At 49.3% G+C, this 139,089-nt stretch overlaps 7 protein-coding genes and 1 long non-coding RNA gene across 17 annotated transcripts; 1 reads left to right on the top strand and 7 right to left on the bottom strand.

Annotated features, from left to right (window-relative positions):
- Positions 1-17,747: 17,747 nt before the first annotated feature.
- LOC101438346 (free fatty acid receptor 3) lies at positions 17,748-25,985 on the bottom strand. 2 transcript variants are annotated; one of them, XM_071208978.1, is made up of 3 exons: positions 25,903-25,985; positions 23,254-25,667; positions 17,748-22,126 (listed from the first exon to the last, which is right to left on the bottom strand). In XM_071208978.1, the coding sequence occupies exon 2, from the start codon at positions 25,654-25,656 to the stop codon at positions 24,679-24,681; it is 978 nt and encodes a 325-aa protein (XP_071065079.1). In that variant the 5' UTR covers positions 25,657-25,667; positions 25,903-25,985; the 3' UTR covers positions 17,748-22,126; positions 23,254-24,678. The 2 variants fall into 2 exon arrangements, with proteins under 2 accessions (XP_071065079.1, XP_058135226.1); XM_058279243.1 differs by having other exon boundaries at positions 24,677-25,667; positions 25,903-25,960.
- A 5,915-nt stretch (positions 25,986-31,900) lies between these two features.
- Positions 31,901-32,803, bottom strand: FFAR1 (free fatty acid receptor 1). The gene has a single exon (XM_004483306.3). It carries the CDS (start codon positions 32,801-32,803, stop codon positions 31,901-31,903), a length of 903 nt encoding a protein of 300 aa, XP_004483363.3.
- Positions 32,804-36,217: 3,414 nt separating this feature from the next.
- CD22 (CD22 molecule) lies at positions 36,218-48,114 on the bottom strand. 5 transcript variants are annotated; one of them, XM_058279238.1, is made up of 15 exons: positions 48,070-48,112; positions 47,648-47,707; positions 46,008-46,063; positions 45,403-45,783; positions 44,238-44,531; positions 42,969-43,232; positions 42,611-42,874; positions 41,430-41,687; positions 40,965-41,228; positions 40,622-40,885; positions 39,289-39,412; positions 39,085-39,160; positions 38,790-38,914; positions 38,308-38,383; positions 36,218-38,024 (listed from the first exon to the last, which is right to left on the bottom strand). In XM_058279238.1, the coding sequence occupies exons 3-15, from the start codon at positions 46,039-46,041 to the stop codon at positions 37,893-37,895; spliced, it is 2,556 nt and encodes an 851-aa protein (XP_058135221.1). In that variant the 5' UTR covers positions 46,042-46,063; positions 47,648-47,707; positions 48,070-48,112; the 3' UTR covers positions 36,218-37,892. The 5 variants fall into 5 exon arrangements, with proteins under 5 accessions (XP_058135221.1, XP_058135220.1, XP_058135222.1 ...); XM_058279237.1 differs by lacking the exon at positions 47,648-47,707 and having other exon boundaries at positions 48,070-48,114; XM_058279239.1 differs by lacking the exon at positions 47,648-47,707 and having other exon boundaries at positions 39,289-39,385; positions 48,070-48,114.
- A 16,915-nt stretch (positions 48,115-65,029) lies between these two features.
- MAG (myelin associated glycoprotein) lies at positions 65,030-76,536 on the bottom strand. 3 transcript variants are annotated; one of them, XM_004483286.5, is made up of 12 exons: positions 76,452-76,536; positions 74,787-74,846; positions 74,250-74,318; positions 73,766-74,134; positions 72,296-72,592; positions 71,943-72,200; positions 71,065-71,325; positions 67,192-67,479; positions 66,735-66,831; positions 66,323-66,422; positions 66,100-66,144; positions 65,030-65,538 (listed from the first exon to the last, which is right to left on the bottom strand). In XM_004483286.5, exons 3-11 carry the CDS (start codon positions 74,293-74,295, stop codon positions 66,112-66,114), a joined length of 1,749 nt encoding a protein of 582 aa, XP_004483343.2. In that variant the 5' UTR covers positions 74,296-74,318; positions 74,787-74,846; positions 76,452-76,536; the 3' UTR covers positions 65,030-65,538; positions 66,100-66,111. The 3 variants fall into 3 exon arrangements, with proteins under 3 accessions (XP_004483343.2, XP_004483340.2, XP_004483341.2); XM_004483283.3 differs by lacking the exon at positions 66,100-66,144; XM_004483284.3 differs by lacking the exons at positions 66,100-66,144; positions 74,787-74,846 and having other exon boundaries at positions 76,452-76,528.
- A 3,786-nt stretch (positions 76,537-80,322) lies between these two features.
- On the bottom strand, positions 80,323-81,900 carry HAMP (hepcidin antimicrobial peptide). Its single transcript, XM_004483282.3, has 3 exons — positions 81,740-81,900; positions 80,658-80,717; positions 80,323-80,544 (listed from the first exon to the last, which is right to left on the bottom strand). Exons 1-3 carry the CDS (start codon positions 81,824-81,826, stop codon positions 80,440-80,442), a joined length of 252 nt encoding a protein of 83 aa, XP_004483339.1. The 5' UTR covers positions 81,827-81,900; the 3' UTR covers positions 80,323-80,439.
- A 2,099-nt stretch (positions 81,901-83,999) lies between these two features.
- On the bottom strand, positions 84,000-93,676 carry USF2 (upstream transcription factor 2, c-fos interacting). Of its 2 annotated transcripts, XM_058279235.1 has the most exons (11): positions 93,081-93,676; positions 92,779-92,825; positions 92,550-92,668; positions 92,220-92,420; positions 91,698-91,848; positions 91,517-91,604; positions 91,223-91,281; positions 89,645-89,703; positions 85,030-85,124; positions 84,739-84,867; positions 84,000-84,646 (listed from the first exon to the last, which is right to left on the bottom strand). In XM_058279235.1, the coding sequence occupies exons 1-10, from the start codon at positions 93,140-93,142 to the stop codon at positions 84,747-84,749; spliced, it is 1,002 nt and encodes a 333-aa protein (XP_058135218.1). In that variant the 5' UTR covers positions 93,143-93,676; the 3' UTR covers positions 84,000-84,646; positions 84,739-84,746. The 2 variants fall into 2 exon arrangements, with proteins under 2 accessions (XP_058135218.1, XP_058135217.1); XM_058279234.2 differs by lacking the exon at positions 89,645-89,703 and having other exon boundaries at positions 93,081-93,666.
- LOC131274192 (uncharacterized) lies at positions 89,143-91,224 on the top strand. Its single transcript, XR_009181386.2, has 3 exons — positions 89,143-89,428; positions 90,751-90,899; positions 90,991-91,224. It is a non-coding gene; the product is annotated as an uncharacterized lncRNA (long non-coding RNA).
- A 666-nt stretch (positions 93,677-94,342) lies between the features above and the next one.
- On the bottom strand, positions 94,343-107,648 carry LSR (lipolysis stimulated lipoprotein receptor). Of its 2 annotated transcripts, XM_058279231.2 has the most exons (10): positions 107,220-107,639; positions 105,849-106,193; positions 100,938-101,057; positions 99,053-99,109; positions 98,325-98,471; positions 95,927-96,088; positions 95,723-95,782; positions 95,489-95,620; positions 94,576-95,204; positions 94,343-94,484 (listed from the first exon to the last, which is right to left on the bottom strand). In XM_058279231.2, exons 1-10 carry the CDS (start codon positions 107,326-107,328, stop codon positions 94,449-94,451), a joined length of 1,797 nt encoding a protein of 598 aa, XP_058135214.1. In that variant the 5' UTR covers positions 107,329-107,639; the 3' UTR covers positions 94,343-94,448. The 2 variants fall into 2 exon arrangements, with proteins under 2 accessions (XP_058135214.1, XP_058135215.1); XM_058279232.1 differs by lacking the exon at positions 99,053-99,109 and having other exon boundaries at positions 107,220-107,648.
- Between the last annotated feature and the right edge of the window lie 31,441 nt (positions 107,649-139,089).

Below are 139,089 nucleotides of genomic sequence, written 5' to 3'. Positions count from 1 at the left end.
AGGCAAAACCATGGAAGCTGAGGTCTGGAATGAAGACATCTTCTTGGACCAAGAGAGCAGACCCACCTCTGTGTGTGGAAACCATGAGTATGTCCCGGAGGTAGGAGAAGGCAGGCCTTCTTTCCCATTGTTCAGGAAAAGTGTTAGAACCCCAGGTTTCTCAAATGCCTGAGGAATTTTAGAGGCTGGATGCCACCCCAATGTTTGAGGAGAGTGGAGCCTAGAGTCCAGCTGCCACCCCAGTGCTCGACGAGGCTGAGTTGAGAAGTTGGCCATCATCCCAAAGCTTAGAGATGTCAGAGCCTTCATCCCAGTGTTGGAGAGGGCCAAGCCACTGCACAAGCACTTGGAAAGGGTGGGCCTGCTGCTCCATCAGGCCCTGAGGACCAAGCATCATTCTATAGATGGCTCCCAGACTTGAAAATTTAATGGATTATGCCCTGCAGGGATTCAGAACTGTTTGGGACACATAACCCATTTTCCTTTTAATTTCTCCGTATGAAATTGGAATATTTATTCTATGACTGTTCCTCTATTGGATATTGGAAGCAGATAACTTATATAAAATGCACAGGTCCACAGCCAGAGGGGAACAGACCACAACCTGTAAGTGCTTTTGATGAGCCTTTGTACTTAATATTGTTACTGAAATGATTTAAGGCTTTTGAGATATTGTGATGGAATGAAGGTATTTGCATATGGAAAGAGTATCTCTTTTGGTGGCTCAGGAGGTGGAGTGTGATGGTTTGAAACTGTATGGATCCCAGAAAAAATATGTTCTTAAAGCAAATTCATTCCTTTGGGTGTAAACCTATTATAAGTAGGGCCTTTTGATTAGGTTACTTCAGTTAAGGAGTATCCCAACATGGGTCTTAATCCTCTTATTAGAGTCCTTTATAAAACAGGATGAATACAGAGAGGTTACAGAGAGAAAGCCATGGAAGCAAGCTAGCTGAAAGCAACGAAACCGAGAAGAGAAGGGAAAGACCAGTGAAGTTGGCTTGTGCCTTGCCTTGTGACAGAGGAGTTCTGAATTACCAGCAGCCAGTCTTCAGGGAGAAAGTATTGCCTCATGATGCCTTGACTTGGACATTTTTCTCGGCCTCAAAATTGTAAGCTTGTAAACCAGTAAATCCCCATTGTAAAAACCATCCCATTTCAGGTATATTGCTTTTGGTAGCCTAGCAGACTAAAATACTTACGATATGTAAAATTCATCAACAAAAACTAGCAATCTGAATCCAACAGCACATTAAAAGAATTGTATACCATGATGAAGTGGGATTTTTCCCACATATGCAAGAGTGATTCAACATAAGAAAATCAGTTAATGTAATACTAACAGAATGAAGGAAAAAACATGTGATCATTTCAATTGACACATAAAAGGCATTTGACAAAATCTAGAACCACTTTTGATAAAAACACTTAGAAAACAAGCTATAGAAGTTAAGTTTCTAAACATGATAAAGGGCATATATATAAAGCTCACCACTAACATCAACCTCAATGGTGAGATCAGTAACAAGACAAGATGGCCACTTTCACCACTGTTATTCAACATTGTACTGGAAGTTTTTGTCATAGCAATTAGCAAGTGAAAGAAGCTAAAGCCATACAAATTGGAAAGGAAGAAGTAAAATGTTCCCTATTTGCAGATGACATGATCCTATATAATACAGATAATCCTGAAAAGCTGCAACCAAGCTATTAATACTAGAACTAATTAATGAAGTCAACAAAGTGGTAGGGTACAAGATCAACATTCAAAAACCACCAGTGTTCTATATGCTTGAAATTAATGCTCTGAAGAAGTCATCAAGAAAAAAAATGCCATTTATAATGGAAAGCAAAAGAATCAAATATCTAGGAATAAATCTAGCAAAGAATTTGTATATGGAAAACTACAAAACAGTGCTAAAAGAAATCAAAGGAGACCTAAATAAAGAGAATGACATTCCATGCTCATGGATTGGAAAACTAAATATTGTTAAGATGTCAATTCTCCCAAAAACTATTTACAGATTTAATGCAATCCCAATCAAAATTCCAGTCTCCTTCTTTGCAGAAATGTAAAAGCTAATCAAATGTATATGGAAGGAGATCAGAGGGGCAATATGGCAGCTGAGTAAGGAGCTCCAAGAGTCAGCTTTTCCTACAGGGTAGTTAGTAATCATTCAGAGCTATCTAAAGCACCTATTGGGGAGGCAGGTCCAGAAGATCAGAAGAGCATCTTGCAATATCCTTGAAAGAATGGAAAAAGGACACTGCCCATCTGGAGTGAAGTTGTTTGAGAGAGCATTCCATGTTGTGGAGGTCAGTGCCCATCCTCCACTAGTGGTACAAGCCACTTTGGGAGCTATTCTGTGGCTAGAGTTGAAAGCTCCAATTCCCAAAGATGGGAGAGGAAAAGATGGTTGACCACGAATTTCAGCTACTGACTAGTAAATTTGGCTGGCTAAAGTATAATCCTAAGAACAGCTAAAGTTTGAAACTGTCCATGTAGGGAAGAGGGTGGTAGCCACTATTTTAACTCTGCCCACAGCATGAGGAGAAGCAGGGCTGATTGCAAATCACAGTTATGGTAGGGTCTGGCTTCTTCCCACCCAGATTGGATTGCAGCCCTAGCCTAGGCTCCAGCCCTACCTCTGGCAGGGAGGAAGCTGGCAGGACCTGCACTAGCCTCTCTGGGTAACTGAAGGCACTTTCAGCTAGGACAGACTGAATAGTTGAACACCTGGGGCTCAATCCCTGCTCCCCAATAGGATAGGAGAGGCGCCTTGTTCCTTGGCCTCTCAGGTGCTTTTGGTCCACACAAACTGGTTTGTTGAGCACCTTTGATTCCATCTCCACCCCTTTACCCCCATAGGATAGGAGGGGGCTGGAGTTTCTTCAGCCTCTCTGGCCAACTGCAGGTGCTATGAGCATGCGCACAGACTGGATATTCAGACACCTGTAGCTCCATCCTCACGCCCCAATAGGATAGGAGGGGAGATATGTTTCCTCAGCCTCTTTGGGCAACTGCAGGCACTTTCAGCTCACTTGAACTGGTTTGTTGAGTGCCTTCAATTTCATCTCCACCCCCGCCCTCTTCCCCCTACCAGGATAGGGGGGAGTTGTGTTTCCTTAGCCTTTCTGGGCAATAGCAGGCATTTTGGCCTGCACAGACTGTACTTTTGGGTGTCTGTGGATGCACCCCTAATAGGATAGGAGGATCTGGTGTTTCCTCAGCCTCTCCGGGCAATGCCAGGCAATTTTGGCTCACATAGATTGAACAGTTGGGTGCCTGTGGTTCCATCCCCACCCCCTAAATGTCAGAAGGGACAGTACACAGCCTCTCAGAGCAACTGCAGGCACATTTGGCCACACAGGTTAGATTGTTGGCCACTCCAGATGGTCCATCCCCTCCCCTGGCAGGGAAGGATGAGGGACCAGTGCTCTGTCAGTCTACCTGGGCAACTGCAGTGATTTTGGACCTACATGGCATAGATTGTTGTCCACACCTGCAGCTCCATCCCCACCTCCAGCAGAGGCAGAAGGGGTATGAAACTTCATCAGTCTCTCAGGGCAACTACACACAGTCTTGGCCTGCATGACTTGTATTTTTACACATAGCTGCAGCTCTGTCCCTATCCCTAGCAAAGAAGAAAAGTGGGAGAAGCTTCATCAGTCCTGGGGCAATGCAGGCAGCTTTAGCCTCCACAGCTATAGTACCAACTTCATCCTTGGGTCCTACTACACAACCAGCAAGGGAGAAAGGGCAAGAAACCCCTAAACTAAAGAGAGAGACTGCACTCTGAATAAATATATCTAGTAAGCCAGATGCCAAGACACAACAAAAAATTACAATCCATACCAGGAAACAGGAAGATATGGCCCAGTTAAAGGAACAAGATAAGCCTCTAGATGACATGAAGGAGTTGAGACAACTAATCATAGATGTTTAAACAAATATCCTTAATAAATTCAATGAGGTGGCTAAAGAGATTAAGGATATTTAGAAGATACTGGGTGTGCACAAAGAAGAATCTGAAAGTATATATAGAAAAATAGCAGATCTTATGGGAATGAAAAGACAATAAATGAAATAAAAAATTCATTCTTGGTGGGAATATACAGTGGCACAGCCACTGTGGAGGACTGTTTGGCAGTTCCTCAGGAAGTTGAATATAGACTTGCCATAAGACCTGGCAATAACATTGCTAGGTATATACCCAAAAGAACCAAGAGCAGTGACACAAATAGACATCTGCACACTGATGTTCATAGCAGCATTATTCACTTATAGCCAAAAGCTGGAAACTACCCAGGTGTCCATCAACTGATGAATGGCTAAACAAAATTGTGGAGTATACACATGATGGAATATTATGCAGCAATAAGAAGAAATGAAGTCATGAAACATATGACAACATGGATGAAACTGAAGGACATTATGTTGAGTGAAGCAAGCCAGACACAAAAGGACAAATACTGTATGATTGCACTACTATGAACTAAATATACTATATGAAATATAAGTATATTAAGTGAAATATGAATATAGGTAAAGTTGCATATATATGACCATTTTTCCTTGAAGCTGGACAAATGTAGGTTAATACTACAAAATGGCAATATCAGACAAAAAAAAAAAAAAAAACCAAAACAACCACATTATACTAAGCAAAGGAGACCAGACACAGAGTACTATGTATTGTATGACTCCATTTATATAAAAAGTAAATATAAATCAATTAATAAATATGAAATTCGATTAGTGGTTATGTAGGGCTGAGGAAGGAGTGCTAAGGGGTGTGGAATCATTCCTTTTGGTGTAATGAATATGTTCAAAATTTTTTGAGATGATGAATGTACAATACTGTGATTATACTAAAAGCCATCAATTATATGCTTTGGATAGATCATATGGTATGTGAATATATCTCAATAAAACTGCTTAATAAACAAATAAATAATTGTGCAAGAATAGCCAGAAATAGCAATTATGTACAGCAGGGGAACATAGATTGAGAGGTGAGGAATTTACTCATTTTATGTTTTTTTATTATTATTATTGAAATAATGAAAATGCTTTAGTTAAAATGCTCTAATAATGATCACACACAACTATGAGATTATACCAAATACCATTGATTGTACACTTCAGATGAATTATATGCTTTATTAACATGTATCAATAAAATTGATTTACTTTAAAAATACACTGTAGGCATATAACAGCAGATTTGAGGAGGCAGAAGAAAGGATCACTGAGCTCAAAGATATGGCCTCCAAAAGTGAGCATGCAAAAGAATGAATGAAGGAAAGAATAGAAAATTTGATCAGCATCTCAGGAAATTAAACGACAGCAAGAGACTTGCAAACATATGTGTCATGATGTTCCAGAAGGAGAAGAGAAGGGGAAAAGGGCAGAAGGCATATTTGAAGAAATAATGGTAGAAAATTTCCCAACCCTATTGAAGGACATAGTTATATAAGTCCGAGAAGTAAATGGACTCCTGTCCTAATAAATTGAAATAGACCAACTCCAAGACACATACTAATTAGAATGTCAAATGCCAAAGACAAAGAATCCTGAGAGCAGCAAGAGGAAAGTGATACATAACATATAAGGGATAGCCAATAATATTAAGTGCCGATTTCTCATTAGAAATCCAGGAGACAAGAAGGCAGTGGTATGATACTACTAGTGGTAAGATACTACAAGAGAAAACTTTCCAGCCAAGAATCTTATATCTAGCAAGATTGACTTGTAAAAATGAGGGTGAGTTTAGAATATTCACAGATAAACAGAAACAGAGAGAGTTTGTAACCAAGAGCTGGCTTTGCAAGAAATACTAAAGGGAGTGCTACAGCCCAAAAAGAAAAGACAGGCGAGAGAGAGGCTTGGAAAAGAGTCTAGAAATGAAGATTATATCTGTAAAAGCAACTGAAAGTGAAAGGAGTGGTGAAAATAAAATATGACAGATAAAGCACAAAGATCAAAATGGGTGAAATAAGAACTGATTTTACAGTAATAATATTGAATGTTAATGGATTAAACTCCCCAATCAAAAGACAAAGACTGTCAGAATGGATAAGAAAATATGAGCCATCTATATGCTGTCTATAAGAGACTCACATTAGACCCAAGAATACCAATAGATTGAAAGTGAAAGGCTGGAAAAAGATATTCCACTCATGCAGTAGCAACAACAAAAAAGTTGGAGTAGCTATACTAATATCAAGTGAAATAGACTTTAAAAGCAAACTGTTACAAGGAATGAATAAAAGGGGCAATTCACCAGAAAGAAATAACAATCATAAATGCATACGCATCTACCAGGGCATCCCAATATATGACGCAAACACTGGAAAAACTGAAGGGAGAAATAGATATTTTTGCAATAATAGTTGAGGACTTCAATACACCACTCTCAGCATTGGACAGAACATCTGGGCAGAAGATCAATAAGGAAACAGAGAGCTTGAATAATATGATAAATGGACTAAACCTAATAGACATATACAGAACATTGTACCCCAGAACAGCAGGATATACTTCTCTTTTTTTTAATTAATTAATTATTTTAATTCATTTTTTAAAATATTACATTCAAAAAATATGAGGTTCCCATGTATCCCCCAACCCCTCACCCCACTACTCCCCCCATAGCAACATTCTCCTCCATCATCATGACACATTCATTGCATTTGGTGAATACATCTCTAAGCATCGCTGCACCTCATGGTCAATGGTCCACATCATAGCCCACACTCTCCCACAAGGATATACATTCTCAAGTGCTCACAGATCTTTCTCCAGGCTAGACTATATTTTGGGTCACAAACAGATGTCAACAAATTCAACAAGATTGAAGTTATACAAAGCACTTTCTCTGGTCATAATGGAATAAAGTTGGAAATCAACAAGAGGCAGAAAAGGAAAATTCACAAACATATGGAGATTAAAAAACACACTCTTAAATAATCAGTGTGTCAAATTATGAGAGAAATCAATATCTTGAGATGAATGAAAATGAAAACACAACATATCAGAACCTATGGGATGCAGGGAGGCAGTGCTGAGAGGGAAATGTTGACATTAAAAAAGAAGAAAGAGCCAAAATCAATGACCTAACTACACAGCTGGAAGAACTAGAGAAAGAACAGCAAACAGTTCCCAAAGCAAGTAGAAGGAATGAAATAACAAAGATCAGAGAAGAAATAAACACAAGTGAGAACCAAAAAAATAGAATTAACAAAACCAAAAGTTGGTTCTTCAAGAAGAATAACAAAATTAACCAACTCTTACCTAGACTGATAAAGAAGAAAAGAGAGAAAATGCAAATAAATAAAATTTAAAAATGAAAATGGGGATATTACTATTGACCCCATAGAAATAAAAGAGATCATAAGAGGATACTATGAACAACTGTATGCTAACAAACTAGACAATGTAGATGAAATGGAAAAATTTCTAGGAATGTATGAACAATCTACACTGACCCTAGAAGAAACAGAAGACCTTAGCAGACCAATCACAAATAAAGATATTGAAGCAGTCATCAAATAGCTCCCCAAAACAAAAAGCCCAGGATGAGATGGTTTTACAGGTGAGTTCTACCAAGCATTCAAAAAGATTTAATACAAATCTTACTCAAGCTCTTACAAAAAATTGAACAAGAAGTATCACTACAAAACTCATTCTGTGAAACCAAATCACCCTAATACCAATGCCAGGTAAAGATATTATGAAAAAAAGAAAATAACAGACCACATTTCTAATAAATATGGATGCAAAAATCCTCAGCAAAATATTTGCTAATCAAATCCAACAATAGTAAAAGAATTACTCATCGTGATCAAGTGGGTTTTATACCAGGCATGCAAGGTGGTTCAACACAAGAAAATCAATCAGCATAATACACCACATTAATAAATCAAAGAAGAAAAACCACATGACCCTATCAATTGATACAGAAAAGGCTTTTTGACAAAATACAGCATCCTTTCTTGATAAAAATACTACAAAAAATAGGAATTGAAGAAAGCTTTCTCAACATGTTAAAGGCCATATATGAAAAACCCACAGCTATCATTGTACTCAATGGTGAAAGACTAAAACCTTTCTCTTTGAGATCAGAGATAAGACAAGGATGCCCACTGTCACTATTGTTGTTCAATATAGTGCTAGATGTTTTAGCTAGAGCAATCAGGCAAGAAAAAGAAATAAAAAGCATCCACATCAGAAAGGAGGAAGTAAAACTTTGACCATTTGCAGATGATATGATTCTATACCTTGAAAGTCCTGAAAAATCTACAACAAAGCTGCTAGAACTAATAAATAACTACAATCGAGTGGCAGGATACAAGATTAATACCCAAAAATCAGTGGTGTTTCTATATACGAGTAATGCACAATCTGAGGAGGAAGTCAGGAAAAAATTCTATTTTCAATAGTGATTAAAAGAAATATTTAGGAATAAACTTAAAGCAGTTGTATTCAGAAAACTACAATGCATTGCTAAAAGAAATTTTTTTTAAGATTTATTTTTTATTTCTTTCTTTCCCGTCCCCCCCCCAGTTGTCTGCTCTCTGTGTCCATTCACTGTGTGCTCTTCTGTGACCACTTCTATCCTTATTGGTGGCACCAGGAATCTGTGTTTCTTTTTGTTACATCATCTTGTTGTGTCAACTCTCCATGTGTGCAGCACCATTCTTGGGCAGACTGCACTTTCTTTCGCACTGGGCGGCTCTCCTTATGGGGTGCACTCCTTGTGCGTGGGGCTCCCCTATGCAGGGACACCCCTGCGTGGCCTGGCACTCCTTGCATACATCAGCACTGCACATGGGCCAGCTCCACACAGGTCAAGGAGGCCCGGGGTTTGAACCATGGATCTCCCATGTGGTAGGCGGATGCCCTATCCATTGGGCCAAGTCTGCTTCCCACTAAAAGAAACTTTAAAAGACCTAAATAATTGGAAGACCATTCCATGCTCATGGATTGGAAGACTAAATATCATTAAGATGTCAATTCTACCCAAATTGATATACAGATTTAATGCAATCCCAATAAAAATTCTACCAGCATCTTTTTAAACAAATGGAAAACACAATTATCACATTTATTTGGAAGGGTAAGGGGCCCCAAATAGCCAGAAATATCTTAAAAAGGAAAAGCAAAGTTGGAGGACTCTCACTTCCAGACTTTAAATCATATTACCTAGGTACAGTGGTAATAACAGCATAGTACTGGCATAAAGACAAACACATAGATCAATGGAACTGAACTGATGGTTCAGAAACTGGCTCTCAGATCTGTGGTCAAGTGATTTTTGACAAGACTGTCAAACCCACCCAGCTGGGTAAGAACAGTCTGTTCAACAAATTGTGCTGGGATAACTGGATATCCATAGCCAAAAGAAAGAAAGAGGACCTCTTTCTCACACCTTAGACAAAAATGAACTCAAAATGGATCAGAGACCTAAATATAAAAGCTAGAACCAGGAAGCTCCTAGAAGAAAATGTAGGAAATCATCTTCAAGACCTGGATAAATGGGACCTTCTCAAACTTAAATACTTTTGTAATTCAAAGGACATCTTCAAGAAAGTGAAAAGACAGCCCACTCAATGGGGGAAAATATTTGGAAACCACATATCCAATAAGAATTTCATTTCCATTCTATATAAAGAGAACATACAACTCAACAATAGAAGAACAAGCAATCCAATTTAAAAATGGGCAAAAGACTTAAATAGCCATTTCTCCAAAGAGAAAATACAAATGACCAAAAATCACATGAAAAAATGTCCAATAGTTTTTAGGGAAATGCAAAACAAAATGACAATGAGAGATCATCTCCCACCTCACAGAATGGCCATTATTAAAAAAAAAAAAGAACAATAAGAGCTGGAGAGGATGTGGAGAAATAGGAACACTCCTTCACTGTTGGTGGAATTATAAAATAGTGCAGCCTCTGTGGAAGACAGTTTGGCGGCTCCTCAGGAAGCTAAATATAGAACTGCCATATGATCCAGCAATTCCTCTACTGGGAATATATCCAGAAGAATGGAAAACAGTGACACGAACCAACATTTGCACACCAGTGTTCCTAGCGGCGTCATTCATGATTGCCGAAAGATGGGAACAACAGAGGTGGCCATCAGCCAATGAATGGATAAACAAATGGTGGTGTATACACACGATGGAATATTATGCAGCTGTACGAAGAAATGAAGTCATGAAGCATATGAGGACATGGATGAAACTGGAGGACATTATGTTGAGTGAAGCAAGACAGACACAAAAGGACAAATGGTGTATAAATGTGCTGTTATGAATGAAATATATTGCACAAACTCATGGAGTTAATAATTAGAATATAGGTCATTAGAACATAGAATGATGTTAGATGATGGAAAGCTGAGGGTTAGTCTGTGCAGAATTGATAAAAAGTTGTAAATGGAAATGAACAGAAAAGGTGAGAGCATATCATAATCTTTGTAACTAGCAGTGCTATTATATGGGAATGACTGGTTGAAAGGGAAAGTCTAATATAATGTATATTACTAGAAGGAAAGCTAAAAAATTAACATGGGACCATATAGCATAGTGAAACCTCATGTGAAGTATGAATATGGGTATTATTGCATATAAAAGACTCTTTTTCTTTGAAACTGAAGAAATGTATGTTAATGTTACAAGTTGTTAATATCAGGCAAAAAAACCCAAAACAACAAACACATTATGCTAAATGAAAGAAATTAGACATGATTCCATTTATATAAAATGTAAATATGTTAAAAATTTTTTTTTAATTTACATGGAAGGATAAGAGACCATGAATAGTCAAAACCATCTTGAAAAAGAACAAAGTTGAAGACTCATAATGTCCAATTGTAAGACTTATTACAAAATCACAGTAATCAAAACAGCATGGTACTGACAATATAACAGATATATAGACAAATGAAATTGAATTGAGAGTTCAGAAATCAATCCTCACATCTATGGCCAACTGATTTTTGACAAGGGTTCCAAGTCCACTCATTTGGGAAAGAAGAATCTCTTTAAGAAATGGTGCTTGGGAAACTGGACGTCCACATGTAAAAAAAAAAAAGAACAAAGGTGGACCCCTATCTTGCATCATATACAAAAATATACCCCAAATGGACCTAAATATAAGAACCAGAACTATAAAACTCCTAGGAGAAAATATTGGGGAACATCTTTAGGACATTGTGCTAAGTATTGGTTTCCTAGACTTTACACCCAAGGCACAAACAACAAAAGAAAAATAAATAGATAAATGGAACCTCATCAAAATTTAAAACTTTTGTGCATTGAAGGATTTTATTGTGAAAGTAAAAGACATCCCACAGAATGGGAGAAAATATTTGGAAACCGCATATCCAATAAAGGCTTAATACCCAGAATATATAAAGAAATCTTACAACTCAACAACAAAAAGACAAACAACCCAATAAAAAAGGTAAAAAACAAAACAAAACAAAAACTTGAATAGATATTTCTTCAAAGAAGATACACAAATGGCCAAAAATCACATGAAAAGATATTCAGCATCATTAGCCGTTAGGGAAATGCAAACCAAAACCACAATGAGATAACATTTTGGATCCAGTAGAATGATTACTTTAAAAAAACAACAGTAACAGAAAATTACAAGTAATAAAGAGGATGTGGAGAAATTGGAACATTCATTAATTGTTAGTGGAAATGTAAAATGGTGCAGCCAGTGTGGAAAATAGTTTGCTGGTTCCCCAGAAAGTTAAGTATAAAATTGCTATATGGTCCAGAAATCTCACTTTTGGGTATATATCCCAAAGAAGTGAAAGCAGGGACTCATAAAGATAATTGCACAATGATATTCATAGCGGTATTATTTACAGTTGCCGAAAGATGGAAGCAACCCAAGTGCCCATCAACCAATGAATGGATAAAAATATCTACATACAGTGGAAGATTATTCAGCTACAAAAAGGAATGATGATCTGATCCATGCAACAACATGGATAACCCATGAAGACATCATGTTGGTGAGATAAGCCAGACACAAAAGAACAAATATTGCATGACTTCACTGATAGAAAATAATAAAATAAGCAAATTCATAGAATAACAAACCAGGTAACTAGGTTACCAGAGCCTGGGATTGGAGTAGGGAATGGGGAATTAATACTAATATTTCTATTTGAGATGATGGAAAAATTTGGTAATGGATGGTGGTGATGGTAGCACAATATTGTAAACATAATTAACAGAACTGCATTATATATTTGAATGTGGCTTTACAAGGCTAGATAAAATTTTTTAAAAACCCATAGGACAGGGAAGTGGACGTGGCTCAACTGATAGAGCATCTGCCTACCATATGAGAGGGTCCAAGATTCGATATCGAGGGCTTCCTGACCATGTGGTAAACTGACCCACACACAGAGCTGCTGCGTGCAAGGAGTGCCATGCCACGCAGGGACGCCCCCTCACATGCAAGTAGTGCTCCCGTCAAGGAGAGCTGCCCTACGTGAAAAAGCGCAGCCCACCTAGGAGTGGCGCTGCATACATGGAGAGCTGACGCAAGATGACGCAACAACAACAAAAAAAGAGATGCAGTTTCCCAGTGCCACAGAGGGTGCAAACGGACACAGAAGAACACTGCAAGTGTTCACAGAGAGCAGACAACAGGAGTGGGAGGGATGGGAGAGAAATAAATAAAATAAATCTTTAAAAAAAAATCCATAGGACAATACAACACAAAAAGGGAACCCTAAAGTAAACCATGGACTATAGTTAATAGTACAATTATAATAATATTCTGGGAAGCAGACTTGGCCCAGTGGTTAGGGCGTCCGTCTACCACATGGGAGGCCCGCAGTTCAAACCCCGGGCTTCCTTGACCGGTGTGGAGCTGGCCCATGCGCAGTGCTGATGCGCGCAAGGAGTGCCCTGCCACGCAGGGGTGTCCCCGCATAGGGGATCCCCACACACAAGGAGTGCGCCCCATAAGGAGAGCCGCCCAGCGTGAAAGAAAGTGCACCTGCCCAAGAATGGCACCGCACACACTGAGAGCTGACACACAAGATGACACAACAAAAAGGAACACAGATTCCCATGCCGTTGAAAACAACAGAAGCGGACAAAGAAGAAGACACAGCAAATAGACACAGAGAACAGACAACCAGGGGGGTGGGGGAGGAGGGGAGAGAAATAAATAAATAAATAAATCTTTAAAAATAATAATGATAATAATATTCTTCCATCTGTTGTAATAAAGGTACCACACTAATGCAAGCTATTAATAATTGGGGGTATGGAAACTATTTTCTGCATGATTTTTCTATAAACCTACAAATTCTCTAACTAAAAAAATGTCTTTGAAAGAATATGAGAGGGAGTGAACACTTCCTAATTCATTCCATAGAATCAGCATTATTCTGATACCAAAGCCTCATAAAGACATCACAAGAAAATAAAATTACAGTCTAATTTCTGTCATGACACTAGATGCAAAAATCCTGAACAAAATACTAGCAAACAGCATACTTAAAATGACCAAGTAGGATTTATCCCAGGAAGTCAAGGGTGATTCAACATAAGTAAATCAATTAATGGAATACATAAATAAAATGAAGGAAAAAACACCTTGATTATCTCATTTGATACAGAAAAGGTATTTTACAAATCCAACACCCTTTATTGATTAAAAAAAAAAGATTAGGATAGCAGGAATAGGAAGGAACTTTTTCAACATGTAAAAAGCATAAATTAAAAACCCATAGCTAACATCATACTCAAAGGGTAAATACTAAAAGTTTTTCCCCTGAGATCAGGAATGAGACAAGGATATCTTCTTTCACCACTACTATTCAATATTTTACTAAAAGTTCTTACCAGAGCAATTAGTCAAGGCAAAAATATAAAACACATCCAATTGTAAAGGAAGAATTAAAACTATATTTGTAAACAACATGATCTTATATATAAAAAATTCAGAGGAGTCCGCAAGAAAACTATTCCAGCTAATAAATGAGTTCAGCAAAGTGGCAGGGTATGAGACCAACATACTAAAATCAATGGTATTATATTGTGACTATAACTAATTCCACTGATTTGCACACTTGAATGTGGTTAAAAAGGAAATGTTATGCTATCTATCAGTTACTACAATAAAAAGTTTTTTTAAAAAATTAGACGAGTTCCTATACACTAGTCATGAATAATCCAAAGAGGAAACTGAAAATATTGAAAAAAAAATTAGGAATAAATTTAACCAAAGATACAAAAGACTTGTCTACTACAAACTACAAAACCCTGCTGAGAGAAATTAAAGAAGGCCTAAAAATAGCAAGACATCGTGTGGTAATGGATTGGAAGAGTTAATATTGTTTTGCATTAAATTCATTCAGCAAATATTTAATGAGCACCTACTGTGTGTCACGCTCTGTTAGGCACCAGTGACGTATCAGTGAATAAGACAGAAATCCTTGCCCTTGTAGACATTTACACATAAAGAGAGATCTTTTGTGTAAACCACTTAGTGCATACCTGGCATGTAGCTCCCACTTCTTGTACTCCTATATGCTTATGGCTTTATCAGCATCAGAGGAACAAGTACAGTTCCTCCTCCTTGTTTTGTCAGAGCAGATGCCCAGGTATTCAAGTCCACTCTCCCTCTGCCAACACTCTCATGGATCAGGGTGCCATCCTTCACCTTTGCAAAATGGGCCACAAGTACAGGTATTAACTCCAAAACTCCAAGTTTGTCCAATGTCCCCTGACCTTTTAGGGTTCTGCCTTGCAGGATTACATTACACCTCTTCCCAGGCAAGTTTTTTTCTTTTCTTTTCTTTTCTAATTTTTTCTTTTCTTTCCTCTCTCCCTCCCTCTCTCCCTCCTTCCTCCTTCCTTCTCCCTTTTTCCTTTTCTCTTTTAATCTTGCTGTCCCTTTCTTTTCTTTATTTTTTTGAGTCATAACAGGTTTACAGAAAAGCCATGTAGAAAGTACATAGTTCTCATACCCCTCACATGCAGTTTTCCCTATTATTAACATTTTGCATTAGTATGTTACATTTGTTACAATTGATGAACAAATATTATTATAATTATATGATTAACTAAAATCTATATTTTACATTAGGGCACACTTTTTGTGTAGTACAGTTCTATGGGTTTCTTTAAAAGTTTTATTGTGCTTGTGCTTTTGGTGTAAAGTCTAAGAATCCATTGAAGATATTCCCCATTTTCTTCCAGGACTTTATAGTATTAGTTCTTATGTTTAGGTCTTTGATCTGTTTTGAGTTGATTTTTGTATATGGTGTGAAGTAGGGGTCCACTTTCATTCTTTTGCAAGTGGATATCCAATTTTCCCAGCACCATTTGTTGAACAGACTATTCTTTTCCCATTGAGTGGACTTGGCATTACTTTCATAAATCAATTGACCATAAATATGAGATTTTATTTCTGAACTCTCCTTCTATTCCATTGGTCTTCTGTCTTTGTGCCAGTCCTACACTGTTTTGATTACTTTAGCTTTGTAATAAGTTGTAAAATCAGGAAATGTGAATTCTCCAACTTTGTTCTTATTTAAGTTGTTTTGACTCTTTGGGGTCCCTTCTCCTTCCATGTGGGTTTGAAGATGGGCTTTTCCATTTCTGCAAGGAAGGCTGTTGGGATTTTTATTGGAATTGTGTTAATCTATAAAACACTTTGGGTAGTACTGATGACTTGACAATGTTTAGTCTTCCAATCCATGAACAACGGTGGATGTCTTATCTATTTAGGTCTTCTCTTATTTCTTTTAGCAATGTTTTGTGGTTTTCCATGAATTCATTTATTAGGGCTGGTAGCTTTCTTTTTTTTTTTTTAAGATTTATTTTTATTTATTTCTCTCCCCTCTCCGCCCCATGTCTGCTCTATGCATCCACTCACTGTGTGTTCTTCTGTGTTCGCTTGCACCCTTGGTGGTACCTGGAAACTGCGTCTCTTTTTTGTTACATCATCTTGCTGCGTCAGCTCTCCGTGTATGCAGCACCACTCCTGGGTGGGCTGAGCTTTTCTCATGCAAGGCTGTTCTCCTTGCAGGGCGCACTCCTTGCGCGTGGGACATCCCCATGCTGGGGCGCCCCTGTGTAGCATGGCACTCCTTATGTGCAACAGCTCTGCACATGGGCCAGCTCACCACACGAGTCAGGAGGCCCTGGGTATTGAACCCTGGACCCTCCCATATGGTAGGCAGATGTTCTATCAGTTGAGCCACGTCTGCTTCCCTCTAGTAGCTTTCTTATAGGTTTTCTGGAATTTTCTATGTATAGCATGATGCTTACTGCAAATAGGAAAAGGTTTACTTCCTTCCAATTTGGATGCTCTTTATTTCTTTTTCTTACCTAATGGCCTTGGATAGTGCTTCTAGTACAATGTTGAATAGCAGTGGTGAAAACTAATTACCATGTGTGTGTCCTGTACACAGTTAGATACAAGAGTCTAGGCCTGGAGATAGAAATTTGGGAGGCATCGGCATTTAAAGCCAGGGTAGTGGCTCCAGGGAAGAGGGTGTAGAGCAGAGGAAAAGAGGGGCCCAGGGGTGAGGCTGGAAACAGCCGCCTTCCAGAACACAGGTGCAGGAGGAGCCACCAGGATGGAGATAGATGGCTCAGGAGAATGTGGGGGCCTAGGAACTGCCCTCCCCTCCCTGCCTGGTACCTCCAGGGATCACCCTTGTGAGTGGGGGACACGGCTCTCAGAGAAGGGCTGCTGTGACGGACAGGCAGGAAAATGAGAACAAGAGGCTGCTAAGGATGTTCTTAGAAAGTCAGCAGGTCTTTGCGGCTGTTTGTTGCCAGATCTGGACAATGGTATTTCTGAGCTGTGCTTATGGCACAGTCCCACTTCCTCATACTTCCTGCCCACCCATCCCTGGCATCTGCACCCTCTTCAGCCTCCCTCCTGTAGACCAACTAGATGCCTGGAAGCTGGACTGACAGCACGCAGGCCATTTTGATTCCACACACACATGATTGTAAAAGTTTGAATTGACCAATGGCTTGAAAAGTATAAGATTTCAAAAACAACAATAACAACTAGATTTGGGGGTTGAAAAATTGGAAAGTACTGTGGCACTGAGCCCAACATTCAGCTTGGGAACAAGGCAGGAGTTAAGTTCGGATGGTCTGTGTGCGCTCTAGTTTGCCCTTGTTCCCACCTCTCCCTGTGGTCTCCTGCACTGAGACTAAGTGCTGTTCGTCACCTGTGTGCACCGTCAAGTCTGTCCCTGTATGTAACGTGGGATATCTCACAGCAGTCATGACCACTGTTGAGTGGCATGGCAGAGGCAGAGACCTCTGGTTTTAGGAAATTTTATTGATGATGTTGAGTACTAACAATGGGCATGGAGGGAGGTGGCACCTTTTATTTTTTAATTAGCCTTATTGTAGTTTAATTGATATACTATAAAATTGCACCCGTTTTATGTGATGAGTTTTGGCAAATATACACACCTGTGCAGCCCTCATCACAGTCAAGATACAGAATATTCCATCTGGTGTCTTCCCAGTCAATCCCCACCTCTTCTCCTATGCAGACCCTCGGCAACCTGCTTTCTCTAAGAAGCTGTATTGTTGTATATATAAGTAGTTTTTTCTTTTTGTTACTGAGTAGTATTACATCGTATGGTTATAGCACACACAATTATTTTGAAATAATTTCAAAGTTACAGGACAGTTGCAAAAATAATACAAAACCCATATAGAGGACTTCAAAATGCCCACCAATTTTAATGTTTTGACACATTTAACATGTCATTCTATCCACCTATCCATCATCTTTCTTACTCCCTCTCTTCCTTTTTTTTTCATATCTATCATCCATCTGTATATCTCTCTATTTATGAACATTTGAGAGTACATTGCTCCTTGAACAGATAATACTTGGATGTACATGTCCTAAGAACAAGGATATTCACTAGTGTAACCACTTAAATACAGTCAAATTCAAGAAATACAGCATTGATAAAAAGCTTACATTCTATATTCCATTTGTTTCATGTGTCCCAGTAATGTTCTTTTGAACATTTTCTCCATATTAGACCCCGTCCAAGATCATGTATTGCATTTAATTGTCATTGTCTCTTTAGTTGTCCTTTTTTATTTAATTGCAGAAATATATATATATATATACAAAACATACTTTACCATTCAGTGGGAACAATTACTTTCACAGCGTTACACTACTCTGACCACCATCTGTTACCAGAACTTTCCCATTACCCCAAACAGAAAACCTACACCTATTCTACATTAACTCCCCTGCCCTCTGCCTCTCTAGCCTTTGCTCTGCATTCTGTCTCTATGAGTTTGCATATTCTAGGTATTTCATATAGTGAAATCATATAATATCTGTCCATTTATATCTAACTTATTTCACTCCATATGTGTCTTCAAGGTTCATTCATATAGTAGCAGGTATCAGAACTTCATCCCTATTTAAAGCAACTATTCCATTTTATGTATATACAGCTTTGTGTTTATCCATTAATCTACAGATGGACATTTGGGTTGTTTCCACCTTTTGGCTATTGTGAATAATGGTCCGAAACATATTGGTGTACAAGTATCTGTCAATGTCCCTCTTTTTAGTTCTAGAATTCCTAGAAGTGGGATTGGTGGGTCATATGATATTCTATATTTATTTTTTTGAGGAACTGACAAGCTGTTTTCCACAGAAGTTGTACCATTTTAAGTTCCTACCAACAATGTAGGAGGGTTCCTATTTCTCTACATCCTCGCTGACACTTATTTTCCATTTTTTAATATAGGTGCAATTACAGTAGATGTGAAACTGCTCTCATAGGCTCCTTCTGAATGAGGGGAATCCTGACAAGTTGGTGCCAGAGATCTGGCCAGAACCATAAGAAATCTCCTGAGTATAACCATAATAGAGGCAAGTGAAAGATTAATGCAAGAAAATACATAGCTCTTAAAAGCACATGTAGCAGAGGCTGGAGATGCCAGGATCATGAACTCTTTTAAAGTAGTAGAGGATGTCATTGGGTGGCCTCAGAGGGGTTAGTGGGCTATAGGAGATGTCAGTATAGGCTAATCCATTCTAGAGACCATGGAATTGGCTGCAAATTAGAAACTATCTGGCCAACAGTGACTCAACCTCGGCCCCAAAATGACTGCTGTGGTTCCTAGCATCACTTCCTCATAACATAAAGAATAGTTCCTCACACATCTATCTCTTTTATCATGGAGGAAAATATTTCTAACAGACCCCCAGATCTTCTTATCTCAGCTTGGCCAGATCGGGTGATGTGTCCATCCTGAGACCAGTAACCAGAAAAGGGGTTCAAAATTGTCACGATTAGTGCCAGTCATGATTCAGCTCCCAGGGCTGGGGGGCTGCCGCAGGGAACGAGAATCACTTGTTAGGACTGCGCTCATTGGTCATCATTGTAACCTTCTAGTCTAGAGCCAATAAATTACACCCCCACACGCACTTCAAAAATATTTCTGCAACATTTATTCCTATTCTGCAACATTTTCTGTCCCCTGCCTGCACACCTGCGTGAGGGGTGAACTCTGCCCAGACTGCACTTCCTCTGGTGTTTCTCAGCATTTATCCCTCCACCCCATCCTTTCCCTGGAATGTGATCCTGCATCCTTGTCCCAAACTCGGGCTGCCACCTCGATATCTTGAGCTGCCTGCACATGGATGGCTTTTCAGAACTGGCCGCTAGAAGGGAAGTCAGCAGGTTTCCACATACCATATGAATTTTAGGGACCTTAACGCCCTGTATCTCTTGTGGCTTTTGTAATCATAATAATTACTCCTGTCAGGAGGGGAAGGTTAAAAGTCAAGCACTTTCTCACACCATTTCATTCTCTCTGTTTCCTCCGTGCAGGCCCAGGCCTCACCTCCAGTTGCCCTCTTCCAGGACTAAGCCCTGACTTGTCTTCAAGTGTGTCCTCCTGCTGTGGTCACTGCTCTGCTTCCTCCTTCAGGATGATTCTAGGAACTGTTCTGCAGACTCCTAGCTTTTGTCTCATTTCCTTGTCCTTCACCCCCCTTCCATCCTCCCCTGGCCCTTGACTCGCCTAGGTTTTGCTTCCTTGCCAGGCTCCCGTTGAAGCATTTCAACCTCTCCTGTTTTGCATCACAGCTTCCTTGGGTCCCCCAGGAAGGTGCACTGCCTGAGTGCTGCTTCCCAAGCTGTCCAGTCTCCAGTTGAAGACGTGTTAAACTCATGAAACGCCTCCAGGCAGCCTCTCTTCCCCAGTGGATGCGTTCCTGCTCCCCCTCCTACGTTACACTCCCGATTCCCTCTGGTTTTCTGGACAGCATGATCTTTTGGGGGCACCAGCATGCAGGGCTTTTATGACTCACTGCCTTCAATCTTGTCATATTCCTTGACTAATTCATTAATGACTTCTTTGGTAGTGTCCTTTGGTTTTTGGTCACACTGGTCATTTAAAACTCCCAGGCTCCTTCTCATGATCCTCTAACCTTAAACTTGACCTGTGTCCCAGGTAATTTGTGGCAGGGATGGGCCAGGTCCACTTTTTGTCCTGTCCCATCCGTCTGAATTATACTGCCCTGGGTTTTGGTGAAGGAAGACTCTTCCTTCTAGGAGGGAAATGTTCCTTCTACTTCATGGCCATCAGTTAGTTCCTCTTGCGAATCCTTAGAAGCTGTTTTAGTTAATTTAGCAAAATTACCTTCTCTGAGAAACCCAGTTCTCTAATATCATAGTCTGTCAGAAACTTTGCTGTTTGAAATCAGTAAGAATGGAACATCCCACTCCTGCTTGAAGATCTTAGTCCATTGACACAGAGCAGCAGCCTTGATTTCCAACCCACCAGGACTTTATTTAAGGAGTATTCAGATACAGCATCCTTCTTTTATCTCTACTTTGTAGTCCCCAAAGGTTTAGGAGCCTAAGTCCACTTCTTAGCCTGCCCTGATAGTCATCTTTTACACACAGCCCTGGTTTGGTAGAGCCTCTGCTTCACTGAAATTCCCCTTAGACTCCACCCTTACCACAAAGCCCTTACATACCCCATCCCTTCCTTTGTGGGATGGCCCAGAGGGGAAGCTCCCTTCCTGCAGCAAGAAAATAAACCCAAGCCTGCTGGAGTACAGTGTGTGAGGCAGGCTGGATCGCTCCTTTCCCTCAGCCTGCTTGTCTAGCTTGTGCATGCTCAGCAGGAGCAATATTCCACCTGCAGGGGTGAAAAGTAATTCTTGGGGGTTAAAAAAATCATAGATATTACAGAACGTTTGGCCCTCCAAAGGCCACAACACATGAACAGATATGCAGTATTATTATGTATATGTGGTTTTAAAAGTTCCTGGGAGGGTTGTTGAGTAGGAAAAAATATATATTCAGAAGCTACTTATGGCAGCAATCATGCAGAAAAGGTAGAGAAACAAGGTTTAGCTAATACTGAGTGCCTTTGGGGTCCTCTGTGGGTCAGGTGCCCAAACCCTGGCTCTCTTCTAAAGCTACAAGCTCAGGCCTTTGGTCACGTCATTGGGAGATCCAACCCTGGAAAGAAGCCCTCCGGCACCCCAGCATTCCCAGCTTTACCGGAAGTCCCCTCACCCATGGGAGACTCACACTGGCATGTGCTCCATGACTCACACGTACACTTACACCCTCACCTCCCCTGCTCGGATAAAATATACCCTCCTTCCTCCTAAAGTCTGCCTCTCTGAGAGTGCCTTGGCCTTGGCCTTGGCCTCAGGGTGACAACAAAGAGCCTTGTCACTCCCCTCGTCATCACCAGACCTTTGTCCCAGCTTCTGGTGGCTTTTCATCCTCCTACCTGCCTCTTCTTTTGCTCCTACAGACTGGGATGGGAGTCGTGCTGGGTGGGGTGGTGCTGCAAAGCCAGTTAAGCTGCCTCCAATTCCTCTTATTAAACCTGGGGTGGGACTCCAAACAGCGAGCCTTGAGCTGGGGAACAGTGTTTCCGCAGGGCAGCAGGTTTTGTGAAGGAAGCTATGGCTACAGATTTCCCTGGAAGACTCAGTCGTTGTCTGGGGGAGTTGTGGTTCACCCTCAGGCTGTCACAGAGCAGTCCTACGTGGGAAGTGTTGTGCCCCAGGCTTTCAGTGGGACAACTCTAACAAAAGAAAGGGAGGAAACAGTCTGGTCAGAGTTGAAAATGCTGATTCAAACCATACATCAAGAAAGCTGGAATTTCATGAAATACTTAGCACTGGGAATGAGTCGCCTCATGGCTCAGGTGGGGGGGGGGGTTGCTGCAGGTCGGAAGCGTCCCTGTCTGGGGAAGCCCAGAAGTTCTTCTCTGTTTTGCGTGGCCTAGTTAGAGCTGCTGGACTCTTGCCTGCTCCTCAGTTTGGTGCCCAAGAAGTGTGACAACTTTGCTGAAAAAGGCCCCTCCTTGGTGTTGCTAAGAGCATTGGATCTTCTAGAAATGGTGAAGGCTTTTAAAAACAGAAAACAGAAAAAAAAAGGATAGGTTCTAAAATTGACTGAGGTGATGAAGAAAACGAGAGCCACTGAGTGTCCGCTTTGAACGGATTGTTCAGAACATGGGGATGGCTAACACAGGAATTAGTGGTGCAGGATGGACTGTGTTAACAGGACAAATATGAGAACATTCTGTCATGAACAATAAAAAAATGTATAATACTAATACAAAGTTAATAATCAGGTGGGTTGGGGGCAAATACACCAAATGTAAGTTACGGGCTATAGTTGGTAGTAATATTTTGACGATGCTTTTTCATAGTTTGTGACAAACGTTTCACAACAATGCAAGGTATTGGTGGTGGGGAGATGTATGGGAGCCATGTGTGAGGATATGCATGTTTGTTTTGTAAGTTCATAACCATTACTATGCACTTGTTTATGAATGTTCATGTATGAGTGATATACTTCAATAGAATTTTATTAACAAAAACAAAGGGGAAAAAAAAAAGCCTGGGGTGGGGATAAGACTCCTGATCTTACTGTTTTCAGTTCCTCTTTGTCCTCTGATCTGGGTCCTTGTTACCAATTTTGGGATCACAGGAAACGTTCCTGTGACAGCCCATTATGTCACCCTTCTTCCCTCTCTGACTCTGAAGGCCCATGTTCCATCAACTTCTTCACAACCACCAGGAATCAGGGCCTTGGGACACACATGAGCCATCGGCACCTCAGGCCTCATCCCTCCACAGAGACAGGGTCTCTGTCTTCCCACCCAAGTTGTCTCCCACCCACAGCCCTCATTCTCCCAGTCACCTGAGCCTCAGGAAGAAAGCAGACGCTAAAGACATCAGGAGACTTTTGAACAGGCTGAACTTCTCAGCTCAGCCAGCTGCCCAGAGCAGGTGCTCAATAACTGCTCATGAAGAATGCTGATGGAGTGCCAATAGGTGCCAGCATTTCTCTCATTTCCTTGTCGGGCACGGCAGGTCCTCACCCAGCTGGTTCGCTTGCACCAGTGGAAAATGAAAACTTCCTAAATGATGAAGTTCGGGATGAAAATAGCTCTAGGAAAACACATCTATGTTTGTAGAACCCTAAAGTCACCATGCTGACTGATGATCTGAATTTATTTTTTCACAAGGGTATTTTTACTGGGAAGAGAACCCAACAACACAGGTAGTCGATCTCCTAGTTCTCTGCCTCATCCTGAACTGCTGACATTTGACTGCTGGCCAGATGGCCTCCTTGGCTTTGGGCGTGTGGTGGGGCCGGGTCACAGCGGTTGATATGCAGCTGAAGGCTGGGAGCACGGGCTCCAGAGCCAAATACCAGCTTCAGTCCTGCTTCAATCACTTACCAGCCCTAGGCCCCAGGTAAGAGACTTCCCTTCTGTGCTTATGTCCTGGCTTGTAAAAGAGGATAATTGTACCTACCACAGGGCCATGAGAGGATGGAGGAAGGTCATGCCCTTTAAGATGGGTTGGCTGTTATTTTTATCGATCCCATCCAGATCCTCTCTCAGGGTGTTGGCATCTTGTCATTTAGCACTTTTCTGCAACTTATGGCTCTTTTATCCTTCCACACACCAATTCCACTGACCCAAGTTCACCATAAGGAAAAGCAGGAAAATAAAGAAAGACTGTTCCCTTTTGCTTGCTACCAAATTTATTTGGGTAACTTTCTTCTGCCATTTGTCATAAATGTCCCTGAAGATCTGAATAGATGGAGCAACAGAAGCTTCCTGGAAGCACTCCAATGAGAGCAGGATGCCCCTCATCCCGGGATCCCCAGCACCCACTCCTGCAGGTAGAGCTGCTCTGAGTTGTGGATCTTCCCGTCCACTGTCTAAGCCTCTGGGCAGCTCCCTCAGATCCTGGCCACAGCTCTAATTCCTCCCTTACCAGCAGAGGTCCATGGAAGGCGGCCCACAGCCAAAGGGGGCTCATTTTTCTCTAGAGGTCTCTCACCCTGACTCTCCCAGGGTCAGTCACATCCATGTTACATGGGAGGATGTGGAGGGAGGCCATTAAGGTGCAAGCAGGAGTCAGGCTTTGCGGCGCACCCTTAGAAAGGCGGAAGGATGCTTTGCCCTCAGCCACTGCAGACCCCAGTCTGCCATGCCAAGGTCCTGCTTGACTTGAGATTAAGCAGCACCCTGGGATGATGAGCCAGAAGACCCAGCTTTCAGCCCAAACCACCTGGCCACCCTGTTCCACAGTCCCCTAGAATCTACTACCTTTACTCCACATTGGACAGCTCGGTCAGCTGTCGCTCTCCTTCATTCGCCTTCAGTTCCACGCTGCCTTCCAGCCTCCAAGGCCCACAGGCCACAGTCACCCTCCTCAGCAGCCTGTGAAAGTCTGCTTGGAACTCAGACGATGAAAAGTAGTAGACAAGGGGGTCAACACAGGAATTCAGGGTGCTGAGGAGCAGCACGTAGCTTCTCCAGGATGGGCTTTTGTCCTGGATGTAGCCCACGACATGGGATGCATTGTAGGGCCCAAAGCAGACGAGGAAGTTGAGCAGCGTGGCTGCTACAAGCCCTGCCACCCTCTTCCGCCGGCGATGGCTGGCTCCCCTGCCGAGGATCCACACCAGGCGGCTGTAGCAGTAGCAGGTGATGAGCAGGGGCACCCCAAAAAGGACCACTGCCATCTCTAGCCGGACAGGCAGGAGAATGGCCAGCTGGTCCTTCCGGAACTCCAGGTAACAGGTTCCATTGACACTCTGACTTTGGGAGGAGTCCCCTAATAATTCGACAATATAGACCAAGCTGCAGTGGGCGGTGGCAATGAGCCAGCAGGCCCCACTGACCAGACCAGCCTGTCTTGGTCTTGGCCGGGCCTTGTACCACACGGGGTACGCCACGCTCAGGAAGCGCTCGATGCTCACGGCTGCCAGGAATAGGGAGGTGAGATAGATGGTGGTGAAGAAGAGGGATCCGGAGAAGGGGCAGAGGAAGAAGGGCATGGTCCAGCGCATGCCACTGGCCGCCTCCACCATGCGGACTGGCAGGAAGATCAGCAGGAGCAGGTCCGAGAGGGTCAGATTGAGCAGGAGCACGTCCACAGCCACTGGGCGGCGACGCAGCTTGCCCACGAAGATCACCAGGGCCACCAGGTTGAGGGGCAGCCCCATGAGGAAGGTGAAGAGGTACACGGAGAAGTAGAGCCAGTGATTTCCAGGAGAGAAGGATTGTTCCGGGCCTGTGCCCATGGTGATGGCCACTTGGGGAAGAGAGGGACAGAGTTGGTGTGTGTGAGGGGGACCTTCTGGCCCTTTCCCAGCAGCATCTCAACTCTTAGCATGAAACATTGCCTCAAGCCCCAGCTTCCCCTGGTGCTTTCCCCGACAGCCTGCCCATCTTCTGAACCATTCTATTTCCTCAGCAAAGAATGCAGCAAAATGCCAGTTCTACCTACTTGCCCATCCTCTACACCTTCCTGTAGGCCCCATGCTCACCTGCTTATTCGAGAGCCCAGGTCCTCTGGTGCCTTGCCGTCTCCTCCAAAGCATGTATGGTTTGCTCTTTATCTGGCAGATCTGATAAAGGCCTAGCAGTGCCGGTGATGTCACTCACTGTTTTCACAAGACAAAAGGTGCCTTTATCTCTGTTGCCAGAGCTGGGTCATCTGCAAAAAGAGGAACAAATTCTACAACTGTGTCCTTTTCCTAGAGCAGCCCAGATGGGATTTACCCTGGATGTAGCCTGAGCAGACTTCATCTTCCCCTCCCCAATCCTGCGCTTGAATTGTATCTGCTCCTCTCCAATGGCCCTCATCCAGATGGCCTTGTAAGGGCAGGGAGTGCAGAGCGGCAATGGAGAGTGTGGGCCCTGGAGCCAGAAGGCCTGGGCTCAATCCCGGCTCAGTCACACAGGGTGTGCTCTGGACTAGTGACTTACACTGGCTGCATCTCAGTTTTCTGACAGGATAAGCATAGTAGTAATCTCAAAGGATTGTGGTGTACATGAAAGCATTCTTACATGTTTAGTGGTTAGAAGGAGCTTGGCATGTGGTGAGCACTCAGCTGATGTTAGCTGCCATTGTCCCAGACACTGGTGTGGGCTTATCTCTAGAATGATCATATTACTACTACTGCTACTGCTGCTAATTTACTACTATAACATCTACTACTAATGCAACTACTATGGTGACTGTTGTAACTACCACTGCTGCTACAATTGTTAATACAACTGCTATTACTAGTATTACAACTGCTGTTTCTATTATGATGCTACTATTCCTGCTACTACAACTACTACTACTGTCACAACCACTTCTACTATACCTACTCCTACTCCTTTGACAGCCACAAGTACTATTACTAGGACTACTACTACCACAACTACTACTACAGTTACTGGTACACTACACCAACAATTACTACTGCTGCTGCTACTAGTAATAATGGAAGCAGTGATGCCAGCAGCTGTCTTTTTCTGTGCACATTGTCCATACCACTCTGCTGGACATGGTATCTCCACTATGCCATGTTCTTCTTGAGCCTCTCAGTAGGGAAGCGACTTGTTCCAGGCAGTACTGTTGTTGAGCATCACCACCAGGATTCAAACGCAAGTTCTATCCAGCTTCATTCATATACTTATGCAACACAATGATACATCATTTCACACCCATTAGAATGGCCATAAGCAAAAGGTCAGAGTATAACAATGTTGGAAAGGATCATGAAGTGCTGATGGGGATGTAAAATGGTGCAGTCACTTTGCAAAACAGTTTTGCAGTTTCTTAAATAGTTAAACGTAAATTTATCATGGGATCTAACAGTTCCACTCTGAGGATCTGTCTGCCTGGAGAAATGAAAACCTAAGTCCCCACAATGCTTATATTCATAGCAGCATTATTTAGAGTAGTCAAAAGGTGGAAAAACCAACTGGTGGTTCATCACCCAGAGAACAGATGAACAAAACATGGTGTATCTACACAATGAAAATCTCTTCAGCAGTAGAAAGGAATGAAACACCGATAAATGCTACAACAAGGAAGAACCTGGAAAACATTAAGCTAAGTGAATGCAGCCAGAAGTAACAGACTAGATATCTCATGATTACATTTACACTATACTTTGTCTTATTGTGCTTTACTTCATTGCACTTCACAGACATTGCATTTTCTACAAATTGAGTGTTTGTGGCAACCCTGCATCAAGCGAGTCTATTGGCATCCTTTTCCACAGCTGTGCTCACTTCATGTTTGTGAGTCATATTTTGGTAATTCTCACAGTATTTCTACCTTTTCATTATTATTACTTCTAGTGTAGTGATCTGTGATCTTTCATGTTACTATTGTAATTGTTTTCAGGTGGTACAACCCGCGTCCATATAAGATGGCAAATGTAACTGATAAATGTTGTGTGTGTTCTGACTGTTCCACTGACTGGCCGTTCCCTGTCTCCCTCTCCTTGGGCCTCCCTATTCCCTGAGACACAAGAATATTGAAATTAGGCCAATGAATAACCCTACAATGGCCTATAAGTGTTCAAGTGAAAGGAAAAATCAATACACCTCTCACTTTAAATCAAAAGCTAGAAATGATGAAGCTTACTGAGGAAAGCATGTTGAAAGCCAAGTTAGGCCAAAATTTGGGCCTCTTGCACCAAACAGTTAGCCAAGTTGTGAAAGGAAAGGAAAAATTCTTGAAGGAAATTAAAAGTGCTACTCCAGTGACCACATGAATAATAAGAAAGTGAAATAGCCTTATTGCTCTTATGGAGAAAGCTTGAATGGTCTGGAGAGATCAAATCAGCCATAACATTCCCTTAAGCCAAAGCCTAATCCAGAGCACGACCCTAACTCTCTTCAATTCTTTGAAGGCTGAGAGAGGTGAGGATGATGCAGAAGAAAAGTTTGAAGCCAACAGGGATTGATTCATGAGGTGTAAGGAAAGAAGCCAGCTCCCTAACATAAAAGTACAAGGTGAAGCAGCAAGTGCTGATGTAGAAGCTGCAGCAAGTTATCCAGGAGATGTAGCTAAGTTAACTGATGAAGGTGGCTACACTAAACAACAGATTTTCAGTGTAGACAAAACAGCCTTCTACTGGAAGAGGATGTCATCTAGGACTTTCATAGCTAGAGAGAAGAAGTCAGTGCCTGGCTTCAGAGCGTCAAAGGGCAGGCTGACTCACTTGTTAGGGACTAATGCAACTGATGACTTAAAGATGAAGCCAATGCTCATTTACCGTTCTGAAAACCCTAGGGCCCTTAAGAATTATGCTACATCTACTCTGCCTGTGCTTTGTAAATGGAACAACAAAGCCTGGATGAAGCACATCTGTCATGGTTTACTGAATATAGTAGCCCACTTTTTTTTTTTTAAGGAGGTACTGGGGATTGAAACTGGGACCTCGTACATGGGAAGCAGGTGCTTAACCACTGAGCTACACCCACTCCCCTAGTAGCATACTTTTGAAACCTGCTTACTGCCTGCTTTTGAGACCTACTGTTCAGAAAAAAAGATTCCTTTGAAAATACTACTGCTTATTGACAGTGGACCACATCACCCAAGAGCCCTGATGGAAATGGACAACAAGATGAATGTTGTTTTCATGACTGCTAATGTAACATCCATTTTGCAGCCCATGGATCAAGGAGTAATTTTGACTTTCAAGTCTTATTTAAGAAATACATTTTGTAAGGTTACAGCTGCCATAGACAGGGATTCTTCTAAAAGATCTGGGCAATGTCAATTGAAAACCTTCTGGGAAGGATTCACCATTCTAGATGTCATTAAGAACCTTCATGATACATGGGAGGTGGTCAAAATATCAACAGTCACAGGAGTTTGGAAGAAGTTGATTCCAACCCTTGTGGATGGCTTTGAGGTGTTCCAGACTTGACTGGAGAAAGTAACCAACTATAAATGTGGTGGGAATAGCAAGAGAAGTAGGATTAGAAGTAGAGCCTGAAGATGTGACTGAATTCCTGCAATTTCATGATAAAAACTATAATGGGTGAGGAGTTGCTTTTTATGGATGAACAAAGAAAGAAGTTTCTTAAGATGGAATCTACTCCTGATGAAGATGCTATGAACATTGTTGAAATGACAACAAAGGATTTTAGAATATTACATAAACTTAGTTGATAAAGCAGCAGCAGGATTTGAGAGGACTGACTCCAATTTTGGAAGAAGTTCTACTGTGGGGAAAATGCTATCAAACAGCATTGCATGCTACAGAGAACTCTTCCCCGAAAGGAAGTCAACTGATGCGGCAAACTTCATTGTTGTCTCATTTTAAGAAATTGCCACAGCCACTCCAACTTTCAGCAATCACTGCCATGATCATTCAGCAGCCATCAACCTCAAGGCAAGACCTCCACCAGCAAAATGATTATAGCTTGCTGAAGACTCAGAGGATGGTTAGCATTTTTTAGCAAGAAAGTTTTTAAATTAAGGTATATACATTGTTGTTTTAGACATAAATGCTAAAATGCTGTCACACACTTAATAGACTACAGTACAGTATAAACATAACTTTTATATATGTGTGAAACCAAAAAATTCATGTGACTCACTTATTATGATTTTTGCTTTATTTTGGTGGTCTGAAACTGAACTCGCAATAATCTCCAAGGTATGCCTGCATAATAAAATGTTCAGAAAAGGTGAATCTGTGGATTTGTGTAGATTAGTAGTTGCCTGGGGCTGGGGATTAGCTGTAAATGAGCAATGAAGGATCTTATTGGGGGTGATGAAAATGACTTCAAACTGAATCATTGCGGTGGTTGCACAACTCAGTAAATTTTAGTAAAAATCATTAATCTGTACCCTTAACACAGATGAATTTTATGGTACATAAATTATACCTCAGTTAGGTTGTTAAACATATAACAGTGAACCTAAGTTTCTGTCCCTTGGTGCTTACCTTTGGGGTGCTGAGGGTCGGGAGATTGCGTGCCGGGAGGGCAACAAAGGCACCGGCAACTAGAGGCAAAGAGCCACTGGAGAACGACATTGAAGGCAGAGGAATGCCAAGTGCCAGGTCCCACAGTGGGGACCTGGTGGGAGGTGCAGTGCTCAAAGGGTCATGAGGGGAGGCTGGGGGCCGGGGCGACCTGCAGGGCCTCATGGGCCCCAGGGAGGCTTGTCTGTTTCCATATTTGTAAAGCAGGGCGAGTAAAACTTCCTTTGGAGGGCGATTAGGAGCATTCATTCACTCAGTAAATATTTAATCTATGCATCAGGCTCCATTGAGGCACGGGGGATTTGTGAGTAAATAAAACAAAAATCCCTGCCCTTGTGCACATTTCAGCGTTGGAAGAGATCACTCATGCAAACGAGGTAGCGCCTGGCAGGCATGTGGCGCCCACTTCTTGCGCTCCTGTGTGCCCCTGGCCTAGTCGTCATTAGAGGAGCAAGTCCGGTTCCTCCTCCTCGCCTTGTCAGAGGAGACGCCCGAGTGTTCATCTCCTTCACAGCCACGCTCCTCGCCAACTCTCTCGCAGGTTCAGGGTGCCATCTTTCACCTTTACAAAATGGACCACAAGTGCAGGCGTTATCCTCAAGTCTTCCCAGGTCCCCTGGCCCGTGGGGGTCCTGCCTTGTGGGATCACCCTGGGCTTCCACCCCTTTCTTGCCGTGGGGCCTCAGGTAAGTTTCCTAACCCGTAAAATGAAGATGGTGACACACCTGCCTCCAGGACCCTAGCTAGCTCATGCAATGCCTTTATGCACATTAGGAAAGCACCACCTTGCACCCTCTCCTGAATCAAGATGCACTGCTTGAGGAGTGGGTGGAGTTTTGTTCAAATTAGAATAAGATGCATCTTCTGCTGGGTGGGAAGCAGCTCGGGCCAGGCACAAGGCTGGGCTGGAATTTAGTCAGTGCTTGGCCCCTCTGCCTGGTGCCCTTGTAGAGTAAACAGTATGCCCAACCATACAGCAACCACGTGGCGTAAGTCAAAGGACTGCGTGAGGATGAAACGCAACAACACTCATAAAGCACTCAGCATGGTGTGGGGCACATAGTAAGGACTCCCTATTCCGTGGCACCCATTAATATCGTTGTTTGCATTTTCCCTGCCTGAGCTGACTGTAGCTTTTCCTACCACCTTCCTCTTCCCAGCTCTAATGCTGCCCCCTTGTGAGTCTGAAGTGGCACAACAGTGTTGCCCTCTTGCCTCTTGCCTCCTCCCTCATTCAGAAATTCAAATGTTCTTTCCTTGGAAATCGCTTTGGAGTAACACCTTCCAAAGTGTATCATCAGAGTGGCCGTTCCTCTAGATCAGAATCAAGCTCTCCCTCCTCCCTCTCCACTAAAGAGAGCTTCTGCCCCTGGCACCCTGGCAGACAGCACGCTTACCTACCTCCTGCCACCCAGCAGCTGGCCTCGGTGCTTCTCTCCTGCCTGGAATGCTGGCCTCGGGGGCGGCTCCTGGAGGCCTCCAAGCAGGGCTGCCCTGCAGCTCCTCCTCCACTCCAGGCCCCTTCCCCCAGCAGCGGCTCCTACTTCTGGGTTGTCCCCCCGGGGGTCCGGTCCGCACCTGCTCTCCCCCGGCCGGCCCCCTCTCCCAAGTAGCCGGTCACCAGGGGGTTGAGGACCACGCTCCAGGCGCCTGTGATGAGCCCCAGCTTCCGCCAGCGGCCTCCCGTGGCGGGGTGCAGGAAGCCGGCCACGTTGGAGGCGTTGTAGGGCCCTAAGCAGAGCAGCAGCGTGAGCAGGGCCCCGCCGGCCACCCAGGCGGCCCTCAGCTTCCGTCTGTGGCTCAGACCTGAGTGGGCCAGCGCCCGGAGGCAGCCCACGTAGCAGAAGGCGGTGATGGCCAAGGGCAGAAAGAAGAACAGGAGGGAGAGGCTGAGGCGAGCGGGGCCGGCCGCCGCGGGGTCCCAGGCCTCCAGGCAGACCCGAGAGCCGTTGAGCACGGTGTGGATGCCCAGGGCGCTGGTGGAGTTGTCTGTCCAGCCTCCCGGAGCCTCCAACCCGAACACCAGCCCCAGGTGGCAGAGGACCAGGGCCCATATGGCCACGCACACGCCCCAGGAGTAGCGCGGCCTCCGGAGGGCCTGGTAGCCCAAGGGGAAGGCGGCGCCCAGGTAGCGGCCGACGCTCAGGGCCGCCAGGAGGCCGCCGCCCGCGTAGAGCGGCCCGAAGTGGGCCACGGCGAAGGCAGGGCAGAGGGCGGCGGGCAGCGGCCAGGCCCCCGCGGCCAGGGCCTCCACGGCCTTCAGGGGCAGGGACACGGCCAGCAGCAGGTCGGAGCAGCCCAGGTGCAGGGCGTAGACCAGGCTGGGGGTGAGGCGGCGCCGGGCGTGCCCCGCGGCGGCGCGGATGGCCAGCGCGTTGAGCGGGAAGCCCAGCGCGAAGGCGGCCACGTAGAGGGCGAAGGAGAGCTGCGGGGGCAGGACCATGGGGCCGGGCCGCGGCCCCCAGCGCGCGGGGCGCGGGGCGCGGGGCGCGGGGCTCGCCGCCGCGGGGAGGGGGCTCCCGGGGCGGGGAGGGGGCTCGCCGCCGCGGGGAGGGGGCTCCCGGGGCGGGGGCCGGTGTGAGAGCTGCTTGGAGGAGGAGAAGCCGCGGCGGGAGACAGCGAAGGAAACGGAGGCCTGCGTTAGAGGCGCCGTCTTCCAGCCTCCCGGCCTTGGCTCTCTTTCCGCCACATCACCTCCTAAAAGGAGGAGAGCAGCCACCCGGCAACAACACAAGGAGACAGGACAGAGGCCGGCAGGACCCCGGGAGGATGGCGTCTTGATTTCTGAGGCTCTGGGGAGAGAAGGGGCAGAGAGGATTTGGACCTGGGTCAGCCTTGGAGAGTGTGTTTTTCTTTGTCTTAGAAGTGAGACTCCCCTCCCCCCAATTCCCTGGAAAGAGAGTGAGCCCCCCGCCCCAGTGGAGAGCTTGCACAGCAGATGGAGGCAGCTCCCAGCCCAGGGGAAGGGAAGCCGGGGCTCTGGATATGATGGAGGATGTGGTGAGGGGCAGGCAGGGGCGTCCCCAGGGGAGAGTCCAAGGGGAGGCCAGGTCCCAGTGACACAGCCTTAGCAGACTTTGGGGGCCCCCTGGGCTAGGAGAATTGGGGGGTTGGGGAATAATCATTGGGGGAGAGAGGAGCCACAGAAAGAGGGACTCACCTCTTTGATGCTGCCAGATGGCTCTGAGGCGCAGGAGTCCCCCTTGCTGGGCTGGGGAGGACGCCCCGGCTGGGCAGTGAGCCGGAAGGGAGAGGGAAGGGTGGGGTGGCAGTGCCATTAGCCTGAGCCTCTAGCAGCCTGGGTGAGCAGCTAATGGGGCATCTCAGGCAGCAGCCGGGGCCAGGCCGAAGGAGGTGAGGGGCCCAGCAGATCCGAGCACCAAAGCGGGGTGGGGTAGGAATCTGGCTTTCCTCGGGTAGCCTGGGCGGTGTGCAGCCAGTATTTAGAAGGAGCAGGATCCGTGGAGGACGACCAGAACACAGCTCCCTGGCCCGCCCAGCCACCCAGGGGGCCCCTTCACACCTACGCCTGGACGGCAGGCCCCATGCCTTGTGGGCTCGCGCCCAGATACCAAGAAGACTCCAGTCACTAAGTCACCTAAGCCAGTTCAGTCGGGAATACGTGGGATGATGAAAACGTCGCTGCAAGACTCAGCTGCTCCCAGCCCCCAGCGTGAGCAGCCTGCAGAGGCCCTGTGAGGACGGGCTCCTGTCCTCTCCCGCCTTGCGCTTCTCCTCTCCCTCCCCCCTCGCCAGCAGTGCTTTCTGGCTAATTCAGTGTGTTGGCAAGAGGGATATGGAGGAAAAGCGAGGCACAAGCAGTCTCACCTGTCCACGCTAGAGCAGCATGCTGTGTCTCCACTTGGCCTCTCTGGGCCACCTGATGAGGAAGTCGGCGCCTTCCTGGGACACTTGTGCGGGGGTACTGGCCGGCACTCACTCGGGCATGGGGAGAGGTCTCAAAGCCCCTCTCATCAGGCTTTGGATGGGGAATGTCCCTCATCCCTCCCTGAGGGGCACCTGACGGTGGTAGGCAGTGGGATTTCCAGCACCTCAACAACTCCCTCTGAAGAAGTTCTGTCATTTCCTACCCTAATCCACCCTTTGATAGCTCAAGTTACTGAACTGGTCTACGTAAGTGGTCCAGCACCTCACGCTGAATGCAGAACTCACCAGCTACTGCTTAGTGTATTCATTTGAGAAACACTGAGAAACTGACAGAACTGAGGAAAAACTGAAAAGGAGTGCCATTTGCATGCTGCAACACAGAGAAGCCGGGCGGGCGCCCAGGCGGCGGCGTGTCTTTTTTTCTTTTTTTTGAAGATTTATTTATTTATTTATTTATTTCCTCTGCCCCCCACCCCGGTTGTCTGTTCTCTGTGTCCATTGGCTGCGTGTTCTTCTTTGTCTGCTTCTGTTGTTGTCAGCGGCATGGGAATCTGTGTTTCTTTCTGTTGCGTCATCTTGTTGTGTCAGCTCTCCGTGTGTGCGGCACCATTCCTGGGCAGGCTGCACTTTCTTTCACGCTGGGCGGCTCTCCTTAGGGGGATCACCCCTGCGTGGCAGGGCACTCCTTGCGCGCATCAGCACTGCACATGGGCCAGCTCCACATGGGTCAAGGAGGCCCAGGGTTTGAACCGCGGACCTCCCATGTGGTAGACGGACACCCTAACCACTGGGCCAAGTCTGCCTCCCTGGTGTCGTGTCTTAGCGTCTCTGCTTGGCTCCTTCCACCTGGCAGCTCAGGTCTCTGCCCAGTGTCACCTCCCCAGGGAGCCTTCCCTGAACCCTCCTCTGCTCCCAGCTGGCCTCTCTGCATCATCTTGCATTGTGTTTATTCACAGCACCTGTAACTCAGCGTCCTCCTATTTGCTATTTCCGCTGCTAGAGAGCAAATTTTCCAGTCTTCTTTGCCCCCCGCGAAGGTGCTCAGGAGGCATTGCTGAATAGATGCCAGTTGTCTGGGCTGTGGGAGATCTGGGGCTGGGCTTCCTGGTCTGGAGTCCCTGGCCTCAGAGCTTCCCAGCCACCTGCTCTGCACACTTCAGCGGTGTCTGTTGACAGGCACATCTCATGGTCAATTGGTCGTGAAGGAGGTTTATGTCAGCAGCTGGGCTCAGGGACAGAAGGGAAGGCACCCGCCATTGCCAGGGAGCCTGTCCCAGGCCTCGTCCATTCCCTCGAGTGGACCCTGCCCTAAGCCTTTGGGGATCCTAGAATGAGATCCCTGAGAGTGGGGCTGTCTTACCTTGTTTGTACCTCCAGCACCTTGCTGCACCTGGCTCAGTGCTGGATGCATTGACAGGGGCTCAGTAAATGTTTGCTGAATGAATGAATGAACGAATGACACTGGACCTCATTTCAGGTGTGGAAACCCCCAAATCCTTCCCCCTTTCTTTTAAACAGTTGTCTGAGTCTCCCCTTCCTCCAAAAATATTTTGTCATAGAAAACTTACTGGGAAAAGTGGACATGGTGGACGATGGGTATGGGGAAAGGCAGGAAGAGATGAGAGGTGGAGGCGTCTTTGGGACATTGAGCTGCCCTGGATGGTGCTTCAGAGGTAATCACCGGACATTGTAAATCCTCACAGGGCCCACTGGATGGAATGGAGGAGAGTATGGGCCATGATGTGGACCATTGGCTATGAGGTGCAGAGGTGCCCAAAGATGTACTTACCAAATCCAATGGATGTGTCATGATGATGGGAACGAGTGTTGTTGGTGGGGGGAGAAGGGGGGTGGGGGGGTGGGGTTGAATGGGACCTCACATATATATTTTTAATATAATATTATTACAAAGTCAATAAAAAAGAAAAAAGAAAACTTACTGGTTCCCACAAGAAATCAAACTGGGACAATTTTTAGGGGTTCTTAATGAGGGGATTGTGAGCTTGAATTGAATTTCAAAAAAAAAACATTATTCTTGTGGGGATGTGTTGGTGCGGGTGGGATATATTTATTAAATAATACACAGTATAGTGTGGACTTAGTAAGGAGTCTGTGGTTTTCACCTGACTGGCAAAGGGGTCCATGAACGAAAAAAGTTTAAGAACCCCTGATTTAGACTGATGGGGAAGCCAGTGCTTCACTCTGCCAAAAGTCCAGGAATGACCAAAATGTCATCTTCTCTTAGAAAGCATTCTGACACTGAGCAGAGGTAGGAAAGGAGGGAAGAAAAGGAAGGTGGCACTTCTGCAGCACCGACTATGTGCCAGGGATTATCATCTTGCTCATTTATTAATCACTTGTTCCCTGTCCTCCAAGGAGAAGGGATCGCAGTCCATTTGCAGAAGCAGGAGAATGAATGAGAGAGGTCAACCAGAAAAGTGGAGGGAAAGCTGGAAGGACTTACCAGAAAGTCTGAATTCATGAGCATAGTAGAGCACTGGGGGCATGATGGTGAAAGACAGAAAAGCTGTGAGGTTTCTCAAGACCGTTGACCTTCAGCAGATTCTTAAGCAGCTGCAGGTTGTGAAAGAAATTGGTGTGGGGACTTTTGAGAATCGCTGTGAGTAATGAATCGGCTTCCCCTTTTACATCCTTCAAAGGCTGCAAATACAAGGTGGGAACAGTTTTCTTTCTTAGGGACTTTTGGCTGCTGTGCTAGGTTTCTTCTAAAGTGACCCCAGCATCTGAGGTTACACCTCACTTTCTGCTGAGCCATCTGCAAGACGGAAGAAACCAAGGCTCAGGGAGGTTGGGTGAACTTTGCCCAAGGTCGCTCTGCTAGTCAGATAGAAGAGTCTCCATTTAAATCCACGCTTGCATGGTCACAAGGCCAGTGCACTCTCCCGTCTGCTGATTTGATCAAGACATTTTCCGTGATTCCCTTCCCTTCTCCCCAGGCCCCACGATACCTCCACCGTCTCCCCATCCTCAGACACCCTGCCCTCCACGGGCTGGCCATTGTTCCCGGGTTCTCTGGAGTTGTATCTGAGCCATTTTATTGGGCAGCTCTGCGTTCATTACACGTTCGTCCATACCATGTGTCTGTCTCAGATGGCGAGACCCCTGAGGGTGGGGACTTGCCAGCATCCTGTCCACGGAATGCCTAGCTTATGAGGAGACGTCTCTAGAGGAGACCCCAGCAGGAACAGTGACTCTTTCTAGCTCACTTCTGCCCCCCTTCCCCTAGGCTTTACCCCAGAGGCCAAGATTGAGTGGTGAGTCAGAGCATGGCTGGGGGGTAAGGAGTAAGGAAAGGGGGAAAGAACCCGGGGGCCAGGCTGGGGGAGCAGATGGTGGCGGTGGCTGGGGAGGGGGCAGAGGGAGTTGCAGAGCGCAGGGAAGGTGTTCTGATGAGTTTCTGGGTGGGAAGGAGAGAGGAAGTGGCCAGCGCCAGGTCCCTCGGAGGGTCGGGGTTACAAGCTGAGGGGAAGTCTGGCTCCTGCACTCGCACGCACAAGGCTCTCTGCACCTACTGGGGCGGCAGTGGAGTCACCGAGCGGCTGTGCCGCCGGGGCTCCAGCAGCCTCAGGACCTCCCTGGCCCCGGCAGCCCCCGGGCACCCCCTGCGTGGCAGGTTCTGCCCCTCAGTGCTTGAGGGTCACATATTCCACTTCCTCTTGGGTCAGAGGCCGCTTGCCAGCACCAAACTGAACCAGTTCCGAGTAATGTATCCCGTCTTCTTCCGGAAGATCTGGAGCCACGTTCTCGTAGTCGCCCTGAGGAAGCCACAGTGTTGTCAGCTTGGCCTCGGGGTGCCCAGCCTCCTGCCATCTTCTTTCCCTGTCCATTCCCTCCTCGATGCCAGTCGCGGGGGGGCTTGCAGGAGCCAGCGTGGAGGCGTTCTCTCCACTGGAAGCTGGCTGTGGGGACCTGCGCCGGCCCGGGCCTGAGAGCCTCCCCGCGCCCGGCCCCTGCCGCCTGGGAAGCCCACCCCAGTCCTTCCCACCGAGGACCGAAGCTGAGGCCAGGCCCACCCCCTCCCTAGCCCTGCCCTCTTACCACTCGACGCTTCTGCAACACAGAATAGGTGACCATGTCGTCCCTATTTGGGAAGCTGGCTGAGGTCCCTGCACCCCTGAGAGGGAGGGCAGATAGATGAGCACAAAGGAAGCCTTTTGCTGAGAACTCTCCTCCCTCTCCCACCTCCCCTAATCTTCCCAGCAGCGCCAATCAGCTTGGACCCCTTATCTGAAAATCATTTGCTTTATCCCAAATGCCCAGTGGTCACGGTAGGAGCTAATAAATATGTGCTGAATGAGTGGCGGTATCGTGGCCTTGGTGATAAAGCCAACTGTAGGCAGGCGCCTGGCACCGTTTGGGAGACAATTACTTTCCCCTGGTTTTAATGCGGATGGGAGGAGGTGACGGTGATGGTGGCGTGGCAGTGCCTGGCACGGCCTGGCGCAAGGAGAGAGGCAGACGTGAGCTTGTTCTCCCGTATCCCTCGAGGTGCAGGTGTCACCTTCCCGTGCCCTCCGTACCCAGTTCCTGCTGTGTCTGGGCTGCCGACGGGGAGATTCAAGGCAGCATAGCTAATGCCTTCTTCCATTCCTGGATTGTAGCACCCCAAGGCGTGTGGGCCTTCAGAGAGCGGCGTCCTCCTAACCTGGGAGAGACACAAGCTTTCAGCAACCCCCTCCTACCCCCGACTCCCTTCCCTTGGCCTCTGACACCCCAAATCACCCCACACTCCTTTTTCTGATCTCCTTTCTTCGCCTGGTTTCTTTGCTTGATTCCACGGATTCTACCCTGCTTTTCTCCTTTCTCCCATCCTACCTTTTTATTCCTCACAAAGAAGCTCTGCCCACTGGAGTTTTCCTGAAGCCCCTGCTGGTCCCGAATCCTCTTCCAGCTACAGAGATGGACACTCAGAGAGGGTCACGGGAATGGGAGCCAAGCCTGCATGCTCAGCGGGCTGGGGCTTCAGGAATCGGGACCACGCCACGGGAGAGGCAAGCAGGGGGCAGCGGGAGGCCTCACCTCCGGCGCAGCTTGATCCCCCAGATGGCCAGGATGAGGACGGCCAGGCAGATCCCGACTCCCACAGCTGCACGCCGGCCGATGGTCTCGGGGCTGTCTGGGAGAGGAGGCCCTCGGCTGACGGCTGATGACAGATGACGAGCCAGCGCTGCCCCGTGGTGCGTGCCCGGAAGGCCACCGCGGCTTCACGCTGCAGGCAGCCGCTGTCCTTCCCTGCACGCCTCCTCCTCCCGCATGGGCTCGCATATTTGTGTAAAGAGGGAGAAGCCAGCCCTGCCCCTGGAGCTCACGGGGCTCCTGCTTTATGACTGACACGGGCGCCCACAGAGGCGAGTAGCCTCATAAATGGGTCCATCCTCATCAGCCGGCAGGTGGGTAATACTACAAGAACATCAGGTGCACCTGCAGGCCACCATAGGAATGGGTCCTGCGGCCAGCCTCGCCGTTATGCCCAGACTACAGACAGCCTTGAAGAGGGCACTGGGGACAGGAATTAGGTGACATTCATACAGCGGAAAACAGCGCAGCCCCTAGCAAGAGGCAGGACTCCAGGGTGTCTGAAAAGTCTGGAGACAACAGTTGTGTTAGTGACATTTCCATGTAACATGCTCAGGGTGTTTTCCTGTAGCCTTCAGTTTTGCAGGCAATGATGCTTTCACTCTAAAGCTGTGGCTCCCAAAGTACAATAAATAAACTAAAGAATTCATGTTTCCAGACTCTTTAGATACTCTGTGTACTGATACGGAACGGTAGTGTGACATGTACAAAGACAAGTCCAGGACCAAGTGTGAGCTGTCCTAGCATCTGTGTGACAACGAAGGGTGTGCGGACATAAATCTGTATCTGTCTGTGGTGAGGGTATAGAGCAGCCCTGTAAGGAGACACGACAAGCTGCTAACAGTGCACGCATCTTGGGGAGAGCAGCTAGAGTTCTCAGAGATCAAGAGTGAGGGCTGTCTGCCTTCCCACTCTTAATGCTTTTGTGCTGTTTTGTTTTGTTTTGTTTTTTGCCATGTCCTTGTATTGTCTTTTAAAAAAAACAACAGTAAAATCTCAAAAGATAAAAACAAGTGGCATATCAAGGGTGAGACAGAGAGAAAGATGGAGGCAGAGAGACCCTCCCAGAGAGAGAGAGAGAGACAGAGGCCGTAGGGGCTCTGGATGTCTGCAGCATGGGAGCGGCCTCTAGGGGGCTGGGAACAGCCTGCAGGGGGCTGAGCCAGGACAGACTAGCAGGAGGGAGGGAAGGAGCCAGGGAGACCCCTGGGGACAGGTGAGCAGGGTGGGGTGGGGAGAGGGTGGGAGGGCCCAGGGCAGAAGTGGGGGGCCTTACAGTAGACGATGAGGGTGCTGGGGGCTGACTTGGTTTTCCCCAGCCGGTTGGTGGCCTGGCACGAATAGGCGCCTGAGTGCTGGACCTGCACAGGCTCCAGTCTCAGCGTCTGACCCGCGTTGTAGAGGTGTTGGTCATTCCAGTCAAACCAGGCATACTGGGAGGCGGGAGGGTTGGCTTCGCTCTCACACGTCAGGGTCGCGCTCTCGCCCTCCATGACGCTGGCTTGCGGGGCAATGGCCACTTGCACCCTCCTCGGCTTGTCTGGAAGGGGACACGAATCAGGCTCCAGGCCAGCGGCCTTGGCCCCTCTCTGCTCTCAGCCGCCAGTCCCGCCACTCACACAGCACCAGGAGCGCCCGGGCCTCAGACGCCATCTGCCCAACGGAGTTGTTGACCAAGCAGCTATAGTCTCCGGCATCTTCTGGGGAGATGGAGTCAAAGCTCAGTTCTTGCCCTTCCTTCACAGGGACCCCGTTTTTCTTCCAGGAGAAGTGGACGTCTTTCGGGCGGCTGCTTGAGAAGTCACATTGGAGGCGGACGCGGTCCCCAGACCGAACCTCAAGACGGGGACTGGGCGGCAGGACCCTGACACCTTTGGGGGCATCTGTGGAGCGAGGGCCTCGGGCTGACCTCTCGGCTCCCTCTCGCTCTTCCTGCCCCCAGCACGCCCGCCCCTCGGCCTGAGGCCTGGCTCTCATCCCTCTAGATGAGAAGACCCTGGTCTAGGCCCCAGCCTCCTTGCCCTTCGACCCTCGTATCCCAATGGGGCGACCTCCTCCCAGATGCCCCTGCCCGGGCCACTCACACTGGACTTCCAAGTTGACAGGCTGAGCCCAGACACACTGGTAGTTACAGGCTGCGCAGGCGATTGGCGGGACATTCCAGGCGACTTTGGGAATTACCAGCACCCGAGAGGAGGACCCATCCTGGGAGAGTCGAGGGCTCCAGTCATATCTGGTAACTGCAGGGTTACTGGAATTGTATCTACAGGACAGAGTCACCTTGTCTCCTTCTTGGATCGCAGTGGGGTTTTGAATCACCGTGGTCACCCCCTTGGGGGAATCTAGGAGAAAACCAGAGAGGTAGGTGAGGAAAAGCCAGCTGTCCGTAGTATCTTTTCCTTCCTGCTTCCTCTCTCCCTTCACCCGTCCCTTGCTCGCACACGGTTCCTCAATCAGTCAGAGGAAAGCTAGTGCTTGCCGCTCTGATCTGTGGGGGGCAGAGCCCCTCTCCTGGCCTTGGGGCCTGGCTGTGGTTTGAGGCAGAGTGGCACGGCAGTTAAGGGCACGGTCCAGGTGCCGGATTGCCAGACCCCACCACATAGAACTGCAGGACTGTAGCCTGCAGGCCTCAGTTTACTGATCTGCCAGCAGGACCTAATCAGAGTACCTAACCTCATGGCGTTGCTTGTTGCAAGGATGAAATGAGATGACACCCTTAGAGCAGAGGGAAGCACGTCACAAGCAATAAGCATTAGCTGCTGCTGTGATGGGCTCCCCTGGTGCCCAGATGCCCAAGACTGGGCATCCCCATTGGCTCACGTGGCTCAGACAATGACATCTCAGAAGCCAAGGATCAAACCTATGGATTCTCTTTGTCCTGGGCCCAACCCAGTGCCACGGTGTACTGTGTTAAAGAAGGTCTGACAATGGAGTGGTCAGGAAATGTGTCGGCCAGTTCTCCCTGAAAACTCCCTTCTGGGACTCAGCCACTGCTTGGTGACATTAGCCTTCTGTGCCCCTCATTTTGGCATTCATTCATTCAGCAAACATCTACCTGGCATGGGCCAGGCCCTGTCTGGGTGCCAGGAATACAACTGTGAGCAAAACTGAAGCACCTGCCCCCAGAAGCTTCTGTGCCGGGAGACCCTGACTTCTTTCTTGCTCTCTGTTCTAGGACACAGGACTCCCCTGCACCCTGTCGACCTGCCTCCTTTACCCACCCCTGCGCTCTCTCCTAGAGCCCAGAAGTTCTGTGACTACTCACATTGTACGTTCAACTCCGCTTCCTGGCCAACCTGTCCAGGACCGAGACTGTTCTCTGCTAAGCAGGAATAGTTCCCAGCGTGCTCGGGGAGGACCTCTGGGATCTGGAATTTCTTTTCTGTCATCCCCAGCACTTCTTTCTGGTTGTGATACCAGGTGTAATTTGTTGGAGGAGGATAGGCTGGGGAAATACAAGTCAGCACCACTGCACTGCCCTCCCTGGCTGGCAAGGTGGGGATCTGAACCCTGGAAGGTTCTGGAGCATCTGGAAGAAGGGATGGGGGTGGGGATGGGGAGGTGAGGAGAGCCTCTCCAGGGCCTTGTGCCCCGCCCCTCCCTGCCTGCCTGAGGACGCTCACACTGCACTTGGAGGACCACTTCTTCCGAATTTCCTGAGCCCAGGGTGTTGCTGCCCTCACAATGGTACTTTCCGCTCTCCTTCTTGCTCACGGTGGACAGAGTTAGGCTGTACTCTGTCTTCCCCAGTGGTTTCCCATCCTTGTGCCAGGATACACTTTGGCACGCTGGGTTGCTGCTGATGATGTGGCACGTGAAGGTCACGTCTTCTCCCTCCATGACAGTGGCTTCTGTGGGGCTGACCTCGATCTTCATCTGCGGAAGGTCTGTGGGGCAGAGGGATAGCAGGGGAGGGGACGGGGGTTCCGCAGAGGAAGGAAGGTGGTGAGAAGCGGCGGTGTTTTGCTGGGACCAAGGTCTACAAGGGTGGGCTGCCAGATGGCCGTCCTGGCTCCTCACTGGTCCCTCTGCTTCTCTTCCCCTACACCAGCAGCCAGCAAAAGCTCCTAAGACCATCCAGGAGACTTGGCCACTCCTCTGCTCAAAACCATTCCATGGATTCCACACCTAGAGAGAAACTGGAGCCCTGACCACGGCCAGCGTGACCTAGCATTCTGCTCCCTCTCAGGCCTCCCCTCTCTCCACGTGGCTGTCGGGGTGCCCTCGCGTCCGCCTGACCTCTGGCTTGGTTGTGGGCACACCACGCAAGTGTCCACCTCTGGGCTTTTGCACTTGCTCTTTCCCGTCCCTGGGATGCCTCTCTCCCCAAATGTCCTGCCTCAGTCCCCACCTTTAGCAGGTCTTAGCTTAGATGTTCATCTTCCTCAGAGAGGTCTCTGTCCATCAGAGCCTCTGGCCTAACACTGGTTTCTTTTTTCTTAATACCCTCATATCACTGCCTGATACTATAGTCCACACTTCATTGTTTATCTATTCATCATCTGTCCCTTCACTGTAATGCCAGCTTCTCATGGGCTAGAGCTTTGTCTGCTTCCTGCTGTGTTCCTGGCAGCCGTACCAGGGCTGGGCACCTAGTAGATGTGCAATAAGTGTTTGTTGAATGAAGGAATGAGGTACAGAATCATGGTGTGAAATGGTACTAAAGCAGGCTTGAGGAGAGCTTGTTACTTTATTCTGTTCGACCAAAGCAGATGCTAAAGTGAAGCTGAAACACCACGGCAGACAACAGGGAGCACAGACCTTGCCTGTGGGTGACCACAGCTTGATTACACTTTCCTTTCATGGTTCCTGCTAGTCTCATGCCCACTGGTGAGCTGGGGAAGAAATGACAAGGCCCTTGTCCTTCCCCTGGGAGTGCCCGGGAGACTTACGCTTCACATCCAGCCGCACCGTCTCCTCAGAGAGCGCCCGCATCTCGCTGGGATCCCAGAGCTGGCAGGTCAGGTTCTTCCCGTGGTGGGTCCACTGGGCATGGAGCGTGAGCCGGCTCTGGGTGGAGACGGTCTTGGCGGACAGGGAGGTCGAGGTGACAGTCGGCCCCTCCAGGGACCACCGCAATTGGATCGGGTACCCGGGGCAGGCGAAATTCAGCGAGCAGGTCAGAGGGACGTCCTGGGACTCTTGGATTTCCACAGGGAGCTGAATGTGCGGTGGAAGAGGAGTTTCTGCAGAAGAGAGGGGACCGTGCTGGAGGCCCGGGGGGCTGCGGGCCCGCTGCCTGCCAGCCTCTCACACCCCGCTTCAGATGATGTCCAGCCCCAAAGAACCCCTCAGCCGTCCCTTCCATCTCTGTCCAGTCCTGCCTTTCTCTGCTTCGAATCACCTTTGCTCAGCTGAAAGACTCTGAAAGGTCTTGCAAATGCTATACCTCCCCAGGAATTGCATTTCACACTTGCTTCATTCTCACTGCCCGACGGCCACTTTGTGCTCAAGATCATTGCCTCCCTAATAGCTCAATGCCTATTTCTTAGCTTTAATGACGAACTTCTGTTTGTTTCATGACCACACTGTTGGAGACACCCAAGCACAGCAGCCCCCCTAGTGGACGGGCCTGTCTGGGGCCAATCTCTGCCATCCCCGGGGCGGGGGCACCCTTCAGACTGCAGGTCCAGAAGCTCAGAAAACACCCACCAAAGAACAAGCTGTGGGATGGAGAGAACAGACGCCCCGGGGCAGGGGCCCAGGACCTGTGTTTGGTGGGTCACATCAATTGCTATGTAGATGTCATTTAGCCCCGTGCAAGGGATAACTAGCATCAGAATGTGTCGCAAACATGAACATATTGGGAGGTTTCACCTTTCCTATGTGGATTTCCAGCTTTTTTGAAAAATCAGGTCTGGCAACCTGGAAGCCCGATCTGTGCACAGCAGAATGGGCAGGAGCCAAGGGGCAGCCCCCGTCGTGTGCCACCCGCGTCACTCGCCAGCACCCCATGCCTGGTCCCTGCAAGCACCTGCTCCAGGGAGTCGAGGTCTTTCCTGCCTCCCTCCTGGTTCCTGCCAGAGGCCGAGGCCTCCTCCTCCTCCAGAGCCTTACCAGAGACACTGATGTTTATTCTCTCCATCCACTTGTCAGCCCCCGACGTCATCCGCAGCCCCAGCCAACCGCTGTCCTTGACGTCCACCGGGTTGATGCTCAGGCTGCAGTTGCGCTGGTAGTCTCCCACATACCGCACCCTTCCCCCGCCCGGATCCTCCTTCCTGCCCTTTCGGTGCTCATAGAGGATGGTCCCCGTGAACTTCTTGGTGGCTTTGTCATACTCGAAATTGTGGTACAGAGTGAGGTTTTCCAACTGTTTTTGGGACGCTGGGATCGCGAAGCTGCAGGGAATCCAGAGGCAAGCCCCATTCCAGGTGTACAGAGTGTCGGGGTGTTGAACTCTCCACGGAGAAGTTGAGTCAGAGAAAGCCAAGTACTCTGGAACCCATCACAACGATCAGAGAGTGTTACTGTGGGCTGGGCAGGGCTTCCAAGGGAATAAAGACTCTCCACTGAGGAGATGCCCAGAGGAGAAGCGTGTCGATAGCCTGCCTCTGCCCACCTCCCCCACGCTGACCTTTCCCTGCCCCAGATCTTTCCTCCTTCTCCAGCTCCCACTGCCACCCCAGAACCCAGGTACCTGCCGAGGCCACAGTTCTTACCAAAGAGCAGGAGGCAGGGGCCAAGGAGACGCATGGTGTCCTGTCTAGGCAGGTGCCTGCACGGAGAAGAGTTAGTCTTTGAGCTGGTTGATCACTGGCTCTTTCCAGGCAGCTTTTCTCACTCACCCTACTGAGCTCCCAGCCCCTTCTCTAGCCCTGGGAGGACCACGTCTGGTTGTGTGGTGGAGATGCAGGATTCTGGATGCCCCCGAGGGCCTTCCTGGATGTGCGGGGCTCTCCCTTCAGCCCGAGAATCCTGCATGGCCAGGCGCTCTCTCCTCCCAGCACCCAATCTTAAGCTCCTTCCCTCCCTCCATCTATTAGTCTATAAACTCCCTGCCCAGCTCTCAGGCTTTCAGTGGGACCAAACCGCTGGGAGCCTTGAGTGTTGGGCTCTGGGTAACTTGGAGCTCCCCTGGGGCTCCAAGTGAAGGGTTTTACACGGGGGGCAGGGGGGGAACACATGCTCCAACCTTGGTTTTAAAGACAAGAGGAAAAAAAACAAAACCAAAAACTCCAAAACCAGCATTGAAGTATGATACCAAGAGGGCATTTAGAGGGGCCTTGAAGGACTTAGGAGAACGTGGCCCAAGGGTCCTACTCAGATGTCCCCAGGGCTGGGCAGGAAACATAAATCGATCAGGTGGGGACTTGAGCTAAGTCTCCGCTTATCTAAACCAGGTACTGTCCTCCAGTTCTGGCCATTTGTTGCCAGTGGGAACATGGGCCCCACACTTCGCTACTTCTACTCTTTAAAAACAAAACACAATATCTGTGCTGGCCAAACCAAACCTGTCTGGGGGCTGGAGGCAGCCCAAGGACCCCAGGTTTGCGGCTCCTCCCATTTCACTCTTCATATACCTGCCTAGACTTTTTAATTAGAGTTAAATTTACATCGAGTTAAATTTAAGTCCCAATTTACATGGCTGTACCTTCTGAGCTGGCCCCCTGGGAGCCAGCAGGATGTGCTAACAGAGTGTGTCTCCTGCCCCAGCACAGGCCTGTGCCCTCCCACCTGCACCACCAACATTTCCCACGCTTCGCTATCTGCCCCCCTCGCTCCTCCCCACTCTGGCTGTTGATATCCTCTGTCTTCTTGGCTCACACCAAGGCCTGTTGGATCCAGACCTGGCGTGGGGGATGCTGAGCTGCTTGCTGAAAGCAGGAAGAGGGTTCAGTCCCCAGACGTAGGCGTTGGGCTGGCACGAACTAGGGGCCAGATACTCAGGCAGAGGTGACACCAACGATTCGGGTGCTAACAGTGTTAACCCCCCCAAAAAACCTCCGAAGTCGCATCCATTTGAGAAAAAACAGGGCTACAAAAGTTAATCAGGATTCTTTACTCTAGGACTTTTCAAAGCCTTTGATAAGTTGTGTATGTGTTGTGAGTCTCCACGCTTCCTCGCCCTGCGATCTAGTTTACATTTTCCACAGAGAGCACGGGCAGGGTCTGTCTCTGAGGAACGCCCCTCAGGGTCCTCTTGGGGTTTCCACAGAGGCTGTGCCAAGGACTAGATTCATTCACTGTGGCAAAGACCAACCAGGGAGCGGAGCCTTTGGGCCCCCCACGAGCCCCCACCTGCCACCTCTTCCTCAGGGCCTGCCGCGAGGACCCCAGGATGGGTGAGTTGCATGCTTACCCCAAGGAGCTCCCAGGCAGATTCTGGAGTGTAAGAAGTGGAACCTCAGGGCTGGGAAGGCTGGGGAGGCAGGGGGAGGCATGGAGATTGGGACAATAGTCATCAATACGAAGGCTCAGGGCAGGGCCACCCAGTCCAGACGTGGCCTGCTCGACACAGACCTGTTCAGAATCTTGCAGAATGTTAGAACCAGCCACCCTGATGCCACAGTTTCTTACTGGAATCCAGGGACCCTGTCCTACTCTCTGAAGACTTACCAAGTCTGGCAAGGGGGATGCCCATGGTCTAACCTGTTGTAACACAGGCAAGAGGGAACGGAGATCCCTGCTGGGTTCCCAGCCCTGAGAATGTGCCCAGCACACAGTGTGAAAGTGGCTTCACACTTGCTTGTTGGATGCAAAAGAGAATAAAATTGTCTTTACCTGTTTCCTCACGTCCTCCTTCTTCAGGGACCCTTACAGCATCTGAGAGTGAAAGGGGAAGCACAGTATAGTCTCCAGTCCCTGATGTTTGCTCTCCTTGGCCACACCCCCTGCCCTCTCTGTGGCTTCAAGCGTGAGCAAGAGGCATGGTCTTTTGGAGAGTGAGGAAAAGAGATCATGGAGGAGATGAGAACTTGGAGTCAGCTTAGAAGGCATACTTGAATAGCTATGGTCAGTTCTTAGTTTCAGTGTATGGATTTTCCACAACAGATGTGTTTCAGAGCTGGTTCCCCTTCTGCCAACTCTCAGGAAATGCTCTTTTATTAATGACTCAAGATTAGAACTGTCAGCCTGCTGAAGAATGTCAACCTGAAAGTACTTGCAGTTTAGTGACGCCTTCCAGGTTCTTTCCCTCCATGGACATGAATGATAGAGAATCTGACCACTTACACTGAGGCTGCAGCAGCCCCCAAGGGCAGAGGGAAGGACACAGAGCTGTCAGGAAAGAATAAAGATATTTTGTACAAAGTGTTAAGGAAAGGAAAAGTCTTGACACTGAAACCTCACCACTTGTATCAGGCTTCTGATCAGTGAATGTCTTTGTGCAGGAAACAGAGAGCACAAGGCCATACAAATCCTACTGATGATGAACGAGACTTCTAAGAAATCTCCACTCTTCTAAAACCACAATCTACTGGCTGCCAGCCATTGGGAAGGAAATGGAAGGAATGAAGAACACCTCCTTCACAAAGCAGTGAGCTCGTTCTGAGAAGATGGAGTAGACTTACTTTTCCCTTCCTTCTGCTAAGTACAACCGCAAAACCCTGGGCATTATATATAAAACAAGCATAAGAAGATGACTCTGGGGAGCAGATGTGGCTCAAACAATTGAGTCCCTGCTTCCCACATAGGAAGTCCTGGGTTTGGTTCCTGGTGCCTCCTAAAAACAAAAACAAAAACAGAAAAAACACAAACAACAAGCAAAACAAATGAAAAAACCAATTCAGAGTTGGGGAGCCAATGTGCCTCTGTGGTTGAGCACCAGCTTCCTACATATGAGGTCCCGGGTTCAATCCCCAGCCCCAGTACCTAAAAAATAGAAGAAGAAGAAGACTCTGAAAGGTGGAGAGAAGATGGCAATTTAGCTAGGCACCCTGGGACCTGAAGATGATTTTGTAGTGAGTTTCCTGGTTTTCGTTTTGCTCTGTAATCTCAGATAGTGGATAGTAGAGATGCTGGCAACCCAGAAATACTTAGGGCACAGTTAAAAAATGTTCCAGCAGAAACCTGCTCTCTCTAGCCAAAGAATCGGAAAAGGGGCATCCTGCCAAGACAGAAAACTTTCAAGCAAAACCACTCCTACTCCAGCCAAACACTACAGAAAAAAAACACAACCCCACACCTGCCAGCAAAAGCTGAATAGGGAGCCTAAACTTCCACATTTGCCAGACTGTAATGAGGAACCTATCCTTTCAATCCCCCTACACCTGAACACCCCACTTCTGCTGGTGTGGTCCCAGAGAAGGCTGAATGCAGAACTGAGAACTTCCTTTCCACCCTCTCTATGGTGTTAGTGGAGACCACACGGAAAGCCTGTATGTCTATCCCCACCCAGTGGTAAGGAAGCATTCCTCCCCATACTCACTGGGATGCTATCAGAAGAGGCCTGATAGAGAGCTGGGATTCTCACCACCTTTCAGTGGTAAGAAGGCCACCCTTCACAGTGCCAGCGGAAGTCCCATGGGAAGCAGTAATGAAGCATCCCTCCCCTCCCAGCCACTGGATACCAGCAGATGCCTAACAGAGAGCCTTAACTACCACCCCCAGCCAGCAGTAAGAAGGCACACCCCCTGCCAGATAGCAATGGAGGCCAAGTGGAGAATCTGGGCTTCTCCAAGGTGGCGCACCTCCCTTCACTTCACTAGAGCAATGCTAGAGGAGTCCTGCCAAAACTCAAGATTTAATTAAGATACTGAGTCTTATAATATAATTCAAAACCTGCATGTTTCAGTTGAAAATTATTTATCATACTAAGAACCAGGAAGATTTCAAACTGAATGAGGAAAGGTGATATACAGATAACAATGCCAAGATGACACATATATTAGAAATATCTTACTAGGATTTTAAAGCAACCATCTTCAAAATGCTTCAGTGAGCAGTTATGAACATGCCTAAAATAGGTGAAAAAATAGGAAGTCTCAGCAAAGAAATAGAAGAGATAAAGAAAAACCCAAGGAACACATGCAGAGGAGAAGATAACATTAGAAACCATCAATGAGGAGCATTAGACCTGGGAAATACCAGACAAAAACTTTTTTAAAAATGGTCCTAAATATAAATATGCTCAAAGGAAAATACATACAAAGACTTAAAGGAATTCAAGAAAATGATAATGAACACAAAGAAAATATCAATAAAGAGATAGAAATTATGAAAAGGAACCAAACAGAACTGAAGACCACGGTAACAGAAATGTTTCTGCCAGTACTTGCTGGTTGTTCAAAGCTTCTGTGAGAGGATGAGCCCAGAAGCAACTCATTCTGCCATTTGGGGGGGGGGGGACAACAAAAATTTACATAGATTGACTAGAGAGTTTAGACATTAAGTGTTTTTCCTTTATAACATATATTATTTTATTTTTCATGACTTATCTATCCATGAGGACATTTATTAAGTCATTTCCACAGTGCTTTATGGTACAATAAGCCATAGTGAGGTATGATTTTTTTTTGGAAGTCTCAGTGAATGTAAGTCATGGGAGCATGGATTGCTTTATTTCATTTGGAATCCATATTTTATGCTTCAAAACTGATGCGATTTTATTGTAAGAATTTTGGAAAATACTGCAAAGCACTAAAAACAACAGTTTAATAAATTATCAGGTACCCCCTAAAGAGTATCATGGTTAACATTTTGGTATAGCCTTCCACTCTTTTTTCCTCAGTGCAAGCATTTATATATCCATTTCCAGACAGACAAAGTTACACTGAAGCATCATTTGACCACCTCTTTTTGTATAAACTGAGTTAGAGTTCATGTATGTCCCAATTTATTATTAGCATACACAAACATCACGTTATAATGTTTTAAATTATGTAGTCTCTACTGAGAACAAACTGTTTTATTAGATACTTGTCTTGGAAGGTCTTGGAAGCTCCAGCTGCTGCTTAGTTTTATATATATATATTTTTATATATATATATAAATTTATTTTTCTACTTTGAAAGGTTAAAGAGCTTTACTTTCCACTGAAAATTGTGTTTCTGCTAGATCCCTGAGGATTGTTCCCTGTAAGCACAGTTGGTAATCCAATATGATTTAAAGTGGTTATGCCCTGTTAATGGTCATGACCCAGGCTAAGAGAAAATTTTCTGGAAAACAGCTCTCACTAGCTCAGTTTTTCAAAACAATGCTTTCATACCAGTTATTTAGAATGGGCAGGGAAACTCCTCTATTTTGGATCTTCCTTCTGTTCCCCTAACTACATAATCTTTGACTCTTTCAAAGGTTCCCCTTTCTTTTTCCATATCTCATAATAAGGATACTTAGGTAATGTCCTTTTCTTTCTCAACCCTTTGACCCTTATTGATCTCATCTCTTTTTGCAGGTTTATTTGTTTGATGACAGTAGACAATTCTTTTTTTTCACAAGTAAATTTTATTGATACATATTAATAAAGCATACTATTATCCAAAGTATACAATCAACAGTACTTAGTATAATTGCATAGTTGCACATTCATCACTTAAATCATTAGTAGAGCATTTTCATTATTTGAATAATAATAATAATAAATAAAACCCATACAAACAAGTAAACAAAATTCCTCACCTCTCAATCTTTTTTCCCTGCTGTACATAGCTGCTATTTCTGGCTATTCTTGCACTTTTTAAAAATCCCCCCCGCCCCGCCCCCCCAGTTGTGGCTTGCTTGCTTGCTGTCTGCTCTCTGTGTTCATTCACTGTGCATTGTTCTGTGTCTGTATTTTTTTTAAATCCCCCCCTTGCGGCTTGCTTGTTGTCTGCTCTCTGTGTCCATTTGCTGCACACTCTTCTGTGTTTTTTTCCTTGCCTCCCTTTTTTTTTTGTTTTCTCCATCGCCTTGCTGAGTCAGCTCTCCACAGTGCCCAGGCTGCTGGCTCTCCACAGCGTGCGGGTAAGCCCGCCTTCACAAGGAGGCCCCAGGACGTGAACCCAGGGCCTCCCAACTGATTGAGCCACAGCCACTTCCCATCTTGTACTTTTATTAATTTATTTATTAAGCAGTTTTATTCAGATACATTCACATACCATGCAAGCTTTTAGTATAATCATAGTGTTGTGCATTCATCATCACAAAAAAATTTAGAATTATTTCATTACTTCAAAAAGAAAAATTCCACACCCCTTAGCATGCCTCCCCTAGCCCTACACAACCACTAATCAAAGTTCATCTTTATAAATTGATTTATATTTACATTTTATATAAATGGAATCATAAAATGTTACCCTATATATATATTCATAGTAACACAATCATACAGTATTTGTCCTTTCTTATATTTATTTTTTAATTGTATCTTTTGAAGATACATAGATCACAAAAAATGTTACATTAAAAAATATAAGAGATTCCCATACACCCCACACCCCACTCTTCCCACATCAACAACCTCTTTTGTCATTGTGGCGCATGCATTGCATTTGGTGAATACATTTGGAGCACGGCTAAACAGCATGGATTATAGTTTACATTGTAGTTTATACTCTCTATCAGGCCAGTCCTAGGGTAGATACTAAAAAGAGCTCTGTAGGTTGAAAGGAAAGAACAATAGACAATACATTGAAGCTGCATGAAGAAATAACCTCCAGGAAGGTTAACAACATGGGTAAATGCAAATACAAGTACTGCTGCATTTTTGGTTTATAAATCCAGGATCTAAAAGGCAAATGTGTAAATGTAATGAGAAACCAGTGGTTTTGGACTCATAATATATAAACACATAATTTGTGACAAGAACTACATAAAGGTGGGGGAACAGAAGGGCAGAGGAACATAGTTTGTATATGGTATTGAAGTCAAGTTTGTATCAAAACAAGCAAAATTGTTATAGATTTCAGATGCTAAATTTAAGCTCCATGGTAACTACAAAGAAACTATCAGAGCATATGCAAGCTCATTGAGAGAGAAAGTAGACTATATATTGCAAGAGGCAGAAGGCAGGGATCTAAGGAGATAGTGCATAATGGGTATAGGGATTTTGTTTGGGAAGATGGGAAACTTTTGGTAATGGAAGGTGGTGAGGATACCACAACATTGTAAACAGTATGCTTGGGAGTGGTTGAGATGGGAAAGTTTATGTTGTTTATATGTTCCAGCAATTAAAAAAAAAAAAGAATTAAAGAGACCATGACAATTAAATGAAATATATTATCCTGGATGGGATGTGTAATAAGGAAGAGAAAACGCTTAAAAAGACATTTTTGGAACTTATGAAAAATTGAAATATAGACTGTAAGCTTTACAGCAGTGTCAGTTTTCTTGAATTTGAAAACTGCACTCAGGCTGGTTACACAACTGAATATCCTTGTTCTTAGGAAATGCACATGGCAGTATTAAGTGTTCAAGCAGCATGATGTATAAAACCTTACCTCAAGTGTTCAGAAACCGGTTTGATAAACAGATAGGTGGAAAGAATGATATGGCAAATGAGGTAAAATGTTAATATTGGTGGATCCGAGTATCTGGGGAACTAGGGTTTGTTGGATTTCTCTTTATTGGATTTATATTATTTTTGTAACCATCCTGTTTCAAAATAAAAAGTAAAACAAACAAAGAGAAAGCCCAAGGGAAATTTTAGAACTAAAAACTACAATAAAATTAAAAATTCAATGGATGGGCTCAACAGCAGGTTGGAAATTACAGATGAAAGAATCAGTGAACTAGGAAATATAAAACAATAGAAATTATCCATTCTGAACAACAGAGAGTAAATTGACTGAAAGAAATGAACAGAGGCTCAGGGACATGTGTGATTGAATCAAAAGATCTAACATTTGTATCATTGGAGTCTTAGAAGGAGAGGAGAAAGAGGAAGGAGCTAAAAAGTGTTTAAAAAATAATGGTTGAAAAATTCCCTAATTTGTAAAAAAAAAAAAAGAAAGAAAGAAAGAAAAAGAACACATACATCTACAGATTCAAGAAGCTGAGTGAACTCAAAACAGGATAAACCCAAAGAAATCCATGCAATACACATTATAGTCAAACTTCTGAAAACCAAACAAAGGAAAAATATCTTGAAAGCAGCCACAGAGAAACTATGCATTACCTACAGTGGATTCCTCATCAGGAACCAAGATGGCCATGGGGAAATGTCACACTTTTCAGGTGATAAAAGAAGAGAACTGGTGACCCAGAATCCTATATCTTGTGAAAATATCCTTCAGAAATGAAGGGGAAATTAAGACATTCTCAGATGAAGAAAAATGAAGAAAATTTATAGCCAGCAGAGACTTACCTGAAAAGAATGACCAAAGAGGAGAAGTTCTGTTCTCTAAACACAAGAGAAATGATAATAACAGGAAACTTGAAGCATCAGGAAGGAAGAAAGTAAACAGAAAGAGCAAATATATGGGTAAATACAATAAAATTCCCTTTTCCTCTTGTGCAAAAACTGTAACACTGTCTAATGTAGTTCTCAATTTATGTAGAGGCAATATTTAAGGCAATTATATTATAAACGGGAGGGTATGAGGGTGTAAAGTGAATTGAGGTTTATACACTTCACTTGAATTGGTAAAATGTCAACACTTGATTTTGGTAAGTACATATAATGTAATATGTAGATCAACCATTGAAAAGCTGTACAAAGTGATACACTTAAAAACACTAGAGATACATTAAAATGGAATTTTAATAAAATGTTCAAAGGACACACAGGAAGGCAGGAAAAAGAAAAGAGGCATGAAAACTAGAGAGGATGAAGAGAAAACAAAAGCTAAAATGGCAGACATAAGCCTTAACATATAAGTAATTACATTAAATGCAAATGGTCTAAATACACAAATTAAAAGACAGATTGGCAGAGTGGTTTTAAAATATGATTCAACTATATGCTATCTGCAAGAAGATAACTTCAACTATAATGATATAGGTAGATAGAAAGCTTAAAAAATGAAAAAATACATTCTATACAAACACTAATCAAAAGAAAATAGGAATGACTCTATTAAGAACAGATAAAACAGACTGAAGAGCAAAGAAAATTACCAGGGACAGAGAGGGACACTATATAATTAGGAAAGGATCAATCTACCAAGAAGACATAGCAATCCTAAATGTATATGTACCAGACAACAGACCTTGCAAATATGTATAGCAAAAACAGGTAGAAATGAAAAGAGAAATAGGCAAATCCACAATTATAGTTGGATATTTCAGTATGAACTCTCCCTCAACAATTTATAGAACTAGCCATAAAATCAGCAAGGTTATAAAAGAACACCATCAACCAATAGGATCTAATCAACATTTATAGAACCCTCTGCCCAACAACAGGAGAACACACATCCTTTACAAGCACCCATGGAACATATACCAAGATAAACCATATCCTGCACCATAAAACAAACTTTGGAAAAACAGAAAGAAGTAAAATCATACAGAGTATTTCTCTAACCACAATGGAATCAAACTGGAAATTAATAACAGAAACATCTCCAAACACTTGTAACTGAACAATGTATTTGTAAATAATCCATGGGTCAAATAGGAAATCTCAAGGGAAATGAAAAAATTCATTGAAATGAATGAAAAATGAAAATACAACTTATCAGATTTTGTGAGATGCAGCTCAAGTACAAGAATGAAATTTATACCTCTAAATGCTTACATTAGAAAAGAGGGAAAGTCTCAAATCAGTAGTCTAAGGTCCCAACTCGGGAAACTAGAAAAAAAAAAAAAAAGAGCAAAATAAATGTAAAGCAAGAAGAAGGAAGGAAATAATATATTTATGAGCAGAAATCAATGAAACTGAAAAAAAAGGAAAATACTAGAGAATATAAAATATCTGGTCACTGAAGAGATCAATAAAATCGACAAATTTTGTCAGTACAAAAGAACACACAAATTTCTAATATCAAGAATTAAACAGGAGTATAATTGAATATCCTGCATGCATCAAAAGAATAATAAAGGAATACTACAAAAAACTCTATGCAAAAAATTGAAACTTAGATGAAGTGAGTCAATTCCACAAAAAGTACAAAGTACTACAACTTACCCAATATTAAATAGATTATTTGAATAACCTTATAGCTATTAAGGTCATTAAAAACCTCCCCCCAAAAGAAATCTGCAGGCCCATATGGTTTCACTGAAGAATTCTACATAACATTTAAAGAAAAATAAACACCAATTCTACATAATCTCTTCCGGAAGATAGAAGAGGAAACACTTCCCAACTCATTCTATGAAACTAGCATTTCCTGATACTAAACAAAACAAAACAAAACAAAACAAAAATCCTTATGAATATGACACTTACGGACATAACAAAATACTAGTGAATATAATTGAGCAATATATAAATATATATATACATGATCAGGTGGGGTTTATTTCAGGGATGCAAAACTGTTTCAATATTTGATAATCAATGTAATCCACATATTAACAGGATAAAGAAGAAAATCACATGATTATATCAATTGTTGCTGAAAAATTCAACACCCAGTCATGATAATAATTCTCACAAAACTACGTATAGAGGAGAAATTTTCTCAACATGATAACCTACAACTAATGTACAAAACTGTAGCTAACGTACTTAATGCTGAAAGATGGAGTGCTTTCTCCCCTAAAATCAAGAAAAAGGCAAGGATAGCTACTCTCACAACTTCTACTCGGCATAGTGCTGGAAATTCTTCCCAGAGCAGTAAGGCAAGAAAGGGTATATGGATCTGAAAGGAAGAAATAAAACTATTTGCAGATGACATGTTGGTATGTGTAGAAAATCACAAGGAGTCTACAAAAATTCTGAAAAGTTTTTTCAACTTTTTAAAAATTTTTAAACTTTATTGCCCCCCCCCAAATAGTTCTCTTTGTCTGTTCATTGTTTGCTCACCTTCTCCAGGAGGCACCAGAACTGAACCCAGGACCTCCCACATGGGACGCAAATGCCCAGTGACCTGAACCACACCAGCTCCCCAGGGGCTATGGCATCTGCTGGTCTGTGGCAGGGTGTGGCATCTGCTTGTCTTCTTTCGGAGGCACTGGACCCAAACCCAGGACCTCCCATGTGTTGGGCAGATGCCCAACTGGTTGAGCCACATCCACTTCCCTAGTCACATTTCTAAATACTATGAACATGTGGAAACTGAAATTTAAGATTGTTGGAGAAAATACGACACTTACTGGGACACAGAGACTGAAATGACTATAAACAAAGCAAGATTTATTGAGAAGCTCTCCCAGCGGAGGGGGTCTGAAGAACAGACTTGAGCCTCCCCACCAGTATGGTGGGGGTCTGAAGAGAGACTTCAGCCCACTCCTGGAAGGGGGGGACTTGAATTTATACAGAACTTTCCTAGGCGGGGGGGGGGGAATGATAATTGGTGGGAGGGGTTTGAGGGTCCGAGTGAAGTGCAGGGGCCAATAGGAAGCCCTAGAGGTGAAAACTCTCCCTGACAGTGACTATAAGATAGTGGGTTAGGGAGTTATGGTTTCTTGGAATGCTGCAGGAGCAGATGTTTCTTTGTTCTGTAGGAATTTTATCTCTCTCTGAGATGTAGGTCGGGAAGGTTTCCATTTCCCTTTACTCCCGTCTCTATGTGGTTCCTTTATTTAAAAACACTGAAGAGCTCTTGCTCTCTGGTGCTCTCTTGCCCCTGGACCCAGGCTCTAGCTGCCTCTCCCTGCTTGGATCACAATGCAAGTAAACCTGGGCATTTATAACCTATAATGGGAAATTGTAGCCTGTAAATCAGCCCTTTTTATCACTTTTCAGCCCCTTCCTCTCTACTGGGACCCTTGCTCTGTTATTTTCTCCCATTTCTCTTCCCTCCCTACCTGAATAAATTACTGGCCTGACTCACCTGGAAGAAAAAAAAAAAAACCACTGAAGAAAGATATTTTTCTTAAATCTAAATTAATGGAGAATGGAGCAGGTGTAGTGCAGTGGTTGAGTGCCTGCTTTGCATGCACAATGTCCCAGGTTCAATCCCCAGTACCTCCTACAAAATAATAATAACAATAAAATTAATTAGTTGAGAAACATAGTGTATTCTTAAATTGGAAGAGTCAACATAATGAAGATGTCAGTTCTACCAAATTGATATACAGATTTAATGCAATTCCTATCAATGTCCAGCAAGATATTTTGTAGATATAGACAAGATTATTCCAAAATTTATATGGAAAGCCAAAGGAACTGAAATAGAAAATATTCCTGAAGAAGAATAGAGAGGGAGAATTCACTTTACCTGATTTCAAGGCTTATTTTAATGCTACAATAATCAAGACTGTAGTATTGGTGGAGCAATAGACATATAAATCAACTGAACAGAATAGAGACCCCAGAAATAGCCCTACCGATTTTGGACAAAGGTGGAAAAGAAATTCAATAGAGGAAATATAGTCTTTTCAACAAATGGTGATAGAACAATTAATTAGATATCCATAGGCCAAAAAAAAAAAAAAAAGAGAGAGAACCTAAACCTAAACTTCACACCTCTCACAAAAAGCCACTCAAAATCTTTGAGACCTAGGGCTCAGTGAAGAGTTCTTTGAAATGATACCAATTCTTTCTAAAAGAAAAGAAAGAATTGATACATTGGACTTCATCAAAATTAAACACTTTGGCTGTGCAGAAGATCCTATTAAGAAAATGAAAAGATATGCTATAGAATAGGGGGAAATATTTGCAAACCACTCATCTGACAAAGGATTCATAATTCTAGAATGACTATATAAAGAACCTTCAAATTTCAACATTAAAAACACCAATCAAAACAGTTCCTGAAAAAGTTAAACGTAGAGTTACCATATGACCCAGCAATTCCACTCCTAGGTATATACACAAGAGAAATGGAAAAAAAAATCCAACCAAAATCTTGAACACAAATGTTTGTAGAAGTATTATTCTTAATAGCCAAAAGGTGGATACAATCCAACAGTCCATCAGATGATGAATGTATAAAGTATTGTACATCTATACAAATATTAGTCTGCAGTATACAGGAATGAAGTACTGACACATGCTACAACATGCATGAACCTCAAAAGCATTCTACTAAGTGAAAGAAGCCAGTCACAAAAGGTCACATATTATATATTCCTTTCATATGAAAGGTCCAAAAAAGGCAAATTTTATAGGGATATAAAGTAAATTAGAGAAAAATAAATTAAGAGAAAAAAAAGGAAAACAAAAAAAGGAAAAAACTTAATAATAAAATAGATTAGAGGTTGTGTAGAGCTGGAAGTTGAGGGGAAATGGGGAGTGACTGTTAACAGGCTAATAATGTAATTTTAAAATTGTGATGCTGATTGCTCAAGTCTGTGAATATACTAAAAACCACTGTATGGTGTGTGAATTATGTCAGTAAAGCTGTCATATATATTATAAAAACCAATCAGATTAGAAAATGGGCAAAAGACATGAAGAGACATTTCACCGAAGATGGCAAACAAGCACTTGGGAAGATGTTCAATATCACTAGTCATTAGTGAAATGCAACTTAAGACCATGACCAGATATCACTACACATCTATTAGAAGAGCTAAAATTTAAAAATAGGACAATACCAAATGCCAATGGGGGTGCAGAGAAACCGGTGGGAATGGAAAATGGTACATCCATTCTGGAAAACTGTTCGGCAGTTTCTTGAAAAACCTAACACACCATAATGACTGAGCAATCACACTCCTGCATATTTATCTCCAAGAAATGAAAATGTACATCCACACAAAAACCTGTACAAGATTGTTCTAGCAGCTTTATCTGTAATAACCAAAATCTGGAAATATCCTAGATGTCCCTCAGTAGGTATATGGCTAAACAAATTGTGGTACGTCCTTAGCATGGAACACCACGCTACATACCAATAAAAAGGAATGACGCGTTGGTCCATGGAATAATTTCGATGAACCCAGAGGGCGTTAGACTGACTGAAAAAAATCTCATCTCAAAGGGTCACATACTTCATGTAACATTCTTAAAATGACAAAATTACAGAGATGGAGAACAGAACACTGGTGGCCCGGGATGAGGGGTGGGGGAGAGGGCGTGTGCGTTACTAAGAAGGGGCTGGCAGCAGGGTGGCCTGGGTGGTGATGGAATAGTTCTGTACCTTCACTGTAGAGGGGGTTACGGAATCTACAGAGGAGATAAAAGGACTTAGAACTGTACACACATGGCATCAGTGTCACATCCCTGGCTTTGATGTTGTATGAAATTATGGAAGAAGTAAACTTTGGGGGAAATGAGGTGAGAGGCACATGGGACCCCTCTGTTCCATCTCTGCAGTTTCCTGTGAATCTGTAAGTATTTCAAAAATAAATTGTTTAGCGTCTGTTTGTTTTAAGCAGTGATCACCATGGGGGGCTCGAGGCCAGGGGAGAGCATCAGGAAGGTCTCCTGGGCAGGGGTCTTTGATTCCTGCCTGAGGCCTCCAAGGAGCATCTGAGACCTTTGCTCACAGTCTCATAACAGGAGGAAACTGGGCAACGGGTTCACGGACATGTGGGGATTTCTGGAAGCAAAGGGCTGCGAGGAGAAGGCAGGGGTGGGGGAGCAGGACCCCCAAGAACAGATGCTCTGGTGCCTTCGCTTTTCACTCCATCTCTCCCTCTGAAGAGGTGAGTGGTCTCTGTCTCGGGTGGCTCCACTGGGTGGTGAGACAGGTAAGAGCTGCCAGCGAGCGCCCTGGGCGGCCATCCCTCCTGGCTGTGTGCCCCCCGAGCCCCCTCCCCAGGGCTGAGACCGGGGCCCAGAGGGCGCCTTCGTCAAGGCTCGCTGAGTCACAGCTCTGGGCAGCAAGCGCAGCGTGTGATAAGCGTGGCCCACAGGCCTGGTTCCGGACCCGGTTCTGCCTTCCTCAGCTGTGGGACCCCAGGCAGGTGAGACCCCCGCAGTCCCCCCTCTTCGGGCAGCGGTGATCTCGGAAGCACCAACTTCCCGGGCGTGCTGTGAGAAATCACGAGCCGCAAAGCACTTTGCACGGCGGCGGCCGTGCACTGAGCCGAGGCGGTCGCCCACTCTGCTGACCGCCGCCACCCGGTGGCCTTGGCGGCCACACCTCTGGCCGGCCAGCCCGAGCCTGAGCTTCACAGAGAGGCCCTTTGAGACCAAACTGTTGTTCCCTCCCACTCCCCAGGGAAGATGTTACAGGCAGCCGCAGCTCGGGCGGGACGGGGGTTTCTGCTTGGCCGCGGCCCCGCCTGGGAGGCGGCGGGCGGAGCTGCGAGTGCGGGGGGCAGGCGGCGGCGCGGCCGCTCCCCAGCAGCCGGTGTGCTCGGCCCTGCCTGCAGCGGCCCGTCCCGGGGAGGAGGCTTTGGCGTGGCCAGCGGCAGCCCGGATCCCTTTCATCAGTGAGGATAATGGAGCTGCCTGCCCCAGGCACGGCGCTCGGGACAGGGTGGGGGGCAGGCCAGGGCGCTCCTCTCAGCCAGGAGGGACGCGGGAGGTTGGCAGGAGGGCAGGGACAAAGAGGTCCCTGTCACCACCCTGGCCTGCGCCTGGCTGCACTGCCTCCTTCGTGGGGTGACCCCGTCCGTGCCTCCCCAAGATCTGAGACCGTGAGACCTGCTGGTCCCTTTCCAGCCTGCTCCGTCCTTGTCTGTGCGCCTGACCCCGCCTCTGCGGCGGCGGATGGGAGTCACTGGGTCGTGGGTCCTGACTTGCTCAGCTTGGCAGGCCCTGGGGCCACCAGCCACTCCTGTCCCTGTGGGCCCTTCCCCAGGAGTGAGCGTGCCCAAGAAAAACACTCGTGTTCTCCCCCCAGCACAACCTTCACCATCTTAGGAGGGGGCCCCCCCTGCGACATCCCCTTCCCTTCACCTCCAGGGTGAGTAAATCCCACCAGCTCTTCCTCTCTACTTGCTCTCTTGGACACCTGCCAGGGCCTCCAAAGCCCTGCTCTTACTTCTGTTGATCGCCTATGCCCCTTGCCCATACAGCTGCCGGGGGCGCCTTTTAAAGGGCCCACCCTCAATATGATCTCTGTGTTCAGTCCTGCAGCGGCTCCCCATTTCCCTCTGAGTAACAGCCAGAGTCCTGGCCGGCCCTCAGGGCCCTTTGTGCTCAGGCTTTCCGGCTGGCTGCTCTCCCTCCCAGCACCGCCCACCTTTGCACTCCTTCCAGAATCCACTTCCGAATCCACTGCTATTCTCTACTCAAGTGAGCTCCCTTTCCAAACCTGCAGCCTCGTCCACATCCTCGGTGCCTCTCTCCTGTTAGTTTTGGTTTCCCTCTTGGCCTGCGGGCAGTCTAACCTTGATAGTCTCTTCATCACTGTCACATCCAGGCGTGTCAGCCCAGGGAGCGCAGCGTGTCTGCTCGGTCCCCGCTGAGTCCCAGAGCCCAGCAGAGGCCTGGCGCACAGTAGGCATGCGGTCATCGTGTGTGCATGGGACGGACAGTTCTGGTGGGGTCGGGGAGTTGGATGGACACAGTCAAGGAGGGTGATCCCTGAGTTCATCTCCTGCTGTGTCAGGGAACGTCCGTCCCTCCTCAAAGATAGTCTGGCCATCAGATGACATTTTTTCTCAAATTTTAGGTGTTTGCTATGACCTTCAGGACTTTCTCCCTGTCTGTGAGTCACCTGACACATTTTGTATTTAATGTATTTCTTTAAATCAATTCATTCAATTGATAGTCTTGTCTTTTTTTTTTTTCACTTAGCCTCATCGTAAGTTTTTATCACCAAAAAAAAAAATCAAAGTAAAAATGAAGTTTTTTAAAAAATCACCAGTTTGATAGGCTGGTTTCCTTTTGCTAAAATGAAACATAGATACGAAGGTAAAAGGAAGCCTTTCCACCCCCCTCGCCGGCGCATCTCGGGTGCCAGCCCCCCCTGCTGTTGACGTTGCCCCGCTCTTCAGGGCGAAGTCCTCAGCGGGCTTCGCTACAGCCAGACCTGCTGGAGCCAGGTCTGCTGCCCAGACAGCTGCTCAGGGCGGGCAGAGCATGTGCTGAGGGGCGGGCACAGCGGCCCCGCTGTGCCTCTCACTCCTCTCTCCCTAGCACCTCGGGCCTGGTCTCCCGTCCTAGAATTTTACCCGTCACTTTCCTCCTCCAGCCTTCAGGTGGGTTGCTGCTGCACGGGACCCAGCGGGCTCCTACCAAGATACCCATTCCACAGCAGCCGCCGCGCACCCTTCCTCCATCTGCTCCCAAAGCCCTGCACTGCCCCTGGGGTGCAGGGGTCACGAGCCGCGCTAGACATTCCATGTGAGATGGTTTATGTGACGTCCTTCTCCCCACCCAGACTGGCAACTCTATGAGGAAAGGGCAAGCACCAGGCCAGGGCTGGGGCAGGCCACAGAGGAGGGCCTTGGCCGACCAACCTCGCAGAGGGCACCCCCCGCTGCCGCTCACAGCCCAGGTAGCGCCTCCTTGCCTCCTTTGTCCTGTGCCTTCCAGCCGGGTGGCCTCAGCACCCCTCCTGCCTGCGCCTGCCCTGGAGCCGCTGCCCGGTTCTGTAGCCAGCGGAGAACGCCTTCCTCAGGAAGCCCTGCAGCCCCCCAGCTTTATTCCTACTGCTCCCTCGGCACCCCGGGTCCCGCGAGCTCCCGCTCCTGCTCGCCAAAATGGTGGTCAGCGCCCGCAGGGGCAAGAGCGGGCCCTGGGAGCCAGCTGCCCCCGTGGGTGAGGAGTTTCTCCACCCCCGGGGGGTGTTCGATGCCAAGGTTGATGCTGTGTGGGACAGGCTCCCCGCGACCTCGAGCAAGCGAGTGAACCCCTCTGGGCCTCGGCTGCCCAGGAAGAGAATAACGGTGCCTTGTCTTAGGGCAGGGGCTCCTGGACGTCGGGGGGCATCAGAACCACCTGGAGGACTCAGTAAAACATAGATTGCTGGGCCCCCCCCACCAAGGGTTTTGATTCCTTTGGGGTGGCTGAGCAGTGCCTTCCTGGCAAGGTCCCAGATGCTGCTGCTGCTGCTGGTGCAGGGACCACACTTTGAGAACCATTGTCACAGCTGTTAGGGGAGGTAAATGGATTAGCAGAAAAGTGGGCAGGGCCAGGTGGCACATAGTCCGCACTCAACAGGTGTTACTTATTGATCACTTATATGAAAAAGTCCAGCTCACTTTAAATTCCCGGCAGAAAAAAAAGTGCGTTTTTAAGCAGAAGAGCTGAGTCTGGGATCTGGCTGCACCATTTCCTAGCTCTGGGACCCCAGGAAAATCACCAAGCTTCTCTGAGCCTCAGGGGTCTCACCTTCCCAGGAGTCCCAGGGCCCAGGATACAGCTGGCACCTAATTCATGTTTCCTGATCCCAATGAAGTTGGACAGGCTGAAGCTGCCGGATATAGCATGAATTTGAGGGATGGCAGTCAAACCAACCCAGGCTCATGAAAAGCTGAGACCCAGAACCCCAGGCCCAATCTGCAGGGGCTAGGAAGTAATGTGAAGCCAACCAAGCATGGGACAACAGGGAATGGTAGGGATTGTGGCAAATGGGGAGCCACCTTCTGCTTGAGCTTGTGACTGTTCACAGGGTGTGTCTGCAGCAGCAGCAGAAATGAGGCTCAATCTATGAAATCCCTCAGAAGTGAATCCCGGCACGCCGTGGACCAAGCCCAGCCCGCAGGCGCCAGGCCGAGCAAGAGCTCCTTCAGGCAGATGGCCTGGGCTGCAGGCTAGAGTCCCACAGCGTCCCGCGTAGGGCAGGAAGGAACTCTGTCATCATCCTGGAGACTTTGGAGAGGTGGACTCCCCCAGGGTGGATGAGAAATCATCAGGGTCTAGGCAAGTGCATGGCTTCAGGGCATTTATTTCATGTCCCTTTTGTACAGGCCCCTCAGGCCAGGTGTGGGGGTGGGAGACCAGGCAGGGGTAGCAATAAATAACATGGACAGACAGAGCTCCCCTCCAGACAGACGAGGTTAAAGGAGGTTAGAGGGGAGCCACAGTGTGGGGCGGGGGTGCTCAGGGAGGGCGGCTGGGAAGGAGGGGAGGCCAGGCCCCCTGGGACCTCCTTGTCACCCCCAGCCCCTTCCTGTCCCAGCCCCTGCTACTTTCTGGAGGAAGGGAGCCCACAGCCACCAGGGGCCAGCGAGGGTCCTGAGGGGGGGCGGCCCTGTGGGCTGCCCCCGGCTCCCTCACTTGACACGAATTTCAGCGTACTCGGCTAGCTCCTCCGTCAGTGTGTAGCTGTCCTTGGTGGGTCGTTTCCCCAGGTCCGAGTGAGAATAGCTCAGGTCCAACTCTGGGGGTTCCCCCCGAAGGCCCAGCAGCCTCCTCTCAGATCCCAGGCGCCTCTCACTCTGGGAAGGGAAGCAGCCCATTGGCAGGGTCCCGCCCTCACCTTGCCCAATGCCAAGGCCAGGGTTGCCTGCAGCCCCTCAGCCCTGGCATTCAGGCCCCAAGCGCTGCGGCCTCAGCCAGCCAGGCTCTGCCTGATCTTCCTTCCTCAAGGACCCGCTGGGCCTTGCTAGCCCCCCTCGGGGCCTTTGTCCAGGCTGTTCCCACTCTGCACATCAACCTCCTCATTGCCAAGTTTGAGATTTGCCTAGAAACTCAGTCGCTCCAAGAGGCCTGGGCAGACGAAGCCCCCTCTCGGGGGTTTGTGTGCGTCCCGCTCAGCCAGCCCTTCCCCGCCGGGCCTGCCCTTCACCTGGGAGACCCTGCAGGGGCGCCTCCGGCTTCCCGGCCCCTCGCCCACCCCCACGTGGACCTCGGGACACACACAGGACAGTGGCCACAGACAAGGAAGCAGCAATGGGACTGCGAGACAAGGCCGGGACCGCTGAGCAGGGCCAGACTCAAGCCGGGACCGTTCGGAACGTCTGACGAGGACGAACACACACGGAGGCCCCGGGACCTACCTCCTGGGGCGCTCAGTGACCTTCCAGGGGAGGGACCTCTCTGGACTATCAGAGAAGGAAATTTGGTCACAGCCCGGGGGGGCAGGCCCCAGCCGGGAAGGCCAGCTGGCCATTGCACGCCCTCCCCTTCCCGGCCCCCCTGCCACCCCTACCCCTCCCGGCCCTTGGGGTCCCTGCCTCCTGGTTCCCCAGCCGGCCTGGGGCTGCGGGCCTCTGACCTCACCTCATACTTCTCCGGCGCCCCAGAGATGCGGAAGTCGCTGCTGAACAGGACTGGGGGGTTGTCCCCTGCTGAGAAGCTGGGGCTCTCTGTCACGTTCTTTCTGTAGGGTGGGATATGTCAGCCTCTGTGGGACCCCCGCCCTGAGACGGGGCAGGCAGGATCTCCAGGAGGCCCACCTCACACTGCAGTGGTGGGGGTTGGGCAGAGTTCCGGGGGCAGAGGCAACGGCGCCGAGCAGGTCATGATTTGGGGGCAGTGCTCGGCTCAGGGACCCACCGTGGCTCCCCTTAGCAGGAGCCCTCCCCCTCCGCCATCCAGCTGCACCTTCTCAGAGAGGAACCCCCCAGCCTCCATCCCCCTGGAAGACCCCCCGCCCCGCCAGGGCTAGGCCAGCCCCGGCAGATGCGCTCACTTTCTGCGTGTCTGGGTTATGTAGCAGACAATGGCGATGAGGATGGCGAAGGCGACCACAGCGCCCACGGGCCCGATCTTGGCCCACATCAGCCGGTCTGGGGACAGAGAAGATGGGGGCGCCCTCAGGTGGTAGCAGGACACCCAGGTTCTTTGAAGAAGGAGCTGGGGCAGGGGTGAGGGTCAAAGGATTCACGCTACTGGCACGGGGTTACACGACTGACCAGCACGTCCCCCACCACCTCTAGCTGGGGAGGGGCCCGGGAAGGGGCCAGCAAAGTAGAGGCAGATGCAGGGCAGCTGCTCCTTCCAAGCTGAAAACAGAATCCTTACCACGTCATCCACTTCCTTGGCCTGACCCCGCACAGTGGTGGGTGGTCAGCTGTGGGGTGGGGAGCTTGGATCCCAGGGGAGCCCCCTGCCCTCCGGCGGCTCCACCCCAAGGCCACACCACTCACGCGCTCCCTGGAAGGGCAGCTCCAGGCTCTTGGTGCCGTAGAGGTTTCGGGAGGTGCAGATGACCCGCGGCGGGGCCTGGGTCTGCCCGCGCAGCGTGAGGATGCTGGTGAGCAGGAGGCCGCTGCGCTCCGAGTACACGAACTCCCGCTCCGTCTCGTTCACCGTCACGTTGCGCGAGGGCAGCTCAAAGGCCACGGCCGGCTCTGGGTTGGCTTTCACCACGCACAGGCACTGCACCGTGTCACGGGCCGCCGCACAGTGGGACTCCAGGAGGATCACAGGGGCAACTGCAGGGGCCAGACCAGGAGCGGGCTGGGGACACCGGAGGCCTGGCCCAGGGCACCCCTTGGGCTGGGGTGGAGCTGCCTTGCAGAGATGGGCCGCCTTGGCCCCTCTACAACATCTCTCATACTCAAACTTCGTTTGCCTTGTGAGATATACACCAGATCCTTGTGCATCCCTGCTCCCAGTGCTCCTGTCGCTCCCGGGGTTACTTAGAAGGAAATCCAGATCCTTCACCTGCGCCTCCAAGGCCCCCTCTCCAGCTGCCTCTCCCCCACTCTCACCCTCACCCGCTCCTTTCAGTCCCGCCCAGCCTCTATGCTGCTCTTCCAGCTCCCGGAGCTTTTTCCCTCCCCAGGACTTTGTGTTTCTCTCTCTGCCTGGAACACGCCCTCATATACCTGCCCTGCTCGCTCCATGCAGGCCTCTGCCTGCCCTGGGGGAACCGCACCCCACTGCCCTGTTCCCACTCTCCGTGCTGCTCAGGTCTTCTCCCAGGTACCCAGCCCACCCGGGTTAGGGATTTAAACAGCCAGCCCTTCTTTTCACGAAGCCAGCTCCTGTTCTGGTGGTCTCCACTTGGCCCCCGCATGCCTAGGGCAGGCCCTTTGCGTGGCAGGAATTCTGTCTGCGGGATGCACCAGGCCTCAGGCTCCCACGCCAGGCTCCTTCCATCTCCTCCTTCCTCCAGTTCAGCTGTAGGTGCCCCTGCCCTCTGCCCCAGAGCCCCACTTGAGGCAGGCCTCTCAGGGGATGTCCCATTGCTGCTAGCAGCAAAGATTATTTTGTTGAGCTTGCTGCCACTTGCCTTACAAAAATAGTACAGGTAGGTTTTTTTTTTTTCATTTGTGAAACACAAAATTATATTAGAACATTGAATATTGCTCTTTAGACAATGTTCTCTTTTCCTCCTGCAGAGTCCAACACTCGGGGTCTCGGTTAGTCCTGACCAAAACCCTCTTACACACAGGCAAAAACCCCCGTAGCCCACTTAGCCCACCTCTTCCCCATTTCAGAAAAAAAAGAAAAAGAAAAGAAAAGGTATTTAATAGCATGGGAACCATGGGACCAGCTGCGTTAGCAATTGCGAAGATTCTGATTGTAACCTCAACGCGTACCTGTCTGCACACTTGGTAAATAAAAATCCATATGCCCCAAGTTCCTTTTGTGTGGGCAGACATTAACACAGCACACAGAATTAGTAACGACCAACCTGAACTGACAGTGATTAGCAATTTCTTCTAAATAGCATCAATGAAGAAACCTTTCCACCCGAGACCGCACCACCATGCTCCTGTGACAAAGCGTCCACCTGGAGGCTGGGGGCACGCCGGCCCCCACCCTGGGCGCATGCTTTGTCCTGGGAGGATATGGGCGACCTGTGAAAGCCTGAGGCGACGCTGGACAAACCACAAGTTCTACCAAGAACTGGGAGTTTGGGGCAGGCCGGCCTGGGTGTGAATTCCAGCTCTGCCCTCTATTGGCGCAGTGATCCTCTGGGGCCTCCAAGACTGGGCTCTCACCTAGACCATCGTGGTAACCATACTTAACGCCAGGGGATCTCCAAAGACAGGTGCATGTGGAGGTTGTAAACTCTTCCCAGCCGAGTTCTCATTATTAAACGGGCCCTTCCTGCAGAGGGAGCCCGTGAGCAAGACCCTGGAGGGCTAAGGAGAGATGAGTGGGGCACAACGATGACTGTCACCAAACACATGGGCGCTGTCAGGCGCTAGGACTGCTTGCCAGGACTTCCTCATGCCTCAAGCCGCCTTGTGGCAAGACAATGTTGTCGCACCTGACTTTCAGTGACGGGCGTTGAGGGTTTAGCAAAGCAGCTAGACAGAGGCAGAGCCAGGCTTCTGCCCCAAGTCTGTTCTGCTGTGACAGGCACTGAACGCCAGTGATACTTCAGCTTCTTTCTATAAAACTGGAGTGGACAAAAGCCCCCTCACTTCCTCCCCCCTTCCCCCCCTCCACATCACAGTGTGGTGACAATTACCAGTACAGGCTGGTACAGCACGTCACACGTGCTCAGCAAGGGAGGTCTCCTCCTGCAGGTCCTGTGTCCTCCTGGGCCCCGGGGTCAGTGGGTAAGGCAGGGTGCCTCACTCAAGGAGCACCCCCACTGTCATGAGTACTAAAGTCCTGGCGCCAGGGGAGTGCTTTGCCATGGAAAGATGACACTTCTGGAATAATCCATATATATAGCCACCCTATGGCCTGGTTATGACTGGCTTGGACTGTTGAGCATGGGCTGTGTAGCAGGCACTGTGCTGAGGGCTGTACATGTTGAATCTCATTGAACCTGCTTGCAAACTCGTGTGGTGGGGACCACTGAGGCCCGGAGAGGTGGAGGCAGTTGTGCCAGGTCACATAGCGTGTATATGACCGAGCACGACAGGAGTCAGGGTGGATCTAAGTCCCTGCTCTATGCTGTTGGTGCTGTGTTTGGTAGATCAGAGGATGAAAGGGACAGTGACAATGACTAACACTGAGAAGTTACACTAAGCCAAGACTTTGTACATACATTTACTTGCATGGTCTAGTCTGACCTCACCCATCCCCATAAAGCAATATTCGTATTATTATTCCTCATTTTACAAAGGAGGAAACAAGTCCGGAGAGGTTAAGAAGCTTTCCCACAGTGATGTAGCTGGGAAGAGGTGGAGCCAGGCAAGAGGTGGGGGTGGGACGGAAGATCCAGGCACCCACTTTGGAGACCAATGGCAGGGGCCAGGCCAGAGGGGAGGAAGCAGGGGAAATGGAGAAGCAAAGCTGGCTGATGTGAGAGTTCCAGAGCCAGGTGTCAGAGAAGGGGAGTCACAGCTGTGACTTGGGACCTGTAACCGGGACTGGCTGGGCAGGGAGTGTGTTTGCTGATGCTGCCCCTGGAGAGGGGATCTGGAGAGGGGCTGATTTGCAGCTACACTCTGAGCTTAATCCCCAGGACGGCTAGCTTTTCATGGGCAGCCATCTCATCTCTCTGGCCAGACTACATCATAAAAGCTTGGGATCCCTTGTTCCACGTCATCTCCCACAGAGCGTCACAGCCCCTTGCACCATAGCTCGACTGCTATGTGCCCGTGTGATAACATAGGCTGTGGATGGCTGTGGGCAGTGCAGGAGAACGGGAAGACCGCCTAGGCTTGAATCTCAAATTCTACCATTTCCTCGCTGTGCAGCCTTGGGCCAAAGGACTTACGTCTCTGGGTCTCAGTTCCCTCCTCTGTAAAACAGGGATGGTGATAGAACCTCCCTCCCAGGGTTGTCATGAGGAAAAGGTGAGCGGGTCCCGTACAGTGCCTGGTACACAGCGACACTCCATGAGGGCTCCATGTTGTTATGGCTACTGCTGGAGTTCATGCAAAGAGGCCACTGGACTCGGGCTCCAGAAATCTCCTTGGTTAGGAGCCCGCCTCAAGGTGTGGGACTTTTATGTCACTGCTGTATGTCCGGCATCCCCGCCCTGCCCATCCTGGTCTGCTGGTGAGGGGCAGAGCAGCCCCGGGGGGGGACCTGCCATCCCCCCCAGGGGAGTGGGGACGAGTCCAGCCAGTCCTCAGCAGGGGCGAGGGGAGAGGGGCACTCACACTCCACAGAGAGGTTGAAGGCGGTGGCCCTCTGGCCATACTGGTTCTCAGCCACGCACCAGTACTCCCCGTCGTCCTCGGGCGTGACGGCCGGCAGCTCCAGCTGCAGCTCGCTCTCATAGATGACCGTGGCCAGGATCTGCTTCTCCTTGAAGATGGTGAGAATGGGGTCCGGGTTGCTCTGTGTGGAGCATGAGATGAAGACTGCCTCCCCCTCCACGGCCACCACTGTCCCATTCACCGTCGGCTTCCAGGGGGCATCTGGGGGGTAGGGCAGGCAGCGGGATGGTCAGGAGCCAGAAGGGACCTCTTCAGCCAGCCCCAGTTGTGACTTCAGGCACCCCAAACCTGGCACAGGTAACCCCCACCCTGACTGTCTTGTTTCCAAGAGCAGGGGCTTTGCAGCCAGAGTGCCTGTGTTTGGATATGTGACCTATCCACTGTTTTCTCATCTGCAAAATGGACTTAATAATTGTTCTGGCCTGGGGGGGGGGGGGGGTTGTGCTCATTCAACATTTACAGAGCACCCACTGAGGGCCAGGCACAGTGGTAGCTTGAACGAGGTAGATGCAGGCCTCTGCCCCTATGGGTGGATGTTATGGAAGTAAATAAAATGTATGACTTGCAAGTAAATAAAACATGAAAAATAAAAGGGCACGTGGAAGCTATTTAAATAGGCTTGCCCAGGTGACAGGGACCACTTCTGCCCTTGTTCCCCAAGTTGTCCTTGGAGTAAGAGGCTCCCGTGAGGGGTGAAGCCCACGCTGCCCTGCCACCCTCCTGTGCATCTGCGCCCGCCCTGCCCTGCGCGCGGCGGCAGGGCCCTGTTCCAGCCCATGCTTGGCCCCGGCTGGGGCCGCGCTCCGCTCGCGACTCACACATGACGCTGAGCCCCACGGTGCGGTTGTCCTGGCCGTAGGCGTTCTCCGCCAGGCAGGCGTAGACGCCGTCCTCTTCGGGGGTCACCGCGTCCAGCTCCAGGAACAGGCTCTCCGCCACAGCCTCCCGGAGCACAGCCCCGTCCCGCATCCAGGTCAGCAGCGGGGGCGGGTTGCTGTCGGCCCCGCAGAGCAGGCTGATGTGGGAGCCCTCGATGGCCTCCACCGAGGAGTTCATCTCCACGATCACTGGGGGGTCTGAGGCCGGCGACACAGCAGGGGGGGTGGGCTTAGACCCCGCCCCACGCCGGAGCCACGACCCCGCCCCGCCCCCGGCCCCGCCCCCAGCTCACACTTGACGTCCAGGCTGGCGTAGCCCTCAAACTGCAGGGTGGTGTTGGGGAAGGCAGCCTGGCAGCCCAGCCGGTGCCCGTTGGCCTCCCTGGTGGGCACGAAGTGCAGCAGCGACACCTGCACCCAAGTGCCCTCGTCCTCGCGCAGCCGCCCCAGCACAGTGGGCTCCCCCAGCCCCTCGTGGCCCAGCCAGCTCAGCTGCGGGCGCAGCTCCGGGCAGTTGTCCGGCACCATGCAGCTGACCTCCACCTCCGTGCCCGCCACCACCTCCGGGGGCACGGCGATGTTGGGGGTGTCTACGCAAGGCAGGAGAAGGGGGACTGAGGAAGCAGCATTGGGCTATGGAACCCCTACCCCCAACTCCTCCAGCCCCATCCCCTCCTTGTCACAGGATACAGAAATCCCCACAGCTTTTGCTCCTCTTGGTTCTGCTGCTCCCGGAAGCCCCCACAGGTCCAACCCGGATGCAATAACAACGGAAGTGACAACCCCACGTCTGAGCGCTTTGCAGTGTTCACCGGCACAGTCCCAGCCATGCTGGGAGGTGGGTGCGATGGTTCGGCTCATTCTGTAGCTAAGGAAAGGGACCACGAGGCTACCACAGGCAGAAGCTGGACTTCAAGCCCAGTCACGCTGGCGCTGCGTTCCGGTCCTTAACAACTTTCTTCTCTCCATGTTTGCTTTGGTTTACGCTTCTACCTGCGCATCGTGTGTGTCTGCCTGCTGGGCCTGGGGTCTCCTTCTGCCCAGGGCCGTAATCTGGCTCTTCATATAGACTCAGTGCTGGTGGGAAACCTGAATCTAAGGGCCCTACTCTGGTCGCCAAATCTGATCCACAGATGCATTTTATTTGGCCTAAATAAATGCAAGAGTTTAAAAATACATAGATATATATGTTTCTCAGTGGCCAGTATTTCAGATTTGGGTGATTGCATAGAAAAAGACACAATTTTGGTTTCTCTTGCAAAATCAGAATGCCTGGAATCATGGGGCCTACATCCCCACCCAGCACCAATGAGCAGAGCTGGGTGCCCAGCTGGCACTGCTTGAGCACCTGACAACTGGTGGCCCATTGGGGTACGTGCTGTTCTTATCCCCATTTTACAGACAGGAAGCCAAGGCCCAGGGAAGTTAAGTGATTGGTCCAAGGTCACCCAGCTAAAGCAAGGAGCAGTGGGGTCCCTGACCCTAACCCTAGGTCCCCCTCCCTGTCCCCCTGCTGATTTTAGAAGAGTAAGAGCAGTCATCCTCTGTTGCAGGAAGACCACGGGGGCCTGGCTTTGCGTGTGCCTGTCATCGGCCTGGTCGGTGCGCACATCAAGGTTTGCACCCCCAGCCCACCTGCCCCTTCCTTGGACCTCCCATCCATACCTCCCGGGCCAGGGTCCTGGGAAGGACTTCCTACGGCACTCTACCTGCCCCATTGCTCCTCTAACCCCCCGGGACCCACCCCACCGCGGGGGACTCACTGATGATGTCCAGGACGCTGTGCTCCGAGAAGGTGTACTGGTTGTAGCCTCCCAGGTCCCCCCGGAAGTAGTACTTGCCCCCCAGCTCAGGGCTGAGGCTGCTGAGCAGGAGGGTGCAGTTGCGCAGGCCCAGGTCCCCCAGGAGGCGGCTGCGGCCCTGGAAGCTCTCGTGGACAACTTGGGTGCGGGACTTGAAGACCACCGGGGGGTAGTTCTTGGGGTAGGGGCTGTTGAAGTACCAGACGCCATGTACGACGGCGGGCCGCAGCTCGTCCGGGAAGTCGAAGCGGCAGGGGATGGAGACGCAGGTGCCCTCGAAGGCCGAGATGGACGAGGGCATCCAGGCCCCCCAGTGGCCCCCTCGAGAGGCTGCGGGCGGGCAGGGCTGCTGAGGCAGAGGCCCACGGCCCCACCGTGTCTCCCCGCCTCCCAGGGACCCACCGAGCCGCCCAGAGCCCATGCCTCCCACCACTCCTGTCCTTACCTGAAATCATGATCCAGAATAGGGGCAGGGCCGTGAGGAATATCATTTTGTACAGCACGTGAGCGACAGCTGAAGAGAGGAGAGAGTTCAAGGCCAGGGGAGGTGAGCGGGGGTCCTTCTCTCAAGACTCCAGCAAGGGACCTATCCAATGTTAGTGGCTGTGGCTATTAGTATTTATAATTAATGAACACTTACTATGTGCCTGTCTGAAGTGCTTTACACCTGCTATATTAATTCATTTGATCTCTTTCAGGCAGGTGCAATTATTATCCCCATTTTATAGCTGGGTTCCAGAGATGTTAGGTAACTTGCCCCAGGCCACACACTGGTAAGTTGGCAGAGCTGGGAGTCAAGCCTGAGCCGGAGCCGGACCCACTCCAGGTGTGTGGCCTCTGCCCCCGGGCTGTCCTGTCTCTACGTGACTGATGTGCCGGTAGTTATTTTCATCGTCCCTGGAGATCTCCCCAAAGGAAGACTAGGGCCAAGGCTGGGCCAGCAGGAAGCAGGGGAAGGGGAAGTTGCTAGTCCACCACTCACCTCGGCCTCCCTGAGTTGCGAATAGCTTGTAGACCCGCTTGTGGCCGGCAGCCAGCTGACCTGGATCAAGAGCCAGCCAGGTGGAAGGCGGTGGGAGCCTGAGTGCCCGCAGCTCCCCTCTTTCCGCATCCACCCGGGGTTGAGGAGCAGGCCTTTGTAAGGGTGCCCACGTGGCTTCTGTTGCCCGTGATGCCTGGGACCCTCCCACACAGCCACAGCCGCGACACACAGCGGCAACCCCCCGCCCCCATGGGGTAAGTGGGAGCACCGTGGGGAGGGAAAGGAGAACAACCGGCAGCCACGGCAGCGGGCTCGGGAAGCGGTGGTGATGGTGAGTGGGGTGAGCGGCCGATGTCCTACGGCCGAGCTCCGGGGGTGGTAGGCAGGGACCCAGCCCCATCAATGACTGGGCTTCACAGCATCAGCATTCCCGACATGCCGCGCGAATTCCTGCCGCCCTCTGCCACCCCAGAGGCGGCCCCTGGTGTCCCCACTCTCAACGGGAGGCCAGAGCCCGGTACAAAAGAGCCCTGTTCCCTCAGGGCGAGGCTGCCTTATCCCCGGGGGCTTCTCGGGGAGGTGGGGGTGAGGGAGGAGACAGGCACTCCTGGCTGGGGTCTGAGCGGGGCCGGGGAGGACGGGGGTAGGGGGCTGGTGACTCCCTGGCACCCGGCTGCTCTCTGAGTCGCCTCAGGGCTAGAGCCAGGATCTCCAAGTGGCTGCTTTCCCCCGCCTTTGCCACCCTCTTCCTGCGTACACAGACGCACGCACCGCCAGGCACACGCAGACGCTGGCGTGGAGCGCGGCATTTAGATCCAGCCAGTCGGGGAGGCCCCCGCGGGTGGAGCCTCGCGCGCCGCCCGCCCTCCGTGCACCACACACCTGTCCACGCAGGAGCACGGCAGCGGGACCGTGGGGGCACTGGCCGCGCCCCCACTGCGGGGTGGGTGTGGGCACTCCGCGCCTGCCCAGGCCGAGGGGTGCGAGGCAGGCGCTGCCGCCGGCAGAAACGCACATGCCCACAGCAGGCTCATGCACCTGGGGCGGGAAGCAGGCGCAGGAGGGAGCGCGAGGCCAGGGCTTGCGAAACAAGCCTGCAGACCTTGTGCTTGGAACGGGGCGGGAATTGGTTCTTGGGGTGGAGGGGGCCAAAAAATTCTTAGCTGTTACAATAGATACTGCAATATATACAGTATCAGCATTTCACAGGGGCTGGCAATTGGGAAAAACCTGTCTAAAATGTCTCCTTGGGGGGACGGTCACGAGACTAAGGTTGAGAGGCCCCGCGGCCGCCGCAGGTCCCCCGGGAGGCGCACCTGTGCACATGCGCACTGTGGGCCTGGCTCGCCCACAGCTGGTCGCCCCGCCCTTCGGCCAGAGCGCTGGACACAGGCGAGCTCTTCGCCCGGCCCCAGACCACTTCCATCCCCATCTGTCCCCCACGGGGTAAGAAGGACGGCCTTTCCTTTTTTTCCCTCCGGATTTCTCCCCAAAGCCCCATCGCTGTTCTATGTCCCTTCCGTGGCCCTAACCCATTCGCAAAGCAGTCCTGAGCAGCCCCCCACCCCCCAAATTAGTGGCCATTCACAGGGGCCGTCCGTCCCTCAGACCACGCGCTCCTGGGCCCCGGCCCCCTGCGTCCCCTGGCCCCGCGGCGGTACTCACTCGCACGCCCTCCTCGCCCCTGCGCTCTTGCTCCGCTGGCCTAGCTGGCCGTCCCTGGCCTCCCAGGTCTAGGCCCCGACTTGCCAGCCCCTCCCCTCCCCCCGGGTGCCAGGGGCCGCCTGCCTCCAGGGCCCAGCTCCTCCCTGTCCCCGGGGGAGGGGGGCACAAAGGGGCCCTTGTCACCGCGGGGCTCAGACTGGGCAGCCTGACGCCCGGGTTCTACGAGTCCTTCCCGGTGGGGATCGGGGTGCGGCTGCCCCGCTCCCCTCTCCATCACCATGCTCCCTGATTCTGGGTCCCTGGGAGTGGGTTCGGATCCCTCTGGAAGTCTCAGACTGAGACCAGAAGGCATTGTTCTCAGCTTATAGGGGATCTTAGGTATAGCACTGGTCCTGAGAAGCCAGCGGAAGTGGGCGAGCAGGAGAAGGAGGAGAGAGGACCTGCCACTCAGCCCGTGCCCCCCACCCACCAGGGTCACTTCCCCTCAGTCGCACTTGGTTCACTCATCCTGGACTATTTTCTTTCTTTTTCTTTACCTTTTTATTGTAGCTATACACATATACTACTCAAATTTTCCCATTCTAACCATTTCTAGGTGTGCCATTTGGTGGGATTAATAATGTGCACAATATTGTGCTACCCTCACTGACATCCACAACCCAAACTTTTATTTTCTTTTAGGCTTCTAGGGCCATCAGAACCAGCTTACACACTAGCTCTCTCTTCTTGCTAGAACACGGCCTCCTGAGGGCAGGATCTTTTCTTGTCTCAACCTCTCTCTGCTCCTGGAACAGCATCCCACACTGAGCTAAGTTAATACAGAGCAGGATGCATGTGCTGGCCGAGCGCCCCGTGGCACTTTCTAACTCAGCCTTTGCAGCTTGCTCCATCTCCCTGGGAAGCTCTGCCGGCCCCTTCCCGCCCCCTGCTCTGCCCTGGACACAGCTGGCTTCCCTGACCCCCTCGCGAGGCCAAGCCCCTCCACCTATAGCAGGCTTCTTAACCTTTTTTGTTCCATGGACCCCTTTGCCAGTCCGGTGAAAACCACGGATGCCTTACTAAGTCCACACTGTACTGTGTTATTTAATAAATACATTCACCGCACCAACGTGTCCCCACAAGAATAATGTTTTTGTGAATTTCCATTAAAGCTCAGGGACCCCTTGTTAGGAACCTAAAGGTTTGTGGATTTGCTGTGTGCTGAGTTCTCTGCTAACTTCACCCGCAGCGCGGAGTTCCAGAGGGTAGGGTGGCTGTTGGTCTGCCTGTCTTGTTCCCTCTGGTGTCCCCTAGTATGGTGCCTGGTCCACTGAGGGGCTCAGGGTGGGCTGCGTCGCCTTTCTGAGCTGCAAGAACCCTCCGTGTGCAGATCCCACAGAGGTCCTGCTACCACCTGAGCCTCTCCCGCTTGTCCTGACCCCTCTGTGAAGGTGAGCGGAGGCGAGGCTGGTGGGAGCTGGGAGTGGGGGTGGGGGGAGGGTTGTGTGATTTGTGTGATTAAGTGGAGCGGTGGTTTGACCAGGCGCTGTTCAGCCACCTTGGGCGTCTTCTGTCCTCCTCCATGCCAGAGCAGTAGGGCTGGAGGGCGGGGGAGGGTCCTTTCTCCCAGGGGTGGGGAAATCCCTCCGATCAGGGAGTGGGGAGTCTGAGAAAGCTGAGAGGGGGAGGGGAGTCCCACCCCCACCGCAGCTCCATGATGTCAGACTCTGCCCGTGCCTTTCCCAGCCCAGGACAAAGGCCCATTGAGTATTGGGTGGGGCTTGAACTTGAGCTCCTGCGTCCCAGAGAAGTGAGGGGCCTGGTGCCTGGGCTTTGTGGGAAGACCCCTAGATCCTGTGGTTCCTATCTATCAGCCTTCAGAGTCAACACCAAGCCCCTTGCGGGCCCGTGTCTGTGCAGTTGGGGCTCCATCTCTTCTACGGTGTGACCTGAATGCTGATCTTGGGGCAGGGTGCGGCACCATGACATCGACAGTCTTAGGGGTCCAGGTCACAGGAGTGGGGGCGGGAGTGTGGGGGGCTGGAGGTGGGGCCTGGGGGACCCCAGAGCATGTGCATGCTCTGTCTCAAAGGGCGGCTGCTGCCCAGACCCACTCAGGTCTCCTGGTACTGCCAGTTTATCTGATCTTTCCACCAAAGGCAGGAACCCAGATTTTTCAGGTGAAATGTCCTGATTTCAGGTCTTAGCCTAAACCCATCCTAAGCATCAAGGCCTCAGGCCCACCCACTTAATGCTTTCTTGAGTGGGAGTTGGTAATAGGCCCGACCAAGAAACATCGGGCAACTTTGCATGGGTGGTCCTCAAAGTGTGGCCCCCAGGCTAGCTGCATCTGTATCACCTGGGAGCTTGTTAGAAATACAGGTTCTTGTGCCCTCTCCCCTTGCTGAATCAGGAATTCTGGGGGTGAGGCCCTGCAGTCTGCATTTTAACCAACCCTTCAGGAGCTTCTGAGGCACAGTGATATCTGAGAACCTCTGCTTCCCATTTTCTCCCATCTCTTGGGCCACCTTGCAAAGGCTGCTTGCTGAGATGAGAGAAGAGCACTGGATGTCATTCAGTGTAAGTGGCAAGTTCAGGTTTACCACCGTGCAGGTGCAGGTTTTCCCGCCCTCCCCTGACAATACTCATCCTTTGTATTCATGAGGCATTTAATGGTTTCCAAAGCAATTTCCCACTCATCCCCTTGTTGGAGCCACTCAAAGGCCAGAGGAGCTGTTTCCTTTTACAGATGAGGAGGCGGAGTTTCTGAGTACAACGACCCCACAACTCCTAGGAGACATTGCGCTCCACTCCCGGCCAGTCAGGAGAACCCTTCCTGCCAGGCCCTCCGAGGACAAGCCTCCCACGGCTTCTAAGGCAGAAGGCAAAGGTTGATGGTGTCCTGGACTGAACAGGTGGTTTTTGTCAGGCCTACAGGGCATTGATTTAAAACACAAATTCCTTTGAACAATTGCGCGTGTGTATATATATATATATATTTTTTTTAATCAGGAAATTCCACATCAAAATAAGGATTTCCACCTTCTGTTGAAAAGTCAGAAGCCCTAGCCATGTGGGGCCTGCCTTTGGGCAGAGTGTTCCATCTCCGGGTACCCAGGCCTCACCACTCCCTACCGATAGCCAATGTGAGGCCAATGGCCAACGCCCTTTACTGTCATGCTAGTGCTGTTTTCTTAATGAGCTAAGAAGAAGGTGAACTGTTTCCCAGATCTCTGCTTCTACCCAAAGTGGGAAAAGCGGATAGATTTAGAGGGATACTGTTTTCAAGAAAAAATGTGTGAGAGACTTTGTTCCTTGTGGTGGTCAAGAACATTCTCCTGTGTTTTGTGTGCAAAGTGTACCCCCTTGAAAGAATACAACTTAAGATGCTCCTAAGAAACAAATCCAACATGCCTCATTCATTTACTGCACCTGTCTGGTCTCTGAATACCAGTGATTCTCAAACTTTTTGAGCTTAGGTCCCCTTTACAAGTCTTAAAAATTAATGAGGACTCCAGAAAGCTTTTGTTTAAGTAGGTTTTCTCTATAGCTGTGTAACATTAGAAATTGAAACTGGGAAATTATTTTAAGCACGACACACAATCACACCATCCATTAGCCATTAGAGTGATGTCATCAAGTGTCATGTAGCCTCCGGAACGCTCCACTGTGTACTCGCAAAAGAACGAGAGTGAAAAAGGCAAATACTGTCTTAGTAGTTTCCACTTTGTGGATCCCTGGAAGGGTCCACTGGCTTCCCTTTGAAAAGCCCTGCTAGTTCTTCGACTTTGTTATCCCTGAGCTCACCAACTACTGGCCCTTGCAAGGCAGGGGCCAGAGTAAACTTCCAGGATAGACACTTGGCAGGGAGAAAGGGCAACAGGCACTCCACTTTGGAAAATCAAAGCAAGAACAGCCGTTTTATTCCAAGACTATTCATTGAACACATGGAGGGTGGCAGGAATAAATAAGGAAGGGAGGGTGGGGGCAGGGGCAGGTCAGAGAGGCTCTATGTTTTGCAGCATATACCACACTGTGAACCAGGACAACATTTACAGCAGAATAAGCAGATGGGGATGTGGGTATCTCGCTTCCTTAGCCTCTGGAACAGGGCCTGTGGGGAGGAAAGGAGAGTGAGTGAGGCCCAGGAGCAGGACAGGGGCCAGGGGGAGGCCCCAGGGGAGCCCGGGGGCAGGGAAGGGGCCAGGGCGAGGCCCCAGGTCTCACCGTCGGGCTGGCCTTGGCTCCAGCTGCATCCCGGGGCTGCAGGGCTGTGAGCGGTCCGGTCTGTGAAAGCAGAAGCCGGGCTGAAGGATGGCCCAGCAGAGCTCTTGGCCTGCCCCGACCTTCCCCAGGGCTGCAGAACGTGGCTCAGCTGGAAGCCCAGGAGCCACCCTCCTTTCCTGCTTTTCCTCCCCTCCCCACAGGCAGTTCTCCTGCCCTCAGACACCCCAGATCTCTCCCCTTCTCTCTCCATGACTGCTGCCCTTCCTCAGGGTGTCATCTTCACTTGCCTGGACACCAGCCGCAGCCTCCTAACTAGTTGCCCTGCATCTCCTCTTGCCCCAGCAATCTCTCCTCTGCACAGCGGGGTACATTGTAACGTTGTCAGTCAGAGCACGCCCTTCCCCAACTTAAAACCCTGCAGGGCCTTGTGCCAGTGCTGAGGGGAGCCAGTTCTCGCACAGCCGCCTCCTAGACTTGGCGCTCTGACCCCTGCTTCCCCCTCAGCCTCATGTCCGGGTACCATTTCCTTCATTTGGTCAACTGTCCGCTCCTCCAGTGGGCCATGCTGGCCCCCACCTCGGGCCTATGCATAGCACCCCCTTTGCCTGGAGCAGCCTGCCCTTAGCTCTTGTTCTCCAAGCCCTAGCTCAAATATCTCCTCACAAAGAGCCTTGCTTGACTACCATCTAAAGCAACACCTCCCCATCCCATCACTCTACCACCATCTTTTATGCTAGTTGTGAATAGCATGTACTAAACACAAATTATCCTTTCTAGATGTTTTCATTGTCCATTGACTGACCCCCTGACCAGGACACAAGCTCCGTGAAGGCAAAACCCTTGCGTCTCATTGACCTTGTTCATTGCTTTATCTCCGGTGTCTAGAACAGGACTTGGCACAGAGTAGGCACTTGGGACTATCTGGGGAATTAGTTCGGAGGCCCCAGCCCCTGCCACTCAGCCGCCCTCCCCAATCCCTGCCCAGCGCTGGGGCATCTCTAGCTGTCCTCAGCATCCCTCTCCCAAGGCTCTGGCTCTCCCATCCTGGCTGGCCCACTGGAGCCAGGCCCTATGGGCCTCACCTGCTGCAAGGAATCTGAGCGACCCGGCAGGCTGGCGAGGAGGAGGAGCAGGAGGCAGGCAGCCTGGATCCGAGTGCTCGTTGCCATTGTGCCTTCTTGGCGGGCTGACCTGCTGTTGAGCCTCGCACTTGCTCTGGTGTCTGGGGCCCAGTTGCAGTCATTTTTATGGGGCCTGCTGGGGAGGCGGGGGTACTGAGACCCCTCCCCTTTGCCCAACCTCATTTCCAAGAACGCAGTGGCGCCGAAAAGGCGGGAGAGATAAGCGGGAACAGAGTGACAGGGAACACGGTTGTGTGACCTCGGCCAGCAGAGGTGCCTCCAGGGGGTGGGGCAGTGGGGCCACAGACAGGAACCTCCAGCCAGGCACCTGAGGAACCCTTTCCCCAACATAATGTCATCCTGTTGAGAAAAACGTCCTCCTTTTCCCAGAAGTTGAAGTGCTAGGTGGGCAGAAGGGAGGTGACCCCTGGCTCCCCATGGCCCCAGTGTCTCTCTGTCCCCTTGGAGGAGGGCTGGCACTTGCTGGGCGCCGCAGCAGTGCCCAGCCTGGCTTGCGGGGAGCGCCCCACTACTTTCATACACACACAGGCTCTGGTGGGAAGCCCGGGAGTCAGGGGCTTCACGTCAGTGTGATCCCCCCAGCACACATGCAGGGTGTTCTCCAGGCGTCAAACGGGAGGGTGTGGCCTTGCTCTCTGCAGAACGTTCTAGTGAACTTCTGAGCATTTTGACCACAGCATTAAGTCACAGCTGACATGAAGAATGTGTCACGCATGCTGGGCATGTCTTAAGCACATACATCAACGCACACCAGCCCGGCCTGTGCCACCTGTTCTCTGAGCAGCTCCCAGGCAAGGGCCTGAGCTGCCTTCTCAGCAGCTCACCCTCACAGCCTGGCCCCCCAGACCCTCTCCCTCTTAGGAGGTGCCCCTGCTGCCCCAATCCCACTGCCCTCTCACACATTTTCTTCAGTTTACAGAAGAGCAACTGAAAGCAGCAATGAGGGAGTTTAGCCTGGGCAGCCTGACTGTGGGGCCGTGTTTGCCACCACTGGGCCTCCCTGCCTCACGGAAGGCACAGTAGGATGCAGAGGTGCACTAGGGCTGCCTGGTGCTCATGAGTGACAGCAGATTGTGCGTTGCCCCAAATCCCATTCAGGGCATCAGGTTGGTATCTTGAAAAAAATCACCTGTGGTGAGAATTTCCACCACAGAAATCTGCAAACACTACAAGCCAGGGCTTTTTATTTTTATTGAGAGTTGGTTCCCAGCACATGCCAGCTGGGGGTGAACCGAGGCCGCCCAGCAGTAGCACCTTCAGTCCTTGCCACTGCCCAGACCACCTCAGGGTGCACATGGCCTGGGGAATCCCCAAGGCCCGACTCCAGAACCTAGGCCCTTGGCCACTCGCCACCTTGTTCCCTGCCTCACTGAGGGCCATCCAGAGCCAACACTCTCACAGAGCCTGGGGCCGATACTGTCATGGAGTGAATGCTTATTTCTGTCCTACTTAAACCAGAAAAATGGAGGCGCCCCCAGGAAGTCAGGGCTGCTCCCTGCCAGCCCACTGCACATTAGGCTCCTGCCCTTCCCTGCTGCACCTACTCTTGAAGATGACCTCTAGCTGGAGGACAGCCGGGGAAAGGAGACAGGGTCCTCAGAGCAAGGAAGAGACATGCCCTTGGAGCTGGGGCCATTTGGGGGTGGGAAAAGTGTGGGGAGCTCAGGAAGGTGACGATGGGCAAGCCCAGATCCTGGGAATGGATGGCATTGAGTGGGGGCTACAGGACAAGGCAGCCCCCAGCCTGCCAGGCCTTGTGGCTGCTCAACACAGGTTTCATCATCAGCCAGGGGCAGGGGTCACAGCTCAGGCGCCAGAGCCACAGCTCGAGGCGACAGGCTGACGGGCCAAGCCGGGCTTCCTGGCCCTTGGCCCTCCCAGGGGGTGGGGGGCTCAAGGTCAGGCCCCACCATTGGCTGGTGCAGGGGGTGGCCACCAGCCGGTCCTGTTTTTAGGAACTGCTCCCTCTGGAGACCCCAGCCTCTCCTCCAATTACTCAGGGCATGTCCTTGACCCCAGCCCCACGGTGCACAGCCATGGCCTTTATCCCCTCATCCTCCATCCAAAAGCCCAGGTACCGGGCGGCATGGGATGGAAGCGCCTGGCACATACCGTGCACGCAATGGCCCCAGCCCTGCCCACCTGGAGCTCTGCACACTCCAGCCCCTCCCCAGCCCTGAGATGGACAGACACAGACAAGGCAGGGGCCACATGGGGCCAGTTTATTGCAGTTAAATACCTCTCTCTCTCTATTTTTTCCATAAAGAAAATTAACACGCTCACACGCACGCACACACACACCCAAAGGGGAGCAGGGATCCAGAAACAAGAGGTGGGGATGGGACATGGCCTCCCTGCTTAGGTCCAGGCCCCGGGGAGGGCCCCCAAAGGCTCCCCTCCTTCGCACGAGCACCCTGACTAAGCATCTCCAGAGACCAAGGAGGCAGCGGGACCTGGCAAGGCTTCTGGCCTCCTCCCTCTGCCTCCAGGTGAGATCACCAGAAGTGCCGGGGCCTGGTGAGGGCCAGGAGAGGGCAGACAGACAGACAGACAGACGGGGTGGGGGGAGGATGCCGTTTCCAAGTTGAGGTGGGCAATGGGTGCTGTATCCACAGAAATGCATTATTTCTCCCCGTTTTTGTTAAAAATCTACTATAAAAAACGCAGCTGGGGGAGGGGCGTCTGTCCCTCTCTGTGCTAAGGGCTGGGGAAGGGCAGCAGGGCCTGGAGGGGGCTCCTGCCCTCGGTGGGGTAGCGTCACTGCCGGGTGCTCTCGCCCACCATCTCCAGGTTGTGCTGCTGCAGCTGGGCCCGAAGCAGGGCGTTCTCGTTCTTCAGCTCCTCGATCTGGCAGACACAAAGGGCGGGGAGAGAGGGGCTGGCTCACTGCGTCTTGGGGTCCCTGGGCCCCCCACCCAGCTCCAGGCTCGGGCACTCACCTGCTGCCTCAGGAGCTCATTGTCCATCTGCAGCCGCTCGGCCTCCTTGAAGGTCTCCTGCATGCGCTGGTTGGTCTGGCGGAGCTCCCGGATGTAATCGCAGGCCTTGGACAGGATGCCGCCCTTGCTCTGAGGAGTGGACCATCGCGTCAGGGTGAGCACAGCCCCCCGGCTCGCCCGGGGACAATTCCTGGGCCTGGTGGTCAGCGATCTTTCTGGAAGGGGTTGGGGGGCTGGGCCCAGGTCAGACAGCTCCCTGGCCAGGGAGGGGGGGGGCCAGAGGGCACTCACCGCTCCTGTCTTGCTATTGTCTGCGTTACAATCTGGAATGATTTTTGAAAGCTGGACAATCCAGTTGTTGATCTTGTCTCTCCGCCTCCGCTCCACTGCAGGGGTGACAGCAACGATGACAGCTGAGCGTACGGCTCTTGTTTTACTCACAGGGCAGAGGCTGTCACAGCTCCCTTAGCTGAGGCCCAGCACAGGCCCTGCCCAAGACCACATAGCTCGTAAGTGGCGGGGCCAAGGTTTGAGCCCAGGTAGCCTGGCTCCCCCCTGGCTTCATGCTGCTTCTCGGGAGGAACAAGGACATCCTCAGCCACAAGCATCGCACACAGCTTTGTGCAGAAATCAAAACTGGGGACTGTGAATTGGCTTTGGCCTGCCCAGCATCTTTTCAGAATTTGGGCCAATGTTAACAAGGGAGATTTTATGTTATAATTGGCCTCTTTTGACGAGTGGAGAGCTGGCTACACTAGGCACATATTCTTGGGAGGCAAGAATGGGCCACAGCTTCTTTGTACAAGACTGAGCATCCGGTCTCCAGTTCCTGGAGTCCTTGGACTTGACTCTCCAGTCCTTGGGTCCCCCAAGTTCTTGGTGCCTTGTTTTTTTTTCTCATCTTAAAATGCAAAGTCTGACCATGTCTGGCCTCTACTTAATCCTTCTCAGGTGCCCAGTGACCAGTCTACGCTCCCCAGTCTGGCCCCTGTGGCTCTCGGGGGTCTGGTCCCCAAAGGGGTGAGAGCAAGGCAAACACTACCTCAGAGGCCAGGGACAGCAAACCAACAGGAAAATCCAGACTCGTGATTTTATGTCACAAAACCCCACGTCACTCAATCTCTGCCAGCTGAGCTGAGTGCAGCTTCCTCGGCTTCCGGGACACTGCCCTCTCTGGTTCCTCATCTGGCCCACGCCACCTCCTCGTGATACCTGCCTGGGGTCTGCACACATTGGTGCTGAGACCCCCAGCTTGAGGCCTGTTGAAGCAAGGCTGCCCCAGGCCCCACTCCCTTCCACGCCTGGGCCTTGGCACTGGTGAGTCAGGATGGCTCGTGAGCAAGTGCAGCCAGTGCTTGTGGGGGCAGAAGCCCACCTGGGTCCCATAAGGCTAGTGAGGGCGCGAGGCTGGGAGGGATTTGAGGAGGAGGGCAAGGTGGTGTTTTCTAGGGTTGGGCAACAGTGGGGGCCCAGGTGAGGGTGAGAAAGGAGAGGGGAGCTGGAGGAAGGCCCCGACGCCCCCACCCTAAGCCTGCTGCACCCTCAGAGGATGCTCGCCCACCAGCAGGCAAACCTCACTGTCTCTGCTCGGCGTTTGGTTTCATCTGCTTCCTGCTGCCTCGCCCCTCCCCTCCCCCAAGTGCTCCCCACTCCTCCTGGCCCCTCTTCCTCTCTTGCCCTCCTCTTGTTCCTCTGAAACTTGCCCAATCCCATGGCAGGGTGCCTGGAGCTTCCCTGGGCCTGGGCCTGGCCGCCATCGGTGCTGTGGTGAGCTCACCATTCCACCAGGGCAGCCGTGCTCGACAGCCTTCAGGAGCTCTGGGGTCAGATGGTGAGGTCACTGAGTCCAGCCCAGGCCTGGCTGCAGAGCCCAGCACCTCCCTTCCCACCATTTCACCCAAGGACCTTGACGGCGGATGGTTCAGGCTCCATTCTCTATCCTCCTGTGGTCCAGTATTCTTGAGGCCAGGCACCAGGGTGAGGGCTGGGGGCGCACATCTCCCCTGTTTGCATCTACTCCCTAAAAGCCTACTGCCCGCCCTCCTAGGCACAGGGTTCTCCACAAGGCCAGCATATAAGGTGGACTCGACCCCAACCTCTGGCCTCCTGGGGCTCCCAGCACCATTGTGAATGCACATTGAGTAGGTGACACACCGCAGACTGCGTGCTATAACCAGACTGTGCCACGGGCTCAGGAGTGCACGGGGTGGACCAGTGGCCCCTGGAGGGGAGTGGGGATGGGGTGGGATGCGTCTCTAGACAAAGTCATAGAGAGGAAACACCTGGCTGTGGCATCAGACAATGTAGTAAGACCCCAGAAACGGTGACATGAAAATACATGGAGGGAGGGTGGGCAAGGTTGCTGAGGCCTTGAAAGCTACACCAACGGGGTGGACCTCATCTTCTAGGGGTCCAGGCCTTGAGTCCAGTGCCCTTGTGAAAGCAGGTGGCAATGTGGTCAGGCCTGTGGCCTGGGAAGACCATTCCGGCACATTTGAAATGGAGGAAGACTCATTAAGACCAAGGCCAATCCATTCCACAGAGGTGCTTCAGTTACAGCCCCCCAACATTCAAGACACCATTCAGGAGCAAAATCTGCCAGAACTGAAGTGAGGATGGGACAAATCCACAGTTACCGAGTTATGATTTCAAGACTCGTCTCTCAGTAATTGGCAGAACAAGTAGACAAAAGAATCAGAATCTAGAAAACCTAAACACTATCAGACAACTTGATCTAACTGTAGCTTATGAAACAGTCTGCCCGACAGTAGCAGACAGCATTACTTTCAAGTGCACATGGGACCACATTCTGGACCATAAAACCAGACTCCACAGATGTCAAAGGACTGAAACTGTACAGCATGTTCTCTCAACACACCAGAATTCAATTCAATTAAAATCAATAACAAAAAGATAAAAAATACACCAATATCTGGAAATTAAGCAACACACTTCTGAAAAATCCATGGGTCAAAGAAGAAATCACAAGGAAAACTGGACTGAATGACAATGAAAACACAACATCTAAATGGGATATAACTAGTCAGTGTTGAAAGTGAAATTAATAACTCTAAGGGCTTAATACATATATCAAAAAAAGGCTTACAATCTCCTTGGAAAGTAGGGAAAAATAGCAAATTAAACTAATCCTTTCATACCTAGAAGGAATGAATTAATAATGTTAAAAGTGGGAAGCACTGAAGTAGAAAAAGCAATTCCCAGCATTTGCAAATCAGATTTCACATTAAGATCTAGATTTCCAGTTCCTCAGAAATTCTGGCAACAGTGGGCCCAAATTCTGACAGGGCGAATGGCTGGCACTGAGTAAGATGCCATAGGGCAGGCAGATCACCCAGTCCACCTGGGGCCACCACTGCCTTCAGGCACTTTGCTCCCTCAGACCCCTGCAAGAATTTGAGTTTGGGTCCCCAAGTTGGGATTCCTGCAGCACCAAGATGCAGTGGGCAAGAGAAAGGGAGAGAACGAAGCTGATTTGAAGGCCACTTCAACCCAGAGTCTTGGGGTTTGTGGACATGAGGGAAGAGGAGCAGAGTAAAAGATGGCTCAGGCTTTCGCTTCTGGCTTGGGTAACTGCGAAGGGGATACCTTTTGCTACACCAGAGACAAAAATGCTGCATGGAACCTTCGGGGAGAGGAGACAGTGTGTTCTGTTTCGTGTGAGTTTGAGGTGTCTTTCAAACAGAGGCGGAGATTTTGAATGGGCAGTTCAAAATATGGGACTGGAGTCAACGAGAAAAATCAAGTAGAGACAGCCTCAGTCTCTTGATAACAATGTCCAGGTGGTGAGTGAAGCTCTGGGAGGATATCAAAAAGCAATTCTCGCCCTTCTGAATCACATACCCTTTTTCCAGAGAAAACCGGCAGACCTCCCTTTCCAGGAAAATAAACACAACCAGGGACTGTTTGGGGCATATTGATCAATATCCCCCAAACTTCTTCTAAAACCGCTCATGGGCCTTGTGCTTCACACTTGGGACACAGGTGGAAGAGGTGGCAAGACCTTAAGAAACAACCAAAAATTTGGTTTCCCAAATTTGCCAGATGTAGACAATCACCTGGGGAAATTGTTCAAAATACAGATTCCTGGGCCTGGCCCCTAACCTACTCAGTCAAAATCTCTAGGGGAGGGCTCTGCTCTGAGGTGCAGGCCAAGAAGTAAAGCACGCAGGAGACTCAGAGAAGGTAGGACAGAAAGGAAACTTCCCCGGAGCACAGAAAGAGGCACCGTTTGGAGCTTGGCCAGGAAAGCAGGCCAGTGGATTTGGCAATGAGGTCGTCATCAGTGACCTTAAACGGAGCCGCTCTGCTGGAGAGATGAGCCAGGCTGCTGGGGCACAGGGAGGATGGGCGGATGGTGAGGTTTTCTGGAGGGTGAGAGAGGAGAGCTCAGGACGTAGCCGGAGGGTGAGGGCAAGGTTAATAGCGAGACTTTGTAGGATGGGAACGACTCAGGACTGTGTGGAGGCGGATTAACCCAGTGAGGCAGAGATGGCACGGTGTCATGTCGTGCGTGTCGGGGGTGTGGGCCACAGGGTGTCACCACTGCCCTTTTCTACATTCTTCTGCATCCTACGCTCTGCTGGGGGGCCTCACTCGTCTCATCTCACTGAATTCTCACTAGGAGCCTCTGGGACAGCCATGGCAACACGAATTTCATAGGATAAAACAGGTACAGAGGAGGCTAAAACCAGCCTGTCACGCTACCAGGAGGGGAGGGAGCCGCGACTGCCCAGGTAGCCTGCTGGAGGCCCCACAAACTTACCACACCCCAAACCACGCTCAGACTCACCCCCTTTCCTCCAAACAAACCCGCCCTCCCCAACCCCCACCCCCACTCCCCTTTCTGCCCTGCTCTGTGGGCCCAGATGCCTCTCCTGGCAGTCACCTCCTGTCCTCCGGGCCGCATCATCCAGCTTCCACACACAAACCCCTCTGCTGGCTTCCCTGCACATGAGGAGAAAAACCCAGAATCCTCACCACAGCCTGCAAGACCCTGACCAGCTCTCCCACCTCGACTCCACCAACTCAACTCCCTCCCTCCCTGACCCCAGCTTTTCCTGGGTGTCCAAGCTACCTCGCCTCACCCTGGGACGCCCCTCCCTGGCCCAACTGACAGGCTTGCTTTCCCCTCAAGGCCTGTCCAGGTCTCTGCTGAGGTCACCCCAGCAATACCATCAAGAGTGTCCCACCAGCGCTGAGCTCCACCCCTTACCCAGCCTCATGTGCCGATCTTGCCACCTGGTGCCTTATCCTAGCTTTGCTTTTCCCCCAGAAGGGACACTCTGTGTGAGGACAGAGATCTCTGTTTTTCTACTATCCTCTGTATCTGAGGGCCTCAAGTAGGCAATGGCACATAGCATGTGGTGGTGGCATGCCTGACCTTGATGGGCTGCTCAGGTTGGGGTTTCCTGGGCTGTGACCCCCCCCACCCCACACATTCAGGGCTCTCAGGGCCTTGCTGGAACATTCACGACCTTCCTGGACCCTCCTGGCTCCCCTTCCAACAGCTCCACAAAGCTCCTCAGCCCCAGCCAAACCCTCCCCGCCCCCAGCCTGACAGGGCTCCTCAAGGCCACTTTCCTGGGGAAGCCTCACCCAACTCCCTCTTCTGGGCCCCCTGACCCATCAGATCGGGCCCCTGACCTGGGCCCCCGACCCATCAGATCGGGTTCCTGACCTGGGCCCCCTGACCCATCAGATCGGGCCCCTGACCTGGCTCAGGGCAGCACACAATGCCCGGCCCGGATCCCGTGTTCAGTCAATATTTGCTCAGTGACAACTGTCTGGGTGTAACTGTCCCCCGACTCCCACCTGCTGCTAAGTCCACGGCAGTGGCTACAGAACTGACTCAGGGAGAGGGAGGACTAAGGAAGAGTTTCAAGGCCAAATCCAACTCTGGGTGGGAGATGGTGTCTGTGGGCAGGGCAGGACGCTGGCCTCAGCGTCCCGTCACGTCATCCCCATTCACATGTGCATCAACTTGGACCGCAGATGCCCATGGAGGACAGGCAGGCCTGGGAACGAGGGACACCAGCACAGGGATGGGGCAGATGGCTGCTGAACTGCTCAGGTGGCCAAGGCCACGTGGAGGGCTCACAGGGGACAGCACTCAGCTCCAGCAGCGGCTGCCATGTGGAAAGGTGGGTCCAGGGGAACCAGAGCCCAGTTTCTGGGGGTGGGGGAGGGGAAGTATTGGAAACCTATACGTGAATGTACAACCTCCCATTTTAGATGCTGGCTGTTGAATCAAGAGCACCAGCCAGGGAAGAAAAAACCTGTGGCTGACTGCAGGCCATGCCCCCTGCTGATATGTACCCCCATGCCCATGTTCTCCTCTCAGTTTCTTCCTCTCCAGCATTCAACAAACCCTTGCCAGGTGCTTGCAGTATATGTGGTGACAGTTACAGTGGCTGAGACCTCACAGGCCAGGCTGGCTGTGATGAGGCCACGTCCTCATCCTTACCTTCGTTGTGCTGAGCTCTCCTTCTCTCGTCCCGGGGCGTTCTGGTGCCATCGATTTTCCTAGGAGAGCAAGGAAAAAATGGGCCCTATTTATCCAAACATCTGTTATGCAGTCAGACTTGTGAGTAAAATCCACATGCAGAAAGAGAGGCAAGAATGCTTTCCTTACTCAGATCCTAGTAAGAGAAACAACCGAGCAAGCACAGCAGGTGGCGGCTACATGCAGAGCCCTCTGGCTCCTGCCCCAGGCCCTCTTGGTGTCCCCTGTCCCCAGGAATAAATCTCTTGCACATACGGGGAGTAGGGGTGTGTCCGAGGTGCAATTGTTCTCTGCGTTCCTGTCTGAAGCACATCCTGGGGTGTCATCATGACATAGAACTGGCCTGTAAGAAAAGCAAGAGGTTAGTGCCAAAGCTGGGTCAGGGTCACAATTGGCTAGGGGGCTTCCCTCCCCGCCTTCCCCCACCTCCCCTTACCTCCAGCCTGCAAGCTCTGGTCCGTGGTCTGTACAGACACAGCCGTCGTGTCTCCCACGCTGGAGGCTGGGAAATAGGCAAATCGTGCCTCCCCACTGACAGCCTCAGCTGCTGGGCTGCCGCCATTGCTGAAGGGATTTTGGATTACAGCCTGGAGAGTAGGAGGTCCCTTAGCCATCTCTGTTTCCTCTATCCCATCCCCTGGTTGGTGTGTGTCTAATACGTTTTCTATGGAGGCAGGGACCTGTGTGTGCCCAGGTGGTCCAGGAACTTGGCAGTTACTCAGCAACCACTTGCTGAGCTGATCAATTTCTAAGAGGCCATCCTATCATCATCATCCCCATTTTACAGAAAGAAAAAGCTGAAGCTGTAGGAAGAGAGCTTGCCCAAGGTTTCAGGACAGGGATTTGACCCCAGCCAGCCTGACTGCCTGAAAGCAGCACCTGCTTTCAGGTGCCCCACCCCTCAGGTTCCCCAAGGGAATGTTCCCTTTCTACCCCCCAGGGGTTGCTGGGTACCTACCAGTGGGAAGGGTGCTGCAGGACCTGGGGGCACAGAGGCAGCGGCGGGGCCAGGGCGCTGGGCTGCCCCGTCCACACCCACCTGGGTCACGGCTTGCTGCCCCCCGGCAAAGGCAGCCGTGGACACGACGCTAACAGCGCCGGCCGCATCTCCCTGGCCGTCCAGCTGACCGTCAGTCACCTGGACTACGCGGTATGTCACCTGCAGGGGGCGGCAGAGCAGCAAGGTCTGCGTTGGGACCCGGGCCAGGCCAGAGCCCCCTCCCAGCTGCCTCGCTGCCCCATCCCTGCTCGTCCGGCTGCTCGTCGGGCTCCTGGCCGGCTGCCTCACCTGTCCTCCATTATTCTCTGTGCGGAACTGGTACTGGATGTTGTGGTCGCCAAACGCCGCCTGCTGGACGCTGGCGATGGTCACCGCCGTCTGCTCCTCCGCCCCAGGGCCGTCCCCGCCTACGCTCGAAGGAGGGCAGGGGGGATGGTCAGCGGCCCGGCCGCGCCAGGGCAGCCCAGCCCCCTCCCCGAACGCGGGCCGCGGCCCCGAGGGGCCCGCGTGCACTCACCTTCCTGCAGCTCGACGCCCTCCTCTGCCTCCGGTCCCTTGTCGTGGCTGCGGGGAGGGCGGGGGGGGAGGGGGTCAGGGGCGCCCGCACCCCCGCCCCTCGCCCAGGTGCAGGGCCCCCATCCCGCCTGGTCCAGGCCGGGGCGGAGGTCGCCGCCAAAGACGGGGGCCAGGGGCATTAGGCGCCGGCTGTCCCCCTCCCTCGCGGCCTCCATTTTGAGCCGGGCCCGTCGGCCCTCGGGATCATGGCGGCCCGGCCTTCGGGCCGGGGTCCGGGCGTGCGGGCCGGCCGGGAGCCCTTACCTGGTGGCGGCAGCAGCGGTGGCCGAGGCAGCGGGATCCAGACCCGGGTCCAGCATGTCCATGGGGGGGGGTGGGGGTCGGGGGGGGCGCGGGGCCCGGGGGGGAGGGGAGGGGAGGGGAGGGAGGGAGGGAGGGGAGGGGGCGGGGGGGCCGGGGGGGGCCCCGAGCCCGGCGCTCACGCCGCGCGGCAGGAGGGGACGGAGGAGACACGGGAGCCGCTCGCGCTGATCACGGGGACAAACAGTGGGGTCATGTGAGGAGGAGATGCCGCCGCCGCCGCCGCCGCTGCTGCTCCTGCAGCCGCCGCCGCCTCTGCCCGCTGCCGCCTCCGCCTCCGCCGGCTCCGGGTGGCTCTAGACTCCCGGCCGCGGCGCGGCGCCCCCCACCCGCTGCACTCGGCCCTCCGGCCTCCTTCCCCGAGCCGCCGCCGCCGCGACTTTTTTTTTTTTTTTTTGAACACGGCCCGCCCTGGACGGCCGCCGCCTCTCCCCGGGGTCGCCCGCCGGCCGGCCTGGCCCAGTCCCGCGGTCGATCGCTGCTGCAGCCGCCGCCGCTTTCTATTTCCCCCCCCTTTTTTTTTCCTCCTTTACTTGAGCTGCGCGCGCGCGGCGGCGCGAGCCCGGGCCGACGCGCGCGGGGGGAGGGCAGCCCCCGGGGAGCGCGCGCTCGGCCTGTCTCCGAGGGCGCGCGGGACGGCGCGGGCCCGGGTCTCCGCGGGGTAGGAGATCGTCGCCGCGGCCGCCCCCCGCCGGCACGCTACCGGGTGGAATGCGGGCCCGGATGGAACGCCGGGGTCCCGCAGGGCGGGTCTGGCCGCGGGGGACCGGGCAGGGTGTGGGGCTGCGGGAGGGTAAAATAGGTCGGGGGCGGGGGAGCGGGTGCCCGAGGTGGAAGTGAGGGAGAGCGCGCACGCGCGCTCCCGGTGGCCGGCTGTTGTGCACGAAGGCGGAGGACAGGCGCGCATGCGTACGTCTGGGCGGGGCCGGGGCGCGCACGCAGGGCCGGGCAGGGGCAGCGTGGGGCGCGTAGTCCGGCGCCGAAGAGACGGAGCAGGCCGGTGGGGCAGCTAACCCAGGACCAGGTCCCGGGAGGAAGCTGGGGACGCCTAGCCGGGCAGGGGAGGGGAGTAGGTAGACTGGTCCTCTCCATCCGACCCAGGACCGCGACACTGACTCCCCTCTGCCACCATGGCAGCCGGCCGGGCTTCCTCCCCCCCCCCCCCCCCCCCCCCACGTAGCAAAACAAACACTTTCCCCAAACCCTTGGGATTATAAAACTTTATTAGACTCAGGAGGAAAGACCAATGTCAATATTTTCAACTCAAATTAGAAAAAAAAAAGTACAAAAGCTTCATACAAAACGTTAAGATCAGACGACTAAACTTTCCCGACTTAGGGCCAAGTTCTGCAAGAGAAAAAGAAAAAAGGGCGTCAACTGAGAACCGAAGAGAAGGTTCCAGGAAGGGTCCTGAAGTCAGGTGGGGCGGCCCACTCACCTTCTTCAGCCTGCGCTCTCGGGAGCCCTGGGATTCTGTCTCAGAGTAAGGAGGCGGCGCTGTTGGGTAGTAGGCCTCCTCCTCTTCCTCTTCCCTGCAGGGTCTTCTCCTTTCCCCTTGCCCTTTCTTCCTCAAGGCTTCCTCCAGCAGCCGCCCATCATAGTGGGGGTTCCCAGACCTGGAGCCATCCTCCGGGGCGTCCCGGGAAGAATGGTAGTGGGACCGGGGGTTGGCCTGAGAGTGGTCCCTGGACCTGAACTCGTCATGGCGGGGAGCTCGGGAATGGGAAAAGTCCCCTGAGTCGTCTTGGTAGTAGAGGTCGTCACGGCTGCGACTTCGGGGGACTGCATAGGCTCGGCCTCTCCTCCCGCTGCTTGAAGGAGACCTCCTCCCTGACTCAGCAGAGCCCGGCCGGGTGAAGTCATCCAGAGCATCCACAGAGTGGGCCCGGGGCCGCCCGGACCCCCAGCCACCCCTGGACCGCTCTGGGGGGGGCTCCTGCTCCCACCTCCTGGGACTCCGGGGGGAATGGCGACCCCATTCCTCATCCCGGATCGGGGTGAGGGTAGGGCCCCTGGAAGGCCGGGATCTCCAGTCGTCCTCATGAAGGGAGGTGACTTCACTCATGGCTGAAGGGAAGGGAGGTATCACTGGCTGCTGGGAGGAGGCCAGGGGCCCCCAGGACCAGCAGTGTCACCTACTTGGCTTCTGCACTTTCCAGGGGGCCCTAGGTTTATTATCTATTAAGTGATGACATGCAGGATCCTAGCCACTTCTCACTGTGTCCGTGGGAGGGAGGGATGGAGGGAGGGGACTCTGCCCAGGATTTGCAACAAGCATCCTCAGGGGAGGAATCAAGGATATGTGCTTCCCTCCCCCCTCTGGGAGTTCTCAGGCCCCAGCTCCTGCTCACCCCGCTCCACGCGGCCGTTGGGGGCACCGGGTCGTGAAGGGTCAAAGTTGGCCAGCTCCTTCTCCATGTAGTACAGGACCCGCATGGAGTCATCCTGCTGGCTGGCCTGAATCCGGTAGCCACTGCGGACCTCTGGGGGCAGGAAGTGGAAGGCATAGGCCTGAGTGTGGGAGACAGAAGCTGACCCACCTCCGCCTCTCCAGGCACAGCCACCTCAGAATGACCGGTTCTCACCAGAGGTCACACTGCTGTCTGTGTCACGAAGGAGGGGCACCTGGGAGCTGTGGCCACCGACTGGGGGAAAAGACTGGCTATCAGTGACTGCCCACCTGCAACACCCACCGCCCTGGCCCCTCCAGGCTCTTTCAGCCCCAGACCCCTTAGTGCCCAAATGCTCAGCCTCCCCTTCCCCTCACCCCTGGCTCCCACAGGCCTCACCTGAGCTGTTCCTGTCGAAGTCTCCAGGGTAACCGTTGTAGACAGGGCCCATGGGAATCATGGCTAGCGGGGGTGGGGTCTTGGCAGGGGACAGGTGGGCATAGGTGCTGGGGGCGTAGATGCTTGGGACACCTGAGGTGGCCGCCTTGCCTGCAGTATATACTGGGGGGACACAGACCATGTGACAAAGAGGCCAGGGTACCCTGCACTGTGGTCAGGGATCTGGAGGGATGTGTGCCTGGGCCTCCCCAGTCCCCCAAGTGTGACACCTCTTTAGGTCCCCTGTCACTCCTCATTCTGTTTCTGCCGGGTCCCTGAGCTCAGGGACATCAGCTTCACAGAGTCCCCACCTCCCACATGACTTCGCACAGACGTTTCAGGGTAGGGGGTGCACACTGGCAGCCCACCACCCCAATCTGGCAGGCCAGCATGTTTTGTTTGGACAGTTGGGTGCTTTGCCAACATCTGACAATCAGAAGGTTTTACATGAATTTCCAACTCTCCAGCCACTTCCTCAGATGTGGCTGCCTCAGACCTGTGTTCTTGCAGGGCGAGAGAGGACGCAGCTGCCCCTTCGATGAAGCCCACTGCTGTCCCCACTGGCCACATCAAGTATTCCCTTCAGTGGTAGAGCCCCTGCTCTAAAAAAGCCAGCCCTCTGGGGGTCCATGCTTTCCCCCTCCTACCTGCTGGGCACTCCCTCCTGGTTATCTTCTGGCCCCAGATACAATGGAAATCGGTCTAAGGCAAGGCAGCAGGTGGGAGCCGAGAGAGTTAACTCTTCAGCCACAGCAGCAAAATATCTCCTCTAGTTCCCAATGCTAGGCTCCCAGCCGCCCCCCCCTCCCCCCCCCCCCCCCCCCCCCCCGGGCTTAAGGGCAAAGCTTCCCTCCCACAGCAAGAAGCTGAGTTCTGGTGGCTGCTCTGGCAGCAAGGTCACTGGGCCCTAGGTGAGTCCCTTCCTCCCTGAGACAAGACAGGACAGGAACAGGAAGAAGGAAAGGCTCCCTGCGCCTCTGATTCTATTCCAAGGCCAAAGGCTAAGCGCTCAGCCCCACCCCAGGCCCCCTCGTTAGCTGGATAGCTGCCAGTCTGTCGTTAGTGAGACTCCTGCCCTCTGACGGGCCAGTGGGGGCTGGGGCAGAGGGAAGAGGGCCTCTGTTGGAGACCTGGTGGGACCTCAGGTCACAGGAGCTGTGACCTTGACCCAGCATGTGTAGTTCTGGCCCCTCCCAGCCTGGATTCCTAGGGCAGCAGCAGACTTGGTTGCGGCCTGTGGGTCTCCCTCCATGAATCCGTGAGGTGCACCAACACCCAGTGCCTGAGCAAGCAGCTCTCAGCTAAAAATGACAAGGGAGAAAGAGGAAGGCCGGCAGGATCCTCCGGAGGGTGGAGAGTGGTGGAATTTGGGGGGAGAGGGTGGTGCTTTGAGGAACCAGGGTGCCACAGAATGAGCCAGCTCCTGTGCCGGCTTCAGCATGCTCTTCCTCTAAGGCTCACATAACACCTGCGAGGTCGGTTGGGACCTTACAGAGGGAAACCCAGGCTCAGAGAGGGAGCGCCACTGGCCTGTGGCCGCAGAGTGACAGGGGCAGGGCTCTCTCTGTGCCCAAGGGCATTTCGAGGCTGACCGCCAGCAGGCACGAGCCCTGCACACAGGCCGGGCCGCGCTGCCCGCCAGCAGGAGCGTCCTCCCCGCCCTTGGCCTCGCCCATTCACAGAGAAGGAAGCGGACTCGGAGAGGAGACTCACTCACTTGGCTTCCCAGCGGGCCAAGCCAGGCCTCGAGCCTGCCCCTGCCCGTAGCAGCCCCCTGCCCTTCTACTACTCCTGCGCTGTGCGCTGCGTGTGCAGACGTGCTCCTACATCCGCCCTCCAAGGGACACCCCAGGAACAGGTAACAGCTGACGTCCCGAGGAAGGGAAGGGGGCAGCAGCAGGTGGCAGACTTGGTTTCTCCGTTTCCTTCTCTTCTGCTTGGTTTCTCTTCCCTCCTCACCTCTGCCCCACTTCCTCCCCACACCCTCCATGCTTTCCACTCTCGTGCTGGATCTGGGTGTGTGGCGTGAAGCCGTGGCTTTTCCATCTACCTGAGCCACGCAGTGCTGTGAACCTTGTTTAGGTTCTTACAGTTTGCACTTAAGACGTCGTCTTTAAAGGGAGCTTCACCTTTCTGTGAATAGTTTTGTACTACTGGAATTTTTTTTTAAACCAGGGGCCTGGACTATACCTTCAAAAGGGAAAAAACTCAAAATGAATGAAAATTAAGAAATTCAGGTCCTTCATGGCCCACTTCCCCCCCGACTGCTGAAGTCCTAGCCTCCAGGCCAGTGGCCCTGTCCTGGAGGTGGGACGATGACCTGGGAGGGAGGGGGGGCAGCTGCACAAGGGGCACTCACAGGCCTCCGGGCAGCAGCACTTGTCCGGGCAGCAGGGGCACCTGACGTAACAGCAGCAGGTATGGGGGCAGCACTGGCACCAGCAGATGCCCAGGAGGAGGAAGACGAGGAAGGCGGCCAGGCAGACCATGACCACAAAGAGCCAGTCTGTAGAGACATGAGGACGGGCCTGAGCCCCGAGCCTGCGGGGCAGCTGGGCTGGACAGCACAGCGGGGCCAGGGCAGGGTCGGGGGAGGTGGGGGATGCGTGCAAAGCGGGTCAGGGAAGCTGCAGCCCGAGCTAGATCCTTCATGCTAGAGGTGGGGGCACAGCAGCAGAGGGAGGCCCACCCCTCCACAACCAGGCCTGTCCCCAAGGTGGGGAAGGGGCCCCTGGGCTCATACTGAGGGGAGCAGAAAATGAGAGGCCAGCTGGCCAGAGCAGGGCAGGCTGCAGTCCCAGGGAGAGAGAGGGCCAGCTGCCCAGATCAGCCTACTCCCAGAGAGCAACGCAGGAACCAGTCACGGGAGCCTCTGCCTACACCCCGGGCCCCTCCTTGGCCGGTCCAGCCCCCTGACCCCCATGCCCAGAGCCAGGCCACCAGATGCCCCGGAGTCAGCCCGAGTGAGTGGGGCAGTCCACCGCAGGCAGTGTTTAGGATGGGGAGGAGAATTCCAGAGACAGTGTGGTACATGGTAGGGAGAGGGCACCCCAAGAGAAGCCCCACTCAGGACTCCACCCCCCATACCTTCCATGGGCCCCGCCTGAAAACCAGGTAAGAGCTCAGCCACCCCCGAGGTCCTGCCTGGAGGGACAAAAGAGAAATAGGAGATTATGCTGGCAAGAGCCAGCCCAGGCCGCCCCGCCCCCGGAGCCCGACTCCAGGCAGAGCAGGTCTAAGGTGTACCTCGAGGTAGGAGAAGGCTTGGTGGCCTAGAAGGTCCCCGTGCACACGTCCGCCCAGATGTGGGTGTTTTCCCAAAGGCTTCCGTCACTTAATGTACCCACTCTCAGGCAGTGGGCAACTCTGTAGCCCAAAGGGGCTTCCACCCAGAGACTATGTGGTCTGGTACCACCCGTGGGGTCCTGACAGATCCGCCTAGCTTGGGTGCTCCACCTGGCCACGGTCATGGGTGCTATCAGGCATGGAGGCACAGTGCCCAAGGCTCATCATACTTTTAGGGGCCCAGGAAAATGTTTTATTTTTAATTTCTTTTACAATCAGAACCTCCCAAAAGGGATACGATCCCATGTTGAATATATAATAATGAGTTGCCTTATTAGCAACATGATCATAAAATATAATTCGGCACACCAAGGCCAAAGTACCTACGGCCCACAAAAGGCACAACGTGGCACTGGTTCTGGGCCCACGGGCTCCGACCTCAGGTCACAGATCCTATCACGTGCCATGGAACAAGCTTCGCCACCCAGTCAGCACCTTCCCTTGGAAGCCCTGGAGCTCTGGGCCTCCCAAGGCTGGCCTCTCCCAGGGCGTCCGCACGCTGACAGACGTCTACACACTGCGTAGCCCATGCCAGCGGGTCCTGCCCCCACGAGGGGGCTGGAGCAGCTACATCAGCGGTTCTCAAAGTGTAGTCCAGTCCACAGGGCCAAAGCTACTTTCCTAACAATTCCGAGCTGCCGTTTGCCTTTCTCAGTGTGGGTCTCTCATGAGCATACAGTGGAGTTTCCCAGAGACTACGTGACAATTGGTGACATCACCACTCCAATGGCTAATAGGTTGTGTGCTTGGCCTTTAAAACGCTCTCGGTTTTAATATCTAACTTGATAGATAGCCCTAGAGCTATCCCGCATGCACAAAAGCTCTTTGGGGGCCTCAATCTACTTTTGGAGTGTTAACAAGTCCTAGAGTAACATTTTGAGCACGGCTGATGCTGACTGGGCATTTCACCAAAGGCCATGCAGGTCGCCACTAGTCTAGTCCACCGCATCCCATCCCCAACACATGGACTCGGTGCGCGGTGCGAGCTCCCTGCAGCGTGCCCCCCCATGTGTGCTTCTTCACACATGTGCATCTCTGCATCGTGCACGAGATGACAGCAATGCCCAGCCTGGACGCACTCACATACAGCACAGGCCACGCAAGACCATATGTGTCGCCCCTGGCAACATCCCGTCAGACAGCAGGGAGACCTGAGGCAGGCACCCCAAGTCCACCCCGTCTGAGGGGTGGGGCGCTCTACACAGCAGCACCTGAGCAGGGCAGAGGGCAAAGACCCCATGCCGTGACAAGGCGCTTTGGGCCCGGGGATGTGGCAGAAGGCTGGTCCGGCATCCTCTCAGTTACCCACAAACAACCCTCCTCGCTCACTGCCCATCAACTCTGACCACTTCTGTACTCTTTAAAAAGGAGGCCAGGAGGAGGCTGAACCCCCAGTTCTCTCTATTCGCCGTCTGGCTCGGGCTGAACGATGGGGGTTGGGGCGGTGGGAGGAGTCCCTGCCAGGGGTGTGCGGAACAGATAAGCCCAAGTGACTGGAGGCGCTGCGAGGGGGAGAGCAAAGCAGGACATAGAGCCCAGAGAGAGTGTGGGAGGCAGAGGGCAGCACGCGGAAGTGGACAGAAGCAGCGCCCGTTCTCTTCCCCTCCCTTCTCGGCCCCACGCTCACCAAGGACGATGAGCTCCGCGTAGGCCTCGTTGTTGCCCTGCAGGTCCTGGGCTGAGACCACGGAGCAGTAATACACCCCACTGTCTCCCCAAGCCGTCTGGTCGAAGGTGAGGTCGGCATCTGTGGGAGGAGATGGGTTAGGGTGGCAGCCCCTGCCAGGCCGACCCCCGTCACCCCAACGAAGGAAGCACAGGGGCTTGTGGGTCAAGTGAAGATGAAACCATTCTTCCAGGGGCACGCGGCCTTTTGGGCCTTGTTCTAAGCGCTTGGCAGGGCTACTCCACGTATTCTGTGAGGCGGGCCCTGCTGACCTCCTGGTTTATAGACGGCACCGGGTCTGGAGAGGTTACCTCACCCGCCACCACAGCTCGCCGATACTGGAGCTGGAGGCGTCCAACTACAGAGCCAGTGCTCGGGGGCGTGCAAGCCGGGGGGCCGCCTCGCCAGGCAACAGCCTCAACTCCCCTGTGACATGAACTGCCACGGAGCCTGGTGCACACCCGGGTGGTGAGGCCGGGGCAAGGAGATGGAGATGGCCAGGCCAGATTCCAGGAGCCAGGCAGGGAGTGAGCCTGAGACCCCATACATGCCCTCGTCCACCCCCTACCCCCCCACCCTTCAGTGTCCACATTCCAGGCCACACCCAGGGCTTGGGGAAGCTCTGGTCTGAAGCAGTCCCAGGCAAGGAGCCTACTAAACATGATCAAAGTCTTCCGGCACATCCGCTTCCTCCCTCCTCCTCAGGCCCTCGTTAGTTATATCCCCTCAGCCGCTCACCTTCCCTCCCAGCTGCTCCGGCTCACACTGAGCTGCCCACCACCATGCCCTGTGCACCCATGGCCCTCCTGCACAGAGCTCCGTGAGGGCGGGAACTGTGTGCCCCAGTCCCCAGTCCCTGGCACCCCCAGAGCATCAGTCAGTATTTGTGGAGGGAAAGAAAGAAGCAGAGCCTTTTCTTTCTTCAGGTCCCCAGCCCAGGCCTCATGTCCACAGGAGAAACCTCTCCACGTTGTCCCCTGCACCATTTTAAATGCCCAGCCCAGGCCCATGAGTTCCTTGGCACATCTGGCTACTGGGTCCCATGCCAGCGGCATCCCCACCGGCCCCCAGCACGCTGAGCTTCACCTGCCTTGCATGTGCCTGGGCCTTCTCCCTGCTGGCCGTGTGGCCTCCCGGCCATTGCAGGGCTGGTTCCTTCCCATTACTCAAGCCTCGTCTTCCAGGACTCCCTGGCACCCCAGCTCACAGTGCTCCCTCAGCCCACTGCCAAAACATAGCACCCAGTGGAAGGCTAACTGTCCAGCACCCCAAGAGGAGGTGGGCTCCATGGAAGCAGGAACTGGCCTGTCTCAGTCTCTGTGGGGTGCGTGGGGTCAGAGGGCCTGGCTGGGAGCCGAGCCTTAGAATGAACCTCTTCCTTCCCTGTGCTGGCCTTGGGGGTCTATTCCAGTGGTCTGGCAACAGAGTTCTATTCAAATAGGCACTTGATTCATTAGTTCACTAGTCAACAAATAATTGCTTGGGGCTCACTACATTCCAAAAAGTATCTGAGTCGCCTGGTATGCTGAGAGTGACCGTTCTTAGAGTGTAGTCTGTGGATCCTGGGAGTCCCCAAGACATTCCAGGGGACCCCTGAGTTGAAGTTATTGTCATAATAATACTAAGACGTTGTCTGCCTTTTTCACTTAATCTTGCCTGAGTGGAAAATGGAGTTTTCCAGAAGCTACGTAACATGCTGTATCATGATAGGTTAAATGTAGAAGTAGTGGTGGGAATCCAGGTGCTTCTATTCAGTCAGACTTTTAAAGAGATTTGTAAAAATATAAAACAAGGCCACTTCTCTCATTAAAATCCCTTTGTTTAGTTCTGGAAATTGTGGTTACTTTCTATTAAAATATATATTATGTATGTTAATCTATAACGAGTTTATTATTGCCATTTAAAATACTTTTAATGCTTATCAGTTTGAAAGCTGTAAAAACAAAAGCTCCTGGAGGACCTCAATCATTAAGGGCATAAAGAGGTCCTAGGACCGAAAAGTTTGAGAACCACTGCTAGCCAGAACAGATATAAATCCCTGCACTTATGGAGCACAGATCCTAACTGGGAAAGAAGGGCAAATAAAAAACCAAAATGTATCGCCTATCAGATGGTGATAAGCACTATGGAGAAAACAAAGCAGGCAAGGGGGACAGCCTGTGCCAGGGGTGGCGTGGGGGCTGGGCCATTTGAAATTAGGTGGCCAGGAAGCTTCCAGATAAGGTGACCTTCACGGTAGACCTGAAGGAGTGGAGGGCATGACTCCGTGGGCAGTCTGGCCGCTGTGTCTGGAGCTCTCCCTGGAAGGGGCTTATCTCTAGGCGCCATGCCCTCAGCGCCTCTCTCTCCTTGACTCCTCATCTAACCTAGAACTAGATTCTCCTAAATCTTCCAGACTCCCTAATGCCCTCTCCGCCCATCTTTTTTCCAGCTCTGACTTTCAACTGGATCCTGACCACACCCTGCCCGAACCTGAGCTAAGAGGCAGGCCCTACCCAGAGCCCAGGGTAGACAGGAGCCCCTGCCGCAGCGAGAGGGTGTAGGCCCAGGGTGGAAATCTGGGATCTGTGGGCTGGATCCGGCCCTGAGTGCATTTTGTTTGGCCCATATGATGTTTTGACAACCCGTGAAAATATGGCTTTCCGGCTTCTTTTGAAAAATCCTAAGGCCCGGGCCACCTCCTTCCTGCATGGCGCACCCTGCTCCCCGCCTCGTCTGGCCCCGAGCTCCCGAGCTCCGTGGGATGGGCTCTGCCCTAACTGTTTTAGGTGCAGGCCTCCACCGCGCCCTGGGCCCCTGCGTCCTGATCCGTGCTTGGCAGAGAAGGCCCTCAGGACCCCAGGGGTCCCATGGGGCTCTGTGGCCAGGGCTGCTGAGAGTAAGGGGCACACGGGCCCCAGGCAGCCTGAGGGGTCCACACGGGCCTCTCCCTAGGCACCCTGCATCACGGAAGCAGGAGGGATGGGAGGGGGCCCGGAGCCAGCCTGCGCCGAGGGACACCTAGGGGCCCCACCGCTCCAGTTTGCCGAGGACTAGGCAGTGTCCTGGGACCTAGGACTTTCCTTTTTCAAACCAAGATGGTAGGTCCCCCAGGGCCCCCCAGGGGAAGCCGCTCCACCCCGCGGCCAAAGCTGAAACGGAGGAAGCTCCCGCAGCTGCTGGGCTTCCTGAAAGGACACACACACAATGGGCGCTTTCAGACCCGGCCGAGCCAAATGCGGGTCTAGGTCGAGGTAGCGAGAAAGCTCTGGGCCTGGGCAGCCCCTAAAGGCTGTGCTCTGGATAGAGCCAGAGGGCCGCCCTGGAGCTTTGTCTTCTGCAGAGGTGGCACGTTCCGGGCATTCGTCAAGGGCACCCTCAGGACTTGGTGGTCCTGATGGGTTGGACAGTCGCGCCAGTCCAGGTTGCAGAAGCCCCCAGCTCTGACAAGGTGGAGCCCCCCAAGCAGTGACCTCAGAACAGCAGGTGCTTAGGACTGAACTGCCCTGAGACAGGACCCAAGCCCACCCCTGGACCCCTGCCTTCCACCACGGCCTAGACCGGGAAAGGAAGGAGTGAGTTCCACGGCCTGGTCTCTTGGGGTCTGCACAGGGGCACCCCCTCCCCCGCTCTGCCCCTCTGCCTAGGATGAAAACTCTGGTCCTTGCTCAGGGCAGTAAAAGGATAGATCCGTGAGGCGGGGGGGCCCTTCAGCCTTGACCACTGCCTCACTGCCTCCCAGATTCTTCAGGGCCCAGCCCCAGCCCCTCCCCAAATCACATCCACAGAGGCGTTAAGGTGGGGCCTGGGCCCCGGGTCATTCCACATAGTAGGTCACCCAGCTCTGTTTTCTTTGGAGCACTTAGCATTCTCCGCAGTTCTCTTACTCTTCTATCGGCCTGTTTACTGCCCATCTCCCTCTGCTAGAAGGCTGTCTTCTCCAGGGCAGGGTCCTCGGCTGTCCTGATCGCCACTCCATCCCCAGCGCCTGCGCAGTGCCTGGCACTTAGTGCGTGCTTGATAAATACCAAATGAATGAATGAACACCTTCCCTCCCCACCATCCTTAGTCCCCCGGGAACGCCACTTCCCATCAGGAGGCGGCATCACGGTAAAGAATGAAGGCTCTCAAGCTGCCTCAGTTCAAATCCCGACGCCCACCCTTACTAACTGTGCACCTAGAGGAGCTCTGTGACCTCTCTGTGCCTCAGCTGTCATGTGCGTAGGATGTGATGGTGAGGACTCAGTGAGAGAATGTGTGTAAAATGCCTGCAAGTCATGGACGTTTCCAGCCTGCAAGTCGTGGACCATTCCAGGATAATCCTTTGCCCCATCGGCTCACTCCTGTCACTTCCTCTAGGAGGCGCAGAGTGAAGAGTGGGTAGGTTAGACTCCAGCTCTGTGTGACCCCAGGCAGGTCACTTTACCTCTCTGGGCCTCAGTCTCCTCCTGCAAAACAATCATAAGAGTATCTACTTCTCCAATGATTCTGTGGTCTAAACGAGTGAATCCACGTCAACCTCGATTTGAGTCCGGCACACAGGAGGAGGCCCTTTGGACATTTTCACCAGTAGTTACTGCTAATGGGGGTAGAGGTGGTAACACTCTAGCCCCTCTGCTTCTCCGTCTGCATGACTGATTTTCTGTACCTTCAAGCACATGCGTTATGTTTACTTCATTTTCCTCCCTCCCTGGAATGTGAGCTCCCCAGTGGCTGATTTTGTTAAGGGCTGTCTTTCCAGGGCTGAGAATAGTGCCCAGTATGTAGGTGTCAGGTGCTCCAGAAACCTTCGCTGTTCACTCAGCGAGTGGAAAGGTGTGTCTCTTCAGACCCTCGTACGCGAGCTTCTGGGTGGGGGACCCCACGCCCTCCCCCCGGCCCCGCCCAACACACCTCCGGTGATGGTGATTCTCCGGCCCTGGTAGTAGCCGCCCAGGGTCACGGCGTTGCCCTGCTTGGTGGCCACCACCCTGACGGTGCGTGCGCTGTCCTGGCACTCCACGTACGGGTTGAAGCCCGGGTTCCCAGCCGCCAGCTGGGCGTTGAGCTGGTTGTCGGCGCTGCCTGGGGAGAAGGCATCGGCGATGCGGTCCCGGCAGAAAGACTTGTACTTCCAGATGACGATGGGCACCGTGGGGGTCGTGGTCATCTGGTAGGTGCAGGGCAGTGTCACAGGCTGGAACAGGATCACCACGTGGTAGTTGTCAGACACCGTCACCTGGATGGCACTGGCAGGGGCTGGAGGCAAGGTTGGAAGATCAGCAGGGGGCCGCCTGGTGGGGGGGCTGCACCGCTAGCCCAGGGAGGGGCTTCAGCAGGAATAAGCAAGGTCACACTGCCAGATTACAGAGGGATCCCTTGGCACAAACTGTCCACCCCTCTCCCCGGGCTGTGGGCTCCGAACCTCTGCAGGCCCCTCTTCCCCTTGCTGTTCTCTCTGTGGCCTGTACCGGCAAGGCCAAATGGCCACTACAATGGAACCCCCCCAGGCTCCCAGTTCCCCAGGATTTTGTGAATGGGAGAGAAAGTTTTAGAGCTGTGTGACTGAATCACTGCCCTGGAGTGCTCCCATCCCCCCCAAATCCCCACCAGCCTCCCACCTCCCTTACCCAAAGCCATGGCACATGAACAAGAATATGACAAAGATAAAGCCTTCCCACTCCCCCTCCCCCTATCTAAACAAACATCTGCTTCAGGTAAAAACTTGCCAGAAGGGGGTTTCAAACCAAGTCCGTAAATTCCTCCCCACAGATAGGCACAGATACTCTAAAGCCACGGATGGGGGTGCGAGTTTCTCACTCCCGCACCCACCCGAGGCTTGGGTTCCGTTTCTTGAATTCTCCCTCCAGGAAGCGTTCGATGGAGCCCTTGAGTGTCCTATCTCCGTTACCTCGGGATTTAAAAATCCCGGGGCGCGCCCGAGTCCCCACCGCAGCCTTTTCTGGTGATCCAGCGGGCCTTCCACCCCTACAAAGGGTCCCATTTTCCCAGGCTCCCGGGCTCTCGGGCTCCGGGTTCCAGGAGTTTCACTTCCTGCTATCTCCGGCCCAGGGCGGGGATCGCTCCACGGCACGGATGGGGAATCCCCCCACCCGGGCACACTCGGGCTCTCCCCGAGACCCAGCGGGTCGTGCGGTCTCAGGCCCCCTCCCCGCCCCCGTCCCCCAGCTCCCCCGCCTCCCGGCTGCGCGGAACTCCATCCCCCCACTTCCATTGTGCCCTCCCGCCGCTCCGCGGCACGAGGCCCCCAGCCCCACCCCGTACCTGTGCACCAGGTGCCGAGAAAGAAGCACACGAACGCAAGCGACCCCCGGCCTCCCGGGGCCGGGTGGGGACACAGCCACCGCGACAGGGCACGGGACCCTAGCGCCATCGCCGCCGTCTGGGCGCGTCGGGCCCGCGCCTCCGCTCCTAGGTACCCGCAGGGTAGGGGGCACGGCGCGCACTAAGCCTGGGAGGGGTGCACGCTCCTCCCGCTGCTTGCTTCCGTTCCCTGTCCCTATTCCAACCCCACCCCGCCGCGTCCCGGAGTTTTGAGAGGCGGGAATAAGGTAGAGGAAGCACGCGCTCCCAGCTTTCGGGGAGAAATTTCCTTGACCAGCCGTGGCCCTCCGAACCGCTCCACCCCTGCGCGCTCAGGGAATGGACCGGCCCAGGTACACACGGGTGGGAGCCGAGGGCTGGCCCCGGGGGTGGGCGGTGGGGAAGGGCTCCTCGGCCTCCCTCCCCGGAAGTGGGCTGTCCCAGGTGCGCTCCAGCCCCGAGGGGCGGAACCAAGTGACCAGCCCGCCGGGAGGGCGCGGCAGAGCCGGCCCCCGTCCAGCCCGCCCCTGCTCGGGCCCAGCCGAGCGGACCGAGAGCCACGGAACCAGGACCCACTTGGGGTGATTCACCTGTCGGGGAAGGGCGGTCCCCCGCGCACCTGTCCCCGCCTGCCGGCACCCCTCCCCCCGGCGGCCGATGGATCGGCCTGGGAACCCTCTGCGGGGAGGGGGGCGTCCGGGGCGCTGCGGCCGCGAGGGGGCTTCGCCGCCGCGCTCGGCAATTCCTCCCCTCGGGCTGAAGGGGGGCGCTGGGGGCGCCTCCCAGTCACAGGATTTAGAAAGCCACGCGAGGTCCCGGGAGGGAGGCTCTGCCCCTTTTAGGACGCCAGTGCGGCTGCAGGCCCAGGGAAAGTTGTCCTTCACTTGGGAACTTTTCCCCGCCTGCCTTCCTTGGCAGCTCGAGGCTCGGCCCCCGGCCCTCGCTCGGCCCGGGTCTGGCCTCCGGAAGTTCTGGCTCTTAAAGGGGCGGAGCGGAGGTGCGGGTCCTTGGACCAGCTTCCTCTGAAAGTGCCCAGGGGCCGGGGCCACCTGCGCCCGAGGGCGGGGCGGGGCGCGGCCACCCGAAGACAGGGCGCCCGGCGCGGCTCTGCTGCCCCGCGGTGGTGGACGGAGGCAGTGCACCCCAGGGAGCGGTTCGCGTTTCCTCTTGTCAGACTTTGGGAGGTGGTAAACTGGCCACTGGCGGGCGGGTTCCATACCCAGCCGGGTTCTGTTTGACCAGATCATGACCCTCTGCTCAAAACCTCCTGTGGCTCCCTTCTCTCCTAGCAGAAGTCCTTACAGTGGTTTGCCCTTTCCTCTCTGACCTCGTCTCCTCCCGCTCTCCGCCTGGCCTCACTCAGTTTCGGCCCCACTGGCCTCCTCGTTGTTCCCGAAGATGCCTCTTGCTCTACCTCAGGGCCACTGCCCGTGATACTCCCTTTGCCTGGAACACCCGTCTCGCACTTGTCCCGGTGATCTCCCTCCTCTTAGGGCTTTGCTTAAAGGTCACCTTTGAAGTAACACCTTCCCTGGCCCCTTTTTGTAAAATTTCAACTGGCTCACATCCCCCTCTCCTAACTTATGTCTCTTGCTGTTTTGTTTTTCTTCTTAGCACTCGGCACCAACTGACACGTTATGCATTTTACATAATCTTATTTCTACATGTTAATCTGATATCTCCCTTCACAGGGAGGGGATTTTTCTGAATTTACCATAAACTGAGCATAGATTCTAGAACATAGTTGCAGTGCAATAAAATGTTGTTGAGTAAATGCCATCTCACGTTATAATGTGAATTTCAGCTTCTTTTGAAAAAATCAGCCTACCGTTTCCCACAGCAATGGTGAGCTAGAGTGACACTTCCTTTAGAGGTGCTGTCCTGCCCCACAGGCCCTACCTGAGCCAACTCACACCACCTGCCTGGCCCCTGTGGGCACTTGAATTTTGCACCACCATCCCTTGCAAAGCATTGTTGGTGACAAAGAAGTACAAATATTGAAGGCAGAAGATGGCAAATCCTAGCCATGCTCTCTGCCCAGATCTGTCCAGTCTAAGCAGATGGGTACAAGCAATGGGCATGAATCCAGTCATGGGAAACTAAGGGACACTGCTCAGAGCAGGTATTACTAGGCTGACACTTGGAAGTTGAGTAGAACTTAATTAGCTAGGCTCAGAAAAGAGTTCCAGGCAGGGGGCACAGCACATGTGAGGCCCCTGAGCTAAAAGGATTGGATGAAATGAGGAACATTTGAAATGTCTATGGCAGAGCAGGGGATTTGTATCAGTCAAGGTAAGCTGGGCTGGGAAGCAGACTTGGCCCAGTGGATAGGGCGTCCGCCTACCACATGGGAGGTCCGCAGTTCAAACCCCGGGCCTCCTTGACCAGTGTGGAGCTGGCCCACGTGCAGTGCTGATGCATGCAAGGAGTGCCATGCCACGCAGGGATGTCCCTGCATAGGGGAGCCCCACACGCAAGGAGTGCGCTCTGTAAGGAGAGCTGCCCAGCGTGAAAGAAAGTTCAGCCTGCCCAGGAATGGTGCCAAACACACAGAGAATTGACACAGCAAGATGATGCAACAAAAAAGAAACACAGATTCCTGGTGCCGCTGACAACAACAGAAGTGGACAAAGAAGAACATGCAGCAAATGGACTCAGAGAACAGACAACTGGGGTGGGGGGAAAGGGGAGAGAAAAATAAATGAATTGAAAAAAAAAACCGATAAGCTGGGCTATGCTGAATGTGGCAGTTTGTTTTATTGGTTATTTTTCTAAACTGGTCTGTTTCTGTAGTCGTGATACCCTTTGATTACTTTATTTATTTATTTATTTTTATATGTAAAATATTTTTAAAGTTTTATTGAGATATGTACATGCCATACAAAGTGTACATTCGATTTAAAGTGTACAATTCAATGATTTTTAATATCTTAACAAAATTGTGCAATATCAGCATAATTTTAGAATAGTTTCATCACACCCAAACCATCAGCCATCACCCCCCAATTCCTCCATTCTTCCCTAGGCAGCCGCTAATCTACTTTCTTCTCTATAGGCTTAACTGTATAGAGAAATATTTTAATTACCATAAAATTAAGAAACAAGAACGGCTCAGTTTTTATTTCTGCTTTGGGGACATATGGGCATTTTCCCTCCAAAATATGGGGTTGTGACTCTGCACCTGCTCAATTAATGCCACATCTGGTATAATTTGATACGGCAATACTTAGAGAGTACATCCCATGCACCTAGCAGTGTCACAAATATTATAGGGCGGAATTCAAGAAATGTTCTTTGCATAAGAAACTAGTGACTCGGGTGGATTGATCAGACCCAGGATTTGGAGACATAATTTCAGGGATTCATATGTCTCCCTTGACCTTAACATTTGCCTTCTCTCCTCCGTTATTCAGCAACCCCATGTTTTAGAGTCTGTTACATACTTGAAGCATCCACTTTCAAATATCAAACTCCATCTCAATTACAATTAAGTTTGACTGCATTTAACAGAAATCCCCAAGTCCTGTGGTTTTAAGAAGACAGAAGCCTATTTTTCTCTCCTAATAAGTGCGTCCAGAGGTCTGCTGTCTAGAGCTGGTATAGAGCTGCTACTCGTGATCCACAGTCCAAATTCTTGCCATAGTTCTGCTCCGCAGTCCATAGCGTTATGCATTCTAGCTTTAAGGTTGTCTCTGGGGCAAGATGACCCTTGAAACTCCTGTCACTGAGTCTGTCTCAGGCAGCAGAAAAGACAAAGAGGCAAGGGCAATAGGCTCACCAACCAGCAGAGCCGGTGCCCTTAAAGAGTTTTTCTGGAAGCCACACCCAATGACTTTTTTCTTTTTTTTTTTTTTTTAAATATTTATTATTATTTTTTTTTAAATTACATTAAAAAAAATATATGAGGTCCCATTCAACCCCACCGCCCCCGCCCCCCACTCCCCCCACAGCAACACTCTTTCCCATCATAGAGATACATCCATTGCACCTGGTAAGTTCATCTCTGAGCATCACTGCACCCCATAGTCAATGGTCCACATCATAGCCCAGACTCTCTCATGTTCCATCCAGTGGGCCCTGGGGGGATCTACAGTGTCCCGTAATTGTCCGTGAAGCACTATCCAGGACAACTCCACGTCCCGAAAACGCCTCCACATCTCATCTCTTCCTCCCGTTCCCCACACCCAGCAGCCCCCATGGCTACCGTTCCCACACCCATTCCACATTTTCTCTGTGGACATTGGATTGGTTGTGTCCATTGCACACCTATGTCAAGTGAGGGCTTAGATTGCACATGGGTACTGGATGCACTCTTCCCGCTTCTAGTTGTAGACACTCTAGGCTCCATGTTGTGGTGGTTGACCTTCTTCAACTCCATGTTAGCTGAGTGGAGTAAGTCCAATAAGTCAAAGTGTAGGAGCTGAAGTCTGTTGAGGCTCTGGGCCTGGGTGTCATATTATCAGTCCAGAGATTCAAATCCCCTACATATATCTTAAACCCAGCACCAACTACAATTCCAATAAAGTAGCATGCAAGTCTTGTGAAAAGAGATCCCCTCTGAGTCCATTTCCATCATGCAGAAACACCAGCTCCAAAGAAGGGCCATCTGTCATGGCAGTGAACCCCTTCTGCCATGACCATAGAACCCGTGGGTCTCTTTATCCCTCAAAAGAACCAATACCTGGGGTTGTATCTACCTTATCTGTCTCTTAGACTCTGTTCAGTTGTACATAGGGGTATTCCTTCTGACAACCTCCAGACTCTTTTAGAGACTCACAGCCTTATAATCTCATTTCTCCTTTCCATTTCCCCCTTACATTAGGTCAAACCGCTTCCCGAAGTCATGTTATTATATGTAGACAGGTATATTCTGCTGTTCCGCTTTGAATCTTTAATTCAAGGTCATTTTCTAGTTGCTTCTTCAGCTGGTATGTGGTAGTGATCCCTCGGTGCCAGGGAGGCTCATCCCCGGGTGTCGTGTCCCACGCTGGGGGGAATGCATCACATCTACACGCTGAGTTTGGCTGTGAGAGTGGCCACATTTGAGTAACATGAAGGCTGTCAGGAGGAAACCCCCAGGCACAATGCTACTCTAGGCCTTGTTCTTATTGCAGGTGCATAGGCTCAAAAGTGTAGCCATTAGTATCAAGAGCCCACTGTTGGGCCCTCCTTCCTTCCTGGTTCTTGCCGTTGCACCTGGAGGATTGCCGCTGCTCTCCCAGGGCCCACAACAGTGACCCCCCGGCCAGGAGCCCAGTACCCCCCCAGCTGTTGTTTTTAATTGTTTCCACTATGAGTATATATAGACATTACCATATACCCTGGGCATATGCCCTGTATAACTCCCTGACAACCATATATATCCTGTCAATAACATCCCATATCAGTATTCCTCCGCTGCCATTGTTTAACCACTCTGTGATCCAAAACTTCCCGTAAAGTGAATCCCAACATAATGTCAGCTTCAGAAGAGTCTTAGATCACCAAAATTCATATATACAATATACAGTATTTCCCCAGATCCACCATAAAACCTTTTCCCTTCCACAGCAATAATCTTTTAACTTATTCATATCATATTTCCTGAAACTGATGTACAGATTCCGAAACTATAGTTTTCAAACAAGGTAACATTTGTGCTTACTATGTGGTCCATACTTTAGGTTGTACAGTTTTCTAAATTTTTTAGTTATCCTATGTTTTGTCTTATGGTTTTCATTATTAGTCTGTCGTCCCCTATATGTTTTTGGTGTAATATTAGCTGTTTTATATTCATCCTCGTATACTCTCACTTAACTCCTCTTTTGCCCCCTTATTTACCTTTGTTCCATCCATTGCACGTCCATTTTCCCCTCCCCTTAGGGCCCACAACGCCTGTCAATCTAATGCCCTGGGAGCCGTCCTTTCTCACGAGAGATACAGTTCTCTCTATTCGACGGCATTAGTCTTCCCCAGGATATGGGTCCACCCCACCCAATGGTAGAACCCACCTTGGCAAAATGAGCCTTCAGCTATTCCCTCCGGAGTCCTCCCGCATCAGACCATACCCCCTGAGCGTCCTAACCAGGTAACCCTCCTACTTATACTTTGATACGTTTTACTCAACATTTAGTTCTCAATGAACTTCTGGCACTCTCCCATGTTTGTATGTTGCCCCTCCCTCCCACCTATTTCTTGGACCATATTACCCCTCTTCCCATCCCCAGCCCCCCTCAAACCCAGAAAACCCCACCCGAAGGTAACCCCTTGCCCCCATTTTGTCCCTTCTTTGTGCTCATACTTACCCCCAGCTCATCACAGATTCCACCCCTACAGACATTAACTCACAGCCTTCCTCCACCCCCCGATTTCCAGTAAGCCACTTTTCCAGACTCTAGCTCTCTGAGGCAGTTAACTTATTTCATATCATTGAGGTCATATAGTATTTGTCCTTCAATGCCTGGGTTGCTTCACTCAACATAAGATTCTCAAGGTTCATCCATGTTATCACGTGCGATTGTAGTGTATTGGTTCTTACAGCTGAGTAGTATTCCATTGTGTGTATATACCACATTTTATTGATCCACTCATCTGTTGATGGACTTTTGGATTGATTCCAACTTTTGGCGATGGTGAACAATGCTGCTATGAACATTGGTGTACATATATCGGTTTGTGTCCTTGTTTTCAGATCTGATGGGTATATACCCAGCAGTGGTATTGCTGGGTCATATGGCAAATCTATGGATAATTTTTTGAGAAACTGCCAAACTGTCCTCCAGAATGGTTGGATCCTTCTGCATTCCCACCAGCAATGGATGAGTGTTCCCCTTTCTTCACATCCTCTCCAGCATTTGTATTCTACTGTTTTTTTCATGGCTGCCAATCTTATGGGAGTAAGATGGTATCTCATTGTAGTTTTGATTTGCATTTCCCTGATAGCTAGAGATTTGGAGCATTTTTTCATGTGCTTTTTAGCCATTTGTATTTCTTCTTTGGAGAAGTGTCTGTTTAAATCTTTTTCCCATTTTTTAAATGGGTTGTTTATCTTTTTGTTTTCAAGATCTATGCGTTCTTTATATATGCAAGTTATAAGTCTCTTATCAGATATATGGTTGCCAAATATTTTCTCCCATTGTGTGGGTTCCCTTTTTACTTTCTTGACAAACTCCTTTGAGGTGCAGAAGGCTTTAATTTTGAGGTAGTCCCATTTATCTATTTGTTCTTTTGCTGCTCGTGCTTTTGGTGTGATATTCATGAAGCCATTTCCTATTACAAGGTCCTGTAGATGTTTCCCTACACTGCTTTCTAAGGTCTTTATGGTCTTGGCTCTTATATTTAGGTCTTTGATCCATCTTGAGTTGATCTTTGTATAAGGTGTGAGATGGTAATCCTCTTTCATTCTTCTACATATAGCTATCCAGTTCTCCAGGCACCATTTGTTGAATAGGCCATTCTCTCCCAGTTGTGAGGGTTTGGTGGCTTTATCGAATATTATATGGCTATATATATGAGGTTCTATATCTGAACTTTCAATTCGATTCCATTGGTCTGTGTGTCTCTCCTTATGCCAGTACCATGCTGTTTTCACTACTGTAGCTTTGTAGTATGTTTTGAAGTCAGGAAGTGTGATTCCTCCTATTTCGTTTTTCTTTTTCAATATGTCTTTGGCTATTCGGGGCCTCTTTTTATTCCAAATAAATTTCATAGTTAGTTTTTCTAGTTCCTTAAAGAAGGCTGTGTTGATTTTTATTGGGATTGCATTGAATGTGTAGATCAGTTTTGGTAGGATAGACATCTTAATAATATTCAGTCTTCCTATCCATGAACAGGGAATATTCTTCCATTTATTTAGGTCTTCTTTGATTTCCTTGAACAATCTTGTATAGTTCTCGATGTATAAGTTTTTTACCTCTTTAGTTAAATTTATTCCTAAGTATTTGATTTTTTAATTTACTATTGTGAATGGTATTTGTTTCTTGATTTCCTCCTGATCTTGCTCATTATTGGTGTATAGAAATGCTACTGATTTTTGCGCATTGATCTTATAACCTGCGACTTTGCTAAACTCATTTATGAGTTCTAGGAGCTTTGTTGTAGATCTCTCAGGGTTTTCTATATATAGGATCATGTCATCTGCAAATAATGAAATTTTGACTTCTTCCCTTCCAATTTGAATGCCTTTTATATCTGGTTCTTGTCTCAGTGCTCGAGCCAGTACTTCCAAGACAATGTTAAATAGGAGTGGGGACAATGGGCATCCTTGTCTTGTTCCTGATTTTAGAGGGAAGGATTTCAGGATTTCGCCATTGTAAACAATGTTGGCTTTAGGTTTTTCATATATACTCTTTATCATGTTCAAAAAGTTTCCTTGTATTCCAATCTTTTGGAGTGTTTTTATCAGGAAGGGGTGCTGTATTTTGTCAAATGCCTTTTCTGCATCTATAGATATAATCATGTGGTTTTTTTCTCTCAATCTGTTTATATGGTGTATTACATTGATTGATTTTCTTATGTTGAACCATCCTTGCATACCTGGAATAAATCCCACTTGGTCATGGTGTATAATTCGTTTAATGTGTTGTTGAATACGATTAGCAAGTATTTTGTTAAGTATTTTTGCGTCTAGGTTCATTAGAGAAATTGGTCTGTAATTTTCCTTTCTTGTGGTGTCTTTGTTTGGCTTTGGTACTAGGGTAATGTTGGCATCATAGAAGGAATTAGGCAGTGTTCCTTCTGTTTCGATTTTTTGAAATAGTTTCAACAGGATTGGTGTTAGTTCTTTCCGGAATGTTTTGTAGAATTCACCTGTGAAGCCGTCTGGCCCTGGGCTCTTCTTAGTTGGGAGATTTTTAATGACTGATTCTATCTCTTTGCTTGTGATTGGTTTGTTAAGATCATCAATTTCTTCTTTCGTCAGTATGGGCTGCTTATGTATTTCTAGGAATTTGTCCATTTCCTCTAAATTGTCATTTTTGTTGGAATATAGTTTTTCAAAGTATCCTCTTATGATAGTCTTTATTTCTGTGGGGTCAGTGGTGATATCACCTTTCTCATTTCTTATTTTGTGTATTTGCATCTTTTCTCTTTTTTTCTTTGTTAGTCTCGCTAAAGGTTTGTCAATTTTGTTGATCTTCTCAAAAAACCAGCTCTTGGTCTTGTTTATTTTTCAAGTGCTTTCTTATTTTCTATTTCATTTAGTTCTGCTCTTATCTTTGTTATTTCCTTCCTTCTTCTTCCTGTTGGGTTACTTTGTTGTTGTTTTTCTAATTCCTTCAAATGTGCAGTTAATTCTTCAATTTCTGCTCTTTCTTCTTTTTTGATATATGAATTTATGGCTATAAATTTCCCTCTCAGTACCGCTTTTGCTGCATCCCATAAATTTTGGTATGTTGTGTTATCATTATCATTTGTTTCAAGGTAGTCATTGATTTCTTTTGAGATTTCCTCTTTGACCCACTGTTTTTCTAAGAGTGTGCTGTTTAATTTCCAAATTGTCGTGTGAAGTCTGTGTCTCTGTCCCTTGCAAATTTCCATCTTGACTCCACTGTGGTCAGAGATATTGTTTTGTATGATTTCGATCTTTCTGAATTCATTAAGCCTTTCTTTGTGGCCTAGCATATGGTCAATCTTGGAGAATGTTCCATGTGCGCTTGAGAAAAATGTATATCCTGCTGTGTTTGGGTGTAATGATCTATATATGTCTATTAGATCCAGCTCTTCTAATATACTGTTCAAATGTTTTGTTTCTTTAGTGATTCTCTTTTGAGATGTTCTGTCCAGAGTTGATAGTGGTGTATTAAAATCCCCCACTATAACTGTAGATGCATCTATTCTTTCACTTAGTTTTTCCAGCGTTTGCCTCACATATTTAGAGGCGCCCTTGTTAGGAGCATAAATATTTATGATTGTTTGATCTTCTTGACAGATTGTCCCTTTCACTAAAATATAGTATCCTTCTTTGTCTCTCACAATTGTTTCGCATTTAAAGTCTATTTTGTCTGATATTAATATAGCTACTCCTGCCTTTTTTTGGTTGTTGTTTGCTTGTATGATTGTTTTCCAGCCATTCACTTTCAACCTCCATGAGTCTCTGGGTCTAAGATGTGTCTCTTGTAGGCAGCATATAGATGGGTCATATTTCCTTATCCAGTGTCCCAGTCTGAATCTTTTGATAGGTGAGTTTAATCCGTTGACATTCAGTGTTATTACGTTTAGAGAGTTATTTATGGTAGCCATATTTTGGTTGGATTTGTGTTTGTTATATTTTGTTTGTATTATTTTATTTTCCCCTTCTATTTTTGTCTTTCTTGTTGCTTTTACACTCTCCTCCATCTCTGACTGTCCTGTTTTTTCCTTTCTTCCTGCAGAATTCCCTTAAGAATTTCTTGAAGGGGAGGTTTCTTGTTGATATACTCTTTCAGTTTCTGTTTATCTGTGAATATTTTGAACTCTCCATCATTTTTGAATGCTAGTTTAGCTGGATAGAGTATTCTTGGTTGGAAATTTTTTTCCTTTAGTACCTTGACTATATCATACCACTGCCTTCTTGCCTCCATCGTTTCAGATGAGAAATCAGCACTTAATCTTATGGAGTTTCCCTTGTATGTGATGGTTTTCTTTTCTCTTGCTGCTTTTAGAATTTTTTCTTTGTCTTGAGCATTGGATAATTTGACAAGTATATGTCTTGGGGTGGGCCTGTTGGGGTTTATGACCAGTGGAGTGCGCTGTGCTTCTTGGATATGTACATCTGTCTCTTTCAGTAGATTTGGGAAGTTTTCATTCATTATTTCCTGCAACACTCCTTCTGACCCCTTTCCCTTCTCTTCTCCTTCTGGAATGCCTATAATATGTATGTTTGAGCGTTTTGCGTTATCATTCAGGTCCCTAAGTCCTATCTGGATTTTTTCTACCTTTTTATTGACCACTTCTACTATCTGTTTGATTTCCAATGCACTGTCTTCCACATCACTAATTCTCTGCTCTGCCTCTTCTAGTCTGCTGATATTTGCTGCAAGTGTATTTTTGATTTCTTGAATTGTGGTGTTCATTTCCATCATATCTGTTATTTTTTTGCGCATGTCTGCAATTTCCCCTCCAAGTGTTGTCTTCACGCTGTTAACCTCTTTTATTACTTCATCAAATTTGTCGGTGATAAATGTTCTGAGATCTTTCATTGCTTGTGTGAAGTCCTGCCCCCCTTCCTGATTTTCAGTTTGTTGATTGGATTCAGCCATGTTTTCCTGATTACTGGTTTGGTTTGTAGATTTTTGTTGCTGTCTTGTCAACATTTTTTCTTGACGGGTTTAATCAGTTCCTTAGCTTCTTTGTCTAGTCTTGGAGATTAATTAGCTGTTGTTTTTGCGGAAGTGTTATATCTTCTCTTTGTCACTTTGTTCTTCTTATTCCAATTTCTTATTGCTAGTTAAGCTCACTTTAAAGGAAAGTATTAGTGCTGGGGAAAGTCAATTGTGTAAGGAAGGGAAAAGTGTGAAGTAGTATTGGTGATATATGTTTACAAAGCAACAACATGAGTTCTGGGAGGATGGAGGTTAGATCATGTAAATTGTGTAGAGTTATAGTAGTAGGAAAGTACCTATAATGAGGTAGACGACTGAATATGGGAGGAATGTGGTACGTACTAAGAGGCTATTGTTTTCGTGAGAGAGGGAAAGAGAAAAGAAAGGTAATAGTTTCAGGGATGAATACCAGATGGAAAACTAAACAAAGGTATTAGAAATTAAGAGTTAGACACTTTGTGGATCAAAGAAAGGGAGATGGAATATAGGAGAGATAGCAGATGGTGGAGGATATCAAGTTGTAGGGGAAAGGGGATAGTGTAGATAGGCTAAATCTATTCACAGAGAAATGAGGCAGTGGAGGGTGAGGAAACCCAGCAAATGTGAGGTATTTCCTGTAGGACCTATTGTATTGTTAAGGTAAAATAGTATAAGAAGAATATTGGGGACAAGAAAGAGAGGATTGAAAAAAAAAAAAAAAAGAACAACAAGAACAACAACAACAAAAAAATAAAAAAACAAAACAAAACAAAAAAAAAACCCAAAGAACATAAACCCCGCCGCCAGGCTCGGCTGGGCTCAGCTGGGCTCCAGTCCCCCGCCCACCGCCCGCCGCGGCTCGGCTGGGCTCGGCTGGGCCCAGCTGGGCTCGGCTTTCCCGCCCGCTGCCCGGCGCAGCGCAGCGCGGCTCGGCTCTCCCGCTCGCCGCCTGGCGCGGCGCGGCTGGGCTCGGCCGAACTCAGCCGGGCTCCGCCCCCCCGCCCGCCGCGGCTCAGCCAGGCTCAGCCGGACTCGGCTACCCTGGCCGCCGCCTGCCGGGGCTCCGCGCAGTGCTAGCTGCCTCAGCTCCACCTACCCAAGGAGGGAATCCTCCACACGTAGCTGGGATCTCCGTGTATATTTCACAGATGGATCCTCTCTGTTACCTTCCCTCCAAATCGATGTCCAGACACCTCTGGACCAGGAAAAATCCCGAAACAGCCGGTCCCAAAGAGTCTCCGACGCCTCCCAGCCGATTCCCCCCAGGAGCTAGTAACCGGGAAGTTCACTCAGCCGCCATCTTGCCTCCCCCTCCTGAAAAGTCCCAATTTATATCTTATAGACCAGTCCTTTCCGTTACCTTCCCACCAAATCGATGTCCAGACACTTCCTGCCCTGAAAAAATCCTGAAAAAGCCTGGTCCCGGAGAACCTCCAGCGGTGCCCAGCTGCCTCTTCCCAGGAGAGACGGCAAGGCAAGCTCATTCAGCCACCATCTTGCCGGACCCTTTGATTACTTTAGATTCAACTGAGACTGATTAAATTATGTTAAGATTAGGGCTTTGATTCAACCTTGCCATTAGAGTGTAACTCATTATTGAGTCCCAGCCCCCTTGGGCTGATAAAACAGAGTCATACAGAAGTAGTCACAGAGAAGCGGACACACAGGAGAAGAACACAGAGGAATAGAGACAACTCATTAGATAGGCAGAAGAGAGAACTTGGCTTTGACACTGGGGCCCCAGGGAGAGTTGAGCCATTCATTTGATAGTTACAACTGACCTTGTGAAGAGACCAGAGCAGCTGAGTCTGGAAAGAAATGAGCCCTGGGAAGAGAGATGAGCCTTATCCCAGCCTATAGCTGAGATCAGAAGATGCTGGACCCATGGAGCCTTAAGAGGGAGGAGGAAAGCTAAATCCTCACAGACATGCCCGCCATCTTGCATCAACAGACTTTGGGTGAGAAAGTACCTCTTATGGCCTCTTACAAGGCCTCTTATGGACCTTGTAACTGTAAGGTTCTACCCCAAATAAATACCCTTTTAAAAGTCAACAGATTTTTGGTTCTTTGCATCAGTACCCCTTTGGCTGACTAATACACTGAGTAACAATCTCCAAAGCTCAGCAGCTTAAAAAAACAGAGTTGATTTCTCATTCATGCTGTATTGTTGTGGGAAACTGGCTTACCTATTTGTTGCTTCCTGTTATTGTAGCTGGTGTTGCAATTGCTTCTTGTTATTGTACATGTTACCTTATTGTAGATGTTGCAATTGCTTCCTGTTATTGTAAATGTTGCACTTCCTTCCTGTTATTGTAAATTTTACAGTTGCTTCCTGTTATTGTAGATGGTGCAGTTGCTTCCTGTTATTGTAGATGATGTTGCAGTTCTGATAGCAAACAGATGCTTGTTAGTTTCCAAATAAATAGGATGTGGAAACTAGGGTTGAGGCTTTCAGTTCCAGAAGCTGTGAGGCCCGTGGTCCCATCTTTATCTCCTCTTTTGTCTCTCTCTGTCCTTTATTTCTTTAAGTTATACGCTGCCTTCCCTTCGTGCAGACCTATTGTGAGCTGATCATAGCAACTGGCACCCAAAGTGGGGCTCGAAGGGAAGCTCAGCAACTGGTGCCCAAAGAGGGACCTGACGGGAAGGATTTCCTTAAGTGAAACTAAAGTTGGTGTGACAGCACAGAGCCCCGAGTGATTTGGAAAGCCTTCGAAGACCTTGAGGATTTGCTTGTATTTCCCCAGGAGATGGAGAACATGCTATGTGGGTGCCAGCTTGATGGATAGAGCTGTGCCACGAATGCCAAGAGATGACAAAGTTCCTGTGGAACACAGAACCTCCAGTCATGCAAATGGAGAGACAGACGCTGGAAACTGCACAGTTGGGTCTCATTCTGAAGACTAGAATGGCTTTACGTCAAAGTATCTCAACTACAGAACTTGTTTAAGAATGGCATCATAAAGCAAGTGTGACTTGGGGACAGAAAGAAATTAAGAAGAAAATTGAGAGGAGGAAAACTGGAAAAGAAATGTTGGGTTATAAAAGAAACCTAGAAGAAGAGTTAACAAAAAGAATGTTAGAGGAAAGAAACAGAAAAGGCAGAAGACCGGGCAGCTCGAGAGCATATAAAAAGTCAAATTAAAATCAATGAAGAAATTCTAGGGTAGTAGATTTGGAACTGTTTTTGTGTTTGTCTGTTCCATGTCAGTGTGTGTGTTGTAATTGTTTTAGTATGTGTTAAAAAGAAAAAGAGAAAGAAAAAGAAAAGGGCAGATGCCCAGAGAAAGGCAAGTGCCCAGAGCAGGGCAAATGCCCAGAAAGAAAGAAAGAGAGAAAAAGAAAGGGAAAAAGAAAGAGATAAAAAGAAAGGAAAAATGAGAGAAAAAGAAAGGAAAAGGAAAAAAGGAAGGATAAAATGAAGGATGTTAAAAGTCAAGCGAATATTGAAAAAGGTAAAAAATTTGTGGGAATGCTATCTGAAATGTTATAAGGTATATTTTGCCCTAAAATAAAATGGTTAGTTTTATAAAGTCAGGAAATGGAGATATGCGGGACAGAACTAGTATGCATATAGCAAGTTGTAAAAGTATTGTGGTAGCATTCAGTGAGTTAAGGTGTTTTGTAAAAAGAAAATGAACATGAATGAATACCAAAAGTACAAAAACTGTGTGAAAAGATCAGCAATGGACTTTTGCAGTTCTTCCTCAAGGCTTTTTGCCCTGGCCTGATGGCAATGAATCTGGCTGCATAGAAGAAACCCGTGGTAGTGACCCTACTAAGAAACATCAGAGACAATGGTATTTTAAGGGCCTGGAATAGACAAACAATTGGGACAAGCTGTAAGGTCCCTGCTACTCTATCACATTATTAAATGTTGTTTGGTTGGGTAAGACAAAACTATATTCTCTGCTGTAATTGATAAAGTACAATGTTTTCTGATGTTAATAGAATTTGTAATATTGTTAGAATACTAAAAATCTTTTATCCCTCATTAAGATGTGTTAATTAGGAAAGGTCCTTCATGGGAGTAGGAGGACCTCCAGCAGGCTGCTTTAAAAAATAAAAAAGAGGGAGAAGGTGGATATTGATTTAGCCTGTGAATTGGATGTGGCCCCATGTCCAGTAAAAATGTTAAGAGCACTATACAAACTGGGAAAAATGAGGTCATTTTTGATCGAGTATTGGCCTATATAGCCTTGCTGGTAGGAAATCTTAAGCCCATGAGGAATAAGTCATCTGCTGGTTGGAAGTCTGTATAATCTGCTGTAGTTATGGATTATGAATAAAATGTTGTTCTCTGATTTGACATTGTTACTTAAATGATAAGCACACAACGAGCCCTTCAGGGTATGAGGCAGTAAGAAACCACCTACTCTGCATTCGTTGCTTTATAAAAACAAGAAGGGGGATATGTTGTGGGAAACTGGCTTACCTATTTGTTGCTTCCTGTTATTGTAGCTGGTGTTGCAATTGCTTCCTGTTATTGTAAATGCTACCTTATTGTAGATGTTGCAGTTGCTTCCTGTTATTGTAAATGTTACAGTTGTTTCCTGTTATTGTAAATGTTGCACTTCCTTCCTGTTATTGTAAATGTTACAGTTGCTTCCTGTTATTGTAGATGGTGCAGTTGCTTCCTATTATTGTAAATGTTGTAATTGCTCCCTGTTATTGTAGATGTTGCAGTTACTTCCTGTGTTTTTTTAAAGATTTGTTTATTTATTTATTTCTCTCCCCTACCCCCCCACCCCAGTTGTCTGTTCTCTGTGTCTATTTGCTGTGTCTTCTTTGTCCACTCCTGTTGTTGTAAGTGGCATGGGAATCTGTGTTTCTTTTTGTTGCATCATCTTGTTGTGTCAGCTCTCCCTGTGTGCAGCACCATTCCTGGGCAGGCTGTATTTTCTTTCGTGCTGGGCAGCTCTCCTTACGGGGTGCACTCCTTGCGCGTGGGGCTCCCCTACACGGGGGACAGCCCTGCATGGCAGGGCACACCCCTGCGTGGCAGGGCACTCCTTGTGCGCATCAGCACTGTGCATGGGTCAGCTCCACACGGGTCAAGGAGGCCTGGGGTTTGAACTGTGGACCTCCCATGTGGTAGACGGATGCCCTAACCACTGGGCCAAGTCCGCCACCTACTTCCTGCTATTGTAGACAATGTTGCAGTTCTGATAGCAAACAGCTGCTTGTTAGCTTCCAAATAAATATGATGTGGAAACTAGGGCTGAGGCTCTTGGTTCCAGAAGCTGTGAGTCCCCTGGTCCCATCTTTATCTCCTCTCTTGTGTCTTTTATTTCTTGAAGTCATACACTGCCTTCCCTTTGTGCAGACCTTTTGTGAGCTGATTGCAGCACTGTATGTCGGCAAAGGGTTGGCAAGTGACTCTGCTGAACATTGTCACTCAGGGACCTAAGTTGACAGAGCCCATCTCAACATCCACCTCCTTAAATGTAGTGCCAGAGAGCAGCAGCAAAGCACATCCATATGAGCTCTTAAAAGCCCTTATCCTGAAGTGGCACATGTCCCTTCTGCTCACATATCATTGACAGAAGTGAATCACGTGGCTGGTCCTGACTAAGTTCAACAGGGCAATGATGTTGAATCTTCCGGAAGGGAAAAGCTGAAGAGTTTGCCATGGACCAGACCATGCCAGAAGTTGAAGCCACACGCGGGCTTGGAGGAACAATAAGCAGGAGAAGGGCTGATCAGGTTGGGCCTCAGAAAGACTCTTTGACTGCCAATTGGCCAGTGCATCAGAGAAGGTAAGACAAGTTGGGAAGATTGGGGCAGGGACCCATAGTGGGGAGGCCTAGAAGCTGGAGCACGATCCCTTTGCTTTCTTCCCTCCTCACTTGGCCCTGGACTGGGAATCCTCATTAGAACCTTGTGTGTCCCAGCTCTACCTCTGCCTCCCAATAATAACACTGGTCAAGCACTTTATACCCTGCATCTCATCAAATGCTCACAAGAGCCCTATGTGGCCAGGACCATTCAAATCCCCATTTCAAAAATGAGGAAGCTGAGGTCCACAGAGAGAAAGCCATTTGTGCAGGCCAACATAGCAGGAAGAGGCTTCATTGCAGTTCCTAGGATATGCAAGAAAGAGAAAACAAGCCTAATAGCCTGGAGCTGGCCTGGCACTCTGAAACCAGGCCTTGGTGTTGCTAGGAGCTGGTCTGGATTCACAAGGAGGTTGTGGTGTTCTCTCATCCAACTTCAATAACTTGTGATCAAACACCAATATCAGGCAAGGCCTCTCTGTGATTGTCATGCACCAGGATAAAAACCAGATCACTCAAAATCACATCTAACGCAGACAAAACAGGCACATTGTCCAAGCCACAAAATACTGACATTCTTCTCTCCCAGCTATCAATGACTGCTGCTTCTTTACAATGGCAGCTTTATCTTCACTCTGTTCTTCTCACCTTCTAGATAAGATAGAACTACTCCCTGAGAGAACAAAATGCACAGCAAATCCCCTCTTCCTTGAACCCTTCCCCCAAACCACATAACACAAGCCCAAATTCTCTTTCCTAACACCTTCTTAGAAGACACCCCACCATTCCCTGGGGTCTGTGTCCTCCCTCACCGTGATGAGTCAGTAAACCCAGCTTTGTTCAACCACAGATGTGTTCCTGATGTAGATGGTTGAGGGGGGCGGACATATCAAATCTGTTCCTACCTCAAGTTCTTTGCCTGTGTGTGTACTTGTGCCTCATCTTGTTTCCTCCAGAATCTGCATGGCTCATTTCATGTGGATCTGCTCAAATGGTGCTTCTTCAGAGAGGTCTTTTCTCCCTAATGCCTTTGATTTTTTTTGTTTTTTTTTTTTGTTTTTTTAAAGATTTATTTATTTATTTAATTCCCCTCCCCTCCCCTGGTTGTCTGTTCTCTGTGTCTATTTGCTGCGTCTTGTTTCTTTGTCCGCTTCTGTTGTCGGCTCTCCTTATGGGTGCACTCCTTGCGCATGGGGCTCCCCTACGCGGGGGACACCCCTGCGTGGTGTGGCACTGCTGCGTGGCTCGGCACTCCTTGCGCGCATCAGCACTGCGCATGGGCCAGCTCCACACGGGTCATGGAGGCCCGGGGTTTGAACCGCGGACCTCCCATGTGGTATGCGGACGCCCTAACCACTGGGCCAAGTCCGTTTTCCTCTCCCTAATGCCTTTGAAATTGACTCCATGCCTATCCATCTCTCCCCACTTCCTTTTTTTTTTTTTCCCATCAAAGTGCTTTCCATGACCTGACATTTTTTAGTCATTTATTTGTTGACTGACTTTCTTCTCCCAAGGCAAAGGCAACATTGCTCATTAAATATACCATGTGTTCATACATTTTCCATCTCTTCGGCAGTTGGGGGTTGTGTGATTAATTCTAGTTAATGGCTTGTGAATAAAAGTGACATGGGCCCCTCCCAGGCCAAAACATTTCATTACCGTGATTCTCTGCCCTCTCTTCTGACACAGTGACTAACAATGTTGTATTTTGTGCAACCTCCATCAACCCTGGTCTGTGCAGGGAGTAGAGTTCTCCACCAACCCACACTGAACATGTAGCATGAAGGGAAAAAGTGTTCGGCCACTATGTTTCCAGTATTCTTTTGTTGTACAGCATAACCTAATCTATCCTGACTAAAACATCCCCACTAGAATATTAGCTTTGAGAGGGCAGGAAATTGGCCTGGGTCTTAGAATCTGGTAAAAGGTGGGTGCACAATAAATATTTGTGGAGAAAATGAAGGTGCCAGACAGAGAGATTAAGATGCTGAGACCAAATACCTCTAATACTGGTGGGTCAAGGGATTAAAGTGAGCCCAGAGCCCGGAACTGAAACCACTGGACCACATTCCCACCACCTTAACCACTGTCATATCCTAAATGCAGATGGGGCCAAAAATGAGTCAAGAGTCTCTGAAAACTTAGTTGGTGATGGAGAATTCCAGTGTCCCTGTTTTATAGATGAGGCACCTGAGATTTAGCAATTTGCAGCCACTTGCTCAAAATCACATAGTTCACGAAGTGCCTGGCAAAATCCTGGTAGGGTTGACATTTCCCATCAGTGGGTGCTGTGGGAGACATGGTGGGTTACACCAAATAAGTGCTCTCTTCTACATCTCTCCTACATGCAAAACCCTGATCTTCTTGGGGTCTTCAAAGTCTTCTGTGGTCTGAGGAGATTACCTTTCCCCAGTTCTAGAGAACGAATTCTAATTTTTGTGAGTGTGTGTGTGTGTTGGGGGGCTAAGGCTAATATCATGGGTTGAGGTGGGTTTCTTTTTTTTTCCTGCAGACTATGGCACATTATATATATTTTCCCCCTCTCCTTCCCCCACTCCCTGCTGTTTTTGCTGTCTGTGTCCATTCACTGTGTGAGCTTCTGTATCTATTTCTCTTTTTGTCCTCTCTTCTCATTTTCTCTCTTCCAGGATTCACTGGGATTCGATCCTGGGGGCCTCTGATGTGGAGAGAGGTTCCCTGTCACCTGCATCACCTCAATTCCTGGTTTCTGTTAGCCTTCACCTTGACTTCATCTCTTTTTTGTTGTGTCATCATCTTACTGCATGACTCACTTGCGTGGGCACTTGGCTTGCTCCGTGGACACTGGCTCACCATGTGGGCACTCGTGTGGGCACTCAGCTCGCCACTCAGGCACTCAGCTCGCTGTGCAGGCACTTGCACAGGCACTTGACTCACTGTGCTGGCACTCAGCTCGCTGCATAGCATTGACACGGGCACTCGGTTCACCGCATGGGCACTTGGCTTGCCACGTGGGCACTCACACGGGCACTTGGCTCTCTGTGCAGGCATTCTTTCTCTTTTTCCTTTTTACCAGGAGACCCCACAGATCAAACCTGGATCCTCCCATATGGTAGGCAGAAGCCTTATCACTTGAACCATATCCACTTCCCTTTATATATATTTTTAAGTAGTTTTATTGAGATATATTCACATACTATACAATCCATCTGAAGTGAATAATCAATGGCTTTTAATATAATCACAGTGTTGTGTATTCATCATGATAAAAGATTTTAGAACAATGTCATTACTCCAAAAAGAAAAACTCCACACACCTTAGCAGTTACCTCTCAGTTCCTCTATTTTTTCCCAGTCTTACATAACTGCCAATCTAATTTCACCTTTATAAATTGATTTATATTTACATTATATATAAATGGAATCATAATATGTAGTGTTTTGTGTCTCATTTCTTTCAATTAGCATAATGTGGATTTTTGTCTGATACTAACATAACATTAACATACATTTGTATAGTTTCAAAGAAAAGCAATCATATATGTAATATTACCCATATTCATATTTCACATGAGATTTTTCTATGTTAAACAGTCCCATGTTACATTTTTTAGCTTTCCTTTTAGTAATATACAGGACTTTAGACTTTCCCTTTCAACCTATCATACCCATATAATTGCACTGCTAGTTACAAACATGTTGTGCTTTCACCTTGTCTATTGATTTCCAAAGATTAACACACATCCTTTTTTACCAGTTCTGTACAAGTTAACCCTCAGATTTCCATTCTCTCACCTCTTTCTATTTTCAGGTGACCCATACTCAAGTTATTAATTCCATGAGATTATACAATATATTTAGTTCATACTAGCACAATCATGTACTATCTGTCCTTTTGTGCCTGACTTGCTGTACTCAACATAATGTCCTCTAGGTTTATCCATGTTGTCATATGCTTCACGACTTCATTTCTTCTTACAGTTGCATAATATTCCATCATGTATGTACACCACAGATTGTTTATCCATTCACCAGTCGATGGACACCTGGGTTGTTTACATCTTTTGGCAATCATGAATAATGCTGTTATGAACATCACTGTGCACATGTCTGTTCGTGTCACTGCTCTCAGTAATTCTAGATATATATTCAGTAGTGGTACTGCTGGGTCACATGGCAAATCTATATTCAGCTTCTTTAGGAACTGCCAAACAGTCTTCCACAGTGACTGTACCATTGTACATTGCCACAAACAGTGAGTAAGTGTTCCTATGTCTCCACATTCTCTCCAAAACTTGTAGTTTTCTGTCTTTTTAATAGTGGCCATTCTAATAGGTGGGAAATGATATCTCATTGTAGCTTTGATTAGCTTTTCCCTAATCACTAGTGATGTTCAACAATTTTTCATGTGTCTTCATGGCTGTTTGTAATTCTTCTTTGGAAAAATGTCTATTCAGATTGTTTGCCTATTTTTAAATTAGGTTATTTGTCTTTTTATTTTTGAGTTGTAGGATCTCTTTATATATCATGGATATTAAACCCTTATCAGATATGTGATTGCCAAATATTTGCTCCCATTGAGTCAGCTACCTTTTCACCCTTTTGACAAAGTCCTTTGAGGTGCAAAAGTATTTAATTTTGAGGAGGTCCCATTTATCTATTTTTTCCTTTGTTGGGCGAGTTTGTGAAGATCCAAAAAACCACCACTGACCATATGTTCTTAAAGATGTTTCCCTCCATTTCTTCTAGTAGTTTTATGGTCCTGGCTTTTCTATTTATGTCTTTGATCCATCTTAAGTTGATTCTTGTATAGGGAGTGAGAGAGGAGTTCTCTTTCATTCTTTGGTTATGAATATCCAGTTCTCCCAGCAGTATTTGTTGAAGAGAGAATTTTGTCCCACTAACATGGACTTGGTAAGTTTGTAAAAAACCAGTTGGCCCTAGAGATGAGGGTTTATTTCTGGACACTCAGTTCTATTCTACTGATTGATGTGTCTATCTTTATGCCAATACCATGCTGTTTTGATCACTGTAGCTTTGTAATATGTTTCAAGGTCAGGCAGTGAAAATCCTCCTATGTTGCTCTTCTTTTTTAGAATGCTTTTGGCTATTAGGATGCACTTTCCCTTCCAAATAAATTTGGTAATTACCTATCTTATTTCGGTAAAGTAGGTTGTTGGAATTTTGATTGATATTGTGTTGAATCTATAAATGAGTTTGGGTAGGATTGACATCATGGTATTTAGTCTTTCAATCTATGAACATGGAATGTCTTTCTAATTGTTTAGGTCTTCTTTGATTTCTTCTACCACTGATTTGGGGAAGCAGATGTGGCTCAATTGATAGAGCATCTGCCTACCATATAGAAGGTCTAGGGTTTGAACCCAGGGCCTCCTGGCTTGTGTAGAGAGCTGGCCCACATGCAGTGCTGCTGTGCACAAGGAGTGTCATGCCACACAGGGGTGCTCCTGCATAGGGGAGCCCCATGCACAAGGATAGTACCCACAAGGAGAGCTGCCTCGTGCGAAAAAAATGCAGCACACCCAGGAGTGGTGCTGCACACATGGAGAGCTGATGCAGCAAGATGACAAAACAAAAAGAGACAGATTCCCAGTGCCGCCGAGAATGCAAGTGGACACAGAAGAACACACAGTGAATGAACACAGAGAACAGACAATTGTGTGTGGGGGGAAGGGAATAAACAAAAATAAATCTTTAAAAAAAACAAAAACAAAAATATTGATTTGTAGTTTTTGAATATAGATCTTATATTTCTTTGGTTAAATTGATTCCTAGGTATTTGAATTTTTTTTGTTGTTGTTGCTATTGTAAATGGAATTTTCCAACTGATTTCCTCCTTGGATTGTTCAGTATTAGTTTACAGAAACATTACTGGGTTTTACATGTTGATCTTGCATCCTGCCACGTTGCTGAACTCGTTTATTAGCTCAAGTAGCTTTGTCATAGACATTTCAAAATTTTCTAAATATAGGATCATGTCATCCACAAATAGAGTTTTACTTCTTTTCCAATTTAGATGCCTTTTTTTCCCTTAACTAATTGCTCTAGCTAGAACTTTTAGCACAATTTTGAATAACAGTGGTGACAGTGGGCATCCTTGTCTTGTTCCTGATCTTGGAGGGAAAGCTTTTGACCTTTCCCAATTGAGTGCAATGTTGCTTGTGGTTTTTTCATTTATGCACTTTATCATATGGAGGAATATTCCTTCTATTCCTATCTTTTGAAGTATTTTTTTTTAATCAAGAAAGGATGCTGGATTTTGTCAAATGCCTTTTCTGCATTGATCGAGATGATGTACTTTTCCCCTACCAATTTGTTAATGCAGTGTATTACTTTAATTGATTTTCTTATGTTGAACCAACCCTGCATACCAGGAAAAAATACCAATTGGTTGTGGTATATAATTCTTTTGATATGCTGTCAATTTTTCGTTGAGAATTTTTGCATCTATGTTCATTAGAGAGATTGGCCTGTAATTTTCTTTTCTTATAGTATCTTTATCTGGCTTTGGTATTAGGGTGATGTTGACTTCATAAAATGTGTTGGGTAATTTTCCCTCCTCTTCAATTTTTTGGAAGAGTTTATGCAGAATTGGTATTATTTTTCTTGAAACACTTGGTAGAATTCACCTGTGAAGCCATCTGGTCCTGTGCTCTTCTTTCTTAGGAGATTTTGATGGCAGATCCAATATCTCTAAATGTGATTGGTTTTTTGAGTTCTTGTATTTCTTGTAGCATCAGTGTAGGTTGTGCTTTTCTAGAAATGTATCTATTTCATCTAAGTTGTCTAGTTTGTTGGCATACAGTTTCTCATAATATCCCTCTTGTGATCCTTTTTATTTCTGTAGAGTCAGTCATAATCCCCCCCACCCCTTTCATTTCTGATTGTATTTATTTGCATCTTCTCTCTTTTTCTTTGTTAGTCTAGCTAAGGTTTGTCAATTTTATTGATCTTCTTGAAGAACAAGCTTTTTGTTTTGTTGATTTTCTCTATTGTTTTTTTTCCCCTTTCTTAATTTAATTTATTTCTTCACTATCTTTAGTATTTCTTTCCTTCTGGTTGCTTTGGGAATGGTTTGCTGTTCTTTTTTCTAGTTTCTCCAGCTGTTCAGTTAGATCTTTGATTTTAGTTCTTTCTTTTCTTTTAATATAGGAGTTAGGGCTATAAATTTCCTTCCCAGCACTGCCTTCACTGTAACCCGTAAGTTTTGACAAGTTATGTTTTCATTTTCATTTGTCTCAATATATTTACTGATCACTTACAATTTCTTCGTTGACCCCCTGATTCTTTAGGAGTGTGTTGTTCAGCCTTCACACATATGTGAATTTCCCCCTTCCCATCTCTTGTTGATTTCCAGTTTCATTCCATTATGGCCTGAGGAGGTGCTTTCTATAATTTCAATCTTTTTATGTTTATTGAGACCTGCCTTGTGACCTAAAATGTGGTCTATCCTGGAAGAGGATCCATGAGCACTTGAGAATAATGTATAACCTGCTGATTTGGGATCCCATGTTCTGTATGTGTCTGTTACGTCTAGCTTGTTTATCATATTGTTCAAGTTCTCTGTTCCCTTGTTGATCATCTGTCTAGTTGTTCTAGCTAATGATGTGAGAAGCGTGCTGAAATCTCCAACTATTATTGTTTAGATGCCTATTTCTCCCTTCAGTTTTGCTAGAGTGTGCCTCATGTATTTTTGGGCACCTTAGTTAGGTGCATAGATATTAGGACTGTTATTTCTTCCTGGCGGATTGTCCCTTTTATTAATATAGAATGACTTTCTGTATCTCTTGTAAGTTTTTATTTTATTTTTTGCATTGGAAGTTTGTGTTGTCCATTATTACTATAGCTACCCCTGCTCTTTTTTGGTTACTGTTTACGTGGATTATCTTTTTCTAATCTTTCACTTTCAGCTGATTTGTATCCCTGGGTCTAAGGTGAGTCTCTTGTAGGCAGCATATGGATGGCTCACATTTTCTTAATCCATTTTTGTCAGCCTGTATCTTTTAAAAAATTTATCAAAGTATATCATTCATACATAAACACGCATAAACAACAAGTGTATAGTAACAGTTGTGAACACAAAACAAACTTAAATAGCATCATACAGGGCTCTCACACCTCACCCTACCACCAACACCTTGCATTGTTGTGGAACATCTTTAACTAAGGATTAAAGAGCATCCTCAAAATATTACTACTAACCAAAGTATCTTACATTTGGTATATTTTCTCCCACCCCAACACACCACCATTATTATTATTTTTATATCATTTATGTATGGACATATATAAACAATAAGTGTAGAGTAAAAGTTGTGAACCTATAAAACAAACATGCACAACATCACACAGTGGTCCCACACGTCAACCTACCACCAGCACCTTGCATTGTTGTGAGATATTTGTTACAAATTATGAAAGTATATCATCAAAATCTTACTACCAACTATAATCCCCATTTCACATTTGGTATATTTTACCCCAACCCACCCTATCATTATCTTTCTTTTTCTTTTAATTATATTTTTTAATGACAGAAGTCATTATATTTTTAATGACAAGTTGTAAACTTACAAAACAATCATACACATGTGTGGAACACTTTTTCCATATTCTCCATTTTCAACACAGTATATCTTTGGCATAGATTCATGAATATTACATTAATACTGTTAACCACAGTCCATGGGTCACTCCAGTTGTATTTTTCCCATGCTTCTGTACATTCCCACCATACTGCAGTAGTGATGTACATCTGCTCTAGCTAACAAAGGACACTCTTGCATGTGTACCATCAACCACAATTCTCATCAATCTCTGGGCTTACTGTGTTATTCAGTCCCTAGATTATTCTCTAGCTTTCTTTCAATTGGCATTTACATCCTTAGACTACCCTTTTCAGCCACATTCCCATTTATAAACCAGTTGTTACTCACTATAATGTGTTACCATCAACTCTATACATTTCCATATATTTTTTTAAAGATTTATCTATTTATTTATTTCTCTCCCCTCCCCCCCCCCGCCCCGGTTGTCTGTTCTCTGTGTCTATTTGCTGTGTCTTGTTCTTTGTCTGCTTCTGTTGTTGTCAGCAGCATGGGAATCTGTGTTTCTTTTTGTTGCATCATACTGTTTTGTCAGCTCTCCGTGTGGGTAGCTCCATTCTTAGGCAGGCTGCACTTTCTTTCACACTGGGCAGCTCTCCTTATGGGGTGCACTCCTTGTGCGTGGGGCTCCCCTACACGGGGAACACCCCTGCATGGCACAGGACTCCTTGCATGCATCAGCACTGTGCATGGGCCAGCTCCACACGGGTCAAGGAGGCCTGGGGTTTGAACTGTGGACCTCCCATGTGGTAGACGGACACCCTAACGACTGGGCCAAGTCCGCTTTCCTCCATATTTTTACAGTAAAGTTGACATCAGTAGTCCATCTCAGTCCTTCTCTTATCTCCTTTAAGGATCTACCACCTACCACCAAGTCTTGACATTTTCCTACATTTTCGTCTAGAAGCTTTATGGTTCTTGCTTTTATATATATAAATTTTTAAAGATTTATTTTTATTTATTTCTCTCCCCTCGCCCCCTGTTGTCTGCTCTCTGTGTCCATTCACTATGTGTTCTTCTGTGTCTCTTTTTGTTGTGTCACTTGTTGTATTAGCTCTCCGTGTATGCGGCGCCACTCCTGGGCAGGCTGTGCTTTTCTTGCATGGGGGCAGCTCTCCTTGCAGGGTGCACTCCTTGTGCGTGGGGGTCCCCGCCACGGGAGATACCCCTGCGTGGCATGGCACTTGTTGTGCACATCACCACTGCACATGGGCCAGGTCACTATTTCATTATTTCTTCATATATTCCTTCTGCCCCCTTTCCCTTCTCTTTTCCTTCTGGGACACTCATGACATGTATGTTTGCATGTCTCTTGCTGTCATTTAGTTCCCTGAGATCTTGTTCAATTTTTTCCATTCTTTTCCTCATTTGTTGTTTTGTATGTTCCCTTTTAGAGGCCATTTCTTAAAGCTCACCGATCCTTTCTTCTGCCTCCTCAAATCTGCTATTTTATGATTCCGGTGTATTTTTAATTTCATTTACTGCTCCTTTCATTCCCATAAGATCTGCTATTTTTCTATGTATGCTTTCAAATTCTTCTTTGTGCTCATCTGATGTCTTCTTAATATGCTTAATCTGGTTAGCCATCTCATTGAATTTATTAAGGAGATTTGTTTGAACAACTATGATGAGTTGCCTCAACTCCTTTATGTCATCTCTAGGCTTATCTTGTTCCTATAACTGCACCATATCTTCCTGTTTCTTGGTATGGATTGTAATTTTGTGTTGATGTCTTGGCATCTGGCTTACTAGATTTATTTATTCTGGGTGTAGTTTCTCTCTTTAGTTTAGAGCTTTCTTGCCCTTTCTCCCTTGCTGGTTGTGTAGCAGAAGCAGAAGATGTAGGTGGTGCTGTAAGCTGTGGAGCCTCAAGCTGCCCTCGTCCCAGGGACTGACGAAGCTTCTCCCAACTTTCTCCTTTGCCGGGTGTAGGGACAGAGCCACAGCCATGTACAATAATTCAAGTTTTGCAGGCTTTGACTGTAGTTGCCCAGAGAGAGTGATGAAACTTCATGCCCCTTTCTCCCCTGCCTGGGGTGGGGATGGAGCTGAAGGTGTGGGCAGCAATCTATGCTGTCTGGGTCCAAAATGACCACAGTTGCCCTGGTAGACTTCCAACTATTCTGTCTCTGCCAGCCAAATGTACCTGAAGTTACCTGGAGAGGCAGGTGCCAGGTTCACCAGCTTCTTCCCTACTAGAGGTGGGGCTGAAGCCAAGCTAGGGCTACTGTTCAATCTGGATGAAAGAAGCCTGTCTTTACTGTCACTATGATTTTCAGTCAGCCTCACTTCCCCTTAAGCCAGGGGCAGAGTAAATATGGCAGCTACGTGCCTCTTTCCAACTTGGACGGTTCAAATTTTAGCTCTTCTTAGGAAGAATATACTAATCAGTAACTGAAGTCGGTGTCCAACTGTCTCTTCCTCCCCCATTTTCTGGAAGTGGAGCTTCTCATTACAGCTTTGGAATAGCTCCCAAAGTGGCTTGTGCCACCAGTGGAAGATGGGCACTGGTCTCCATGGAGTGGAGTGCTCTACTTACAAATCTTCTCTGAAGATTCTTCCTTCCATTCTTTCAGGCATGTTTCAGGATGCTCTTATGGTCTCCTAGAGCCCCCAAACAAGTGCTTTAGATAACTCTGGGTTGTTACTAACTGCTCTGTAGCAGGAGCTGACTCTAGGAACTTCTTACGCTGTTGCCATCTTGCTGGTTGTCCCTATATCTTTTGATTGGGGAGTTTAATCCATACACATTCAATGATATTATTGTGAATGCATTATTTACTTCCACCATTTTATTCTTTGGTTTTCATTTGTCATATCTTATTTTTGTCTGTATTTTCACTCTTTTGATTATCCTTTCTGTTATCTTTGCCTTCTACACTCCCCCCACCTTCCCCCAAGCCTCTCTCTACTGTTTTTTCTTTGGGGCTATAAAGATCCCTTGAATTGTTTCCTGCAAAGTGGGACTTCTTTTTTTTCAAACTCTCTTAGTTTCTGTTTATTTGTGAATATTTTAAACTCACCTTCATATATATATATGTATGTATATATATTTTTTACTTTTTCATGAAGGTATGTTTTTGTTAAATTGTCCTCCAATTGAATTATGGGCACTAAACAGGCAACTCTAGGCCTTACATTGGTTCTTAGCTGTTTGTTTTTACTAGCCTATGAAATCTAAGTCAGTATACTTCACTTATCCACTGACTCCCTGAGCCCCTGCTCATTTCGTTCCATTCTTTTCTCTCCCTGCTCTTCTCTTTCTTCAATTTCAACTGTTCTGTCTTCTGTATTGTTTATTCTTTCTTCTATCATTTTGAATCTACTGTTGTATGCTTCTAATGTGTTTTTTATCTTACCTATCATGCCTTTCATTCCCTTGAGCTCTATTATTTTTCTCTTCAGGTTTTCAAATTCTTCTTTGTGCTCACTCAGCATCTTCTTGATGTCCTTTATCTCTTTATCCATATTGTCTTTTTTGTTAGGGTTTTCTAGGGAAACAAAATCAACAAGAGATATCTGTCAATAGTAAGAGATTTTATCAGAGTCTCTCATGTGACCAAGGGGATGCACAAGTCCAGGTTCTGCAGGCAGGCTGCAAGCAGGTGCTCCAATGAAAGATCCAGTGAAGGTCCTTGATGAGTCCTGGGAGACATTGGTTGTCCAAAGATGAGCGGAAAATTCTCACTCAAGGCTAGAATCACTTCCCTTTTTAAGGGATTCAACTGATTGGATAAAGTGTCACTCATTGCTCATGGCAGTCTCCCTGATATAATTGTAATCAGCTATCCATGATTTACCACTGCAGTAAAGTCAATGGTGACTAAAGTCCATAAATGCCCATGTATTACTTGCTTGACCAAACAACTGGGCAAAATTACCTGGCTGAGTTGACACAGTAACCTAACTATCACATTGTCTTTCAACTCATTAATTTGATTTTGGAAATTTGTATGAATCTTGTTGATCAGTTGTTTCAAATCCTGTGTCTCTTTTTGAGCTTTGATGTATTCCTTTGCTTGGACCATTTCTTCCAATATCTTAGTATGGCTTGCAATTTTTTGCTGGTGTCTAGGCATCTGCTTATGATGGTGAGTTTCCTCTGATGCTCAATTTCTCTCTCTTTTGTAGGGATTTAGTATAGGCTGCATGTTACTGCTCTTCTTTGATTCTTGGTTTAATCTGTTCTGGGTCTTTAGGATTGTTCCTGTCAGTTGCTCAAATCTAGGCCCTGGACCCAGTATGGCTTATAGACCTGCTTCCTAGGGACTTGAGCAGGGAGGCTGTAAAGGCTAGAAGAAAGCCTCTCTTAATTACTTACTTCTAATTTCCTCACATGCACATCTTTGGTTGACCAGCAGATGGTGCCCTTTGCCAGGCCTCTCAGTTTGAAGCCTGGTTGGACTGTGTTTGCTGCAACACAGACTGGATCAATGTGACAGAGGATCCAGCCTGGAGGCTAAGAGCCTTGGAATTCAAACTTTCTCAGGGCTGTTTGCCAAGCTTTGCTGGCAGCCCACTCTCTTTGCCTGGGTAGGAAATAATTCCACTCCCCTCTGCATTCACAACAACCAGTCCCAGTCGATAGGGAGGGAAGGTTGAATCCGTTTAGTCCCAGGCTGGCTCCAAGGCAAACAGTGGTGCAGCCCCTCCCAGCCTGGAAGGACACACAGCAGACCACATCTGTGGGGCAAAACCTGAAACAGCCTTAGGCTGTGTCCCTCTGTCCCCTGATTCCTGGGGAAGTGGGTCCCTGTCACCTGCTTTCTCTGTAGCTACCGGTTTGAGGCCTGAGAATTCAAAATAGTCTACAGGGTGGGGAAGCATGCTGGCAGCTCAGCTTTAACTCATAGTTTTGCCATTGATATTCTTTTCCTTTTCCTTTCTCTCTTCAGGGCAGTGCCTAGCCTTCCCCTGGTGACCTAAACCCTGGAACATTTTTCCCTCAGGCCATTTCTATCTGTTCTCCAGCTATTTTTCTGGGAGAAAAGAGAGTCCGTGTCTTTCCAGTCTGCCATCTTCCTGGAAGTGAACAAATTCTAATTGGTTTAAGCTAATCATGGAAATTTCATTCACTTTCAGGGATTGGTTTGGATCAGGGCATGGAACCCAATCCTGGCAAATGGGACTTTAGGGTAAATCTGATGGGGGGATTTTGGAAATTGTTTGACCTGTCTAATATAAAGGAATAACCAAAGAAATACTCCTTGTAATGGACATTAGGTGAGGTAGTAACTACTGCCATTTGCCCGATATTTCCTGGACATAGTAAAATTCAATTTTCTTTGCTGGGTTGGTGGTGCCATGTATCTTATTCTGGCTAATGGTTTGTGAGCAAGTGACATGTGTCATTTGGGACTAGAACATTTAACTACACACAGGAAGCCCTACAGAGTTTTCCCTTTATCTACCTGGGCATGAGACTTGAAATGTTTCAGATGACAGGTGCTCCATCAGTCTGGGTCCCTGAGTGATTCCAATGCCAACCCTCAGTGGACATGGAGCATGAGTGAGAAGTAAACCTTTGTTATCTTAAGTCATTGAGATGTGGGGAGGAGTTTATTATAGTACATATCATAGCCTATCTTGATGGATATGAAAATTAGTATCAGGAGTGGGGAGTGCTGTAATAAAAAACAAAAACATATGGCATTTGTTTAGACATAGGGCACTGGGAACAAGGAAGCTTATCAGAAGCCAGAAAGATGGAGACAGAGATACTTTGGAAAGCAGATAATATACTTGAATTTAGAGATATAGGGGAAGAATTTGGAATCCAGGACATTAGGAGTGGCCCAAGTTGGCTGAAAATTAAGAAGGCCTTTGAGAGACAGAGGCTAATTAAAACTTAGCTTTTGGCAAGGTAAAATCAAGGGTATAGCACTGATTAAATCTTTATTAACTATTGTTAAAAGCTCTGAATGAATTTAGATCCTCTTCCAAGTGGACAAAATGTGCTGTGAAAGAGAGAAGAGGGACATGGCTCTCCAAGGATGCCTGATAAACTTTAAACTTTAAGCTACCTGATATTGGAAGGGGGCGGGGAGAGAGATCTTGAACAGGACAGTGGCTGTGGTTTTTGGAACATGTTGTTAATTGGAGGCTTATAAAAATTAAAGAAGAGTGCCGTGTCTCCCCCCTGGATTTTAGAAATTGTACAGACCAGTGATTACTGTGTCTTCCCTCTTCC

The sequence above is a fragment of the Dasypus novemcinctus genome, chromosome 18 (genome assembly GCF_030445035.2).
Source record: "Dasypus novemcinctus isolate mDasNov1 chromosome 18, mDasNov1.1.hap2, whole genome shotgun sequence".
Taxonomy (NCBI): Eukaryota; Metazoa; Chordata; class Mammalia; order Cingulata; family Dasypodidae; genus Dasypus; species Dasypus novemcinctus.
The sequence above is the reverse complement of the archived record's forward strand: the minus strand, read 5'-3'. Positions and strand labels throughout refer to the sequence as shown.

What these genes read in the sequence shown, in the direction of transcription:
- LSR (XM_058279231.2), bottom strand. Translation starts at nt 107,328, where the DNA reads ATGGCGCTAGGGTCCCGTGCCCTGTCGCGGTGGCTGTGTCCCCACCCG. An exon ending in CTTCGACAGGAACAGCTCAG is followed by an intron (nt 95,783 to 95,926) that starts GTGAGGCCTGTG and finishes CTTTTCCCCCAG; the next exon opens with TCGGTGGCCACAGCTCCCAG. An exon ending in CAACGGCCGCGTGGAGCGGG is followed by an intron (nt 95,205 to 95,488) that starts GTGAGCAGGAGC and finishes CCTTCCCTTCAG; the next exon opens with CCATGAGTGAAGTCACCTCC.
- LOC101438346 (XM_071208978.1), bottom strand. Translation starts at nt 25,656, where the DNA reads ATGGGCACAGGCCCGGAACAATCCTTCTCTCCTGGAAATCACTGGCTC.
- FFAR1 (XM_004483306.3), bottom strand. Translation starts at nt 32,803, where the DNA reads ATGGTCCTGCCCCCGCAGCTCTCCTTCGCCCTCTACGTGGCCGCCTTC.
- USF2 (XM_058279234.2), bottom strand. Translation starts at nt 93,142, where the DNA reads ATGGACATGCTGGACCCGGGTCTGGATCCCGCTGCCTCGGCCACCGCT. An exon ending in CTGCAGCACCCTTCCCACTG is followed by an intron (nt 91,849 to 92,219) that starts GTAGGTACCCAG and finishes CCTACTCTCCAG; the next exon opens with GCTGTAATCCAAAATCCCTT. An exon ending in CGGACACACCCCTACTCCCC is followed by an intron (nt 91,282 to 91,516) that starts GTATGTGCAAGA and finishes TTGCTCTCCTAG; the next exon opens with GAAAATCGATGGCACCAGAA.
- CD22 (XM_058279237.1), bottom strand. Translation starts at nt 46,041, where the DNA reads ATGCGTCTCCTTGGCCCCTGCCTCCTGCTCTTTG. An exon ending in CCCCTGCCTCCTGCTCTTTG is followed by an intron (nt 45,784 to 46,007) that starts GTAAGAACTGTG and finishes GATGGGTTCCAG; the next exon opens with AGTACTTGGCTTTCTCTGAC. An exon ending in GGTGCGGCTGGATGTGAAGC is followed by an intron (nt 43,233 to 44,237) that starts GTAAGTCTCCCG and finishes TCTGCCCCACAG; the next exon opens with ACCTTCCGCAGATGAAGATC.
- MAG (XM_004483283.3), bottom strand. Translation starts at nt 74,295, where the DNA reads ATGATATTCCTCACGGCCCTGCCCCTATTCTGGATCATGATTTCAG. An exon ending in ATTCTGGATCATGATTTCAG is followed by an intron (nt 74,135 to 74,249) that starts GTAAGGACAGGA and finishes GCCCGCCCGCAG; the next exon opens with CCTCTCGAGGGGGCCACTGG. An exon ending in ATAACCCAGACACGCAGAAA is followed by an intron (nt 66,423 to 66,734) that starts GTGAGCGCATCT and finishes CCCACCCTACAG; the next exon opens with AAAGAACGTGACAGAGAGCC.
- HAMP (XM_004483282.3), bottom strand. Translation starts at nt 81,826, where the DNA reads ATGGCAACGAGCACTCGGATCCAGGCTGCCTGCCTCCTGCTCCTCCTC. An exon ending in GCTCAGATTCCTTGCAGCAG is followed by an intron (nt 80,718 to 81,739) that starts GTGAGGCCCATA and finishes CTGCTTTCACAG; the next exon opens with ACCGGACCGCTCACAGCCCT. An exon ending in GAGCCAAGGCCAGCCCGACG is followed by an intron (nt 80,545 to 80,657) that starts GTGAGACCTGGG and finishes TCCTCCCCACAG; the next exon opens with GCCCTGTTCCAGAGGCTAAG.